General features: G+C 37.6%; 2 protein-coding genes across 22 annotated transcripts; one reads left to right on the forward strand and one right to left on the reverse strand.

Annotated features, from left to right (window-relative positions):
• Positions 1-9,201: 9,201 nt before the first annotated feature.
• Positions 9,202-64,054, reverse strand: FBXO8 (F-box protein 8). 9 transcript variants are annotated; one of them, XM_089327252.1, is made up of 8 exons: positions 63,799-64,054; positions 60,994-61,252; positions 38,678-39,014; positions 35,840-35,966; positions 32,789-32,907; positions 15,247-15,365; positions 13,308-13,504; positions 9,202-10,133 (listed from the first exon to the last, which is right to left on the reverse strand). In XM_089327252.1, exons 5-8 carry the CDS (start codon positions 32,870-32,872, stop codon positions 9,946-9,948), a joined length of 588 nt encoding a protein of 195 aa, XP_089183378.1. In that variant the 5' UTR covers positions 32,873-32,907; positions 35,840-35,966; positions 38,678-39,014; positions 60,994-61,252; positions 63,799-64,054; the 3' UTR covers positions 9,202-9,945. The 9 variants fall into 9 exon arrangements, with proteins under 9 accessions (XP_089183378.1, XP_089183379.1, XP_089183377.1 ...); XM_089327253.1 differs by lacking the exon at positions 60,994-61,252 and having other exon boundaries at positions 32,858-32,907; XM_089327251.1 differs by lacking the exon at positions 60,994-61,252.
• CEP44 (centrosomal protein 44) lies at positions 63,961-96,003 on the forward strand. Of its 13 annotated transcripts, none has more exons than XM_089327241.1 (13): positions 63,961-64,099; positions 64,245-64,616; positions 68,558-68,695; positions 72,174-72,321; positions 73,791-73,926; positions 74,024-74,170; positions 75,920-76,042; positions 85,654-85,824; positions 86,716-86,922; positions 88,112-88,187; positions 94,594-94,718; positions 94,970-95,007; positions 95,784-96,003. In XM_089327241.1, the coding sequence occupies exons 6-13, from the start codon at positions 74,135-74,137 to the stop codon at positions 95,824-95,826; spliced, it is 819 nt and encodes a 272-aa protein (XP_089183367.1). In that variant the 5' UTR covers positions 63,961-64,099; positions 64,245-64,616; positions 68,558-68,695; positions 72,174-72,321; positions 73,791-73,926; positions 74,024-74,134; the 3' UTR covers positions 95,827-96,003. The 13 variants fall into 13 exon arrangements, with proteins under 13 accessions (XP_089183367.1, XP_089183371.1, XP_069924398.1 ...); XM_089327245.1 differs by having other exon boundaries at positions 64,245-64,327; XM_070068297.2 differs by lacking the exon at positions 73,791-73,926 and having other exon boundaries at positions 64,245-64,406.
• Positions 96,004-144,179: the final 48,176 nt, after the last annotated feature.

Consider the following 144,179-nt stretch of genomic DNA (forward strand, 5'->3'; position numbering starts at 1 on the left):
AGACAAAAATAAAATAAAACAATCTACTTTTCTAAGCGTGAAAACAAAACATCTGTCCAGATGTAATTTAAGAGATCAACCAAGTGTCTTTTTAAAAATAGAACATATTTCGAATAAAAATACAAGGAAACATTCTGAGGGGAAATTACAAGGGAAATTAGGAACATTATTTACCTTTATTTTCTGAAGTTTGATGCATTTTTGTTCTAAATTATATTATCCTTAATATTTTAAAGAGGAAATTAGACAAAATCACTGCACCATTTTGGTACGTCCTATTCCAGTTTCTTCTGTTTGTAGGTTTTGCACTGTTTTATATAGCAATATGCATGCATGTACAGTTGTCTTTTTAGTAGTTATCATGAGTATTTTCCTGTATGAATAAACAACATGGCTTCATGATAATACATCCTGAGGATGTACTTTGGTCTTTTGACTAGTGCCTACCACAGGGTCTGGGACATGTTACACACTCAAGTATTTGTTAGTTATTTGTTAAGACTGTCTTACGTTTTGGGCATTCCAAGTATTTCTATCTGCTTGTTCTTTAAAAACAGTGTGATTGAGGGTGTGCACAGCTGTCTTTCCCATACTTTGGATTATTTCCTTAGACCGATTTCCTAGCAGAGGGCATTATAGTATGAACGCTTGAAAAGAAAATGCAGGCAGTTGTGTTATTAATAATGAAATTTAAGAGAAAGTTCATTTTAGACCCAGGAAAACAGAGTCCAATTAAAATAGATTATTTTAAATATTAAGACTTTCATATAAGCTTTATCCTCACTGAGCACCATATTCATATTTCCAAAAATTTCAAAGATCAAATAAGAGAAGCAACAAGATCAATGATTTAAACTCTTGAAGTTATTAAGAGTATATAATCTTGAAGCAGCAATATACATTCAGATATTTAAATGTAGAAGTCCCCAAAAGAAAAATGTACATGTAGGGTGTTTTTTTTTTTTTTCTGACAGGCAGAGTTAGACAGTGAGAGAGAGACAGAGAGGTCTTCCTTTTTCTGTTGGTTCACCCCCCAAAGTGGCCGCATTGAGATCCGAAGCCAGGAGCCAGGAGCCTCCTCCAGGTCTCCTATACGGGCACAGGGCCCAAGGACCTGGGCCATCCTCCACTGCACTCCCGGGCCACAGCAGAGAGCTGGACTGGAAGAAGAGCAAGCGGGACAGAAGCTGGCGCCCCAACCGGGACTAGAACCCGGGTGCTGGTGCCGCAGGCAGAGGATTAGCCTAGTGAGCTGTGGCGCCGGCCAATGTAGGTTTAATACATAAGTTGAACTAGTATTAATATTTTTAAAAGGTTAATATATTCTGATTTGTAAGTTATGTACACCTGAAAGTTCTGAATGTATTTAAAAGTACAGTTTCTCTTATGTGTCTAACTAGCATGAGACTATGATTCCTGTATGTTCTTTTTAAAAATGGAAATTGTAAATCCATTTTTCTATATGTCTTTATAGAAACTGAGCCAGAGCCAAAGTAACTCAATTGGATTTAACAAGAATCTGTTCTGGGCACTGTCTGGAAAAGGTACTGAATGAGATATAAGATGAACAACATTCCCACCTACAAGAATTAAGAAAGTTGTCCTGGAGGGGAAAGGCTGTGAGAAACTTCTGAAGAGCAGATAGTATTTCAATCAGCAAATATGGGGGAGGGATTAACAGTTCTGCAGAAGAGAAAAAAGAAAAATTAGTGCTGCTTTTAACAGAACACTCAAGTAAAATCCTGTTAGCTTTTAAGCATTTTTTTCCATTCTTCTCCCTTTCTCTCCTCTCCTCCCCATCCCCTTGCTTCTTTGTTCTCTTCCTCCCTTTCTTTCCTGCTTTCTTTTTTTTTTTTCATTTTCGATTCTCTTTATATACAGAAGATCAGTTTAGCATACATTAAGTTACTCTCCCTCTCTTTTGTATTACAACCTGCATGATAGAGAATATTTCTGGTACCTGTGAATAGTAAGGATTCACCAACAGTACCTACTTGGCATGTTATATTCTGGGCTCCAAACAGCACAGCACAGCACTTATTGAAGAAGGAAGGTGTGGACAGGTCCAAGCTGCAGTGGACATAAGCACTGTTGTGGGTTTCAGCAGAGCTCAGATTACGCCTTGAGTAAGGGAGTATTTTTCTAGTGACAATATAAAAGCCTTTAACAGTTTTGTGATCTTCTGGCCTCCAAGAACTCAGCCCCTTCCCTGTATATAAATTTTTAAAAAATGTCTTATAGCATGAAAGAAATAATAAAGAAAAAAGACTCAGCTCCAAGTGTAAAAGATAGATTCAAAAAGGTTAAGTATAAAAGGGTCTTCAAAGAGTTCATGTAAAATGTGTATTACCAAAAAACTCACAAAAACAAAACAAAAAAATGGAAAAACTATCCATGTATTTCAAACTTTTTTGCACCAAGACACTTATCTTTTAATTCCATTTTTCCATTAACTGTTTGAAGTACTTTCATAGATGGTTAAAAAAAAAACTACTTGGGCTACAACAGAAGTAAACTTCACATCCTTTTGGATACTTTCCTTTCTCAGCTCTTTGGATTCTGGTCCTTGTAAAGTTTTCTTTTTTATTTTTTCCTCTCCCAAACCCTGAAATGCTGTTTCCAAGTTTCTCTTTACTCCACATATTCCCTAAGAGTTACCTTTTCCTATGCTTCACCTAGCATACTCTAAATACTAAGGGTCCAGACCTATATATCTAGCTCTCATTCTTCAAAATTCTATTCTTTAGTTGCAGTGTAAGAATATTCTATTTTTTAAAAAAGATTTTATTTATTTATTTGAGAGTTAGAGTTACAGACAGTGAGGGGGAGAGACAGAGAGAAAGGTCTTCCATCCACTGGTTCATCCCCAAATGGCTGCTATGGTTGGAGTCGGGCCATTCTGAAGCCAGGAGCCAGAAGTTTCTTCTGGGTCTCCCATGCCGGGGCAGGGGCCCAACCGCTTGGGCCATCTTGCACTGCTTTCCCAGGCCATAGCAGAGAGCTGGCTCAGAAGAGGAGCAGCCGGGACTAGAACTGGTGCCCATATGGGATGCTGGCGCTGCAGGGAGAGGATTAACCTGCTGCACCACAGCACAGGACCCTGAAAGTTCTACCATTAAAATTTTCAAGTTCCTGGCGCCTTGGCTCAATAGGCTAATCCTCCACCTAGTGGCGCCGGCACACTGGGTTCTAGTCCCAGTCAGGGCGCCGGATTCTGTCCCGGTTGCCCCTCTTCCAGGCCAGCTCTCTGCTGTGGCCAGGGAGTGCAGTGGAGGATGGCCCAAGTGCTTGGGTCCTGCACCCACATGGGAGACCTGGAAGTAGCACCTGGCTCCTGCCTTCGGATCAGCGCGGTGCGCTGGTCGCAGCGCGCCGGCTGCGGTGGCCATTGGAGGGTGAACCAAAGGCAAAAGAAAGACCTTTCTCTCTGTCTCTTTCTTTAACACCATCCACTCTGCCTGTTAAAAAAAAATTTTTTTTTCAAGTTCCAATGGGAATGTGGTTTATTCCATTTCATACCACCAGTTGCTTTTCCTAGTAACTATCTTAGATAATAGGACAGCCAGACCCTAATATTAGACATTGTTCTTAAAACAGCTAACGCCTATCAAATTCTGTGGTTTTAAACATTCTTCCTCTCTAAATTCTTTATATTTTCTTAATTCAGCCCTTAAAATAGACCCTAACAAGCAGAGAACAAACTTCAACCGTAATATATTTGAAGAAAAAGTTGAGCATGTAGAAAATTACGGTATGGGGCTGGTACTGTGGCGTAGCATGTTAAGCCACTGTCTGTAGAGTTGGCATTCTATATGGGCACCAGTTTGAGTCCGGGCAGCTCCACTTCAATCCATCTCCCTGCTAATGCACCTGGAAAGCACTGGAGGATGGCCTAAGTGCCTGGACTCCTGCACCCACATGTGAAACCTGGAAGAAACTCCTAGCTTCAGATTGGCCCAGATCTGGCTGTTGTGGCTATTTGCAGACTGAACCAGCAGATGGAAGCTCTAACTCTGCCTTTCAAATAAATAAATCTTAGAAAAATTGTGGTATAATAATATAGATATATACAAAGTGCTACAGTATAGAGAAAAGCAGCAAGTAACACTAGTGGTATGCATAATAGACACAGTCTTCAGAATTTTAATAAATTACATTTGAGATAAATATTAGATAATGGGTAGAGGAATGTTAGAAATAGGGGAGAGAGGGCCGGCGCCATGGCTCACTTGGTTAATCCTCCACCTGTGGCACCAGCATCCCATATAGGCACTGGGTTCTAGTCCCGGTTGCTCCTCTTCCAGTCCAGCTCTCTGCTGTGGCCCAGGAGGGCAGTGGAGGAAGGCCCAAGTGCTTGGGGCCCTACACCCACATGGGAGACCGGGAAGAAGTACCTGGCTCCTGGCTTCGGAGCGGTGCAGTGCGGGCCGTAGCGGCCATTTGGGGAGTGAACCAACGGAAGGAAGACCTTTCTCTTTGTCTCTCTCATTATCTATATAACTGTCAAAAAAAAAAAAAAAAAAAAAAAAAAAAAAAGAAAAGAAAAGAAACGGGAGAGAAAAGGGTATCAGAGAAGAAAGGCAAGCTTGGGAAATGCAGAGACTAGACAACTGGTGAAGATTGCGACTGATAAAGCTTTAAGGGTAACCTGAAGCCAACTGTGAAAGGTCTTATATGCTATCCTAAGGAGGCTACCTTTAATATTGTAGGAAAAAGTGAAAAATTGGAAGCCTTTAGACAATGAGATGTCATCAGATTTGCTTTTGGAAGATCAAACTATTACATCTGAAAGATGCTACGGTTCTCAACTTTACAAGATTCGCTCCTTGAGGAGGGACTTGAAAGCTTGGGAGTATAACTTGCATGTCACAATGACTGGGGATGCTACTAGAATCCAACAGGCAAAATCCGGACATATTTATGACCTATACTGCATGGAGCAGTTGCCCATAATGAAGAACATTCTTTGCCAAAGGCAGAAGGACCTCTACTTGCTGGCGCTGTGGCTCAGTTTAATCCTCTGCCTGTGGCGCCGGCATCCCAAATGGGCACCGGTTCTAGTCCCAGCTGCTCCTCTTCTGAGCCAGCTCTCTGCTATGGCCTGGGAAAGCAGTAGAAGATGGCCCTAGTGCTTGGGCCCCTGAACCCACATGGGAGATACGGAAGAAGTTCCTGGCTCCTGGCTTCAGATCAGCGCAGCTCCAGCTGTTGCGGCCATCTGGGGAGTGAACCAGCAGTTGGAAGATCTTTCTGTCTCTCCCCCTCACTGTCTGTAACTCTACCTCTCAAATAAATAAATAAAATCTTCAAAATAAAAAAAAAGGACCTCCACCAGACAAATTTTCATTATTAAGGTTTTTATTTTTAAAGATTTATTTTTTTATTTGAAAGGCAGAGTTAGACAGAGGCAGAGGCAGAGGCAGAGAAAAACAGAGAGAGGCCTGCCATCCGCTGGTTTACTCCACAGATGGCTTCAACGGCCAGAACAGCATGAATCCAAAGCCAGGAGCCAGGAGCTTCTTCCAGGTCTCCCACATGGGTGCAGAGGCCCAAAGACTTGGGCCATCTTCTCTTTCCCAGGCCATAGCAGAGAGCTGGATGGGAAGTGGAGCACCCAGGACTCAAACAGGCACATATATGGGATGCCAGCACTGCAGGAAGCGGCTTTAGGGCTACACCACAGTGCTGGCCCCAATTATTAAGGTTTTTGATAGAACATGTTAAAATTTTAATCCTACAACAGATAAATGTGTGGAGTTTTGACAAAATTTAAAAATCAGCTACTTGAAAGAGAGCAGCCAAAGGCAAGGTTGATCCTGAGAGATAACACTTGGAAGCAGAGAATAATATTAGGTGAGTTTCCCCACTTATTTAGAGATAGGCTCTTAGCATGAGGGCTGGGTTGTTTGGATAGTGTATTTTTATTGTCTTGAAGAATCAAAGGACAGAATTTGGCAGCTTCTTAATAATGCCAGGGAAATCTTGGCAAAGAAAAGAACCAGAGTACCTTCAATTCTGTATGTGAATTCTGTCCCCAATTCTGGCTGATGTCTCAAGTATGTATGTATGCAATGAAGCCAGTTTAAAGAACTAAACTAAATTGAGATTGAGCTGCCACAAACCACAGGGGAGCCAGAATGGGCAGCTGGGAGTTCAGCCAAATTAATTGACCGCTTTTTTTGAGGAAAAAAAATTAATGCAAACTTTGGAGAACCATCAGATTTCCGGGTTTCTGTAACATTTTATTCCCCATGCCCAGTCCATAATCTAAATGACTTAATGTCTGAAAAAAACAGAAAAATTTTACTCATCCTGAAAGAAGAAAAAAATTCACAGAACATGGACACTAAGCTGATCCAGAATACTAGAACGGACAGACAAGCAGTTGAGAGCAGCTTTTATAACTATTCAAGGAGGTAAGGGAAATGTGCTTATAATGACTGAAAAGAAAAAAATTCGGTACAGAAATATAACTTGCAAAAACTAAAGGGACTCTCTAGAACTACAATAATTGAAAACAAAACAGTTCACTAAGTGGTATAAAACAAAGAATGATTACAGAAAAGTCAGCAAACTCAAATATAGATCAAGAGAAAAAAAATCCAGTTGTAGAAAAAAAAGGAGTAAAAGATTGGAAAAAAAAATTAACACAGCCTCAAGAATCTAAGGAAAACATAAAAAAAATCTAGTATGTAAATGGAGTTTCAGAAGAAAAGGAAAGAGAAAATGAGGCTAAAACAAAATGTTTGACTTGACTTGATGATATGGAACTCATACAAGAGGAACAACAAATTGATAACTGACTCTCAACAAGACTGAGACACACTGGGGTAACATCCTTAAAGCACCCAAAGGGGAAAAAGCCCTGTCAGTCCAGAATTATATTCTCAGGGAAAATATTGTTCAAGAAGGAAAGCAAGAAATATTCAGAAAAAATAAAACTATAGTAATTCACTAGTATCCATTAGGGCCTGAAGTGCAATAAATGCTAACCAAAAGTTTTCATTTTGCAAGGAATACTACAAGGAAACTTGAGGTTGAGGAAGGACTAAGAGTAACAAGAAATGATAATCTGGGTAAATAGTAAAGATATTTTTTATCTTATTGTGGAGTTTACAACATATATGATATGCAATACACGTGAAACCTGTAAGATAATGGATGGGAGGATGGGGAACTTCGGTCTGTATAGTTTTAAGGTTTTTATATTTTATGTAAACTGGTACAATATTAACTGTAAATATTTTTGTAGGGGTATAGTTTGCAGAGTGCATAGATTTTTTTAAGACTTAGTGAAGTGGTTAGTAAATCCAAGATTATTTATGCACAGAGGCAAATTTTACCTCAAATAAAAAAATAAGTGGCCTTCAGCTAATGATATGTAGTTTAAGTCTTCAGGATTGAAGTGTGCTGATGTCTGGAACTTATTTTCACCTGCATCAAGCCAGTAAGAGGGTTGACTGATAGAGGTACAGATAAATATGTGGTGAGTAAAGACAGTACAATTTTAATTGGGTAATCTAGGTATGGGTATAGGCATTCTCTGTAAAGTATTTCAGCTTTTCTGTATGTTTGACATTTTCCACAAGAAAATGTTGGCAGAAAAATATTGCCAATCTACACTTACCCCAAGTTCATATATACAATCAGGGTGGAAAAATAAATCAGGAAAAAGGAAATAAAATTGAGAAATGGAGATGTGTGTACATAAGTGAGAGAGTGAGAGCGAGAGAAAGGAAAACAGAAGTAGAGAGAAATGGGTACTAAGAATAGAGGGCCAGTCTTGTGGTCACAGGATTAAAGCCAGAATTTGCAATGCCAGTATCCCATATCCATGGTCTGGTTCAAGTCATGACTACTCTACTTCCCACCCAGCTTTCCTGCTAATGCACCTGGGAAGGCAGTGGAAGATGGCCCAAGAATTTTGGGCCCCTGCTACCCATGTGAGAGATGAGGATGGAGTTCCTGGCTTCTGGCTTCAGCTTGGCCCAGACCTAGTTTTTATGGCTATTTTGGGGGTGAGAACTAACAGATGGAAGATCTCTCTTTTTCTCAAATAATAAATCTTAAAAATACACAAACAAAAACGTATAGAAAAGAAGTGATGAAGATAGAGAGCACAAGGTATCACTCACTGGAAAATGGGAACCTTACTAACATGTTATCACTACTTTCTTTTTTTTAAAGATTTATTTTCTTATTTGAAAGGCAGAGTTACAGAGAGGCAGAGGCAGAGACAGATAGGTCTTCCATCCTCTGGTTCATTCCCATAATGGCTGTAACGGCAGGAGCTGTGCTGATCTGAAGCCAGGAGCCAGGAGCTTCTTCCGGGTCTCCCACGCAGGTGCAGGGGTCCAAGGATTTGAGCTACCTTCTACTGCTTTCCCAGGCCATAGCAGAGAGCTGGATCAGAAGTGGAACATCCAGGACTTGAATTGGAGCCCATATGGGATGCTGGCACTGCAGGCGGTGGCTTTACCCACTACACAACAGCACTGGCCCCCACCTTTTGTTTTTTAAACTTAATAGTTTCAAAGTTAAAAATTAAAAAATATTTTGTCACAGAATTCAGGGTTATACACATGAGAAAATAATTTAGATATTTGCTTCAGAATCTGAGAAGCTGTTTATTATCAATCTAAAAGTACTCTTGGTATTCAAAAGTTTGATTATCTGTGCTTTGTCCTTGAAGAAAAATCTGTAGTATACTACTCCAGTTGTAATACTGACAACCACTATTGGACTTAAGAGCTGGATCTGAAAGGAAGCCAGGATTCCATACCTCTAGTCAGGAACTTCCGCTTCACCAACTAACTGGTAAACCATCAGTTACACTCAGCATACATTGTGTATCATTCCAAAGCTCATGCTTTTTACTCAGGCTAACTCTTAACTCACCATATAAAAACACTGTTCTATCACCCAATGCTGTGTATTTTAATTATTAAATAATTGTTAATTAAAATATACTTCATACATTTGTTTTCCATTAAGTAGTATTTTTCTTCTGATTACTCATTCATGCACTAGTACCTAACACAGTTCATAAGTGGAAATATCTTGATAAATAACTACTGAATGAATGAAGAGAGTTTACTGTCATTCACAATATTTCTTCATTAGTGGATCCTGAACAGAGGTTGGTATTAGAGAAATAGTCATTTTACTAATTAATTCATATATAAACAAGCAAAGATTTACCAAACTTCTGATAACATTTTATTCTGTTTTTCTAAAGTTAAATCATAAATTTTGACACTTTTTCTTATTTTAAATAGTTTAAAGGACTTATTAAAAATGGAAAAAATCAGTTGATAAATTTATATTATAAAAATAACTGCCAGTTTTGCAAATAATGTGGTAACAAATCAACATTCTGCTTTCAAAGTTCAGAGGAACAGAAAGTTAGTATTGGTTTTTATCTGAAGTCAAATCCAACTTTTATGAAAGACAGAAATAATTTCAGATCAAACTCAAATAAATTTCAGAATGCAGTTTGAGAGAAAAGGAAAAACTTTAGTCAAAATCTTTACAATAAAATAATTATGATTATAAATCTCTTTAGTTAAATATATACACATAACATTAATTTTAAAAAAGAAGGGAAATGAATAACATTTTTCAGGCAAATCTAATACACAAAAACACCACCTTTCAGAGTAATATATGTCAGTTTAACAATCTTTAACAGCTGTGTCAGACAATGGCTCTGCTTTGTGCAAAACATGATAAGCAAAATTAAGGAAAATTCAGCAAAATTATTTAGTTCCCCAAGAAAATTACTATAAAAGAAAATAGTGAAAGAAAAAAAAATGTTGTACAATCAAGTTTGATTGTATAGAGTGGCTAGAATGACCAGCACTGATGTGACCCCCATATTGACTAAATGAGTCATTGGTTAGCTTTAGTCTGAAGTAAAAAGTAGAAGTCCTAGCAATTGTGCTTTTATGCAGCCACATGGCCAATAAGGTAGATATTGTCATAAAGGTGCCCTACAAAATCCTCACTAATGTTTTGAGCAGCACGGCGGGTATTTCGAATAAATTCTCTTTTTGACATTTTATTCTTCACATGAGGGCTAGTGAGGTCAATGGAAAGTAGAATCAAAGAGTAGCAGAGTACATAGACAGCATCTGGAAAGAAAAAAAAAACACTCTAAATTATTAACTAATTTTAAAAATTATCATTCCAAAGGCATAGGGAAAAAATATTCTTAATTCCAAGAGATCAAGATTACCATAGATAAATAAAATGTGACCAATCATTCCAGCTTGCCTGGGCTTTTCCCAATTTAGCATTGAAAGTCCTGTGTCCTGGGAAACTATTCAGTTCAGGACAACCTGCAACTATCAATACCTTAACTAATCACCAATTCAGTGAACATTTTAATTTGAAAGAACTTCACAATAGTTTAGGGGTTTATAGTTAAAAGTCATTCTAGATTTAAAAATGTGAGAATTGGCTTCATTTTCAAATTTGTTACAAATTCAATATCCAAAAAGTAAATTTGTACAGTCAACATATTTGTCTCTCCATTCAAAAAGAAAAGAAACATATGTATTTACATTAAATGCTTTTTACAAAAACCTAGTTTAATTTGAAAGTATTTTTTAAAGATTTATTTATTTTACTTGAAAGAGTTACACAGAGAGAGGAGAGAGAGAAAAAGGGAGAAAGAGAGAAAGAGAGAAAGAGAGAGAGAGAGAGAGAGAGACAGGGAGAGAGAGGGAGGTCTTCCATCTGATGGTTCACTCCCCAATAGGCCACAACGGCTGGAGCTGTGCCGATCTGAAGCCAGGAGCCAGGAGCCTCCTTGGGGTCTCCTACATGGATGCAGGGGCCCAAGGACTTGGGCCATCTTCTATTGCTTTCCCAGGCCATAGGAGAGAACTGGAGAGAAAGTGGAGCAGCCAGGTCTTGAACCGGCACCCATATGGGATGCTGGCACTTCAGGCCAGGGCGTTAACCTGCTGCACCACAGCGCCGGCCCCTGAAAGCATTTTTAATGGCAAGAAAATGTGGTATCTTGGTACTAGAAAATAAAATATAAACACTCTAACATCATTAAATTAATATTGTCATATAACATATTTTAAAGGACTCTGAAATTTTACATATTAATTTCTTTTTCTTTTTTAAAGATTTTATTTATTTATTTGAAATTCAGAGTTACACACAGAGAGAAGGAGAAGCAGAGAGAGAAAGAGAGACAGGACTTCCATCCACTGGTTCACTCCCCAATTGGCCGCAATGGCCACAGCTGTGCCATCTTGGGCTACCTTCCATTGCTTTCCCAGACCATAGCAGAGAGCTGGATCGGAAGTGGAGCAGCCAAGTCTTGAACTGGTGTCCCTATGGGATGGTGGCACTGCAGGTGGCGGCTTTACCCACTATGCCACAGCACTGGCCCTGAGAATAGTGCTAAGTTAAGCTAAGTTAAGCATTACATCTTGTAAAGAATGTTCAACAAGCTTCATGATTGGTGAATATTTTGTAATATCTGCTTAATCAGATAAGCACAATAAAATTTTTCATATGAAGAATTGAGTATATTAAATAAAAACTATCTAGGAGACAGGCTATATCACGCACATACATACTCAAGGGTACTTCTAAAATTTCATGGAAATAGAATTAAAAGAAAAGTATTTTGGTGTAAAATTTTGAAATCCATGCATAGCTTTAGCCATACTATTAACTTTTTGAACAACCCTTGTACAGTATGCACATACAAACAATGAAAACTAGTTATATTGGGGTTGGCGCTGTGGCGCAGTGGGTTAATGCCCTGGCCTGAAGTGCCGACATCCCATATGGGCGCCAGTTAGAGTCCCGGCTGCTCCTCTTCTGATCCAGCTCTCTTCTATGGCCTGAGAAAGCAGTGGAAGATGGCCCAAGTCCTTGGGCCCCTGCACCTGTGTGGGAGACCCAGAGGAAGTTCCTGGCTCCTGGCTTCATCAGCGCAGCTCTGGCCGTTGAGGCCATCTGTGGAGTAAACCAGCGCATGGGAGACCTCTCTCTGCCTCTCCTTCTCTCTGTGTTTAACTCTGACTTTCAAATAAATAAATAAATCTTAAAAAAAGAAAACTAATTATATAAAAAACATATTTTAGGGGCCAATGTTGTGGTGTAGCAGGTAAAGCTGCTGCCTACGATACCAGCAGCCCACACTTGTTTGTATCCTGGCTATTCCACTTTCAATTCAGTTCCCTGCTAATGGCCTAGGAAAAGCAGGCAAAGACAGACCAAGTGTTTGAGTCCCTGCCATCAATGCAGAAGACCTGGATGAAGCTTCTGCTTTCTGACTTTGACTAGGCCCAGTGTTGACCCTTGCTGCCATCTGAGGAGTGAAGGAGTGGATGGAAGCTGGATCTCTCTGCATCTCTCCATCTCTCTGTAACTCTGACTTTCAAATGAATAAACAGATTTTTTTAAAAACATATTTAGGGGCAGCCATTGGGGCAGGGGTTAAGATGTCCTTAGGACACCTACATTTCACATGAGAATGTCTGGGGTTGTGTCCCCACACAGCTTATAATCCTGGTTGTTTCAGGCTTTTCGGGAGTGAAATTAGATGGAAGATCTCTCTCTACCTGCCTGTTTGTCTTTATGCCTTTCAAATAAACAAATAATAAAAAAATTTTTAAAAATAAATAAAACAGGGCTGGTGTTGTGGCGTAATGGGTATAGCCACCACTTGTGATGCTGGCATCCCACATGGACACTGGTTTGTGTCTTTGCTGCTACTTTTCTGATTTAGTTCCTTGATAATGGTCTGGGAAAGCAGCAGAAGATGGCCCAAGTGCTTAGCCCCTGCCACTCATGTGGTAGACCTGGATGAAGCTCCTGGCTTCTGGCTTTGGTTTGGCCCAGCTCTGGTGATTATAGGCATTAGGGGAATGAAACAGCGAATGGAAAGTCTATTTTTCTCTCCCTCTCTCTCCGTAACTCCAACTTTCAAAATAAATAAAGAGAATCTAGTATGAAATGGTGCTATCTATGCACTATGTGAATTATTAGAGCTTTTATAACATCCGAATTTTCAAGTTGACTAGTAAAAATATCCAATGCTTAAACATAAATACTCTTAAAGATTTTATGTAGCTAAGTCCAACTTTCTTTCTAACATAGTGAGTTTACTCATAGCAGTAGCTATGACAAGCTAACATTTTAAAAATATTTCAAATACTTAAAATTAAAACATTTTTCCCTACATTTGAGAAAAATGCCTTAAATATTACTGTTTTTATTTAGAGGTGGGTGGAGGATGAGGTGGACCAAGGATCATACTCTGTATATTTTCTTACCAGGACTAAGGCCAAGTTCTCGCATTAAATCAGGGTTACAAGCACAGAACCTATGTGAGAACTTTGTTATAAGAGTTTCAAGATACTCTCCACGCTCTTCAGGGGCATGGATATGACGAAAAAATTCTCTCAGTGCATTTGGCAAGAACTGATTTCTAAAATTATGCAGTGTTACAAGGTCGTCCAAGACATCTCTCCTGTAGAAATACAAAAAGATGCAGCTTTAGTTAACTTCTCTCTGTTAAAAAAGGTAAAATCATTAATGGCCATTTTTTGGATAAAACACTATATTACTAATTACCATATAAACTAATCCTATAAAAGTATGGTTAATTACTTTTTAAACTTTTATTTAATAAATGTAAATTTCCAAAGTACAGCTTTTGGATTACAGTGGCTTTTCCTCCCCATAATTTCCTTCCCACCTGCAACCTTCCCATCTCCTGCTCCGTCTCCCATTCCATTCACATCAAAATTCATTTTCAATAGTTAATTACTTTTTAAAAATCTTAATTATCATTACTTAAGAAGCTTAGCAATTTTGAAATTTTTCAAAAATAGCTTACAACAAAACAAAAAAGATAAAAACAATTGTACTTATAAAAAAAGGAAAAAAGCACTTGCAGTTTTACAAGGGATAGTTTATTTTCAGGTATTTTCCTGGCTAAATCCAAATGACACTAAAATAATCATGAAAATAATGAGAATCTCTATCTAGCACACCAATCCACATCTCCAGAGGTAATAATTATTTATGTGAACTTTTTAAAGTATCTATATATACTACATATTCTTCTAAATCTGCTTTTTTCACATAGTATATTGTGAACAGCTTTCCATATTATTTCACACAGATGCACCTCATTCTTCTTAATGGCCTCACAGTATTCCATCTTATGGATATAGCAAGTACATCGATATATATGTTTATATTACTTAAAATCACATAAATATTTTTAAATGTAAGTTCGTGTCCATATCATTTTAAAAATAGCATTCTACTCTATAGTCACACTTTGATACAATAATCTTCAATTCTTATTGAATTCAATCACTATTAAATGATTATAATATTGTCTACCAATTGCTTATGGTAGGACAAATTTGGCCCGCTGTCTTTTTTGAAATAGCCACACTAATTTGTTTACATCTAGTCTGTTTGCTTTCACAACACAGTGGTGGAGTTATGAGTAGCTGCAATGATTACAGAGCTGGCAAAGCCTAAGAAAGAAAGATCTGGTTCTTTACAGAAAAAGGACAATTTCTGGGTAACTGGAATAAAGACAAGAACAGTTAATGATAACTTTATTATGTAAGAGATTTCTTCAATGACTAGTTTGCTGGACTGTAAACTTCTCAAAGATAGAGATTATATCTTATTTATCTACATATCTCTTCTCTCTGGTAAAGTTTCTGGAAGAATATAATGAACATTTGCAGACTGTTGTTGAAAAATCCTGAGAAGTCTCTATCAGAACAGCATGTAGTCATCATCTCTATTTGTGTAACATACATTACCAAATGTCACATTTTCGGAATTCCTAAACTTGTACGTGACATTTCTGTATGGTATCTATCTGCAGATATATTCATATTTTATATCCCTAGGGTCTGTGGGACTTATAAGTACAATTTGTCTTACTAGGGCTGCCAAGTGTCTCAAAAATATTTGATTTTTGTTTGCTATTACAAAGATATTGGGCTACCATTTTGTATGCACATAAGAACTTTTTTTTTCTTTTTACTTTTACACTGGCATCTTCCTTTTCAGCAAGTTAAAGTGAACACACAAAGGTATAAGGGACAATAATCTTCTCCCTGCCTTTTAATCAATTTTTCAACTAAATGTTTGCTATGTAGTATAGCTTTTAAAGTAAAATTTAATTAATCAAAAGTATTACATAATTTATTACTGGTGAAAACTTAAAAAATCTTTTACCTTTCATCAAGATAGATTCTCAGCTTTTTCCAATTTAAAGTTCTTGTACAGAAGATAAACTTTGCTATTTCCTTTGGTGAATCATCTAGGATACCCTTTGACATAAAGTAGTTTACTCCCTAAGGCAGAAAGACAAGTCTACATAAATAAAATCAGTCTTTATTTATAAATTTTAACAATTAGGCAATAGCAGAGCAGCAGCTATAAATTCTTTCCAGCATTAATAGACTTTTTATAGCTTTATCATGCAAAATACAAGCTAGAACTTGAACTAAAAGTATTATTTGTAGTTGATAGTTTACATGCAATGAAAAATAGGAAATTCAAAGCCAAGACTCTTAAAGAAATCCTAATTTAATTTTCTGGCTCATGTCAGGTAAAACTAACTCTACAGAAATATGGCATAATAGGGATGGGAGGGAAGAAACTATAATATAGACTTTAAAATAGCCTCATAACAAACTTTCCTCCTGCCTAATAAAAAACATGATTTTTAAAGTTCAAATACATATGTAGCACGCTTTTAAAGGAAATGGCTTCTTGGGGGAAAAAATAACAAGTAATAGTTTTATTCTGGAAAGAAAATTATTTAACTTAAGGTAGGTCCAGTTCCAGGCCAGTTTATGGTTGTATTACTTTGGCTTTAGTGATATTCTTTAAGAATCTAGTTACAGTACACATGAAGGCAAAACATAATAAGACAAAACAGTTTCAGTGTTTTTTTTATAGGATTTTATCTTTGAATTTCCTTTTCTCTGCATGCAAAGATTTCCAGAGAAGCATTATTCACATTTGTACCTCTTTAAATCAACAACAACAAAACATGAACAAAAAAATCAAATGCTAAAACCAGTGTTCTCTCGTGTCTAAGGAGGTCACATTCAAATAAATGTCTTAGGTGGATTTGAATGTGCAGTTATTGAAATAAAAGGCATGTGTGTTTATTTCAACCTGCAGCTATCCAGATACATGCATTTCCATGGACGCTTATGTCTGGATACTAGCACACTGTATGTAGTTAATTGGTAGAGAAAATGATATATTATATACACGCAACACAGTGTTTTCACACATAAATTCCTTCAGCATTTCTTCACTTTACAAACACTTACATAGTACTTAGAAATATTGTGCATATTAAGAATTTTAAAAGTTGGAAGAATTTCTATAAAAGGCTCTTAGAGATAAAAACTTTCTCATAAAATTTTTATATTAAAATATTTTAAAAGCAATTTGGTACCATGATGTAATGTTTTGGAAACTTATAATTATGTGTAAATTATAATTCAAAGGTAAGGCTTTTTATGTAAAAGTACTTCTATGAGCCATCAGGATAGTACCCAATGTTGTTATAATTTCATGCAAATTTTAAAAGAACAAAAGTAATGCTAGGGCACAGGTTTTAAGAATGTACTTAAAAAGCAGAGTGTGTTAACATGAAACTTTCTTGTCAATTGTAAGTAATATTTTAGATCAAATTCTGGAAACAAGGATTAGAACATGTAATCTAATCAAGACAGAAAGCTAAAAAAATTGGTTTGAAATGAGGCTCAATGAGGGAGAATCAGAGAAATATTAGTGCGTGTTCCATTCTTTCCTCCATTAGTTTGAATAATCGAGAGTTGACTGTATAATTAATATGCTTGGCAAAAGTGAAGTCAGGTCTGTTTCTAAACTTCCTTAGTTTAAAAGAATAACAATATTCCAAAACAATTTCCAGTGTTTAATTTTAATTGAAATAATTTAAAGACAAAGAATGTCAATTAAGTATTATTTAATAGTTTACTCATACTTAGATCTATAGTTGAGACATAAAATAGACATTTAAAAATTATGTAAAATAAACAAACCCACTAATATGATCCATGTTGTTTAAATATCATTTGTTGCCTCTATAAAATGAAACCAGCATTTGCCTTATATAAGCATCATGAAACACACTGTTGGATATTTCCTTTTTTTTTTTTTTTATTTTTTGACAGGCAGAGTGGACAGTGAGAGAGAGAGAGACAGAGAGAAAGGTCTTCCTTTGCCATTGGTTCACCCTCCAATGGCCGCCACACTGCGGCCGGCGCACCGCGCTGATCCGAAGGCAGGAGCCAGGTGCTTCTCCTGGTCTCCCATGCGGGTGCAGGGCCCAAGGACCTGGGCCATCCTCCACTGCACTCCTGGGCCACAGCAGAGAGCTGGCCTGGAAGAGGGGCAACCGGGAAAGAATCCGGCACCCCGACCGGGACTAGAACCCGCTATGCCAGCACCGCAAGGCGGAGGATTAGCCTATTGAGCCACGGCGCCGGCCGGATATTTCCTTTTCATAGAACATTTATTTTGAGAATTTCATACCTAATTCAACCTGGGTTCTCCAAAATCAATGAAATGCACAGAAAGATGCATGTACATAAAGTGTTTTAATCTCATTCTACACTGCAAACACAGCTTGAAACAAGCCAACTCTGTTGGTTTATGAGGAAAGGAAGTCTTAGTATCAAGCTTAAGATTCCTTTGGAGAGGAAGGTTACTTTAGAAGGGCTATCAAAGTGAATGGTGGCCGGCGCCGTGGCTCAATAAGCTAATCCTCCACCTAGCGGCGCCGGCACACCGGGTTCTAGTCCTGGTCTGGGTGCCGGATTCTTTCCCAGTTGCCCCTCTTCCAGGCCAGCTCTCTTCTGTGGCCCAGGAGTGCAGTGGAGGATGGCCAAAGTGCTTGGGCCCTGCACCCGCATTGGAGACCAGGAGAAGCACCTGGCTCCTGCCTTCGGATCAGTGCAGTGCGCTGGCTGCAGCGCGGCGGCCATTGGAGGGTGAACCAATGGCAAAGGAAGACCTTTCTCTCTCTCTCACTGTCCACTCTGCCTGTCAAAGAAAAAAAAAAAAGTGAATGGTAAAGAAACAGCCAATAGAAGAAGGCATGGGGCTAGATTATAATTGTCTCAAATAATAAACTGGGCAAGCATCTGTATTCCTATTTTTTAAATATAATAATGATATTAAAAATATCAAAGCATGAGATCTATTTATTTAAAATGTGGTATAAGTATTTTTTAAAATAGTTTTAGAAGAAGAATGGTACAGAGGAATCCCTAGATCTCATAGCTGTCACTAATCTGTCAGAACTAGAACTCTCAGCGGTGTATGTGTGTGTGTGTGCAAATATACACAGATGTATGTGTACATGCTTGTGCACCCAAAGACACACACAAGGCTGTGAGGTGTTTCACAAGTAACATAAGTCATGTGCATTCATATTAGTCTATATTAACATAGTTTCTGGAAAGAGGGTTTTAGCTTAGTTAAGTCTATATAATTTACTATAAAAGTAGCCAATTTTGGACATCCCATTTCATAAAAAATATTGAATTATCTGGATAAAGGAAATCAGGAGACGTTGAGATTGCTGAAGTGTGCAGAACTCATGTTGTATGAGTTGAGGAGTGTATGAGTAATAGGCCAAAGGACATATATAGTAAAGATTTACTTTGTGTGTAGTTCTCACGAAGATTTTAAGCTTTTTTTGGGGATCTTGGATGCTTCTGAGTATGATGGAAGTTATGAAACTTCTTCCCAGAACAATGTAATCATGCATTTTCAAAATGGAAATTGAATACCTGAAGTCAAAAGACTACAGGTTAGGAATCCTTATTTCAGATGAGTGTAGGGATATAGTCACTGATGGTCAGTTATAGGCATTAGCATCACAGAAGAAAGGGCATGCATTGACATGTGAATTGTTCAAAGGCCAAAAGTTTGTCATTTGCTTGATTTTTTTTTTGCATTTTGAAATAAGTTTAAGCTTCAAACATCACCATTTTGATTGATTAATCCATATGAATTTCAATTCACTTATGTAAACTCTACTTGGTTCAACTAAACTGTTGCAGTCACAGCATAGTTCTTTTTCCTCATGTGGTCAGAATTCCTAGACATTTTTTGCCAAATAACTGAGATAAATCATGATGGCATCAGTCCTATAATTGGCTGGTTCTATAGCTTACAGGTACATTTTTGCCAGCTGAAAGAAAACTATTGGCCAAGTGACTGAAAAATAGTTTTAAAGTAACCAAAGGGTAAATAAAATTTATATTGTGATACTAAATATTAGATCTAATGTCTTTGGAAAAAGTCAAACTGGTAAATAATGTTCATGCAAGAAATTTTAATTTCTTAGCAATTTTACTGTTTTTAAAAAGCATTCATTTAGTTATATAATGGGACTTCAAGAAATTTGGGCAAAATAGAATTAAAAAAATACACTTATTTGGGTACAAAAAATTTGTAATGTATGCATTTTTTTTCATTCCTCCCACCACCCTCCATTTTTGTAAAAGTTGTATTTATTTATTTGAAAGAGTTATATATAGAGAGATCTTCCACCCACTGGTTCATTTCCCAGATGGCCACAACAGCTGGGGCTGGGTCAGGCAGAAGCCAAAAGCCAGGAGCTTCTTCTGGGTTTCCCACATGGATGGCAGGGTTTGGGCCAAACACTTGGGCCATCTTCCATTGCTTTTCCCAGACCATTAGAAGGGAGCTGGATTGGAAGTAGGGCAGCCAGTACTTGATCCAGTACCCATATGGGATGTTGGCATCACAGGTGGTGACTTTGCCTGCTGAGATACAATGCTGGGCCCCCATTTAGTTCTTTCAATCTCTTTGATGACCTTAGCAAGGATAAATACTCCAATTTTTATATAAAAATATCATAACTGAACATGAAATTAACAAGTTATTTTGGCACAAGAAGTCTTGAAATCTATGCATCTGAGCAGTCTCCAAATGTTCATGTAAAATGTGTATAATGAGACAATTATGTATGCATTCCAAATTTTTTTGAACCAAAATACCTTTTAATTTCATTATTTTCCTGGAATTTTTGGAGTACTCTAGCATTTAAAGTTCTCTAAATGATTAAATCAAACAAATACATTAAGGTGGTCTATATCTTCATTTAAAATATATTAAACACGCTCGCTTGCTCGCTCTCTCTCTCCCTCTCCATCTCCTAAACTCTGTCTCTCTCTCTTCTCTGTCTTTTCCTTCTTTGCCCCTTCCCTCTATTCTGTTGAGTTTCCCCCAATAAACTCTTTCCCTTAAATATATATATATATACATACACACACACACACACACACACATATATATATATTAAACACACTAAAAAGGGCAGGTTTCTGGTACATTGGTTAGGGCGCTGCTTTGGACCCTTTCATCCTATACTGGAGTGCCTTGGTTGAGTCTCAGCTCCATCTCCATTCCAGTTTCATGCTAATGGGCATCCTGGGAGGCAGCAGTTGATGGCTCAAGTACTTGTCTCCTAGTCCCCTATGTGGGAGACCTGGATTGAGTTCCTAGATCCTAGCTTTGGCTTGTACCAGTTGTGGCAGTTGAGGGCATTTGAGAAGTGAACTAGCAGATGTGAGAAGTCTACTTGTCTTTCTGTCTCCTTGTTTCAAATGCAATGAAAAGAAAAAAAAAAAAACAGAAACAAAAACAAACATGTATGTTAAACACCAGGTATAATACAAGGTATTCAGAGATAAACATTGAGTAGAGTAAGACAGAGTTTTGTCCTAAGAAAATTTAAGGTCTATCTGTGTATGTGCTGCCAAAGCGAGCACAAAGTCTATCTGTGGTGATGAGACAGGTATATAAATAACTAGAATACACATATGTGACACATCACTGATATAAGGTAGTCAAGTTAAGGCTTAAATGATCGTCCGTACTTAATGAAAGGGAAAAATCACCACAGGACAGGACATTTGGAAAAGTCTGAGAGAATGGTAGGGGTTTAGTTATCTTTGTGGGAAACACTAGGAAAGAATCTTTCAATTAATACTGCATTATATGAATAAAAGCAATATAAAAGAAAACCTCAGGCTATTTCCAGAAAAGGTGAAAATATCTTGGATTTGAGAATAAATCTAGAACTAGACTGTAGTAGAAACAGCACTGAATTTTAAGACAAGACTTTTTAAATATAGTTTGTATACATATACAACTGGAAGCCTGTGAAGGCTTCTGAACATGATGTAACCATGGCCTGTACTGTGAATGACAGTATAGCAGAAGTCCCTCCTTAAATGTAGCTTTGTTTTCTGCAGTTTCAATCTATAGCAGTCAACTATGGTATGACCTTATTAAATGCTAAATTCCAGAAATAAGCACCTCATAAGTTTAAAATTGTGCGCCATTCTGAGTAGCATGATGAAACCTCCCATTAAGCTGTCACTGATCTACATAGTTTATGATAGGGTCTATAAGTCACTTGGTAATCATCTCAGCTAACAGGTCAACTGTTGCAGTATCATAGTGCTTGTGTTCAAATAATCATTACATTACTTTAATATTGGTCCCAAAGTAAATAGAGTGACCATGAAATTCAGATATGCCAAAGAGGAGCTGTGAAGTGCATCTTTTAAAGATGCTTTAAATTGTACTACATCCCACATTAGAGTGCCTGACTGAGAGTCTAGGCTTAGCTTCCTATTACAGCTTACAGCTAATGCATACCCTGGGAAGTAATGGGTGCTGGTTCAAGAACTTGGGTCCCTACAAACAATGTGGGAAACTCAGACTGAGTTGTTAACTGCTGGCTTTACCTTACTCCAGTCTTAGCTGGTGTGGGCATGGAGAGTGAAATCAGCAGATGGAAGATCTCTTTCTTTCTCTCTCTGCTTTATAAATAAATAACAATGAATAAATAAAAATAAAATAAATAAAAATGAAAAAAGAAACATGTTGTAAAGGTGAAATAAAAATATTTCTGTGATAAAAAAGTGAGGGTTGAAGAATGGTTGCAAGAAGAATCAGTAAGGGACTAGGTAGCAAAGAGAATGACAGAACAACATTCCAGAGGCCAAGAGTCTTTGAGACTTAAAAAGAAGACTACATTATCTAGTGTAGTTAAGAGTATAATATTCAGAGGAGGGATCAAACCATGGCTATGCCACTAGATGATATGAACGTAAATAATTTATTCAACCTTTAAGCCTCAAACTCTTAATCAGTAAAAACCGTAGTTAGATATTGTGAAGATAAAAAGAGTGGGTAGCAAAGGGAGCATGTCCAGTTTCCTTTTCCTTTTCAATGGTTCAAGGAGCCTGAAATAAGAAAAGAAGGCACTGGATTTGGTGACTGGCAGAAATTAAAGTTGGGACTTGAATTTCAAGAGTTCTCTTTTGGGGTCGGTGCTGTGGTGTAGTGGGTTAAGCCTCCATCTGTGGTGCTGGTATTCCATACGAGTGCTGGTTCTAGTCCTGGCAACTCCTCTTCTAATCCAGCTCTCTTCTATGGCCTGGGAAAGCTGTGAAAGATGGCCCAAGGGCTTAAGCCCTTGTACCCACGTGAGAGACCCCCAAGAAGCTCCTGGCTCCTGGTTTTGGATCACCCCAGCTCCAGTCATTGTGGCCATTTGGGGAGCGAACCAGCAGATGGAAGACTTTTCTCTGGCTCTCCCTTTCTCTGTCTGTAACTCTACCTTTCAAATAAATAAATAATATCCTAAAAAAAATTATGAAAACAAACTGAAATATAAGTTCATTAAAAAAAAGAGTTCTCTTTTGGCAAGAACAATGGAGACTCAAAATCAGACAGAAAGCGAAGGAATGAACTCATGGTAATGAAACTGAATAGCTCTCAAACACTTGAAAAATTTATTACTACAAAAGAGGGAAAAATAAATGGTAAAATTCAGGGGCAAAGAGAGAAAACGAAATTTTTCCAAGATAATTTTGAACTATGCATGTCAGAAGACAAGAAAAAAGAGTTAATAGAAAGAGGAAAACACTGAAATGGAGGAGAAAGATTTCACTGTAGAAGCAGTAAAGCAGATAAAAAAGAAGCATGAAAGTACTACTGGATCAGAGACAGGTTTGTTAAGAAAGTGAAAAGAAGAAACCAATAAAAATTTGGTTTTCTTCTTAGGGAAGACTCCATTTGGGGAGAGCTGGAAAGGAGAGTGCTGATTTGGATCCTCAGGCAAAGTGATGAATTTTTATCAGCAATGGTACAGATATAACTGGTAGTCCACTAAGAATAAATTAAAGGAGTCAAAGTGGCAATGACAATACTAGCAAAGTTCATGTGCATTCACTCCATTTCATGTTAAAGTTCAGCAAAATCACATATATGTTCAGAACCAGTAAATACATATTTGGTAACAGAGAGAATTATAGAAAATTAAGCATACAAAACCAAATGAAAAAGTATTGACTAAGAAAGTTGTGGCTCAGTGGGTTAAACTACTGCCTGTGACACTGGCATCCCATTTGAGCGCAGGTTTGAGTCCTAGCTGCTCGACTTCAGATCCAGCTCCTCACTAATGTGCCTGAGAAAGCAGCAGAAGATGGCCCAAATGCTTGGGCCCCTGAACCCATGTGGGAGACCTGGAAGGAGTTCCAAGCTCCTGGCTTTGGCTTGGGCTAGCCCTGGACATTACAGCCATTTGGGAGAGTTAACCAGTAAATGCAAGATCTGCCTCCTTCTCTCCTTTGTAACTCTGACTTTCAAACAAAAAAAATAAAGAGAAGGAGAGGCAAAGAGAGAGAGGTCTTCTATCCGCTGGTTCACTTTCCAGTTGGCTACAACTGCTGGAGCTGTGCTGATTTGAAGCCAGGAGCCAGGAGCTTCCTCTGGGTCTCCCATGCGGGTGCAGGGGTCCAAGGACTTGGGCCATCTTCCACTGCTTTCCCAGGCCATAGAAGAGATCTGGATTGGAAGAGGAGCAGCCAGGACTTGAACTGCTGCCCATATGGGATGCCAGAACTGCAGGCAGCAGCTTTACCCACTGCGCCATGGTGCCAGTCCCATAAAATAAATCTTAAAAAAGAAAAAAAGAAAGTACTGGTTATTGGCACAGATACCTGGCAGAAACACTACATAACAGCTCTTCTCAGCAGATCTCATGGAAGAAATTTCATTTTTGTTTTAAAGATTAATGGTTGTAATGGCCAGGGCTGGGACTGGCCAAAGCCAGAAGCTAGAGCTTCTTCCAGGTCTCCCATGTGGGTGCAGGGCCCCAAGCATTTTTGGGCCATCTTCTACTTTCTCAGGCACATTAGCAGGGAGCTGGATTGCCTATATGGGATGCTGGCAACACATGCAGTGGCTGAACCTGTTGCGCCATGACACCAGTACCCAAATTTCTTTTTCTAAAGAACCTTAAGGGAAAATTGATTTAGCTTTTTTTTTTTTTTCAATTTTGTTCTTATATACTATGTAAAGTCCAGTACCATAATATAAATCTATCTTTAGTGTATTATATAATAGAAATCAAACTGGATACTATATTTATTATTGTTGCTGTTTTAAAATTAAGATTTTATTTATTTAAAAGGCAGTAGGGGAGGGGGGAATTGATCTCCCATCTGCTGGTTCGCTCCTCAAATGCCTGTTGAAGCTAGCACATAGGAACTCAATCCAAGTTCCCCTTGCAGGTTTTAGGGACTCAACTACTGGAGCCATCATCCACTATCCCAGGGCAAACACCAGGAGAAAGCTGGACTGGGGAGTAGAGCTGTGAGCAAACCCAGGCATTCTAATATGGGTGTGGGCACCCCATACGGTATCTCAACTGATACCTCAATTTTATTTTTTAAAGGACATTTAAGATTTTCAAAATTAACAATCCTTAAATTTTAGCAGTAAATATATATAAAACAAATAAGTTCAATCTTAATTTCTTACTTTTCATTCAATATGGGAACTGATATTACTACCATGTATATATTTTAACTACAGTAGAATGAACCAATGAAACTTAATTTGATAGGTAACATTTTCACTTTAAAAGTAATGTAAAAATGAAGATATAATGTTATGAAAACTTTACTTTTTAGATAATAAAAATAACTGCTACATCATAAGGTAGCTCTCTGCAGGTCAAATGGAAATATTCCCATTGTCTTATTTGAAAAATAGCAGCAGTGGTAAAGATGTGTGCTTTGATATTATTTCTTCTTTTCTACAGTGCTTTCAGACTGCTAAAGTAAATGGAAAAATCTATTAATTTTGTTCAGTCTAACAGTTCTCTCTCATTTAATCAGGACATGTACTCCATAGTTAAAGGAAAAAAAAAAACTCTACAGAATTTGAATAACTGAGCATAATATATCTAGGGTTGCTTATTCTTAAATAAAAAAGCAATGCCTTGTTTTTTGGTTGCAGGAAAATAAATGCATAATATTTACTAGTGATAAAATATAAATCTATATGTCTATGTTTTTATTTTGTTATTTTATTTCATTCTTCTAACTGCTGTAATGCTTTCTCATTTCTGGGCATATTCATGCCCCTCCCCTATTTTTAATGCTGACATTTATCACCTAATCCAGAAGTGTTACACACTACTTTTGAGAGAGATCAAAAAAGATTATCCCTGTAATTCCAGATTGCTATTCAGAGGGGCTGCAGATGTAGAATGGCTCCAAAAAACCTGCCTTTTTGTAAAAAGAAATTTATGTCTCTATAAATTAGTAAACAGCAGATGCTGGCAGTAGCTTAGTTCTATCTGATATTCCCCATTTGCCTAGGAAAGATCTTTCTAGAGTAAGAAGAAACTGGGCCAGACAGATTATCACAGGTGGTCATATGATGATGGCTACAAGAGAGACTTCATCTTCAAAATACAACCTTTGTTCAATGGATTTGCTTTCCCTCACCCTTCTGTAATTGGCAAAACCACATATCCCACAGCAGTCTCACGTCCCCATTTCATTCTGTAGCTCATCGTGATATTTCAGTTTCAACCATCTGCTATTTTCTTCAGGTCTCATGTTTTGTGTATGGCCCCTATGTTTCTGCAGGTCAATATATTTGTATGCTTTTTTCTTTATTAATATGTCTATTGTTAGCTTATTTCACAGATGAAATTATCAAAAATTCAGAGGGAGAGACCTGAATACTTCCTTATACTTCTATTAATTATCAGTTAAGGTGTTTATACATATTATAACTGTTATTAATAATCTAGTTGCTGGATTCAAAGAATAAAGTAAGATCTGGTCTCAGGTTTTTAATATTGATGTAGAAAGATTATTCTTTATTAGTAACTAGGTTTCCTCTTACTGACAAACCCATAACTAGGCTATCTAATGGAAGACTAGAGGAAAGAGGGTAATGAAAACTGGGAAATTAATGTAAAGACAATTTTGATTTCCAGTTCAACTGGAAATCTAAACTGCAGATTTCAGTTTACTTTCTTCCCTAGGAAAAATAGAGTATAAATTGTTCATTCTTATATGGAAGAAATGTGAACAGATAAGACAGTGTCAATATCCTGTAGCTAATGCTCTCTGACAGAGTTACTGAAATGAATCATAACAATATAACATTATATTTCATATGAAGCATGATGAAGAGTCACATTGTTTGGTTTAGAGTATTTGATATGGAAGCAAATCAGTTTATGGCTGTTGTTTCTATTGGCAAGGATTTCAGCTTCTCAGCAAAATTTATGGAGGACTTCAGCAGATTAAAGGTCAAAATGCTGAGAAATTATTAAGAACAGTCACATATACACCATAAACTATTTGCTGATAAAAGATATCAATAGGAAATCTTACACAAAGGAAGGACAGTTGAAGAAAAACTAAATGAAAATGGAAAACTCTATTCAATGGAGTCCAGGGAAAATGGAGGAGAGGTATGACAGATCTTTCTCCTTGTTTTTCAAGAATTAGTAAAGACACAGACAAAATCACAATGGATCTCATTATTGAAAATTTTAAATAATAACAGCCTCTATTAATTAGTTCTAATAGCCTCAAACAGAAAAAAGAGCTGTATCAGGATAGGTTAAACTGCTACTTGGGAAGCCCACATTCAATGTCAGAGATTCCTTTTTGAGTCCCAGCTACTCCACATGTATAATCCAGTTTCCTGCTAAAGTGCCTGGGAGGCAGCATATAATGACCCAAGTACTTGAGTTCCTGTCATCCACATGGTAGGCCTGTATGAAATTCCTGGTTCCTGACTTTAGCCTGGCCTCACCTTAGCTGTTGTGGGCATTTGGGGAGTGAACCAATGGATGGATGATCTCTCTCTTTCTGTCTCTCTCTCTCTCTTTCTTTTAAATAAATAAATAAACTTAAAAAAAAAAAAGCAAAGCAAAAGGCTCACATCTCTGTATCTAGTATCTCCCACAGATACACTGCAATAGGATGGATCAATAAGATGATATGAAAATACTTCTTAAATGACAAATTACTACTTACAACTAAATATAGCATTAATTATTCTAATTATTATTGAAAAAGTTTCTGGTAGCTGAAGCAGGTTTCTTAGAAAATCCTTTTCTATTTCTAACCTGTTGTTAAAAAGCAGTGTCCTAATAAAAACATGGAAATAAAACTCCATTAGGTTAAGGTATGATTAATAACATTCAAAGTGATGAGAAAACAACAGATCTAAACATTGATATTAGCTAATTTAGAATTCTTGCTTTACAAAAACCACACACAAATACTGCATTTGCCATATACCATATAAACTATTTAAATAACTAATAAATGAATGTTATAGTTTTATCACATTACTTAGATTCTAATAGGTACATTTATGAACAATTTTAATAGCTCTGAAATGATTTTAACATACATAACATTACAAAAAAGTCCTTAAAATAGACAAGAGAAGCAATTTGGGATTTGCTGGTACATGTGTGTATTTATTTCTGTAATGAAAGATAGGTTTATCCTACTTCCATTTTAGCCAAGATACATATTCTAATTTAAATATGATTTTGGACTCCTAATTATTTTTAAGATGTATTAAAAAAAGATGAAGCTAAGCATTACCATTGAAATAAGGTGTTACTGTGTATGCAAAAGACTGCTGGCACATGTTAGAAAACATACTTAGAGATAAAGGGTACAACAAAACTTTTAGATGTTGTGACTGGTATATATTTCATAAAGAACTATTACTCAGATGCCAAATAATTATCTGTTGGAATTCGAAGTTCAAGGAGAAGAACCAAAGGGCCTAGAGTAGTCCCTGGCTCTGTGTATTTTAAGTCATTATATAGCTACATTTTGATGAACATTTACAGGCATTAACACTGAACATGTTTAATCTTCAAAAAACTAGATACTATTATTGTTATTATATGTCTAGATACTATTATTGTCCCAAAATTACAGATGGGAAAATTGAAGCATAGGGAGGCTAAATAATTTGCCTAAAGTCAGTCACATAACTGGTAAGTAACTATTTATATGTGGATGAATAGTTGAATCTATGTCTACAAAGCTTACAGCTGGCTTTTAAGACAAGTTGTAAATTTTTACAGATTATATAATTCAACTAGAAGGCAAAAGAGGAAAATAATGTAAAGTCATCCTCCATCAAAAATCTGTAAACTGGACCAATATGAAGGGTAGATAAAACCAGAACATATCTTGAAATGTCTCAAATTACACATTCCCAAAAGTTGGAGTCACCAACCCAAACCATCAAAAGCAGCGTATCACTCTGATGCCATTTTTAACTGCTAATGGCCAAAAGTGGTCACAAAAATGTTAACAATTGGATTATAATGATGCTTTTATTTTGAAAAAGCTTATAATATGAAAGAGCGAATGGTTATTTAATCTTATGGATAAATGTACATGATAGGTAGTTTCAAAATGTAGTGTTTCCTTCACATTCCCATATTTCAGTAGCTGCAATTAAGTTGATGGATGCCTTACAATTGGTGGAATCCAAGAATTAAGGAAATATTGTTTCTCAAATTTCTGATAAAGCCCTCATATTTTGGAATGACTTCTATTGTCATTGGTAAAACTGCTAAATGTAGGGAAGACATGTAGAAGAGACATTAGAGCTGAGACCTTAAATCTATAAAGTGACACCAAGTTTCCTGGAAACTGTGGTCATATCAGACACAGGAAAAAATTTTGGAAGTATCAAGGTGGTCACATAGGACACAACAATTTAATAAAAGGAAAACATTTTTCTCTGAAATGTACTAAAAATACTCAAAGCAACATTATAAAAATCTCAAGGTACATTTATTTAATTGACAAAAAAGTAAAATTCAAATAAAAATGCCTTGTTCATTTTAGCATTTCAAATTTATAATTTGCAATTTAAAAATATTTAGGAAAACAAGATCAAAATGTATTAAGTGGTGTGACTGATGAATATGCTATGGAATACTGCAGGGTCTAAATCTCGTTTTCTCAATTAGATTATGATTAGAAAATGGTCTAGGAAATATATTTCATTCTGAAGTTTCCAAGAGTTTTACTCTGATTGTACAAACTCCTTCTGTGGACTGATTCAACATCTAGTGTCTGAATGAGTCCTGGAGACAAGGGAGGAGGTGGACTGCCATAATGGAAGACTGTTAGGGAAAGGTGCAAAATAAAATTTACCTAACAGACACAGGATAGAGTTGCCTTCTTAACCATATAATCACCTGATAGATCAGAATAAAAAGAAATATGATACACACATATCTATATACAAATCCACACATACCATAGTGCCCTAAAAAAGTGAACGGTTTAGCATGACTTGTCTAGTAGGAACTAGCTGGTTGACGGTATTGATTTGTTTAGACAGAGGATGGTACAAATTTGTACTTTGACTCTAATGCTGATCAAGGGAAAGGGCTTTGCCAAAGAACTTGAACATTTTAGCCCCAATGGGCAAATAATTCTCATACAGGGAGAAGTTAGTTAAGCTGCATTCAATTATTCTCTATTAGCTCCTTCTACTCTGATTAAATTCTCATCAGCAAATCTGAAGATGAACTAATTGATTTGCTAATAAGGATTAACAATATTTATTTAAAATATTTTGCATTCAGGATGTGTTTGAGTTGTAATAATGATAATAAGACGACATCAACATGGCTTTGATTGTAAACAAAAGAAACCCCAATTCAAAACAAGGAGATAAATTCACTTTAAAAAAATATCTTGTATAATGAGTTCCAAATTAATATAGCTCCAGGATGGTTAGTCCTATGTTATCGCAGACCCAGTATTTTCTTTCCAATATACTATTCTCAATACGCTGCTAAACCTCTCATAGCTGTAAAATGACAGCTGGTAGTCCTGTAGCTGATTTATAAAGGGGGGAATTGGGTATTCCAAGCAGCAGCCCCCAAAATGTGGAACTGACTGAGTGCAACAGAATAGTAAAGAGCACTGAGAACTCAATTATTCCTAATAGATTTAGTTTCTATCATAGCCAATAGATTTAGTTTCTGTCATAGCCAAAAAATAAGAATTTGAATCTATCTTCTTCTTTATGCTATCAGGCATTGTTCTAAGAATGTATCTGTCAACCTGGTTCACATTCTACTGCCCATACACAGGTTTATTTCTGAGACTGATCTACTTTCAGTAGAAAGATAAATTTTTAGACCTATAGAACTATGGATAAAACCTCAAAAGACAGTATATTTTCCAAAATAAAAAGCATCTTAGTGGCCTGTCATCCTTCACTGAGAATGCTCCCATAGTGCAAGAGACACTAAGAGTTAACAGTGCGCAAAATGAGATACTAAAGATAATGATACAAGCTCTATTAGGTCCAAATTTTTTGGCATAGACAGACCAATATCTACAGATATTTGAATTCAGTATTGTTTTCACTTTCACTGTCCTATTCTTAAGAGAACATTTTTCTTAACAAATTAAATGGCAGTCAAAATACAAAACATGGAAAATTCTTTTCAGTCTGTGCAGACTCAATTCAACTCTCAGTTTTTTTTTTTTTTTTTTTTTTTTTTTTGTAACAAGTGCTAACAGACCAAAGAAAAGAAAACAAAGTAATTCAAAGTAATTACATACCTACAGACTTTCAGAAGAGAGGCTACATCAGAAATTTGCAAATGAAAAGCAGAGCATTCTAATCATTCTAACATACCTGTTTATATACAGTTAAGATTATAATCGACACTATTATATCTCTAAAATGTGGTATCTGTAATGGTCCTTTCCGAAAAAAAGAGATGGGAGGGGGACACACACAGTGTCAAATACATTTGGGTAATACTGTATACAACATCCTTTGTTAGAAATTGGCAACGTGCATCAATGAACAAAAGTTTTTTTTAATAAAAAAACCTTATTTCTCTTTTTTCTTTTTTTCAGATTTTACTTATTTGAAAGTCCGAGAGATCTTCCATCCACTGGTTCACTCTCCAAATGGCCCCAATGGACAGGGCTGGGCCAGGCTAAAGCCAGAATCCAGGAGCTTTATCCAGGTCTCCCTTGTGGGTGCAGAAGCCCAAGCACTTGGACCAACTTCTGTTGCTTTTCCCAGGTCATTAACAGGTAGCTGGATGGGAAGTGGAGCAGCTGGAACTTGAACTGGCACTTATATGGGATGCTGCAGTCTCAGTGGTTTAACCCATTATGATAATACAGGCCCAAAATTAATAAAAGTTTTTGAAAAATTATATTATAAATGCTTTGAAAAATACTATAAATAAGCATATACGATAATCAATACTGTTATGCTGTGTAGTACCAGTAATGAACATTTTGTTGCTGTATACTAAAGTAAAAAATTCAGTAAAAATCAATACTTGATACTATTAATAAAAAAAGTGAACATAAACTCCTGAGATGCTTTCTATACTGGCTAGTTGTTAGAAATTTCTTGTTTACACTAAAGCTGGTCCAAAATCATGCATTTTCATCTAACAATTGTGTGTAGAGGTGATGTGGTGCTGGTTAAGATAACCCATGCGCCAAGACAGAGAACCAGGGTTTGATACCCAGCTCTAGTTCCTCACTCCAGTCTGCTAATGCAGGCCTAGGGAGGAAGTGATGGCTTAAGTAGTTGGGTCCCTGACATTCTTCTGGGAGACCTGTATTGAGTTCCCAGTTTGGCCTGGTTCAGTTCTAGCCATGATAGGCAACTAGAGAGTGAACCAGAGCATGGGAGTGCTCTTTTCTCTAACAATCTGTCATTATCTCTTTCTTCCTACTATTTTCCCTCCTTCTCTCTCAAATAAACAAGCAGTTTGTATAGGTCAAATTCAAAACATTTTGCATAATCAATTTCTACCAAAGATCAATCTAGCAAAACATATTTGGGTGTTTCTGTATGAAAAGAAGAAAAATTATGCCTACATATTTAAAAAAATCCCAATTGTTTTTTATCTGACCCCAATGAAGATACTAAAAAAACAACACCTGCTTAAAAGCACATTTATACAATCAAAAATAAGCCTATAATATAATGAAATTAAACCATGTTCACTACCAATTTTTGGAACTCTAAATTTAATTATTATATCAAGAAAATGGTTTAATTCAAAACACAGATAAGGAATAGAGCTTACTCATTGGTAAGTAAAATTACTTTATTGTATTATTGCTAGTAGCATAAAATTGACACACACAAATTGTACATGCAGAGGAAATACAACTTAATGTAAACAGATGATTTTCAGCACATTCCTTTACTACACTGTAGTCACCTTCCACAAAATACACAAGCTCATGCACAAGGTCAAGACGTTACATACAGCTGAAATCACAATGTCATGCATATAACAATAGCGTGCTGGTAATCGTACCACAAACTGTGCAGATGTTCTCCCCCACCCCATAAGCCACTGCCAGCAGTTGCTGTGAAGTTTGGTTACCCATATCCGTGACATGAACGGTGTCCTTTGGAGAATCTTGTTCCCTGTGGCTGTAAGTATTCTTATTTTTATAATATTTTAATGATGTTTGCTATTAAAATGTTAAGTACAAAACTAGAAATTATGGGAAAGTACACTTTTTATAATACTGAGCAATTATATACATCTTAGGCATCTGTAACAAACACCACTTACATTTAAACATTTCATCCAAACTATTTTACTGCTTGAAGTTAAATGAACCCAAAATAATGTTTGATGTGCTCCAGTGAGTGGGGGGAAAATCAACTTCTAAAAAAGTACTCCCTTATTTCTAGTACTCAAAAACTTGGAAAGAGTCATTCTAATGACCTGGCTAAAGTATGACTCAATACAGATAATTTTTATGTAAGACCATCTACTAGAACTCTTTCACTAACATGATTTCAATATAAGAATTGACTTGGTAAGCAAACCAAATTGAGATTATTTATGTTAGTCAATAAAAGAAAGTATATAGTCATAAAAATAATTCCAAAACTGTTAAATGTATTTCAGTGTCCTTTTTTGGGGGGAGGGGGAAGAGAGCCTATTTATATTCCAAGTGCATTCTGGTAAAGACAAAATTCTATTTTGCTATTAGGTAATACTTGCCAAGCAACTGATATTTATAAAAGCATAGAATCAGAATTTTAGAACCACAAGACACTTTGTGTGGTTCAGCTCTATGCCTCTTGGCAGTGCTTTCTGGCTCTTTCAGAATGGTGAAACAATACTCCTAGGATGCTCCAGAATATGTTTAAATAAGGCCAGTGAGCAAAAAAAATACAGCCAACTCTCAATAACAATGGAAGGTAGGATGGATAAGTAAAATCTGAAGATCTAAAAATCTCACTTCTGTTAATAACTCCAATCCTCTTTCTTAGCAAGCAAGCATTTGACTTAAGAATTGAATTTTCTTAGTGATATCAGGAAAAAGACTTGAATTATACTTCTTTTTCTCTGCCTCTGTCTTCCAAACATTCTAGACGTTTAAGCAAGAAGTCTATAGTCTAACATATGTAGCTATAAAGATGAAACATTTTTATATCTAGTTTCTCTAATTTATGTATTTAAAACTATCTGTATCATATTCTAGGATATAAGGACTTATATCTACATGTGTTTATGTTTTTGGATAAGAAAAGAGATTTTATAATTGGTTTTAAAAACTGGTACTTTAACAAGGAAAGACTACTTACCACAACCAACATCTGCAGTTACCAATTTTTTTGATTTTGTAAATGTATAATTTAATACTTACCAAGTTATATTTTTTTTTAGAATGTAACATTTCCAAAGCAGATGAATTGAAGATGACTGCTTTAGTCATTACCAGTATAATTTATGATGGGTCAATACGTCTTGATAAATTGGGCACAGTAAGACTGGAGCTTACAAACAGCTGCCTTTCCTGATTCTTACATACAGAGTCAAATACTGTGCTCTATTCTGTCCCAGTTCTTCTCCAGTCATCATCATTCAGTTATATCAACAGTCTGATGCAAAATATGTATCTTATTATAATGTTTGTCAATTAGCAGCAAGTAATAAAGAATTCAGAATAATGAAGTCTCCGAAACCAGGCCATTCATTGAATTTGGAAGTGGATAGGTAACAAAACCTAAATTGATGACTTTAATCCATTCATTTACCTTTCGATCTAAAGAAAGAGCATTAGATTCTGAAAATTGTATATTTTTTCCAAATGTATAATTTGAATGTTAACCTCTTACAAGTCATTCTAATTTCATTATGAGAATCAGATTCCTACTCACTGAAAGAGGAAGGGTAGATTAATGGATACTAAGTTAGGGTTCCATAGGAGTAAGAAGTTCTGGTGTTCTATTGCATAGCAGGGTGAGTACAGATAAAAATCTCTTGAATTTATGTATTAGGCTTTATAATACTTATTCTCATATTTGTAGGGATAAGCATTAACTGTTAAGAAGTGTGTATATCAGCAATATTTTGTAATGGTATTTCATTTTTATTTATGTAAAATAAAAAGTGAACAGCAATTTTAAAAATAAATCATTGGTATTAATGCATTTTATAAAATCAATATTTCTGCTTAAGATGCAAATACTCTAATGGGAGAGACATTTCCTGAATTATAACAAAAGTTAAGATAATTAAAAATAATTTAGCTATATGATATAGACATTCCTTAATACATCTATAAAAAATAAAAAGGATTAGTTTCTAAAAATTAATTAAAATTATCCTGCCACTGAAATTTTATCACAGAAAATAATAGACTAAGAAAGAGTACCTTTGAATGTTGTATGATTTGCACTTAGGTTTCTAAGAATAATGTTAATAGATATTTAAACACTTCTGAAAATCTGAACTTTTCCAGGATACATTAAAATGAGAATAGAAAAAAGTCCATTTTGATCATTTTCCCATATTATGTTAAGAATCAAATAACACACATTCAGTTTTACAACAGAATTTAAAACTAGTTTCCATGTCCACATGGAATTTACATTGTTAAGGGCATTATTAAAAGATAATATTTTGATGTGTCAGAAGGTACAATGATAGTCTTTGTGATTATCTCTGACAAATAAATATCACTGCTGAACAGAAACAATAAATAGTAAGAAAGTACTGCAGAAAAAATTTAATGAACATATTCTGGGTTTCCATCAAAATTTTATGTTCTCTACCCATGATGGTTTTGTATAAATCTCAATCAGGTCAGTAGACAACTGCATTTATGTTATGGAAGCTGCTACACAAAGTGAGAAGGTGAAAAGATTAGACTATGCCATAGTAAGGCTGAGAAAAATGACTTCGTCATACTAGCAATAACTTAAAATATATTGGGCTTTTCAGCAATTGAAAAGGTATTTTCAATGGTTTGGTATTTTTACCTGTAAGTTTATTATGTTGGAAATCTGTAGTAAGATAGTAATAACATCTACATGAGAAAAAAAATTTAAATTCTTCACTTACCTCATCTGGGTTGGCATTAAAGGTGAGACTACCTTCATCCAGCTGCATATATAGTTTTCTAAAAGAAAATCCTAGAGGTGGGTTCTTATTGTATATGGAACAGTGACCCCAAGTGGATTTGCACAACCTGTAAAAATGAAAAACAATGAGACAGGAAAACATTACTAGCTTTCATTTTCTAAATTCAATATTCATACACATGATAAAACAGTAATCTGAAATGACATAAAAGTGGATTTTATAGCTCTAAAGTTTAAAATTTTTATTTTGTACTTGTTTTTTGCACTGGAGTATTATAGATGCCTTAAATCTAGCAATTTTGATAGCGTCTAATTAATGGTTACAAAGATTAAACATGATGACATATTTATTATGTGTTCCCATTAAAATTTTGCACTCCTCACTTATATAACGTAACTAATACCTATCTCAATCAGGTCAACAGAGGACTGCATATATATATCATGGATGCTGCCATATAAAGTTAGTAGCAACAGGAATAAAAACTAACAGTTACTAGATTATAGGTATTATTTTAACTATTTTAATTGCATTAACCTGCTTCATCTTCAATAATTCTCTGATGTTGGTGCTACAGCTAAGAAACACAGAGACAACAAAGTTGCCTGATAGAGGCAGGATTTGAACACAATGAATGACTTTTACTCCAGAGCTAACAATTTTTATCAAGAAGCTAAATGGGATTTATTAAGTATTGTGAAATAAAACTAAATTGTGGAAAAAAAGATTTTCTGGGTGGGGGGGGTCAATCTTTTTCACAGTACATATATTAACAACACAAAATTAAAATAAATCTTTAAAAAAAACAACAGAATCAGAAATTCAAATGCCATGACTGCAATACATACATCAAAAGCTATGATATTAAGGAAAGCTATTTTTAAGATTCTACTTCAGGGGCAGGCACACATCAGAGGATTCACGTTTAATACCCCACTCTGGTTCCTGATTCCAGCTTCCTGCTAATGCAGACCTTGGGAGGCAACAATGATGGTCCAATGATGGTCCAATGATGTGTTCCTGCTACCCTGTGGGAGACCTAGATTCAGTTCCTGGCTCCCAGGCTCCATCCTAGCCACTGCTGGCATATGGGCAATGAACCAGTGGATAGGCACTCTCTCTGTTTTTACTCTGCCGGCCTTGAGCAAGAGCACGCGCACACACAGAGCACAGGAAAAAAGAACAGTCTATCACATCAAAATGTGTGAGGAGAGGTAGCTGAAATATCTAATTTTATGAGATTACCCTTTCAATAGTTAATTTATACTCTTGAATTTTTTTATCAACCAAATGAATAACTGATTCTAAAGTGGCAACTGTAATGAATTTTCTAGGAAATTAGTATTTCAGAAGTCTTCAGTTACATCACTAAGCTATAGCTGTGAAAGCCATAATCTCCCAATATCAGTAAGTATTCAACACACTTAAAATTATTAAATAAAAATCCAGCCAGCATTTAATTTCAAGTATAAGCAATTTAACATTAAGAAAAAATTCCAAGTATCATAAAAATGGGCATAATTATGCAAACAATAAAGGAAGCATTTCTTTCAGAGATAAACAATCTAGATTTAAGCCTCAAGTGAGAATACATTCTGAATGAGCACAGAGAAGTTTAGATGTAAATATTTTTTCAAGTTCAAATATATTAAGACAAATTAAGCTGGTGGTGCCTATCAAAATGTAGAAAAAGAGACTATAAAGAAATGAGTCAGATTTAAAGTACTTTCATTTCTTCTTATGCTCCTTTGATAAAAAACTTATTTCATACACTAATTAATACCATTTCTTCTCACAGTATCTTCACTATAAGAAGTAACTGAAGAATAACAAAATGATACTAATAATTGTTATGTTTAGCCACTGAGAAGTGATCAAGCTAATTTATACTATAATTCAGTGATATTACCCAATGATTCCTTTAGGTTTGGTAACATTTTCATGACTCAAAAAAAAAAAAAAGAATTCACATACTCATAATTTTATATAGGTATGTGATACTATCTAAGGACTAATAATTTACGCTCAATAAAACATTCTATTTACCTAAATCTATATATATGAAATGCATGAAATTTGATATCAAATAAAATTTAAAAACAAAACAAACAAAAAAACACATTCTATTCAACCACATGTTGGTAGTTTCAATTTAATCTGATGTAATAGCTGCTAAAATTTCTAAATAATCTAGTTTAAGTTGAAAATGTAGATTATTTATCTCCTTTCTTATTATTTACATATGTCACTGATGAAATGGTGGGTTGGAGAAACAAAAAGTTGGTAAGATTTTCACGTTAGAATTTATACTGACAGGCACCTTTGATAAAATATATAAATAAGTAAAAATACATATATAAAAGAAATAAGTACATAAACAAATAAGTAAAAATACTCAATTTGCTACCAACGAAGAAAATAGCATTTGAAGACTACTGATTTTTAAGTTACACTGATTCTTCAAATGGGATACTAATGGGAGGCACAAACTATACCAGGGAGTGAAGAATCCAAGTTTTGGACTGTGACTTCTCACTTCACAACTTTGTCTTATTTTTAGAATAAGCTAACAATTTCTCATTTGTAATAAAACAACACATAACTATTTGTAACCTCTCATCTAATTGTAAAGCCATTATTGTATTTCTTTTCCCAGTATCAAATTTGACTATACAAGTCAAATCACACTTTCAGTTTTCTAGGTTCTAGCAACATAAAGCACAAGCCCAAGTTAAACATATTTCATAATACTTATATTACAAAAAGCATAATTATGCTTAGAGATATCTGAATCAAACATTGGTGGGTTTAACTTACCCTTGCCAGAGAAGCTCATCATTAGCAAGATCCTGCCAAACACATGAAGCTAAGCAGAGATCAGTTGCATTCAGGTAGGATAAGATGGTAAAGCTTAGTTCAGGAGGCAACATTTCCAAATTAATGAATCCTTCCTGTTCTTTAGATTTCCTTGCTTTCAAAAGATGATATATATCTATGCCTCCTTGGACTTGTTTACGATGACTGGTGTTAGAAATGTTGCTTGCAGCCATTCTTCTGCTCTGCTCTCTGGTGAGGTAGCCTTGCTCACTATAGCCTTCCTGTTGTAGCTGCTGGTTTCTGGCCACTCTCCACAGCCCCTGACCCATCTGCAAGCCTGTGAAAAAGCCAGAATGTAATAAGGGTGGCATTAAAAAAGTAACCCATCTTTCCCAGTGGTATAACAAATCTGACATGAAGCATTCATTTATCAGAATTAAAATTCCTTATTAAAGCCTATTAAAACCAGTAATATACCACCAAAATAGAACACTGTGAATACAAAATTAGAGTAGCTTTAGAAACATTTGGCTTGATCATCTCCTTTATTCCAGCTTGCTTACTACTTCTAAAGTCCACAGGTGACATAATCATTTTTCACATGGTAAGATTTAAAAGTTACTGATATCCTAAAGTCTCTTACAAATTATAACTATGTGGACTTATGGGCCTGTATTAAATACAGCTCTGATCAGAGCACAGGAGTTCAGTTAAAAGGCCTCCAGACCCTGCTTTTTATCACAATTCAGGCTAAACTAAGCTAGCCCCTTTTAACCAAACTCCCAGATGCATAACAGCTGTGAAACAGGCTTTTAGTTTAATTCTTGCCAGTCTACACTTATGTTGTAGACTGTAATAAAATGTAACATAGGCCCTGAAGTCTAATTCAGAAACCTTATAAATTAGACACCTTCAACTCCATGATAAATAGCTCAGTAATAGCTGACTATTTGGTTTTGTGGTTGCTTTAAATTAAACATCATAATTTAGACTAATTTTCCAGTTCTTGTCTACATAGCCATTTGGTTCCTCAAAGGTACCTGGAAAAAGAGGCACAAGAAGAAGGTGTGTTCCTGTCTTTCCCACTTCCATTTGACATCCAACAAAAGCAGCTCTACATTTATATACTACACATACTGGAAGTTTCCATACATACTGGAAGTCTCCAGAAACAGATATTTAGAAAATAACTGGCCTAGACTTATTTGGTTTTGGCTTTAGAATAAGTAGTTTTTCCTGAAGAAATAAATTCATTGAGAAAAAGTAAACCAGTAAGTTTTAAAATGACACAAATACATGCACTCCCATGATTTTTTTTTTTTCTTTTTTAAAGATATTTACTTGAAAGGCAGAGCTAGAGAGAGGTAGAGGCCGAGTTAGGTCTTTCATCCACTGGTTCACTCCCCAGATGGCCACAACGGCTGAAGCTGTGCCAGTCTGAAGCCAGGAGCAAGGAGCTTCCGCTGGGTCTCCCACACAGGTGCAGGGGCCCAAGGTCTTGGGCCATCCTCCACTGCTTTCCGAGGATATAGCGGAGAGCTAGATTGGAAGTGGAGCAGCTGGGACTTGAATCAGTGCCCATATGGGATGCTGGCATTGCAGACCAGGGCTTTAACCCACTGTGCCACAGGCTGGCCCCTCAATGATCTCTTTTAAAAATATATCATTTTATTAACTCAAGTTGATTACTAACACTTGTTGTATTTAAACAAATTAGAAAAAATACTGATTCTTCACAGAAAGTTATGAAAATAGTCAAAATTTGTAGCATAATAGGAACTTTAAATGTCTGTCTTAATTAACTGCTTACAATATAATAAACAAAAATGAAAGTGAAAAAACCAGAAAGAGAAAAAAAAGTGGTGACCAGAAATTTTGAAAAGTACTGGAAATAAAATTGAGCAAAACTTCAAAGAATGTCACACTTTTTTTTTCTAAGATTGATTTATTTATTTTGAAAGTCGAAGTTACAGAGAGAGGGGGAGAGACAGAGATCTACCAGCTGGTTCACTCCCCAAAAGGCCACAAAGGTAAGGCCTGGGCCAGGCAGAAGCCAGAAGCCAAGAGCTTCATCTGGATCTCCCATGCGGGTGGCAGGACCCCAAACACTTGCTGCTTTTCCCAAGTCATTAGCAGGGAGCTGGAACGGAAGTGGAACAGCTGGGACAGGAACCCGTGCCCATGTGATGCCGGAACTGCAGGTGGCAGTTCTACTCTATGCCACAACGCTGGTCCCATCACACACTTAAAAAAAAAATATTTAAAAAGGAGTGCTCCACATGCCCATTTACTGAATTGTTGTCTGTACAATGGCTACTATATTAAGTCAATTGTTGGTCAAAATAGAAACAAAGCCCAAGATAATTTATAACTCCTCTTTATGTTAAGCTGCTTGGAATTGAAGCAGCTTATGCTATGAAAGCAATGGGGCAGGGTGGAGTGGGAGTGTGGCAAGAAGAGAGGAGGTAATACAATGAGAAGGGGTATTTCAATGATTTTTAGGTTTTTTTTTTTTTTTTTTTTTTATACAGGCAGAGTGGCCAGTGAGGGAGAGAGACAGAGAGAAAGGTCTTCCTTTGCCATTGGTTCACCCTCCAATGGCTGCCACGGCCGGCGTGCTGTGGCCGGCGCACCGAGCTGATCTGATGGCAGGAACCAAGAACTTAGCCTGGTCTCCCATGGGGTGCAGGGCCCAAAGACTTGGGCCATCCTCCACTGCACTCCCTGGCCACAGCAGAGAGCTGGCCTTGGAAGAGGGGCAACCGGGACAGAATGCGGTGCCCTGACCAGGACTAGAACCTGGTGTGCCGGCGCCGCAAGGCGGAGGATTAGTGAGCTGCGGCGCTGGCCTCAATGATTTTTAAATGTGGGAAAAAAAATTGCTTTTGTAAGGAAGACACAAAAGATAACCCTTCCCTGCTTACTACACATACCACAACAATGAGATCAATTCCTTAACTGGAGGTTGAGGATTAAAAGTAAATTATTAAAAAATATAGAATATTAAGAAAATGAAAAGACATGCCATAGAATAGAAGGAAATCTTTTCAAAACACATATACGAATAACTGCTATCCAAATCACACAAAGAACTCTCAAATCTCAACAATAAGAAAAAAATGAAACATGTATAAAATGGGCAAAAGATAGAATATACACCTCATGGAAGAAGGTATACAGATAGCAAATGAACGTAAGAAAAATGCTAACCATCTTAAGCCATTAAGGAATTGTGAGTAAGAACAGAGAGGTACCAGTACATACTTATTGGAAAGGTATTCCACAAGCACTTACAATACCAAGTATTGATGAGGATGAAGGAATTCAAAATGAGTCACTTCCTAGTTTATCAGTTTCTTATAAAATTAAGCATACTTTTACCATATGAATCAGAATTTATATTCCTTGGTATTTATTTAAGTAAATTGAAAATATAGGTTCACAAAAAATACAGATGAATATTAATAGTAGTTATAATTCCCAAAACTTGTGGGCAAAGAAAATATACTTCATTAGGCGAATGCATCATGAACTGTGGTATATCCATACAATGGAATATTACTTACACTAAAAAGAAATGAGTTATTAAGCTATGAGAGGACATGGGGGGAAACTCCAGTGCATGTTATTAAGTGAAAGAAGCCAATCTGAAAGACTCCATATTAATGTGATTACAATTATGTAACATTCTGGAAAGGCAAAACTATGGAAATAGTAAAAATACTTAACAGAAAAAAAGGAGAATGCCAACAAAAATCTGAGGAATTTTAAAATTGCTTAATGCTATACTACATAATGGAACATTATAAAACAAGTACGACTCAATTTTGACATAAAATTCATTATGGATATTTGTTTGACTTTGCAAGAAAATGCCTAGTAATCACACTAACTGCTGAACTAATCTAGTCCTTCCAAGTACTTAAATTCTTATTTTTATCTGTATCACTAAAGATAATTAATCCAATATGGTAAATGTGGTATTTGAATGCACAAGATATAAGGTGTTTAATAACAATTTTTGTGAATCTCCCTATAGCATTTTTTTCTAGCAGCATATAGTTAAGCAGCTGGTGTTACTCTCAGGGCTGTTGCTAGGAAACAAAAATTCAGGGTGATTTCCCTAGGTTCTGGACTTTAATGAGGATCACTTAAATTAAGCCCTGGATAATGTGATTCAGAAAGCATCCAGCAGGTAGAAAGAGGTAAAGCCAGCAACTGGTTCTTAAAAAAAAAAAAAAAAAAAAAAAAAGCTGGGGATGGTGGAAAGTTGAGGCTTATGTACTTATGTATACATAGTGCAGACAAAGAAAACTAAGATATATCTAATTTTCTATTCTCCTACTGCTAAATCAGACTGCAAATTGCCCCTTTGGGACTTGCCTTTCTCTTTTAAGCAGTTTGTGATGCTTTAAAGAGAAAGTAGGATAAATCACTCTCAGAAGACGAATATTATAAGCTCAGCATTTGGAAAAAGGAAGGGCTGTCAATGATGTTCTATCCACACTCCCAGTATTTCTTAGAGTAACAGAAACGTGGAATATGGTGTAACTGTCAGATAAGTAATAAAACTTTCAAAAAGACATGACATCCATTTTGTTAAGTTATGATGCAAGGCATGGAAGGAACACAGTATTGTGGACTTTGAGGTTGGACAGATTTGAGTTTGAATCTTGAATATGTTAGTAATTACAGGGGCTTTGGTGGGGAGAATTACTCATCTATGCTAAACTTCAGTTTCTTCATTTATAATATGGAAAAACTGTCTCTATAGCTTAAAATCTTGTTTTATTAGATAATGCATGAGAAGTTCACTTCATGGGTAATAACCAATACATGTTAGTTATTACCTTGTTTTGACAAAAATCACATTTTCATAAAATGAAAATGACAGCACTTTCATAAAACTTATTTAATGATAGATGACTATCCTGATGTCCTGCCTGATAAATAAACTTATTTGTTCATGTTCATACTTGTATGGCTTTGGTAGGGTTTGTACACAACTTTTTACCTCCTTTAGTTCTCAGGTTTTGTGCATGTTTATATTTTTTCCTTGTAAATTTTTATGTCAATGACCAAATCAAAAAATAAATAAGTAATCCTAAAAATAAAAATATCATGGTCCACAAAAATTTAAGATTTCAACATACCCAACAATAGTTCCAATAGCTATGTGGTGAAATGAGTCCTTGTGTTACCTTTAGTAGCTCTCAACATCTGGCTCTGAAATAAATGTAAAATATGATACAGTTTCACATTGGGTTCCTGCGTAATTTCAATTCTTGAAAACACATGTTCTGATAAAATCAATCAAAACTTGACTTCAACATATAGTCTTCAGATTTGTCTTAATAGTAATTATTTGATAAAAAATCAGTTGCACAGTGAATATTTAAACTGAATATGCAAAGATTTTCCAATTAAAACACAAAGTACATATTTGCATTTGAAATCACTAGCTTTGGTGTAAACATGGATTTCAAGATGAAACTATTGCTGAATTAATCACTCCAAAGAGACTGAGGAAAGTAGAGAATTCTTTCTAAAATAGATTACTCTTACAAGAGTGTAGTTAGTCCTTTTCATGTATATAGTTGATTCTTTTTATTCATAGATTATATGTTCTATAAAGTTGCTATAAACACTAATTATTTAATACTGAATCACAGGAAAAATACAGGGTTAAGTTTTTATAAGCACCTGGTTACAATGTTTTTGACAACCAATTAATACATAACCTTGTTTTATGTGCATTTCTGTTTGAAGACACTTTAATATGTATTATTAACTCACTAACATTGAACTCATGGCCAACAGCACTCACGGTAATACATGAAGGAAGATTATTTCACAAATCTATGTTCTCTGTAAGGCACACCACTTGTCACTTTGGGGCCTTCTTAATTTTCAGAATCACCAACAAAAAGCACAAAAATGTGAAAAATGTGGCACTCAAGAGGCCATGAAAAGGACACTTGTATACAAGAGTTAAAATAAAAAGGAAAGTCTCCCCATATTCAACTTTAGCTGAGAATGTGTACCTTGAACAGCTCAGTTTTTTTGCAGCTCTGTGTATGCCACTAACAGCTAGAAAAGTGGCAGGGGTATTTTTTTTTTTTTTTTTTTTTTTTTTTTTGACAGGCAGAGTTAGACAGTGAGAGAGAGAGAGACAGAGAGAAAGGTCTTCCTTTTCCGTTGGTTCACCCTCCAATGGCCGCACAGCGCTGATACGAAGCCAGGAGCCAGGTGCCTCTCCTGGTCTCCCATGCGGGTGCAGGGCCCAAGCACTTGGGCCATCCTCCACTGCACTCCCGGGCCACAGCAGAGAGCTGGACTGGAAGAGCAACCTGGACAGAATCCGGCGCCGCGACCGGGACTAGAACCAGGTATGCTGGCGCCGCAGGTGGAGGATTAGCCTAGTGAGTTGCTGGCCATGGCAGGGGTATTGATTGGATCATTGAAGTGAGCAGACAAGCTCACAAATCCAAAATATAAAAATAATGAGATTCAACTGTAAATGTATGCTACTGAAATATCCAATCTTTTCTTCTAAATTCAATTTATTACATTTAAAGTTTTTGAGAAAATAAATTGAGGGAAATAATGAAAGCAATTAGGACATCATTTTTTTCCTCATTTGTCAAAATGGTTGTAAAATTAATACATTCTTCTTAAAGATTTATTTATTTGAAAGGCACAGTTATAGAAAGGGAAAGAGAGGCAGAGAGAGAGAGAGTCTTCCATCTCCTAGTTCACTCTCCAGAAGGTCACAATGACTGGAGTTGTGCCAATCTGAAGGCAGGAGCCAGGAGCATCCTCTGGGTCTCCCATGCACGTGCAGGGGCCCAAGGACTTGGGCCATCTTCTACTGCTTTCCCAGGCTATAACAGAGAGCTGAATTGGAAGTGGAACAGCTAGCTGGTGCCCATATAGGATGGCGGTACTGCAGGCAGCGGTGGCTTTACCTGCTACGTCACAGCGCCAGCCCCTAAAATCAATACTTATAACCAAAGATTTGGATACAATTTACTAAATTTAAATGTACACTTTACCGAGAATGATCAGTACAAAATAAAACAGGTCTTAGAGTGTCTTCTTAAATAGGATGAAGTTCCAACTGAACAATGGCCAAATAGGTGAAAAAACAGGGTTCAAGAATTTTTATTTTCCTGGATCCTTGACCATTAATTTGACCATTTTAATACAGTATTCAAGTAACACTCCTGGTGTCCAGAGTTACTACATTTTTATTTAGTTTAAAGGTAAAATATTCATGCTTGCCTTTGCACTGCCTGCAAATACACTCATGTAAGCACAACTGTGGATTCCAAAGCCTAATACTAATGGCAATTGAATGAGGATTGCCAATGAATTGAGTGACCTTGAATATTCAGTGGTACTGTGTATGAATGTGTCAAAATCAGCTGAGTAATACATTTTTATGAATTTAATCTTATAATAAGAATTTCATATTTTGGTTTATTATTATATTTTACATTTCAAATTTAACTTATCTGCTCCTAAGGCTGAATGTTGCCATGGCACAATAGATGGGATGAAATAAGTGGAAAATAACACAGTTTTAGGAAAAATACAGACTTATTTGAAAGTAATATCATTGTAAAATATCTACCTATGAGATTGAAAAAAGTTTGATTTAGCTAAAGATGTTTTTATCCAGCAAAGAGCAAATGATCTGTTGTACTCTTACACGACAATATTTTAATTATGTTACAATTAACGTGCCTGTATGGTATTTTTTCTTCTAAAAAAACTCCTTTGGTATTACATAGCTTAATTTTTTTTAAAGATTTATTTATTTATTTCAAAGTCTGAGTTACACAGAGAAGGAGAGGCAAAGAGAGAGACAGAGAGACAGAGAGACAGAGAGAGAGAGAGAGAGAGAGAGAGAGGTCTCCCATCTGCTGGTTCACTCCCCAATTGGCCGCAAGGGCTGGAGCTGTGCCAAACAGAAGCCAGGAACTGGGAGTCTCTTCTGGGTCTCCCACTTGGGTGCAGGGCCCCAAGGACTTGGGCCATCCTCTACTGCTTTCCTAGGCCACAGTTGAGAGCTGGATTGGAAGTGAAGCAGCTGGGACTCAAACCAGTGACCATATGGGATGCCGGCACTGCAGGCTTTACCCGTTATGCCACAGTGCCGGCCCCATATATAGCTTAATTTTAATATTCTAAATTTTAAAATTACTTTGACTCATGCTAGTTAGCATTGCTTTAGGAATATGTTTTAAACCAGGACTGGGTAAGTATAAACGGTAGGGTATCATCTCATTAACACAATTTTTCATTTGCCAGATACCAGTTGGACAGGTAATCAGAATAAATAATGTTCTGACTCACTTTCTTTTTTTTTTTTTTTTTTTCATTTTTTATTTTTTTTATTTTTTATTTTTTTATCTTTTATTTAATGAATATAAATTTCCAAAGTACGACTCATGGGTTACAATGGCTTCCCCCCCCATACCGTCCCTCCCACCCACAACCCTCCCCTTTCCCACTCCCTCTCCCCTTCCATTCACATCAAGATTCATTTTCGATTATCTTAATATACAGATCAGCTTAGTATACCTTAAGTAAGTATTTCAACAGTTTGCTCCCACACAGAAACATAAAGTGAAAAATAATAGATGATTTTTTTTAAACGATGATGAAATCAGATCAGACCTATTGTCATGTTTAATCCCAGTGAGAGTCAAGTTGGGAATTGATAATTTCTTTCTTTCTTTTTTCTTTTTTTTTTTTTTTTACAGAAGATCAGTTTAGTGTACATTAAGTAAAGATTTCAGTCGTTTGCACCCCCATAGAAACACAAAGTGAAATATACTGTTTGAGTACTCGTTATAGCATTAAGCCTCAGTGTACAACACGTTAAGGACAGAGATCCTACATGAGGAGTAAGTGCACAGTGACTCCTGTTGTTGACTTTACCAATTGACACTCCTGTTTATGGCATCAGTAATCTCCCTATGCACCAGTTATGAGTTTCCAAGGCTATGGAAGCCCCTTGAGTTCTCCGACTCTTATCTTGTTTAGACACGGTCATAGTCAAAGTGGAGGTTCTCTCCTCCCTTCAGAGAAAGGCACCTCCCTCTTTGAAGACCTGTTCTTTCCACTGGGATCTCACTCACAGAGATCTTTTTGCCAGAGTGTCTTGGCTTTCCATGCCTGAAATACTCTCATGGGCTTTTCAGCCAGATCCGAGTGCCTTTAGGGCTGATTCTGAGGCCAGAGTGCTATTTAGGACATCCGCCATTCTATGAGTCTGCTGCTGACTCACTTTCTAAAATATCTTTTATGTTCAACTCTTGGCCTCTTGTGAGATGGAGCGTATATATATTTATTGCTATTCCCTTCTATTAAAATGACAGAAAAGGAATAAAAAAGGTAGAAACTGTTAGCCTAAAAGATAAAACAGGATGGTGAGTACCTATGAGATTTCAACATATATCTGTAACATCAATAGTGGAAGAAGGAGTGGGTACAAACAAAGCCAGGTTGAGAGAAAAGGGCAGTCTGGAATAGTGCAGACAGGTATGCAGAAGCTTAGGTACCTTGTAGAACCCTCAAGAGGTTTTGGTCTATAAAACATTCAATAAGGAATAGAAAAATTCAATGTAAAATGAGCAATAAAAAATCAGAATTGTAACACTTCTGAGTCACGCTTCCTTTTCTATACAACTACAGTAAAAATATTCCTGTTATTTTTTTGAGAAATAATTTTTGTATATAGAACAATAGACTACAACTCCCCCCACCCTTCCTGCCCCTATACATACATATCACACATCTAGAATGTTGACGTTTCTACCCAAATCCTTTCCCTCACTCAGGCTCAATGAAGTAGCACATTCTTCTCAAGAAACTGAATAACCCTAGAGAAAAGACTCCATTCTATCACCTTCCTAACTTTTATAAGTCACCCAGCACGTCTATCAAACTAATCACCCCAAAGCAAAAGCCACCAGCCGTTTAGGGTGCACACATATATAAATCAACTTTTTACTGCCTCTAATATCCAACGTTCAATCATTAAAGTGTGTGTAAAACACACAATTATTTGTTTGATTTTTCCTATTTTATCCAATGACTCTCCAGTAAAAAACAGTAATTTTAATCATTATTTCAATGGAAATAAACTTTTATACTCTGCATATTACATATTTTTTGAATTTGTAGTAGATAGCTTCTGAAGCTCTGATACATATGAATAAAGTACATCTTTCTGGTTCACTTTTGACTTGTTTAGTGTCTATCAGGAAACCTCTCTGACGCAAGTGATTGGCACATTGAGACATCTGCATCTCCTTTAGGAATGCCTGGGTTCAAGTCCTGGTTCTGCTTCGAATTCCTGCTATCCGCAAATATACATCCTGGGAAGCAGCAGTGATGGTTTAATTGCTTGGGTTCTAAGATTGAGTTCTGGGCTTCTGGTTTCATCCTGGCCCAGCCCAGGTTGTTGTGAGCCTTTGGGGAGTGAACTAGCAGATGGAAGACCTTTGACTTTGTCTCTCTCTCTCTCTCTCTTCCTCTCCCTTTAACACAAATGAAAAAGAAAATTCAAAGTTATCAATAAATAGATAAATAAAGGAGGAGGAAAAGCTTTTGTAAGAGAAGAATGCTGGGAGAGCACTGTGGCACAGTGGGTTAAGCCACTGCTTGAGATACCAATATCCCATATTGGAGTGATGATTTGATTTTCAGCTGATCTACTACCCATCCATCTACCTGCTAATGTGCTTGGGAAAACAGTGGATGATGGCCCAAATAGTTGGGCCCTAGCCACCCAAATGGGAGACCAAGATGGAGTTCCTTGGCTCCTAGCTTGGGCCTGGGCCAGCTTTAAATGTTATAGCCATTTGGAAGTGAACCAGAGGATAGAAGATCTCTCCCTCTGTCTCTTTCTCCCTATATCTCTCTGTCACTCTGCCTTTCAAATAAGTAAATAAATCTTTTTTTTTTTTTTTAGAAAAAGGAATGTTAACTAATAAAGATAGGGTAACAATGGAATTAGAAAAATAATTTTTAGGGCCCAACGCTGTGGTATAGTAGGTTAAGTTGCCGCCTGTGATGCTGGATTCCCATATGGGAGCTGGTTCAAGTCCCGGCTGCTCCACTTCTGATCTAGATCCCTGCTAATGCACCTGTGAAACCAGTAGAAGATAATCTAAGTGTTTGGACCCCTGTACCTATCTGGGAGACCTGGAAGAGCTCCTGGCTCCTTGCTACAGATTGGCTCATATCCAGCCATTGTGGCCATTGACAAATGGATCTCTTGTACTTCTGGACATGATACACTGAGGACACAACATCAATTATGAAGTAATCCAGCCCCAAATCCATAACTTGAATTTAATGATAAGGATTATCAGTGAAACTTAAATGCAGCCTATAGAAAATATAACTTTTTCTCCAAAGCTATGAAAGCCAACTGATCAACAGTTCCAGATTCCAAGAGATCAAAATATAAAATATGACATCTAAATGCAATATGTGGACAGGATCTGTGCTGGAAAAGTCGCTATATCAGAGGATAAATTAGGATAATTGAGAAAGTAGATATTTGGGCTGAAGACTGGGTAAGCATATCACCAACAATGTTACATTTCCTATATTTGGTAATTATACAATGATTTTAATAAGAGTACATTCTTGTCCTTAGGAACTACACATTGAAGTGTTAAGGCATGATGTTAGCAACCTATGCTAAAATAGTTCAGAAAAGCCTATAACATTTATGTTTATTTTTTTAAAAAAAGATTTATTTATTTGAAAGGCAGAGTTACAGACAGGCAGAGGTGAAGAGACAGAGGTCTTCCATCTGTTGCTTCAGTCACCAAATGGCCACAATGGCCAGAGGTGAGCTGATCTGAAGGCAGGACCCAGTAGCTTCTTCTGGGTCTCCCACTTGGGTGCAGAGGCCCAAGGACTTGGGCCATCTTCTGCTGCTTTCCCAGGCCACAGCAGAGAGCTGGATTGGAAGTGGAGCAGCTGGGACTCGAACCAGCAACCATACAGGATGCAGGCCGCAGCTTTACCCCTACTATGCCATAGCGCCTGCCCCAAAATTTATGTTTCTTTTTTGTTTTTTTCCTTTAGATCTTATTTATTTATTGGAGAGGCAAAGTTACAGACAGTGAGAGTGAGAGACAGAGAGAAACCCAGATGGCCGCAACGTTGCACCGATCTAAAGCCTGGAGCCACGTGATTCTTCCTGGTCTCCCATGCGGGTGCAGGGGTCCAAGCACTTGGGCCATCTTCTACTGCTTTCCCAGGCCATAACAGAGATCTGGATAGGAAGTGGAGTATCCAGGACTCGAACCGGCGCCCATAAGGGATGCCGGTGCTGCAGGCGGAGGATTAACCTACTGCACCACAGAGCCAGCCCCCCAACATTTATGTTTCTACAGACAGAAGCAATACAGCTAAATGTTAAAAATTGGTGAATCTGGGTGAAGGCTATGCAACATTTTTTATTAATTGTACAACCTTTCTGTAATCAGAAGTCTACTGGTTGTGGAATTCAGATATGTAAATTTGAAAAAGCTCTGGCTTGAGTCTGGGCACTCAGCGTTAAGAATTACTGCCCTAGGGCTCATATAACACAGATTAAGAAGTTAAAAATTCAACATTATTGTCTAAGAGTAGTAGGAAATCATTCAAAATGTCAAAGTATTCAAAGAATCATTTTTGCCATTTTTCATAAGGATTTTTAATTTTAAAGGACAGAGAATTTCTTTTTCAATAGAGTAGAAAAAAACACCCCTTAAACACTTTGTTGTGTGTGGAGATTTAATCCCTGGAATTCCTGGCTGAGTTCCTCCCTTTTGCTCATAATATTAAACATATAATATTTATACAGTATCTCTTTTTAATCCACACAGCAACCTTAATAGGTATGTGTTATCTTAATCTTTTGGCTGAGAAAAGAGTGGTCCAGAGAAGTTAAGCAAACTTGACTGAGATCACATATCCATCTAATAGAAGATTTAGGATTCAAACTCAGATCTAACTGAGTTCAAAGCTTTTATTCTTCACCACCAAACTCTGACAGCCCAGAACTGTCAGAGTTCATGAACAGAATCAACAGTCATTTGTTTCTTCATCACCGGGTCTCAACTTTTTACCTCTGTCACCTCTTATATCTCTGTTGTGGCTTCCAGCCACAGATGCTCTTTCAGGCATTGTTCTCATAGAAAGCACACAGGCTTGGGTGTGAAGTAAGATCTAGATCTAGTTCCTTTTCTCATTAGTTAAGTAACAAATAATGCTTATCCTTTGAAGGGCTAACAGAGAATCTAACCCATAGTAAGTAGTTTACAATGAAATAGTATTTGTTCTTCTGCTCCCTTTAAATGCTAACTATTTATTTTGGTTCTTCTATTTCAGGGTACACCTGATTATTGTGGATTTAATTATCTAAGTAGTCACAATCATGGTCCCAAATTTCATTTATTTAGGACCTGCAAATTTTTAGGTATGCCATTTATTTTTGCCAGTAGACAAAAATAACAATGAGTAATCATATAAAATAAGCTGAAGCTAACTTGGCTTGTATAGCTATACTGTAAATATAAGACACAGATTGGGAGTCTGTCGCTGTGGCATAGAGGTAAAGTTGCCACATGCAGGGCCAGCATCCCATATGGGTGCTGGGTCCAGTCCCGGATACTCCATTTCCAATCCAGCTCCTTGCTATGGCCTAGGAAAGCAGTAGATGATGGCTCAAGTCCTTGGGACCCTGCACCCATGTGGGAGACTCAGAAGCTGTAGGCACCTGGCTTTGGATCAGCCCAGATCTAGCGTTGCAGCCATTTGGGGAGTGAACCAGCAGATGGTTCTCTCTCTCTTTTCTCTCTCTCTCTCTTTCACTCTCTCTCTGCTTCTGCCTTTCAAATAATAAATAAATAAATCTTAAAAAAATAATCCAAGCAGACAGATTTAAAAAAAAAAAACAACAACCACAGACTGTCTAATAAGGTCAAGTATTTAGTCAACAGCCTGTGATAATAGATATAACCTTTTGGCAGTTAAGTAATATCGCTGTATTATAATATTTAATCATTACTGACATGTTTCTAGAAGTAACTCCAAAATTTCATGGGAAGATTCAACAAGTCAAAGGTCCTTTTGGAAGTTATCATAAAACATACTTGTCAATTAATAAGAGGGGCCTTCAATGTGGCTTAATGGGAAAAGCCGTTACCTGCAGTGCTGGCATCCTAAATGGGAGTTGTTTTGAGTCCTGGCTGCTCCACTTTTGATCCAGCTCCCTGTTAATGTGCCTGGGAAAGCAGTGGAAGATGACTCAAGTCCTTGGACCCCTGAACCCATGTGGGAGACCCTGAAGAAGCTCCAGGCTCCTGGCTTCAGATCAGCCCAGCTCTGGCCATTGTGGCCATCTGAGGAATGAACCAGCAGATGGAAGACCTCTCTTTCTCTCTGCCTCTGTCCCTGTAACTGTGTTTCAAATAAATCTTAAAAAAAAGTAATAAGAAATTTCTATTGAGATTTTTGTAATATACTTACATCCCCAATAATTTGATTTAAAGTATTTTGTGGAAAGCACGTCAACTTCTTTGGCTTTTGAAATCAATGCATCAATTGCTAATATCAGTATTATTAAGCATTTCTTAGTTACAGCATAATATTTACCCAATTATTATTATTTGGTATTATAATACCAAATAATTGGGTATTTTGGATCTTATCAACTTATCAACTCCATTAACTGTAATATGAGGAACTGATCCCAATCAATAGGCTATATGAATAAATCTTATATTGAACACAGTGGCTTGAAGATATAAATTGCTCTGTAAATATCTGTTGACTCTGGCCGGCGCCACGGCCCAATAGGCTAATCCTCCACCTAGCGGCGCTGGCACACCGGGTTCTAGTCCCGGTCGGGGCACTGGATTCTGTCCCGGTTGCCCCTCTTCCAGGCCAGCTCTCTGCTGTGGCCCGGGAGTGCAGTGGAGGATGGCCCAAGTACTTGGGCCCTGCACCCCATGGGAGACCAGGAGAAGCACCTGGCTCCTGCCATCGGATCAGCGCAGTGCTCCGGCCGCAGCGCGCCGACCGCGGCGGCCATTGGAAGGTGAACCAACGGCAAAAGGAAGGAAGACCTTTCTCTCTGTCTCTCTCTCACTGTCCACTCTGCCTGTCAAAAAAAAAAAAAAAAAAAATCTGTTGATTCAATAGATGGATAAGTGGTAAACACTGATAAAACATTAAATTAAGTGAACTTGATCAAAATCTGACAGCTTTTACAAAAATTAATTCATAAATTTAAATTTAAAATATAAAATTAGAGAACTTTAGAAGTATACATAAAAGGAACTTTAGGATCTAAGGCTAGGCAAGGAATTCAGAAGCAATATCTATAAACATAAAAAACTGAATAAACAGACTTCATCAAAATGAAAAATTTAGTTGATGAAAGTATACACAATCAACTGAGAGAAAATAACCCACAAATCGCTTATCTTGCAAAGGACTGGTATCTAGAACATATAAGCAACTCTTAAAATGTTAACAGGAAAGCAAACAATCCAATTAAAAAACAGGAACAAAAGAAATTTCAGGGGAGAAGATGTACAAAGGACAAATATGCATATAATTAGATAGTCCACATCAGCTAGGACAGAGGTAAGTGAAGTTATAAAAGGGCAGCAGGAGGGATTCCTGTGGTATTAAAACTGAGCACTGAGGAGTTGGATATAAGAACCTGCATAGAACTTCATACACATTTACATGCATATTGTGTAAAAAATAAAATCTGACAAATCTAGATGAGATAGGTGTATTGTATCAACATCTATATTCTGGCAGTGACAATATACTAGTTTTGGAAAATACCATCAGGGAAACAGGCAAACTATACAAGGGATCGCTCTGTAAAATCATATTTCATGGTTGAGTTTCAGAAAAAGATATTCATTGTATATTAACCATTTAGAGGTCATTTAAATAACAAAATATTGTATTGTAAAAGATCTGAACAATTTTAAAACAATAAAGATTTGAACCTGTAAATGTGTGTGCCTTTTAAAGGAGGATACATTTTTAATATATTTGAGTGATTGCTGGATTGCTGGGGAGTGTGAAGAAATTGTTCTGAATAATATCAAAGAGAAACTTGTTTATTATGGAAATGTTTAACTGTATACCATGTAACAGGGTAAAACAGTGTTGTGTAGAATAGAAATGTGTAAACTAGATATTCAGAGACATTGTCATTGAACAAAGGTATTTAAATGGGTTTATTGAATTGGATGAGACTTGTTTCAGTTTTGTTGCTAGCAAATAATAAAGTGATTCAAAAATATTTAATTTCTTCATAATAATAAGTTAAATATTTTTTAAATATATGTATCTAATAGTACAAAAATGGAATAAACATAGTGTATAGAAAACTGAATTTGACAACATATTAATGAATAAACGAACAAATGATTCAAAAAAAAAAATTTCTTGCAATACCATGTATATCTACAATCATCTAAGAAAATGAGAAATGAACATTTAAAATAGGTGCATCTTATGGTATAAAAATATCTCAATAAAGAATTAGAAGAAGAATTCTAATGAATGTTTTCAAGAGGATGACTAAGGACAAAGCAAGTCTAGTGTCATTTGACAACTAGTAGCCATTTTAGATTTCAGGAATTCAAATAATTGTTAAGAATCTTCAATCTAGGGGCAGGCGCAGTGGCGCAGTAGGTTAATCCTTCACTTGCTACGCCGGCATCCCACATGGGCACTGGTTGTAGTCCTGGCTGCTCCTCTTCCAATCCAGCTCTCTGCTAAGCCTAGGAAAGCAGTAAAAGATGGTAGGATCTCAATCCTTAATTTCTTGTACTATGCAAATTAGTGGTAAAACTACTACTCAAACAGTACTTTATACTTTGTGTATATGTGTGGGTGCAAACTGTTAAAATCTTAGTGTATACCAAGTTGATCTTCCGAATATAAATATAATTGAAAATGAATCTTGATGAAGAATGGGATGGGAGAGGGAGTTTGAGATGAGATGGTTGCGGGTGGGAGGGAGGTTATGGGAGGAAAAGCAGCTATAATCCAAAAGTTGTACTTTTGAAATTTATATTTATTAAATAAAACTTAAAAAAAAAAAAGATGGCCCAAGTCCTTGGGCCCCTGCACCCATGTGGGAGACGCAGAAGAAGCTCCTGGCTCCTGGTTTCAGATTGGTGAAGCTCCGGCCGTTGTGGCCATTTGGGGAATGAACCAATGGAAGGAAGACCTTTTCCTCTCTGTCTCTCCCTCTCACTGTCTGTAACTCTACCACTCAAATAAATAAATAAAAATCTTAAAAAATAAAAAAATCTGCCACCTATATAAATCATCTTTATCTTCATGGAATTTATCATATAGATCAAAAGAAGATACAATAAAGGAACAAATCCTTCATGATATAAATCCTGTAATGATGTTTTGACTATAAAGGATGTACTGTTGATTGGATTAAGGAATAAATGCAAAAATATTGCTATTTGTGTGCCTCTTACTTGGTCTAATGAAGAAGACAACGTAAACACAAAGTACATTAATTAGTGAATTAATATAATTATTCATTAAAAACAAAGACATAAGTTAATGTGAATTAATATGGATTGCTTCAAATATTATACTTCTAATAAGTATATCAACAATTTATTTAATGACAATATTTTCAAAATCAGGATGCTTTACTTAATTTCCAAAAATTAATACATATGCTTATTTCTATTAAAATAACAGCAATACTATTTTATTGTATCACTGACCAAACCCTTAATGGAAGATTCAATTTTTTAAAAAATCTATATGTAAGTATTGAGTTATTTTTGATTCTCTAAAAATTAATTTCGAATTTTATTGTGCTGAAAAATTCCCTATTTTCTTAGAGAATGTGTGCTATAATGTCTGTTTTAGAAAAAATACTTAGGTTTTCTTGGAACTGCCATTGTGGAGAGTGACTTTAAAACTCTCATGATGCCATGACTTGCTTTTTGATATTAGGTGTTTCAAATAGAATTCTGAGGTTCTATTTCCTATAAAAAGGAGGAAATCACTCCTTATCTATTTCATAGTGCTGAAAGAAGAAACATAGACAAAAATATGTTTTAACTGATAAAGCAGTATATAAGTCCTGGCTCAATTTCTCTTTTTTTAACTATAAAAATCTGAGAACCAGCTATACTATTTTGGTATGATTTTAGATGCCATTTTTACATTAAAAATATAGTTTTTGGTCTAAACAAATCTGATGTAACATAGTACAAACAGATTTCCATCCAGAAAGCACTATAAAGATTAATCACCAATAATGATACCAGTTACTAATTTATTAAAGTTTATGATAATAGTCTTTTGTACTATGTACTTGCAGCAGAGGACTGTGTTTTGACGAGACAGCATTTTTTACTGTATCTGTAATATTTTTTTCCTTATTTCAAAAGGATACAATATTTCCACAAAAGAATAAGCCAGAAATTATTTTATTGATAGTTACTGGTATATCAAATATAAAGTCTATTTGTAAAATATTAAGCAGCTTAATCAAAGCACCCATACATAACTAGTTAAATAGCAAAGTATTTGCAGAAGTAAAGAGTAATTTTACTAAAACTTGGTAATTTCACAGCACTGAGCACTCAAACAGCATGAATTCTGGAGACAACTACATGAGGGCACTACAAAACGTTCATGGAAAATGGAATTAAAACACACATTTATTTTGGAAAATGCATATTGTGAAAAAAATTATGCATGAATTTCAAAATTTTTCTGCAGCAAAATAAACTTATCTTTTAATCCCATTTTTCTACAAACTTTTTGAAGTGCTGTCATGTACTCATATAATGAACAATGATCTCCATACCATTAAGGTATACAAAATCTACACGGGGAAAATAGGAAGAGAAAGGAGTCTGGAGGTCTTAAAAAACACTCTGTTTTAAATACTTTTGCTTGAAGCAAACCAATTCCATAAAGTTCTTGTGAGCATACAGTGTTAAATCAATGATATGTGATAGACATATAAATGGCCTTATTTAAATACTCATTATAAATTGTTTTCTTCAATATTTTTATGCTTAAATTCCAAAAAGTAGAATTTGGAAGTAAATGTTCTATCTCTGATAAAAGCCTAAAACATGTACAAAAGAACTACTCCTAAAATACAAATTCCACTGATACTTAAAAATATTCATTTATTTTTATATTTTTAGAAATGTTCAATGTTTTTCAAGTAGAAAGCAACAACTAGGTTTTTGGTTATTTTTGTAAAAGGTGCAAGATTTATATGATCTGAAGAGAAACCAGAGTATTGCTTATTTTAGATATTAAAAACCTTTAAGTAGTATTTTTGTGATATTATTCAATTCTGTAAGAAAGTGGAATGGTCTGTGAGAAAATGTATTCTGTAAGACATTTAGAATCAAAGTGGCAGGGCAGCACTTATTTCTCTACTTCCAAAAAAACAGACCACCAAAGTAGTTTAGAACAGACTGGATAAAGAAATTTCAAGAACAAAAGAAAAAAAATCTGATAACCAATCACACTCCTAAAATTTAAAGGCAACAACCGTAGGAAAATGAAAGAAGGCTAAGTCCACAAGGAGGTCTTTCTAAGGAGAAAAGGGAAATAGCTAAGTACTAAGAGGTCACAAGGTACACTTAAACACATAAAAAAGCACCTACTCATTAAATTTAAAGATCTGGTCCTGCAAGAGCAGTTTTTGTTACTAAAAGGCATACCCTTTATAGGTGTTTTTTTTTTTTTAATTCAAAAAGACATACACTATTACTTTGTTTTCTGAAGATTTATTCCCCATTCTTCAATTTCATTTTATAATGAGTGCTACCAAAATACCATTTCAACAAATACAAAAAATATTTAAATATAGCAAAAAATTTTACAATTTCAGGTTCATTAAATCTCTGGTTGTTTTGCAAGATACGTGGTCTGTTTTAACTTGCAAATAAAATGTAGTTAACATACTTATCTCCAGAATTATTTCTAATTACACTGGAGCTTACTTAACTGCACTACTAGTTACTCAGCATGATTGTAAATAGCAGCAGCCATGGTAGCATATGGCAACTAATCTCCTCTCACACTTTCATGTCCACTAAACAAGATGGCCATTCCCATGAGCACTGCAGAAGTAAAAATAAAATAAAACAAAATATAACTCTCATTGTATTGCTTTTATACAAATAAGAGCATTAAGATAAATACTGAGGACAACCTGAAACAGATGGACAATCACAAGTGAGATGACACATCTACTTTTCAAAAGAGACAACGGAAAAAAGAAATTTATTCTATAGGCATACCACCCTGAACATGCCTGATCCTGTCTGATCTTGAAAGCTAAGCAAGGTCCAGCCTGGTTAATACTTGGATGGGAGAAAATAGAAATTTGATTAAGACTCCACTAGCTAGTTATGAGCACTGGATTTCCTGACCTATGAGACAAGGGTTTTGACTTTCAAGATCTCTTTTTGTTATAAAATGCAATGGCTCTAAGAGGGAGGAGTCAAGACAAAGAAATAGAAGACATCCAACTTAGAAAGAAATAAAATTATCTGTTCACAGATCTTATGATCTTACATAGAGAAAATTCTAAGGATTCCACTAAAAAAGCCCTTAGAACTAATAAATGAATTCATCGAAGCAGCAAGTTACAAAAGTCAACAGAATCATCTGAAAAGGAAATTATGAAAATAATTCCACTTATAATAGCATCCTGAAAACAAAATACTTATGCATTAACCAAGGATGTGAAAGACTTCTAAAATGAAAGGTAAAAAGCATTACTAAAAGAAATGAAAAAAGACAGAACAAATAGAATACATCACATGTTCATGAACTGGAAAATTTACTATTAAGATGTCAATATATAGAAAGCAGTCTGCAGATTCAATTCAATCTCTATCAAAATCTCAAACCTATTTTACATCACCACCAACTGTTCATGAATGAAGAATGGATGAGAATAAGATGGTACATATACAGAATGGAATGCTATGAAGTCTTAAAAAGGGAGAAAATTTTCACATATGCTAGAACTTGGATGATCCCTGAGGGCATTACACATGAAATAAGCAGTCACAACACAACAAATAATATGTGATTCCTTCTAAATCAGATACTGAAGTAATATAAATCATAGAGACTGAAAGCAGAATGGTGATTGCCAAGGGACTATGGATGGAGGTGGAGACGGGATATGGGGTGTTACTGTTTAACAGGCATAGGATTTCAGTTTTATGAGTTATAAGGATAGGGACCAGGGATGTGACACTGTGGGGTAAGCTGTGGCCTGGGATGTCAAGCATCCCTTGTGAACCTACCCCTTGTGGGACCCTCCTGCGCCACTCTACTTCTGATCCAGTCCAACTCCATGTTAATATGCCTCGAAAAGAAGCAGCAAAAGCCGTAAGTGCTTGGGATCTTGACACCCATGAAGAAACCTGGATAGAGTTCCAGGTTCCTGGCTTCAGGCCATCATGGTCATTTGGGGAGTGAACCATATGGAAGATCTCTGTTTCTCTCTCTCTGTAATTAATTCTGTATTTCAAATAAATAAACAAATCTTTTTTTTAAAAAAAAGTTATAGGGATGGTGACAGCAGCACATGAATACATTTAACAGCACTGAATTATATACTTAATGATGGTTATGATGATAAATTTTGTTATATGTACTTTGCAACAATAAAAAATTGGAGAAACAATTTTATGGTTCCTTAAAATAAAATCTGGGGGGTAGTGCTAAACTCTAAAAATAACAAAAACAAATAGGTGATGCAGATAGGGGTGTGCATGTGCATGAGTTTACAATCTGTGTTTCCTCTTGTACTCCCTCTTCTCCCTCCATGTTCATGAGGTGCATGAATTACTTCTCAGTACTAACTGCTAGAGGCTCTCCAAGCTTGGCTTACTTACTACTTAAAATCTGTTTCCCTCATTCAAATAGCTTATAAAATCCAACGTAATCTATTAGTGACTAATATACACACTACTCATTACAAAAAGAGTTAAACTCCATAAACCTACTTTCTAAACTTGAAGCCACAAAATAATACTATCTCTACTATCACTAAAGTACTTTCCTGAAATATGATATAAACTTACTCAAGTCAGCAATGGATGTTTTAGTTTCTTATAGAATCAACATCTAGAAATTTGTCAGAAAAACAAAATGACAGAGAAAAAGAAAAAAATCAGTTAGGGAAGATCCATTTCCAGAAACATATTTTTCATTAGAATGAATAAAAATAATACTTGAGGGGCCAGCGCTGTGGCATAGAAGGTAAAGCCACCGCCAGCAGTGGGCGCTGGTTCGAGTCCCAGCTTCTCCACTTCCAATCCAGCTCTCTGCTTTGGTCTGGGAAAGCAGCAGATGATGGCCACGTGGGAGACCCAGAGGAAGTTCCTGGCTCCTAGCTTCGGATTGGCACAGCTCCAGCCATTGCAGCCAATTGGGGAGTGAACCAGTGGATGGAAGACCTCTCTCTCTCTGCTTCTCCTTCTCTCTGTGAAACTGACTTTCAAATAAATAAATACATCTTTAAAAAAAAATATTTGAGTAAACTAATTCAATGTAAAAACAACATGAGTTATATGCATACTTCTTAGGTTTTAGTATTAATGATTTTGATGCATTATCATATGACATCTAATGAGATAGTCCCATTTCCAAATATGAATCAAGATATAAAAATAAACATAGCTGTACATTTGAATGACAAATTTCAATGCAGTGTGATATTGTGGAATGAAGGAGCTGAAGGTATCTTTTAACCCAGCACAAACATTATAAACAAAAAACATTCCCTGTTAAGCTTAAATTAAATATATTATGATTAATATTTTGGCTAAATCTATAAGTTATTACCATAAAACATTTTGTAGATGCAAGCAGTTCAACTGTGTTACTTTCTCAAGCATCTGTCTGAACTTTTGTATATATCTAAGGGCCAAAAGTTACTTCAGTCAATTGGCTATAATCTACTATAAATGAGGTATGATAACCTCATGGGGAGTCCCAATACAAAAGCTGAATTTATAATTACCAAATGAAGGCTGGTGTTATGCACTTGAGGTACAACAGGTAAACCTGAATTACATTTTACTGATGATAAGGATTTACAACATCTTTCTCAGCTGGAAGAAGCATAGGCAATTTTACATTGAGTCATAGCAAAAATTGTTTCCCAACAAATCTGAAGTACCTTTTATTTCCATTAGGTTATATGCTTTATTGACAAAAGCTGTCCTGGTGATGTGAAGCTTGGTAATACAGAAATAATGGTTAAAAGCCAGCCTAGATACATTTTCAAGACATACCTCTCCCATTCCTATTTAATCACATCAACATAAAGGCCATAACTGATTTGCATAGATATACTTATCTCTAGCCATTTGTTAACTTTCCTCTTTTAAAAGTACTTTACCCAATAAAACCTTATCACTTCACACACACAAAAAAAGTACTTTACACTTATTTATTTTTTACCAGCTTCAAACACAAAATGGCAGTGGGTAAGAAACACACATCTCCAGTTGTGACATGCTCTGTTCATGTATACCCCAAAGGCAAAAACATTTCAATATATCATCTTCCAGGCAGTTTCACATGAGACATAAAAAATAACCTCTCTTAATTAGTAGGAAAAAGATAATTTATAGGAAAAAAGGATAAAACAATATTTTTCTAAAAGAGATAATGTTAGTACAGGTTTATTTCTTTATGATCTGACATGTTTCCTTGTGTGACTACATTTTTTATAAGCATATTTTTTGTTCAGTTAATCCCAGCTATTATCTCCTAAAAGTTATCAGCCAGGTTATTTGTTCAGGTAGCCTAAAAAAAAAAAAAAAGAAGAAGAAGAAGAAGACCCCAGTGATCCCTTCCTCCTAGTATTCATGTAGTTGAGTAATCCCCACTACTTCCTCTCAGTTTTGGGTTGGCTCATTTCTAACAAATCCAATAAGGCAGTAGTAATGGGATATCACAAGATTAGGTTACAAGAACCTGTATCATCTAAGATTGGTAGTCCCAGGGAAGCCAATCAACATACTGTGAGGTTGTCCTACAGAGAAACTCCTGTAATTGCAAACCCAGGCCTGCCAAGAACTACAGCAAAGTGACTGCCAACAAAAACAACGTTTTCTATGTGAGTGCTTGGAAGCAGATCCTCCTTGCCCCTTCGTGGAGCAGTCAGAAGAGGTCACAGGCCCCAGTTACAGCCTGGCTGCAACTTCGAGAAAGAACCTGGGTCAGAGGCTCTCTGATAAATTTCATTCCAACTCCAATCTACAGAAATGGAGATGATAAATATTTATGTGCTTTAAGCGGGGGTAAATTGGGGGTAATTTATTATTCAGCAATAGGTAACTAACTTAGTATCTCATCAAACAGTCAGCTTTCCAGGTTAAAAATGAAACTTTGACTCAACCTGAAAAATATATTCTTCATTCTGAAACCTGCTTTATTTTGTAAACCATTTGCATGGGGGGAGAGAGGAGCTCCTATCTTAGAAATACTTGCCCAGTGAATAATATTCATTGAGTACCTACTGTGTAAGATTGGAGACATCACAGAAACAAGCCAAACGAAGACATTACCAAATTTCATACCAAAGCTTACCACAGCAACGGGCAATCCGTAATGATTCTAACTTTGTTACATTCACATTACTGCCAAGTAGTAAAGAACCAAAAACTCTGCCTAGGCACCAAAATAACCCTATCCTTGAAAAGCAACACTTGGCCTTGGGTAACATTTGCCGCTTCTCCGCTTTATTTCAAGATGACGCCGGGTCACAACCTAGGGTCTTAAACCGACTTACACCCCAATGGCCTAGAAAAAGAAGAAACACAACCATTCACGCCTCTTGATACTGACTCTTCATTTTCATAAGTCCCTACTGCTGTCACTCAATATGCTTTGCAGCGTCATTGGTGCCAAACTCCGGCTGCTCGGCCAAATTCTGCCAACTGGCAGGCACAGGCTTTTTTCCAAGAAAAGTGAGTATACAAGGGAGACAGGTAAGAGATCTGGAAGACCTAGGCTAACGCTTGTACCTGAGCGACCTGCGATCTCCACCGCCGCCGCGACGAATCGGCCTCTGCGTGGGGGCTTCTCGCCAAAAAGAAAATGGCTCAGCCGGGAACGGGTGCCCAGGCCATAGAGAAGCCTGATCAAACTTTACTGGCTCACGCCGGTGGAGCTGCTAGCAGAATGAGCACCAGAGTCCTCCGAACTTCACAGCACCTCAAGCTGTAGAGGCCAGAGTCGCCGACTCTCCCAGTTTTGACGTTTCCTATTGTTGCCGGAAGTGACGTTTCTGCTCTAACCCTTAAAGAGGAAGCATTTTTGTCTCCGGTATGTCCGATTCGCTACAGATTGTTCCTTTTTATCTTCGCCTCCCGAGATATTCTGACAATCAGAATTACAGAAATTTCTACATTACAATTTATAATCTGATTGGTCACTGGGAAGTCTCTCTCATAAGTCTCATTTTCCTCAGAATTCTGTACGGACGTCGTGTGGAATCTGCAGCGAGGCATCCAAGAGCGCTCCCGAGCCTGCCGTTTGGAAGGTCTTGCCGCGGTGCGTGGCGGGCCAGAACCCACGGTTCCAAATACAAACGGTCGGCGCGAGAAGCTTGCCTGGGAGCGGGCACTGGGCGGTAGGAACGACTTGCTGCAGCCTGGGTCCCAGTGACTGTCTGCCTTTTCTCCTTCCTCCTCACTTTGTTGTGCCAGGCCACAGGCCTTCGGTGCCGGTTTCTTTGCTCTTTATCGAGGGCTGCTGGGTGAGCCCGAGGGAGATGGTGAGGCTGCACCCCATATTGGGCAGAGGTCGTGCTATCCGCTGCCTTTCTTGAGTCCCGTAGCAGGTGCGAATGAGGTCTGTCTTGTTAGCCTTTTTCAGTCAAGTGGCGGAGGGTAGGGGGGCGTTGTAAGTGGCTTGCCTCTATACACAGCTGGTATATGCTTTTGATAACGGTAAAGAAGAATCGAAGCATTTTATCCCGAGAATTAGAGTGTGATTTAGGGTTGGGAAATTACAGGTTTCCTATGATAGATTCCTGTTGGATCCTCTGAGCCGAGGATCCATACTGCTGTCCAAATGCTGACTGGAAGGAATAGGTGAAAGCAGTTCATGTAGTCCTTGCTTGCATTTTCGTAATGTTTCACATTCCCTCCAACCTTCTTCAAGGACTGCAGATTTGTCCTGACTGTAAAAATTCTGAAATTATGGCTGTAGTAGATTATTGTTCCAAAATTGTCTTCAAACGGTCTTATACGTGGACACAGCAGTCCCAACTGAGCTCTGTACTTGTTTTTATTCTCCCTTCTTCCCTAATTATTTTAATTTCTGAAAGTACTGTTAAAATGTGCATGAGTAATAGATTGGATTTTAATAACTTAATTTTAGATTTCAATAAATTTATTACAAAATTTATTAAGGTCTTTAATGAAAATGTAGAGCAATAGTCAAATTTTTTCCAATACTTATATTTTTAGAAATTCATTTTTTCTATACTCTCTTATAACTTATTTCTATCACCTACAGACCCAAGATGTACTTTTATTTTACTCTCCTTCAAAATATATTCTGGTGGTACTGAAGAAGATATGTTCCTGGAACATATTTGATAGAAATTTCATTATCAGAGTAGAAATAATCTAAGAGACATTGAAATGTATTTCAAGACATGAGAAAAAGATTCCACGAAGTACTGCATAAGACGAAAGCACACGTACTGGGGAGATGGATTATATATCTGGAAGCACTAAAGGAAGTCTCTTGGAAGAGTTAAGATTTATATTAAAGTTGTAGAATGTTAATGAGGAGGAGACATCCCAAAGAAGAATTTGTTTTGTCTGGAACCTAAAATAAACTCAGACCTCCAATTCTGGCCATTGGCAAAATACAAGAATAGGTATTTGCAGTTACAGCCAGATTAGTTCTCAGTCTTGCCTGCCTATGGGAGGAATGTCCAGAGAAACTTGCCAGCGTAGGGTCATTTGTGCACATTTCTGGGAGGAGCAGAATAACAGGAAGCAGTCAATCAGAGGACTGGGACAAAACCCACCAGAGGTCCTGAACTGCTATCCTGTCTAGTCTGCTGGGTGATAAAAACCCATCAGAATGGTGGGATTGGCAATTTCTTCTTGCCTATTCTCATAAGTAGAAACTCATCAGAGTTTTTGGAGCTATAATTTTGTCAAAGGCAACTTTTGGGGAGAAGAAAGCATTTTGTCCACTAAAGGGCTTCTGCGCCTTTTCTCATTCCAAGAGATTCCTGACCTAACTGTATATTAGGCCATCTCATTCCTCACAACCTGGGATTTTTATGACACCACCGTAAAATTCCATGTGGAGCTTAATATGCATATTTATGTTGTGACTTTTCCCCAGGTCCTGGATGAAAACTAGGCATTTCAGGAAAAGGGGTTTTCTGATTGACAAGTAAGATAGAATTACATGGGGCAAGGGCTTGTGGTTTGTGAACTCAGCTCAGCCAGCTCGCTTATCCCATGTCAGATTTACAGTAAATCTAGAAATAAATTTGTGAAGGGTGTGATGTAAGGATTGCAATTTATTTATTTTATATATTCAACTAACACATGAGTGTTACTATGTATTAAAAAAGGCCATCATTTCTCCACAGCTACTCCACTTTGCCTTTGTCATAAATGTGTCAGTATATGTTCCATTGGTTCTGAACTGTCTGTTTCTATATCTTTTTTTTTGTTTTGTTTTGACAGGCAGAGTGGACAGTGAGAGAGAGAGAGACAGAGAGAAAGGTCTTCCTTTGCCATTGGTTCACTCTCCAATGGCCGCCGCGGCCAGCGCGCTGCGGCCGGCGCACCGCGCTGATCCGATGGCAGGAGCCAGGTACTTATCCTGGTCTCCCATGAGGTGCAGGGCCCAAGCACTTGGGCCATCCTCCACTGCACTCCCTGGCCACAGCAGAGAGCTGGCCTGGAAGAGGGGCAACTGGGACAGAATCGGGTGCCCCGACCGGGACTAGAACCTGGTGTGCCGGTGCTGCAAGGCGGAGGATTAGCCTAGTGAGCCGTGGCGCCGGCTCTCTATATCTTTTTTATAAATAGATAGAATTACATCTTTTTTGAAAAAAGATTTGTTTATTTGAAGGGCAGAGTTATAGAAAGGCAGGCAGAGAGAGAGAGAGAGAGTTAGAGAGAGTTGGTCTGAGTCGGTCTTCCATCCACTGGTTCACTCCACAGATGGCTGTAATGACTGGAGCTGGGCCAATCTGATGCCAGGAGCCAGAAGCTTCTTCTGGGTCTCCCATTTGAGTGCAGGGGCCCAAGCACTAGGGCCATCTTCCACTGTTTCCCAGGTCATAAACAGAGAGCTGTGTTGGAAGAGAAGCAGCAAGTATTCAAACCAGTGCCACAGGGTGAGACCTAGCCTACTATGCCACAACGCTGGCCCCCAGCTATTAATTCTTTAAATATTCTTTTCTCTTTCTCCTTACTTTCTCGCATTCCTTTAATGTGCATGTTGGTTCACTTGGTACTGCACCGTTAATTTTGTAGACTTTCTTCACTGTTGTTCATTTGTTCATCTATGTTTTTCCTTTAACTGGATAATTTCTGACCTGGCTTTCAGGTTGCTGATTCTTTTTTATTTGGAAAAGTCTGTTGTTAAAGCTCTTTATTGAGTTTTTTTATTCAGTCATTTTGTTTCTCAGCTCCAGGATTTCTGTTTGGTTCTTTTTTGTGCTTTTTGTTTATTGAATCTCTCTGTTCAGATATTGTTTATCTGACTTCAGGTAGTCTGTGTTCTTTTCCAGCTCAGAGAGATAACTGTAGTATAATTATTCTGAATGATTTGTCAGATCTCAGTTTAAGGTCAGATAATGTGGCTTTATTAGTTTTATTTGGTGATGACATTTTTTGTTTGATTCTTTTTGATACTTTGAGCCTGGAAGTATCTGAAGTTTTTAAGGAGCAGTAAACTGTTCTGTTCTTTAAAGACTGATTTCAAGATAAAGGGCTATTCCTGTTGGGTCCTTGTACAGATGGGGACTACCTTCAGAAGACATTGAAACATGTAGAGCCAGGTTAAGGAGCTATTTCTATGTCTCTAGTCAGGCCTGTAATTGTCTGGCCTATTACATAGAACATAGGCAGATTTAAGTTCCCGCTGGTTCCTATCCTGACCGCTCCGCGTTCAGTCCAGCTCCCTGCTAATGGTCTGGGAAAGCAGCAGAAGATGGCCCAAGTACTTGGGCCCCTGCCACCTATGTGGGAGACCCCGAAGAAGCTCCTGGTTTCAGCTTGTCTCAGCCCTGGCTGTTGTGGCCATCGGGGGAGTGAAACAGCAGATGGATGATCTCTCTCTCTCACTCCCTATCTGTGTAATTCTGGCTTTCAAATAAATAAATGAACCTTTAGGCCGGCGCCGCGCTCACTAGGCTAATCCTCCGCCTTGCAGCGCCGGCACACCGGGTTCTAGTCCCGGTCGGGGCGCCGGATTCTGTCCTGGTTGCCCCTCTTCCAGGCCAGGTCTCTGCTGTGGCCCGGGAGTGCAGTAGAGGATGGCCCAAGTGCTTGGGCCCTGCACCCCATGGGAGACCAGGATAAGTAACTGGCTCCTGCCATCGGATCAGCGCTGGCTGCAGCGGCCATTGGAGGGTGAACCAATGGCAAAGGAAGACCTTTCTCTCTGTCTCTCTCTCTCACTATCCACTCTGCCTGTCAAATAAATAAATAAATGAACCTTTAATAAAAGAAAAAAAAAACCCAAAGCAAGAAAATACATGGACTTAATCAGTGTTTCATGTATTTTTATTTTTAGGTGAAAAGTTAGATTATTTCAAAGTTGGAGTTGAAGCTAATGTTAAATAATGGCAACAGGTGACTTAAAAAGAAGCTTACGGAACCTAGAACAAGTGCTTCGCATGATAAATTATCCTAAAGAGGTGGATTCTGCAGGGTAAGTTATAGTATCAAGCTTATTTGTATTCTTTTTTCTAATGACTTGAAATTCATTTGACTTGGGAGAAGTATCTAAATAAAAATTTTTGTTTAGGTCCTACTTAAGTTTACTTTGAAATGATTAAACTATTTGAGAAAGTAGGAAATTTTAGGAGTTTGTTTCCAAGTATGATTTAATGAAAAATTCCAACCCAAGAGATTTTAAATATTTTCATAAGCATAGTTATATGTTGATAATATAAACTACTATCCTTTCATATTCAGTTGGATGGTTATTTTTAAACAGATCAAGAATGAACAGAGATTGATGCCATTTATTATCCATTTATTTCTTTGTTATTCCTTTTATAGAATAGATTTTATACATTTAACCATGTGTTCTTTGTGATAATACAAATTCTTATTAAATTTCTTATGACAGCCTACACCATGCTTGAAGATTGTTATTAAACTCTTCCATTTAGCACAATTCATTTTCCAACAATGAACTACTTATTGTTGTAAAATATAGTAATAAAACCTTTTCTTATATTTATGTAATCTACTGTATTATGTACTTCTGTTATTATTTACGTCTGTTATTATGTACTTCTGTTGTTCTTGTAATACTTAGGTTTCTTCACAGCATTTATTCACACCTGTTTTCACTGGTTCATTGACTGATTAACTATTTCCCCTATCAGAAGAATATAAGCTAAAGTCTCAGATTTTTTTTTTCTTCACTGCAGTATCCCCACACCTAGAATTGTGCCTGGCACGTATTAAGAGCTGACTAAACATTTATTAAATGAATGGGTGTTAAGGGACAAGCCTAGGTTAAGTATATGTTCTAGTAGTAGAGTAGAACTGTTAAGCTAACTACCAAGTAGATTCCTCAAGTAATGGGCTTTACATGTAAGAATGCATTATTCTAATACTCTAGGGAGAGCTAACCTCAAGAGAATACTACAAATGAAAGGATAATTAGGAAAATAAGGAGAACGTTTAGCTCTAATTACTGTTATTACAGGCAGTATATGTGAGAAGCAGAAGGAATGAAACAAATGCAGTCTATGATATGAACGAATCATCTTGCTTTCTAAAAACATGAATATCTTGATTATGTAGAACTTGAAGAGGCTTAGCTAGTTTGGGCAGTCAAGTTTTCTCCTTATGACTTTAAGCACATTTTAAAAGGTGTTTTAGATAGGAATAGCCTACATTAAACAAATATTCTCCTGTTTTCCGAGTACAGTGTTTAAACATACAATTTTCTTATTGGTCCTAGAATATCATTAAGAACAGTATTTTTCAGGTTATTTTTTTTTTTTTTTTAATTTTTGACAGGCAGAGTGGACAGTGAGAGAGACAGAGAGAAAGGTCTAATTTTTTTTTTTTTTTGACAGGCAGAGTGGACAGTGAGAGAGAGAGACAGAGAGAAAGGTCTTCCTTTGCCGTTGGTTCACCCTCCAATGGCCGCCGCGGCCGGCGCGCTGCGGCCGGCGCACCACGCTGATCCGATGGCAGGAGCCAGGAGCCAGGTGCTTTTCCTGGTCTCCCATGGGGTGCAGGGCCCAAGCACCTGGGCCATCCTCCACTGCACTCCCTGGCCACAGCAGAGGGCTGGCCTGGAAGAGGGGCAACCGGGACAGAATCCGGCGCCCCGACCGGGACTAGAACCCGGTGTGCCGGCGCCGCTAGGCGGAGGATTAGCCTAGTGAGCCGCGGCGCCGGCCGTTCAGGTTATTTTACAACATAGTATTATCTTCTGGATCTATTGAGATAATGTTACTTGCTTCTTCCACAAAGAGACTCAGATTATCCACTTCTGTCACATACATACAAGTATATACACAATGCCCCCAATCTAGCTCCAAGTTTTGATTCTTTCTCCTTTTTCACATCTTAAAGTTTTTCTTGTCATTTGCTCTTTTTCTTACTGTTTCTAATGAACTAAGTTCTTAGAAACTATACAACAAAAGTTTTTAAGGTTGTTTCACATAAGGAATGTTAATAGGCCTGGCTGTCATCTGTTCTTTTCTTTTTTTTTTTGTAAAGGATTTTTTTTTATTTATTTGTAAGGCAGAGTTACAGAGAGGCAGAGGTAGGGAGGTGGGGTCTTCCAACCACTGGTTCACTCTCCACATGGCCACAATGGCCAGAGCTGTGGGATCTGAAGCCATGAGCAAGGAGTTTCTTCTGGGTCTCCAACATGGGTGCAGGGGCCAAAGGATTTGGGCCATTTTCCATTGCTTTCCCAGACCATGGAAGAGAGCTGGATTGGAAGTGGAGCAGCTGGAACTGGAACCAGAACCCACATGGGATGCTGGTACTGTGGCTTTACCCGCTATACCACAGCACCAGCCCTCATCTGTTATTATGCATAAAATACAGATTTTGCTGTTTGAAAGCATTTTTTTTAAATTTCTATTTGGGGCCTGTATTTCAAATAGCTGAGGTTGCCAGGGCAGTTTTCTCATTAGGCAAAATACTGTGCCTATAAAGAAACAGAAAGAGGAAGCAATTTAAATTTGTCATGAAAGAAAAATACAGTGTTATAATCATACATTTTTTGTCTGTCTTATTAAGAATTTGGGAAGGATGGATTTATGTACATGTCTTGAGTTTTATAGAAAATGCATTTGCGTATGTTTTACATAAGTACAGTATTACTTCAGTTGAACAAATATAAGTGGCTAATTGAAGAAATGCCTCCTGTGCTTTGAGGAGGGACAATTAGTGAATGTATTTCACATTGAGAAAATAAATAGACACAAAACACTATAAGACAGAGGCAACAGATAGGGAGTTTCCTGGGAGTCATTCTCTTGAGAGATAAATATGGATTAGAATCATCATGAGGGCCTAATAGAAGGCTTAAGATTTGACAGATGCTTAATAAAGAATAAGTAGTAGTTCAGCAAAAAATAATTAGACATCTTTCTAAATGGGAGGAATTAGTATAGCCAAGAAGGTACAAATTTGAAATGATCAGTAGGTGGAAGATACTTGGGGTAAATTGCTTAGTCTCATGATGATACATGCTTTTTCCAGTCTGCCTGTCTTCATGTGTAACTTGAATTTGTAATATTTACCTTTGCAAGTTTGTGCTAGAAAGCAAGTGAGATATTATAACAAGTTTTTGCAAAACCATGAAGTGTACTTGAGTGCTGCAAGTTAGAACATTTATTCTATTAGTAGGAGAAAATGGAGTAAATTGAGTTAGATTAAATTTTAGATAATCAATAAGTATTCTGGTAAATAGACTATTGATATTAGAGAACTATAATAAGCTTTAGAACAGTGAAGCAGTAGTGTTTCATAATTTGGCTAGGCTGGCTTAGAGTGGGTGATGAAATCTAGAGGGTCATGCATTACCTAATTATTATGGCTGTAATGTTAACTTAAAAATTACTGACAGCATTTCTTATACTTCCTTGATTTTCCAACTTTGTGGAATTATACTCATTCAAAGTCTTCTTCTTTTTCCCTAACAGTTTAATAAAAGGAGAAACAGCAGCATCTTTGCCTATCATCAGCTATTCGCTTACCTCATATTCACCTTATGTAGCCGAACTCCTGATGGAATCTAATACAGAGCTCGTAGCAAAGAATGACTTGCGCTTTATAGATACTATCTATAAGGTATTTTGAGTTTATAACACAATAAATATTTTAGAAGTTATTGAGTGATTTTTAAAAATCAGTGTTTTAGTAATATCTCTTTAAATACAGGCATGCATTGCTTAACAATAGGGATACATTTTTGAGTAATGTGTCATTGGGCAATTTTCACATTGAGCATGATATAGTACACTTATATAAACCTGGAAGGTGTAACCTACTGCACACCTGGGCTGAATAGTATAATCTGTTGCTTTTAGGCTACAAACCTATATAGTATGTACTGTAGTGAGTACTGTAGACATTTGTAAAGCAATGTATTTGTGTGTTTAAGCATAGAAAAGGTACAGTAAAAATGCTAGACAGTGGAACTTTCCTGCTTCATGACTGTCTTATAGGGCCACCTTCATATATGTGGTCCATCATATTTATGGTCTTTACTTAACCCATATAGCATTATGCAGTGCATGACTGTATATGCAGCATGTAGTTGACAGAATATTTTCATGTGCATTTATCTCATTTTAGTGTAGTTCCTAGTGAAGTCAAGATGCAGTTCAACTTTATTCAGTGAATGTTTCTTACTCTAAAAATACAGCAACTGGTAAACATTTGTCATTGGCTGTCATTTGTTCCTTTTCTATCAAATTTTAGTAAATTTTGTATAGTGGCATGAGTTAGGAAGAAATGTGATTATATTTAGTGAAAATTGTAGTTCATTGAATTATGAGTTAACTACATTTTAAGAAGGAACAGAAACCTTGAGATATGTGTTCTTTGAGGTCTCAGACCATGCCATTTATTTACCTTTGTAAGTCCTGTGTGTTATAGATACTGAATGTAATTTCATATCTGCATTTTTAAAAAAATCAGTGTTAATCATAGGATCTATAGTTTTTTCATGAATTTATTTTTTAATTTTAAAATTTGAAATTTTCAACATTTTGGCACATTAAGATGCATGCATATATAAACTGAATTTTTTTGAAAACAGGGATGCTTATATCACAAAATATGGGATTCATGGCAGTGATCATAATGTAGGGATAGAAGGGTACTTGTGTTGTATATGGTATTATTCAGGGGACTATTTTCTTTTTTTTAATGATAAAGACTGCTTATCTAATCTAAATGCATTTGATGAAATGAGAGCTGTTATATGTGGAGTCTCTAGTAAATCTTCCTGCACTTTATTTCTGGTCCTAAAAGGCTTCTATGGGAGCCAAAATGGCACTACTAAGAAACCCTAGGTTTCCAAACTATAAATTTTTGAAACTAGTAGAAGCTAGTATTTCTGTTTACAAATGAGAACGTGAGACTGAAGAACTTGCTGACTCATCTAAAACTTATGTAATGGAATAATTATAAACAAAATTATGATTTTCTGACGTGAGGTATCATATTCTATTGAGCAAATGAGTTTTTATAGTAACTATGTGGATCTTTCATTTTTTGATGATTGACTGTTATGTTTCCATCTCTCTGGACAGCCATCTCTTCTCTGGAACATCCTTAGCTACCTGTTTTCCACCTGGATACCTCTCCTACCTGGTTAAGTCTCAAACCAGCATTATAAATCTCTTAGTAACCTTTAGTTAATGACTTGATACTCCTCTCCTCTTAAAGGTAGCCATTACTCTCTTGACCAGTTGACTATTTATTGCCTTGGACTTTAGAAACAAAAGGCTCCTAATTATTACATCTATTTCTTTCCTCTTTACAGCTTCTTCGTGATCAATTTAATTATAAACCAATTCTGACAAAAAAGCAATTTACCCAATGTGGATTTGCAGAATGGAAAATCCAAATTATTTGTGATATTTTGAATTTTGTTATGAAAAAGCACAAGGAATTGAGTGGTTTGGAGAAGGTAATTTTATAAATAGGCTTTTTTAAAAAGATTTATTTTATTTATTTGAAAGACAGAGTTACAGAGAGAAGCAGAACCAGAGAGAGATTTGCTGGTTCACTTCCATTCTCTGGTTCACTGCCCAAATGGTTGCAACAGCCTGAGTTGAGCTGCTCGGAAGCCAGGAGCCAGGAGCTTCTTCCAGGTCTCCCACATGGGTGCAGATGCCCAAGGACTTGGGCTGTCCCCCACTCCTTTCCTAGGCCATAGCAGAGAGCTGGATCAGAAGTAAAGCAGCCGGGACTGAAACTGGCGCCCATATGGGATGCTAGCACTGCAGGCCAGGGCTTTAACCTGCTGCACCACAGCTCTGGCCCCTATGAATATGTTTGAATGCTAACTTATGTTAAGTGGCTACTGTATTAGTATATAAAATTAATATCCTACGTAGCAAATTACTATATAGTACAATTACTGCATTATTCAGATTTAGGTAACCTTATAAAGATTGTTAGTGTTTTAGTCATCTATTTTTACATATCTATGACTTGAAATGCTAGTCCTAAACTAACAGTTCAAACATAGTACATTTTTCCAAAAAGATTTATTTATTTATTTATTTATTTGAAAGGTGGAGTTACAGAGAGGGAGAAGCAGAGAGAAGAGAATGAGATCTTTCATCTGCTGGTTCACTCCTCAAATGGCAGGAATGACTGGAGCTATACCAGTCCAAAGCCAGGAGCCAGGAACTTCTTCTGGGACTGCCATGTGGATGCAGGGGCCCAAGGTCTTGGGCTGTCTTCCACTGCTTTCCCGGGTGCATTAGCAGGGAGCTGGATTGGAAATAGAGCACCCAGGTCTTGAACAGGAGCCTCTATGGGATACCAGCGCTGTAGGCAGCAGCTTTAGCCACTACACCACAGTACTAACCCCAAAATAATACATTCTCATAATTTCTTAATTTTTTTTTAAAGATTTATTTGTTTATTTGAAAGAGTTACAGAGAAGCAAGGAAGAGAGAGAGACAGAGAGAGAGAGGTCTTCCATCTGGTTCATTCCCCAGTTGGCTGCAGTGGCCGGAGTTGTGCTGATCTGAAGCCAGGAGCTAGGAGCTTTGTACTGGACTCCCACACAGGCAGGGGCCCAAGGACTTGGGCCATCTTCTACTGCTTTCTCAGGCCATAGCAGAGAGCTAGGCTGGAAGTGGAGCAGCTGGGACTTGAACTGGCGCCCATATGAGTTGCTGGCACTGCAGGCGGCGGCCTTACCCACTATGTCACAGTGCCAGTCCCATTTCTTAATTTTTAAATGATACATAGTTTGGAGGACATTTGGCATGGTGGTTAAGATGCCACTGGGGACTCCTGCATCCTGTATCACAATTCCTGGGGTAAATTCTTGGCTCAGCTTCTGATTTTAGCTTCCTGCTAATGCACATTCTGTGAAGCAGCAGGTGATGGCTCAAGTACTTGGGTCCTTGCTACCTACATGGGAGACTTGGATTGAGTTCTGAGCTCTTGGCTTTGGTCTGCCCAACCATGATTATAGCAGGCTTTTGGGTAGTGAACCAGCACATGGGAGATCTCTGTCAGTCTGTTGCTGTCTCTTTCTCTCTCTTTGAATAAAAAAATCAATAAAAATATGTTTTTTAAAATATAGTTTTATTATTTGTCAGTTATATTTCATAAAAAAGAATTTAAATGATAGTCAAATGTATATAATACTTTCACACAAAATTTGTTACTATGTCTAATAACTTTGTTTTTTAAGACTCCATCACAACAAAGAAAGAAAATCGGTTATAGTAAGTCAGAACCCTCTTCAAGCGGTGAGAAAACATCTGAAGAACCTGTTGGCATTGACATTACTGGCAGGTTTCTGACTTCAGGAAAGGTATGAAAATACAAAGAAAATGTGTTTTATGTATTCTTTAAAGTTATCTATGTTGTTAATCTAATATATAATTATCACTTCTCTAGAATATATTGAAACTTTCTAGTCAGACATTAACATGTTAGGATTCCCTTTTTTTAAAGATTTATTTATTTGTAAGGCAGAGTTACAGAGAGGCAGAAGCAGAGAGAGAGAGAGGTCTTCCATCCACCAGTTCACTCTCCAGATGGCTGCAATGGCCAGAGCTGGGCCAATCTGAAGCCAGGAACCAGGAGCCAGGAGCTTCTTCTGGGACTCCCATGTAGGTGCAGGGACCCAAGCAGTTGGGGCATCTTCTACTGCTTTCCCAGGCCATAACAGAGAGCCAGATTGAAAGTGGAGCAGCCGAGACTCCAACTGGCACCTGTATGGGATGCCAGCACTGCAGGCAGTGACCTTACCTACTATGCCACAACGCTGGCCTGTCATTATGGATCTTACAAATGCAAATAAAATAATTATGTTAATTAAAAAGAAAATAGAGAAAAGCAAAAGGAAGAGTCAAAGAACTCATCCCAGGAAGGTTGGAATTTTTAAATGATTATTAATAAATAAGAAAAATAAAGAAAACACTGTTAAAGGTGAAACTAAGAGGGAAGACAAAAAGATTTATACCAGGAGGATGGAAATCTTTAGGTGGTTATTATAAATGCGGTGAGCAAGATGGACACTGATTGAATTAAAATGAAAGATTTTTAAAGCTTGCTTTTATTTATTTATTTGAAAAGCAGAGTTACAGAGAGAGAGAAGGAGAGATAGAATGAGAGGTCTTCCATTTCCTGGTTCACCACCAAATGGCTGCAATGGCCAGGGCTGGGCTAGACTGAAGCCAGGGGCTAGGAACTTCATCTAGGTCTCCCCTGTGGGTGCAGGGGACCAAGCACTTGGATCATCTTCTACTGTTTTCCCGGGTGCGTTAGCAGGGAGCTGGATTGGAAGTGGAGCAGCCAGGTCTCCAACCAGTACCCACATAGGATGCTGGCATCGCAGGCATTTGCTTAACCCACTATACCATGCTGCAATACTGGCCCTGAAAACAAATGTTTTACTATAGCACTATTGGGGCCAGCACTGTGACATAGCAGGTAAAGCTGCCGCTTACCATGCCGGCATCCCATACAGGTGCCTATTTGAGTCCGAGCTGCTCCACTTTTTTTTTTTTTTTTAATTAATTTATTTTTTCTCAAAGAGACTTTTTATTTAAGGAACACAAACTTGATGTATTTCATAAGTACAACTCTATTGTGATTCTTCCCACCATACCCACCCTCCTACCTGCACTCCTACCTCTCTTGTCCCTTTCTCTCCCATTCCCAGTCCCATTTTCCACTGGTATCCATTTTCAATAAACTTTACACACAGAAGACCAACTCTATACTAAGTAAAGTTCAACAATTTGCATAAAAAAAGAAACAAAAACTGTCCCTCAGAAGTCGAGACAAGGGCTGTTCATAGATACTACATCTCGAAGTTAATTTCACTTTTTTTTTTGAGAAACTTAATTAACTTCAATGAAGTACATAAGAATGATACATCTTTTGCGAGTATTTAGACATAACTATAACTTATGAGATGTATGCATATCATCCATTTAATACATTAAATAAAATAAATCCTTGAGAGCAAGTTTTATCATTAATTATAATTAATTTTCTTGGGAGGCACCCAAGAAAGCAAACAATGGAGTGGATCTTTAGGCTTAAGAAAACTTAAGAAACTTAAGAAACATAAGAATGTCCTCCACTTAATACACTAAAATTAAATAAATCTTAGAGAATAAGTTTTACTGTTAATTCTCATAATACAACTCTTTGAGGACAGAGGTCCTACATGGGAAGTTAGTGCAGAATGATTCCTATTGTTAAGTTAATAATTATCTTATTATGTTTGATGTCAGTGATCACTTATGAATCTTGAATGAGCTGCCTAGGCTATGAATGTCTTTTGAGTTCACAAACTCCGTCAGTATTTAGACAAGGCCATTAGCAAAGTGAAAGTTCTCTCCTACCTTCAGAAAAAAGTATATCCTTGTTTGACAACCACTTCTTTCCACCGTGGTCTCATCCATGGAGATCCTCATGTAGGACATTTTTTGCCACAGTGTCTTGGATTTTCATGCATGAAATGCTCTCGTGGGCTTTTCAGCCAGAACAGAATACCTTAAGGACTGATGCTGAGGTCAGAATGCTACTTAAAGCAATTGTAATTCTGTGAGTCTGCTCTATGGACTGCTTCCCATGTTGGAACAGTCACTCCTTTTTAATTCTGTCTATTATTATTACCAGGTACTTATTCCTATTTATATGATCACTTTAACACTTTTTTATCACCTAGCTTAAGGGGATTTGGGGTCCCATGGCAAGTTTTTAAACTGTACCCTTAGAAGTAAGTCCATAGGAATGTATACAGAATGATACAGCTTTACAGTTAGAAACTTCATACACGTCATAATTGCAACTTTAGGAACATGTGATTCTTCCTACCATCTCCACCCTCCTACCCATACTCCTACCCTTCTTCCCCCTCCCTCTCTTATTTTCACTCTTATCTTTGACTAAACCCTATTTTCAATTAACCTTATACACATATGACTAACTGTATGTTAAGTAAAAGGATCAACGAATAGTATGGGAAAAAAAAAAAAGACTGTTCCTCAACAGAGAAGAGAGAAGACAAGGGCTGTTCAAAGTGTCAGTTTCAGTTCTACAGATTGCCTTTTAGGTGCTCTATTAGTTATCACAGGTCATGGAGAACATACGATATTTGTCCCTTTGGGACTGCCTTATTTCACTAAGCATGAAGTTTTCCAGATTCATCCATTTTGTTGCAAATGACCAGATTTCATTTTTTTTAATTGCTGTGTAGTATTCCTTGGTGTACATATCCCATAATTTCTTTATCTAGTCTTCAGTTGATGGGCATTTGGGTTGATTCTATATCTTATCTATTTTGAATTGAGCTGCAATAAACATGGAGGTACAGATAACTCTTTCATATGCTGATTTCATTTCCCTTGGGTAAATTCCTAGGAGTGGGATGGCTGGGTTATATGGTAGGTCTATATTCAGATTTCTGAGGTATTTCCACACAGTCCTCCATAGTGGCTTTACCAGTTTACATTACCATCAAAAGTAGATTAGGGTACCTTTTACCCCACATCCTCGCCAACATTTGTTATTTGTGGATTTCTGTATGGAAGCCATTCTAACTGGGGTGAGGTGAAACCTCATTGTGGTTTTGATTTGCATTTCCCTGACGGCTAGTGATCCTGAGCATTTTTTCATGTGTCTGTTGGCCATTTGGATTTCCTCTTTTGAAAAATGTCTAAGTTCTTTGCCCATTTCTTCACTTGGTTGATTATTTTGTTGTTGTTGAGTTTCTTGATCCTTTTATATATTCTGTTTATTAATCCATTATCAGTTGTATCCTTTGAAGATATTTTCTCCCATTCTGTCAGTTGTCTTTTCCCCTGCTGATTGTTTCTTTTGCGGTACAGAAGCTTCTCAATTTAATGTAATCCCGTTTGTCAATTTTGGCTTAGATTGCCTGTGTCTGTGGGGTCTTTTCCAGGAACTCTTTGCCTATACTAGTGACTTGTAGGGTTTACCCAATGTTCTCTAATAATTTGATGGTGTCAAGTCACAGATTTAGGTCTTTAATGCATTTTGAGTGGATTTTTGTGAAAGGTAGGGGTCTTGCTTCATACTTCTGCATGTGGAAATCGTTTTCCCGGCACCATTTGTTGAAGAGACTGTTCTGCTCCAAGGGTTGATTTTAGGTCCTTCATCAAAGATAAGTTTGTTTTTTGTGGGGAGCAACTGGGAGCAACTCAGACTAGACTAAGTTACTGGAATTAAGACTTATTCTATGCATCTGCTCTCCCACAATATGGCGCTGGGAGAGGAGCAAACAGCTTCTACCCAGCTGCCTCCAGTTCAACCAATAAACTATAGGACCTACTCCTGATTGGAGGAGAGCAGCGTACTCGGCGTGTGGGTAGCAGAGTTGGGATTGGTGGAAGAGGACTATAAAGGAGGAGAGAGACAACATGCACGAGGAACATCTATCTGAAGGAACACCTGAGCAGCCCCCGAGAGAGCCGGTCGGCGGTGTGCCGCTCCCCCGCGGAAGTGGGGAAAAGTGGCAGGGGGAACCGCCCTTCCACGGAGGTGGAAGGGATGGTAGCCAACCCGGGAAGAACCAGCAGCAAACCCAGGGAGGGCCGAGCAGACAAAAGAACAGCGCAGGGTCCTGTGTCGTTCCTCCACGAAGACGGGGAGCGACATAATGGTGCCGTGACTCAGATAGGGAACCTAGGAGGGAAGAAACGGGAAGAAGTGGGAAAATACCGGAGAGAGAGACTAGCAAAGAGCCTAGGGAAAAGCCGGACGGAAAAGGTGCCGGAAGAAGCTATTGAAAGCCTAGGCATAGACTCGGATACGGACTGTGGGAAAGAAGTTAGGATTGGACGTTAGGATTGAAAGCGAAAGTGAAAGCTTTCATAGACTCAGATGCGGACTATGGCGGGGAAGCTAGGAGATTGAAAGTGAAAGTGAAACCTAGAAGAAACTTAGACTTGGATACGGACTGTGGGGAGAGGCCAGGAGAAATGAGAGAGGAATATTGTTGTTGGAAGAAAAGTTAGGGAAACATACCGGGTAGAGAAAAATATGTTAGGGAGGATGAAGCCGCGAGTGCAGGCTGAAGCGGAGACGTAAGCTATCTTGGGATTCTTCAAGTCAGCCCGGGGAGCAAAAGGCGAAAATCTGGAACCAGAGGCAGAGACGTGGGCCGCCAGGTTGGAATCCGTCAGGTTAGCCTGGGGAGCAAAGGACGGGAAGCCAAGCCGAAGGGCGCAGATGTGAGCTGGGTTGAATTCGCCAGGTTAGCCCGGGGAACTTGGACTGAATACCGGTGGCGGAAACGTGAGCTGTGCTGTGTGACTCGTGGAAGCCGCCGCGCGCAGAGAGAGCGCGCGGGGCACAAGTAGATAGGGAACCCGGGGCTAGCGCGAGGCCGTGGTGCGGACGTGAAGGGGCGCGGAGACCGCGGAGTGCGCGCGCGAAGCTGGGAAGCTGCGCAGATGAGAGAAGCGCGGGCTGAAGCGGCTCAGAGCCGGGAAGCCGCCGAGAAGCAGCCTCGGGGCGGGCGCCAGGAAGCCGCAGGGATAAGAGAAACAGAAGTCTAGAAGTAAAATGAGAGAAATAGGAATGCTGGTAGATAGAAGTAAAATAGGAGAAATAGGAATGCCCGGAGATAGAGAAATAGAGAAAGGCCTCCCCTCAACATGGCAATGAGAGAGCTTGGATTCGGTCTGCCTGATTAGGGAGGTGGTGAGCACCTGCGGGCGGCTAGCAGCTAATGCGCCGCAGGTCACCGAAGACAGGCACGAATTAACATCAGTAAGTCTCCCCACAATACCGCAATGAGAAGGCTTGGATTCGGTCTGCCTGATTAGTAAGGCGATAAGCACCAGTAGGCAGCTCGACCAGAGTATGAGCTGCAGGTCACCGAAGATAGGCACGAATCAACACCAATAAGTCTCCCCACAATATGGCAATGAGAAGGCTTGGATTCGGTTTGCCTGATTGATAGGGCTTGTAAGCACCTGCAGGCAGTTCTAGCAGAGCAGAGCATGCGCTGCAGGGCACCGAACACAGGCACGTATCAGCGCCTAAAAACCTCCTCACAACATGGTGAAGAGAGGACCCGGATTCGGTTTGCCTGATTGATAGGGCTTGTAAGCACCTGTGGGCAACTCTAGCAAGCAGAGCAGAGTGTGTGCCGCGGGACACCGAAGACAGGTGCGTATCAACGGCAAAAATAAGAAGAAAGGGGGATCTGTGGGGAGCAACTGGGAGCAACTCAGACTAGACTAAGTTACTGGAATTAAGACTTATTCTATGCATCTGCTCTCCCACAATATGGCGCTGGGAGAGGAGCAAACAGCTTCTACCCAGCTGCCTTTCACCAACTTGACAAACTGTAGGACCTGCTCCTGATTGGAGGAGAGCAGCGTACTCGGCGTGTGGGTAGCAGAGTTGGGATTGGTGGAAGAGGACTATAAAGGAGGAGAGAGACAACATGCACGAGGAACATCTATCTGAAGGAACACCTGAGCAGCCCCCGAGAGAGCCGGTCGGCGGTGTGCCGCTCCCCCGCGGAAGTGGGGAAAAGTGGCAGGGGGAACCGCCCTTCCACGGAGGTGGAAGGGACGGTAGCCAACCCGGGAAGAACCAGCAGCAAACCCGGGGAGGGCCAAGCAGACGAAAGAACAGCGCAGGGTCCTGTGTCGTTCCTCCACGAAGAAGGGGAGCGACAGTTTTTGATGCTTGGATTGATTTCTGGCATTTCTATTCCATTCCATTGGTCTATCCATCTGTTTTTGTACCAGTACCTGGCTGTTTTGATTATAATTGCCTTGTAGTTTGTTTTGAAATCTGGTATTATGATGTCTCTGGCTTTGTTTTTGTTATATAAGATTGCTTTAGCCATTTGGGGTCTCCTGTTTTTCCATGTGAATTTCAACATCATTTTTTTCCTTGTCTGAGAAGAATATCTTTGGCATTTTTATTGGTATTGTATTGAATCTTTAAATTGCTTTCTGTAGTGTGGACATTTTGATAATATTGATTCTTCCAATGCATTAACATGGAAGATTTTTCCATTTTTTTGTATCTTATTCCATTTATTTCTTTAATGTTTTGTAATGTTCATTGAGGAGATCTTTGATATCCTTGGTTAAACTTATTCCAAGGCATTGGATTTTTTTGGTAGCTGTTGTAAATGTGATTAATCTTAGAAGTTCTTTCTCAGCTGTGGCATTGTCTGTATACACACAGGCTGTTGATTTTTGTGTGTTGATTTTATATCCTGATACTTTACCAAACTCCTCTGTGAGTTCCAATTATCTGTTAGTGTGGAGTCTTTTGGGTCCCCTATGTATAAAATCATGCCATCTGTAAACAGGGGTAGTTTGACTTGTTCCTTCCTGATTTGTATCCCTTTGATTTCTTATTATTGCCTAATGGCTCTGGCTAGAACTTCCAGGACTATATTGAATAGCAGTGGTAAGAGTGAACACCCTTGCCTGGTTGTGGATTCAGTGGGAATGCTTCCAACTTTTTCCCATTCAATAAGTGGCCATGGGTTTGTCATAAATTCCCTTAATTGAGTTGAGGAATGTTCCTTCTATACCCGGTTTGCTTAGAGTTTTCATCATGAAAGGGTATTGTATTTTATCAAATATTTCCATTGCTGAAAGTGGGGTGTTGAAATCCTCCATTACTATTGTATTTTAGTGTATGTCTCCCTTTAGATCACTGAATATTTCTTTTCAATAGCCAGGTGCTCTATAATGAGGTGCATATACATTTATAATAATCACATCTTCCTGTTGAATTGATCCCTTAATCATTATGTAGTGACCTTCTTTGTTTTTGTGTTAAAGTCTATTTTATCTGATATTAGGATGGCCACACCAGCTCTTTTTTGTTTTCTGTTGGCATGGATTATCTTTATCCTTTCACTTTCAGTCTGTGTGCATCTTTCTTGATGAGATGTGTTTCTTGTAGACAATGAATAGTTGAGTTTTCTTTTTTAATCCATTCAGCCAGTCTAGGTTTTTTCTCTGGAGAGTTGAGGACATTTATATTCAAGGTGACTTATTAAGTGATGAATTTGCCCTGCCATACTTCTGTTAATAGTCCTATTTTTCATTTTGAGTTTCCTTTGTGTTTTTACTGGGCATTTTTCTGTCTTCACCTTCTTTCATAGTGATGTTCTGTGTTTCTGTGTGTAGCACATTGTTGAATATCTTTTATAGGACTGTGCAGGTACTTACAAATTCTTTCAATTTCTGTTTCTTATGGAAGGTTTTTATTTTACCTTTGTTCATAAATGAGAGTTGAGTCAATACTAAAATAAATTGTCTCCTTTCCTAGTACCTCATGTACTATGCTATTTATAATTTCTGTGTCACATGTTAACTGTTTCTGTTTTTTTTAGATTTATTTGTTTTGAAAGGCAGCATTACAGAGAGAGAGAGAGGTGGAGACAGAGAGCTCTTCTATTCTCTGGTTCACTCCCTCAAATTTCTGCAATGACCTGGCCCGGCTGCAAATGGTGTGGCCTGGCTGTGCTGAAGCTGGAAGCCAGGAGCTTCTTCCAGGTCTCCTGCATGGGTAGCAGGGCCCAATACTTGTGCCATCTCCAGCTGCTTTTCTAGGCACATTAGCAGGGAGCAGGATCAGAAGTGGAGCATCCACAACTTGAATGGTGCTCATGTGGGTTGCTGTCATCACAAGTGGTGGCTTAACCTGCTGCCTTTGGTTTTGTTAAGGTTTGACCCAAACTGCTTATTTATTCAGTTAGTTTTATTTGAAGAGGAGACACAGATACAGAGATCAAGAGTTCTTATCTGCTGGTCTGCTTCCTAAATGACTGCAGCAGCCAAGGCTGGGTCAGGCTGAAGTCCTGAAGTAGGGACTTTGAATGCAATTCAGATGAGCCCTCAGCTGTTGCCCTAGGGTGTACATTAACAGGGAGATGGAATTAAAAGCAGATCTGAGCTGGAACTCAGGCATGCCAGCATCTTAACCACTAAATCAAATACCTGCAATTAGTTAAGTCTATAAAGTGCATGTACATGCTGTTTGTAGAAAAGTCCTGTTTAACTGCATAGTTTGATCAGTTCTTTTTTGCAATGACTTTCCTTTTGTCTTTATTTAGATTGTTGCTTGAAGGTCTAATATGTTGTTCAATAAAAAAAATCGTCATGAGTGCTACTCATAGAGCTAGTTCTTGATGATTTGTATGTGTATTATGTCCAACCTTTTTAAAAATAACCTTTGATTATGGAATATTTCAATCATTTAAAAAAAGTGACATTCATATTCAACAATTTATCAGCTCTGCTAATCTGGTTTCATCTTCATTGCAACCATTTTCTCCAACATTCCTCTCCCCACAAACTGAATATTTTGAAACAAGTCTCAGACATCATTAAACAAATATGACAGTATTTTTCTAAAATATCACAATGTTTTCAAAAGCAAAAATCACAAGTTTGTTATCATGCATAAGGGTTTTACTGTTAATAGTGGGGGTCAGCATAGTGGGTTAAACTGATGCCTGCAACGCTGAAATTCCATGTGGGCGCCGATTTGAGTCTTGACTGCTCCACTTCCAATCCAACTCCCTGCTAATATGCCTGGGAAAAGCAGCAGAAGATGGCCCAAGTCCTTGGGTACCTGCATCCACGTGGGAGACACGGATAAAGCATGCACCTGGCTCCTGGCTTTGGCCTGGCCCAGCCCCAGTTGTTGCAGCCATTTGGGAAGTGAATCAGTGGATGAAGATCTTTCTTTCTCTCCCTCTCTCTCTGTAACTCTGCCTTTCAAATAAATAAACTAAATCTTTTTAAAAATAGTTTATAACATTTTGATCTGTACATTATGTGTGATTTATGTCTTTAAAGGAAATTCGGAGTACTCCTTGGCAAAATTACGTTGTATGTTTAAAATAATTGTGGAAATAAAACATGGAAGCATTCTGTATGTATTTTTATGCAGAAGAAAGCTGTGGTGATCCGTCATCTGTATGATGAAGATAATGTTCAAATTCCTGAAGATACAACAACTACAGTAACAGATGTTAATGAAGCATTTGATTTGAGTGACTTAAAGACTACTGAAATAAGTATTCCTGAAGTAAAGATCCCTGAAATCAAGGCTGAGCAACAGGTAAGAATTTTGGACTTCTTAAACAGATGCTAGTATTTGATATACATGATTATTTATTTTATCATAGAGACTTTGGAATATTTTTAGCCTTTTGAGTTGTTAACCGTGACATATTACCTAAGTTACCATTATTAAAGAATCAGTGAGTCTTACTGAATATAATTCAACAGATACTATTTACTTCTTCTGTTTAGGGCACTGGGATAAGTTAAGAAATTTAAAATGTAGTACTCTATAGATATGCTACTTTGCACAGTGAAGGTTCTCTCCTATCTATTTCTTGTATTGGCAATGAAAAGAATTGGTACTTCATAGCTTTTCATGTTCTTTTCTGAGTCCTTGTTGTCCTTTCCTTTGTTTTAGAATACTATTTCTCCTATTCTTTATTACCAGAGACCCTGTAATACTTGTATGCCATTACCATTGTTTCTGATAAACCTTCTTTTTCTATCCTCTCTGTCTTGTGACCCCTATGCATTTCAGTGTACAATTGGCATTTATAAGAATCCCAGATAGCTACTGGTCTTATTTGCTGTCAAAAGGCACACTGAACAATCTCCGTGTACTAAGTATCATTTTGGTCTTAGCTTTGTGCTGTTACTACAAGAAGCTAGTTAGTGACAGTTTTATTGTATTACCTAGTGTTATTTAAAAGCATTATATAAATTACCCCTTATAAAACCATATGAAATAAGTGCTTCTGTTATCACTTGTCGTGGTTTTGTTTTGATGAGGAAATAGAGATGTGGAGGCCTATTCACAGATAGCACTCTTGACTAATGCTGTACAGCCTCTCCTGGTTAGAAATAACACGGTTTAAGTAAGAACACATTAGTTTTAAGGGAATTTCAGTTTATTTAACATTATTTTTAATCTCTCTAATAATTATAGGATATAAATGTTAATCCCGACATTATTGCGCTACGGACTATGCTTGCTGAATGCCAAGAAAAACTTACGAAACTTACTCTCTTAGAGAAAAGGTTAGACAGTTTGGAAGAAAAAATGAAAGGAAAAGTAATGGTAAATGAAAAAACCTGGACTAATCTTCTAAGTCGTGTTACTCTTCTTGAAACAGAAATGCTTTTATCAAAAAAGGTATTTTCTTTCCTTTACATTTATAGACTATCTCATACACAATAAAGTATTTCCTTTAGTTATGTGTGTATTCTTTTGGAAATGCCAATTATGAGACTATTTAGGTAATAAGAAAATTATTAGAATGAGATCCTGTGTAAGTTTAGACTGTATTGTTGTTACTTGTTTTTCTCTTCGTCAGATAAGATAGTATGAAAAGGTATTGTCTATCTTTCCTTAGAGAGTGAGGTTGGTAGATTCAAGCAACTTACTATCTGCTCCCACATTTAAAAGATTATTTCTTATTTATAGGAATATTAATGTATTGCTATTGAGTTTTTAGAGCTGTTAATACTTGGCAGTACTTTAATGAAAGAATAATATGTTTGACTTTATGAAAATCTTAAATTTTTTGTATCTTTTAAAAAGTATATATTTGAGAGGCGAAGACATACACACAAACCCCACCACCACCACCGCCACCACTACCATCTCACACTACCCCACCCCAATACTAACTCCATCTGCTAGATCACTCTCTAAATGTGCTAAACGGTCAGTACCTGATAGAATGCAGCTGCAGCTTGGAGCTGGGAATTCATTCCAGGTCTACCATGTATCTGGCAGAAACCTAATTACTTAGGCCATCGCCTGCTGCCTCCAAGGTCTGCATTAGCAAGAAGCTAGAGGCAGGAACAGAGCTGAGTATCAAACCCAGGTACTCTGATGTGGATACAAATGTCTTCCCTAGTGTCTTCACTGCTAGACTAAACACCTGCTCCCATTTTATATCTTTTAAAAGTACAAATGGCCTGTTTTCACAAGGTGAAGAAAATGAAAAGTTGTAGGAGGGAAAACAATTAAAATTATAACCCTTACTTTCTTTTTTTACTCATTTTTTTTAATCTTATTATGAATTCTAAAAATAATTAACAAATTTGCCATTGCTTTATCAAGTCTGAGAAATCTATTTCACTTATGCTGAATTTCTATTTCTGGTCTGTCTTTCCTTACCAGAGTGAAGTTGGTAGATTCAGGGAGCTTATTATCTGCTTCTACGTTGAAAAGATTATTTCTTATACATAACAATATTTATGTATTACTTCATAAACAACATGATTAAAAAATTTAAACATTTATTTTATACCTGGAGATAAGCATGTAAAATGAGTTTTTTTTAATATCATTCTAAATATTTATATTATTACAGAATGATGACTATGTAACATTTAATGAAGTAAGTGAGGACTATGCTTCTACCAGTAACATGGAGTTTCTGAATCCTGGTAAGTTCTTAATGGCACTAGTATTGGTCAAAAACACAGTTATTAAAAAACATTCTTAAGGGTAGTTAGTCATTTTAATATTCTCAAGACTTAATTTTTTAGAAACTTCAAAAATCCTAGAGCAAAGCAGATATTGAACCTACAGAATGTTACAGCCAAGGATTGGTAAATAAATGAGCTTACATATTTTACTTTTGGTAAAATATGTATTTAAAATTACAAACTTTTGGGGCTAATGCTGTGATGCAGCAGATTAAACTGTTGCCTCCTGCAGCACTGGCATCTCATATGGGCACCAGTTCAAGTCCCAGCTGCTTCATGGCATTTCAGCTCCTTGCTCATATTCCTAGGAACGCAACAAAGGGTGGCCCAAGTCCCTGTTCCCCTATCATCCACATGGGAGACCTGAAAGAAGCTCCTGCCTCCTAGTTTTGATCTGACCCAGCCCTGGAAGTTGTGGCCATCTTGGGAATGAACCAGTGGATGGAAAATATACTCTGTCTCTCCAACTCTGCCTTTCAAATAAATAAATAAAATCTTTAAAAAAATAAAAAATAAAATTGGAAACTTTTAAAATATATTTTACTCTTTTAGTCATTCTAGAAAAATAAAATGCTCTAAAATAGAAGTAGATCTTTAGAGTTCCTAATTTAAGCCGAAGAAGTAGCTTTCTTATCAGAATATGATACATGTAAGAGAAGAAAATGCATTTGTCAATAACCTATAAAGTATTGAAAACCTCTTGATTTTGATCAGTTTACTGGTATTGATAAAAATGAGAAATATATAGAATTAGGATAGAGCATTTCCACGTTACCTAACTTATGTAGGCTACTAATATCTTCATTGTGACTGAACAACAAGGATAAAATTTTTGTTTTTTATTTAGCAATAGCTTCTATTCTTTTGATTCTAAAAGAATTTTAGATTTTTTTCTAAAAGAAAAGGTCTATATTTTATCCCATGTGTATGAATTCATATTTGTAGAAGAGATAATGTATCCAGTTGAGAATTCACCATGAAGTTAAATTTTAAGATCTATAGACATTTAACATTGAATCTTTCAGCTACTGCATATCTAACAATGATAACAACAAGAACACAGTATAGTGCTCACTATATGTCTGACACTGTTTTAACTCATTTAATTCTTTTTTCTTTTTCTTTTTTTTTTTTTTTACAGGCAGAGTGGATAGTGAGAGAGAGAGACAGAGAGAAAGGTCTTCCTTTTGCCGTTGGTTCACCCTCCAGTGGCCGCCATGGCTAGCACGCTGCGGCCGGCGCACCGCACTGATCCGAAGGCAGGAGCCAGGTGCTTCTCCTGGTCTCCCATGGGATGCAGGGCCCAAGCACTTGGGCCATCCTCCACTGCCTTCCCGGGCCACAGCAGAGAGCTGTCCTGGAAGAGGGGCAACCGGAACAGAATCCGGCGCCCCGACTGGGACTAGAACCCGGTGTGCTGGCGCCGCAAGGCGGAGGATTAGCCTAGTGAGCCGTGGCGCTGGCCACTCATTTAATTCTGAAAGCAAACATGGATGACAGGTACTACTGTTATCCTTATTTTATAGATGAGGAAACAGGTACAGTGAGATGAAGTAATGATATCAGGGTCACTCAGTTATTAAATAATGCAGTAGTTTATCCCATAAATGGCCGAGGTGGCTTGGGCTTGGGCAAGTTCAAAGCCAGGAGCCTGGAACTCCATCCAGATCTTCCACTGGCAGGGGCCCAAGCATTTGGGCCATCTTCCACTGCTTTCCCAGGTGCTTTGGCAAGGACCTGGATCAGAAGTGGAGCATATGGGACAGAGACTGATACTCCAAAATGTGATGCTGGTGTTGCCACAGTAGATTTGAATCCAGGAAACTGGCTCTGACATTTTCTCTTAGTGCACATGACAATTTTTTTGTACATTGAACATTTTCAGTTATTAGTTTATTATAATTATTTGAGGTACTGCTTCATGTATAAATTTATTATAGACTGCAAATTTAAGATTTAGTAAAATGATGGCTTTTTTCCATGTGCCATTAATGCATTTATTCAACACATATCAAAGTTCAACCCTAAGATCCTTGAGAGTACAAACTTTATCTTGTAATCAGTCTAGCAGACAGAAAGCTCTACTTCCATATCCAGTGTCTGCATATAGTACAGCTCAGATATTTACACTTTAAAAATACTGAATGCCTGCTATTTGCAAAATATTGTCTTTTAAAATTTTGTCTTGAATGTTCAGGCTTATTTTTCTAAAATAACATTATTATTAATATACCTTTAACCTGTTTAGAAGATATAGGCAAGTTTAGGCAGCACTGTGTTAGGACTTCGAGTAATGTGCAGATAGACCACTCTCTGAAATGGATTATAGATTTAGACCATTTTCTTTTGCTATAACAAAATTTCTGAGGCTGAGTTAAAAAGTTTTCTCTATTCAGAAAAAAGTTTTTTTTAGCTCAGTTTTGGAGGCCAAATCTAAGATCAGGCAGCCTCATCTGTTTGGCTTCTTGTGAGGACACCATGGCAGATGGCATCATAGCCCAAGAGTGATCACATTACAAGACAGGAAGCCAGAAACTCAGAGGCCAGGCTTGCTCCTTTTATAGTAATTCACACGTGTAGGAACTAACTTGAGTTCCAGAAGAGCAGCAGTAACCCCTTCCAATAGCTATGACTTCAGGAACCTAACTACCTTTCACTAGGCCTCACCTTAAAAAGTTCCACTCCCTTAGCACTACCACACTAGGATCCAGGCTTCCAGTACATAAACCTTTGGGAAGCCACACTCAAACCGTATCCAGACCTTAGCAGTTATGAGTAAGAGGAATGCCTGGCCTCATGGAGTTGATATTCTGACCTAGATAAAGTATCAGATTTATAAAGCCTTATATATCACACTTTACATATACATGCTTCTTGGAAGCTGAGAAGTGGGTTTCATTTGGGTTCAGAGAACTAATCCAACACTGTGGTCTTAGGATTGTAGTAAATCAGGGATGGTGGCTGTGAGGTTGCAAATTTGTTTTCCCTATATGGTACCAAAAAGAAAATGTTCCATGGGGGAACTGTAAGGCATCTCAGTGACCTGTTAAGAGTGAGTTTAGAAGCTTTTAAGGATTAGACTTGTATTACATTTTTTTTTTTTGAGAGGGTTTAAGGAAGTGAGAACCATTCTGATTTGTGCTCTGTCAGGTAACAGAAACAATTTGATAATTATGAATGAAATGGGGAACAGTATTGTGGTGGGTTGAGCCACCACTTGGTGATGCTGGTATTCCATATTGGAGTGCTGGCTTGTGTCCCAGCTATTCCACTTGTATTCCATCTCCCTACTAATGCACTTGGGAAAGCAGCAGAAGATAGCCCAAGTTCTTGAACCCTGCCCCCTATGTGGGAGACCTGGATAGAGTTCTAAACTCCTGTCTTCAGCCTGGACCAGACCTGGCTTTGAGGTCATTTAAGAAATGAACCAGTGGACGGAGGATTCTCTCTCTCTCTCTCTCTCTCTCTCTCTCTCTCTCTCATTCTGCCTTTCAAATGTATAACTAAATCTTCTTTTAAAAAAAGTGAAGTAGGCTTAAATTTTCAATGAAAAAGGAAGATTAATGGAAAGTGGGCTATATCTGGGTATTTTTTTGGTTACTTAGTATTATTTCTGTCTTGTCTATGTTCAGAGGTGACTGTTACTTTGATTTTTTTTTTTGTTTCATGACCTCATGTGACATTTTCTGTGAAATTATGTATGTTCAGTAGGAGATACAATAATTTAGGTGTTAATTACCAGATAGACCAACTGTCAGGGTTATTTGTGTTCTTCATTTGGTTTGCTTTGTTTTGTTTCTTTTTCATCTCAGAAGAGCTAACACTCTCAATATGTCTTTGAGAAAGTTCATCAGAAAAGTAGAATAGTATTTATTGGAGGAAAGTAAATAAGGACAATAGTTTGAAAAAATATTTAAAAAATAATTTGAAGGATATTTCAGTAATGACTATTTCAGAATACTAATGAGGATCTCTGTCAAGGCAATGATAGTGAAAAAAAGAGCTAGTAGTTTATTTGGGAGACATTTATATGTTAAAATGGATAAACATTGATTCTGATCTAAGTAGAAGGGGTGAAGGATAGTGATACAGTCAAGACTGACTATTATGTTTAGCTCACGAAGTTGAATAGATAGTTGTCTATTCTAGACACAGGAGAAGTTTTGGGATAGACAATTCAGGAGAAGGTTTTAGAAAAATAATTAGTTCATTTTCAATTGTATTAAATTGTATATGAAGTGATTAAGACAAAATATTCAGAAATCGGTTGAATAAAACACATTAGCCCTTGATTTGAAAGTACTGGCTTAGAAATTATTAAACTTTGAAGAACCAAATAGGCTCTCTGAATGGAACAAAGTGATAATCCTCTAGAGTTGGCAGTGAAAGATTAGTGTTCATGAGGCAAGAATTGCCTAGAAGATCTGGTGTTCTGTTCTTTTGAAGATCCTTTTTATTCAGAAATCTCTTAGCAACCACTGTTGAAACTCCATAATGAATGGTGTCAGGAACATGGCATCAGAAATCATCATATTCTAATTTTCTTTCTGACCTGAACTGTTTTACCAACTGTTTTCTCAATCCCCCCATAGCACCACTAGGAAACTATTATGTTTATACAAGTAAGACTTTGCTAACGGCTCAAGAAAGCAGTAAGAAAAATTGTCACAGAAAATAATTGGCACTTAACTTATTAGACTGTTAAATATTGCTGGTGTTCTGTATATGATGCAGTTTTGTAACCTCTGGATTTCCCTATATGATGTAGCTCTGAATAGCTTCCCAGTCTGCCTAATACCGGCCAGCTTTCTCCCACTATGAAGCACACCCCTGAGTAAGGCTGGATACCTCAAAGTCTAGGCTCAAAGAAACAGTGGTCCAAATGAGCCATTCTTTCATCTTCTGTTCTTTCTTCCCTGCCCTGGTTCCTGGTCCTAGGACTTCCTCCTCTGTTTGGAATGACACAAGAAACATTCAGTCCTAAAGAGAATACCTTTCTCTACGCCCTAGAAAGTAATCCAAGATTTATTGCATAGTAGATATAGTTCTTGCCTTGTTTCAAATTATTCCTTAAAATTACTTATCGTCCCAGGTCCTACTAAAAGATTTGGAACTGGCTACTTTTCAGAGGTGCACCATGATCTTGACCTTGGGCCCAGCTAATTAGATTGAGTAGACATGGAATCCGGGGAATAACAATCCAAAGGTTATGGGTGTTGAGGGTGTTGAGCCAAATTAGATTTTCTTTCTTAGAATTTGGAATTAGGCCATAAACAGTAAGTCACTCAAATGATATTGAGCCTGAGATCGGCTAGCCAGTTAGTTTAAGTTCATGCTGATGATTAAGCAAAGAAAGCCATTCTACATAGAAAAGCAGGCATGGAGCAGGTGGTAGGAAAAGTAGGCAAAAGAGACTGTTGGTTCCATGACAGATAAGTCTCCTAGTTGTTTAGTCAATATGTGTTAATATGAAGGGGTCTTCAAAAGTTCATGAAAATCAGATTATGAGAAAACTATGCATGGATTTCAAAAGTTTTTTACATATATATTAATTCTATTGTTTTTTCATGAACTTTTTTGAAATACCCTTTTACTTTGTTCCCTGAGATTGTCTGGTCTGGGTAAGCTTATAGTAAAACTATTATATAAACCTGTATAAGTGATTATCATTGTTTTTTGTTTGCCATCATTTTTTCTGCCAAATGTATTCTAACAAAAACATAGGGCTTAAAAAATTAGTTTGACAGAAACATGTCTTATCTGTGATGCTCTGCAATTAATAGGAAACATTGGCTATCATTTTGTCAAATTAATAATATCAAGATATCTGAAATGTTTTTTTTAGTTATTTAGATAAATTTGTGGATCTTGAATTTTGTTATGTTTTTTTTTTCTGTATGTGACAACTTCAAAAGGGATGTTTCTTGATTTTTGCAAAGGCATATATAGTTAATTTTAGTAAGAGCTTCCACTTGCCATAGAACAATACTAAAAATATTGTGAAATGCTTAAGACAATGCTGAATAAAAACATCAATGATAAATTTCATTGACATTCATTATTTCAGTTGATCCACCTTTGCAAGAAAATATACATCAGTAGAAACATAAAAATAAATTATTCTTTCCTTTTTATTCATGATAAAAATAATATGGATTTTTGTAATATTTTTGGGGTTCATTTTTGACCTGTAGATCTCTAAATGTTGGTTATTCTCTTATAAAGAATATCAAAACCTCATCTTTTTATCTATATCAATGGTATATTGTATTAAAATAGTACAATTTCTTCCATTTGTAAATAAAATTTTTAGAGATTTGTCACTGCTGTGAAAGGAAAAGGTAACCTAAAAATTTCTTCACAGAAAGAAAAAGCAAAATGGAAGGACAAGCAAATATTCCTCTGTCCTCTGGTTATAGTACAGCATCATCAGATTCAACTCCCAGAGCCTCGACTGTTAATTACTGTGGTTTGAAAGAGTTTTCAGAGGTAAGAAATATGGCAATTGCTTAGATAATTTCCTCTCTGAGGTCAGAATAAGCAAGCCTTGGTTTTAGTTGTATATACGTTGGTAAGAAAAATAGAGCAACCATATAAATCTTAATCTCTCCAAAATTCTTTGTGATAAGTAAGCAGTCCTTAATGCAATGTTTCAGACTATGTTTTGTATGTTCATGGTCCATCTTTGATGATGGTTTACTTTGAGAAATTGCCTAAATTTGTTGCTTTTTAAATTAAAGGAAACAACAATCCAGAAAATGGAAAGGATGAAAAAAATGTAAGTAACAGAAAGGGGCAACAGAAATTCATTTCTCTGTAGGGAATTGTATTGGATTGCAGTATATATAGAATGTGCATGTGTGTTTCAAACCTTAAAGGTCTCTCAATCAGGTGTGGAATTTCCTTCAGGACTCCAGTGGATAATAAATCCACCTACAGTTATATGTTTGTAAGATGAGTCATTGTTTTGGTTTCCAACAAGTGATGTAAAACATTGTTAATGGAATTAATTGTGGATTAAAGAGTGCAAAGATATGTTTGGTTGGTAGTTAATCAAGACTATTGTCTATTTTCATAACTGGTTTGTCAAAATATTAAATAATGTAGATGAGTGATTTAAAGAAATTTTCAGTATTGTTAAAACATTGCTAGTCTTTTCACTGAGTTAATGATAAGATAATACTAAAAGTGGTATTTTTATCTAGGAACAATAGCATTGTAACTGACATTTAAAAGAGAAACTCAGAGAAAATACAAAATAAAATTATTGATTACTATTTCACAGCATACAACTTTAAAAAGCTATAATATTATTTTGAAATTTGAAAAGTATCAGCATGCCTTGAGCTCTAAGAATTAAAAGCTCATATTTGACTTTAGTTGTTTTTCTTCCTCCCTGGCCATAGTATGCTTATGTTTATTAATTGTAATTTTACCTATAAATAAAATACATAAAAGTATTTTAGGCACAAAAATATAATTTCAACAACATATCTTATGATTCATTATGAATTATTTGTTTACTTAATATATTATTTGTTTATTATATTTCAGGTTTGAAGAGACTGCAGAGTTACTGAAATGCTCAAATCACTAATTGTAGAATTTTCTGCATGAACTTCTAGGATTTTGGCTACTGTACATGTTGTACATTTTAAGAATTCTCTCCAATTTTAATATACTATATTATTTTTATTAAGAATTTGAATTCTTTTTGGTATTTAAGTTTTTTCATTGCTTATTGAATAAATAGTTTCATATTTTTGAGCTGTGATTATACTGGTATACTCTTTCACTTTTCTTAGGAAAAACTTATGCTCTAGTACTTTCCTTTTACAGAGTGAAGTCATTACAGCACTGTATTTTTATGTTGACATTTGTTGGCAGTGTGCTAAGTAATATGTTTTTTAAAGTACAGGCTTGAGGACCATGGTTTACATCCTGTTGGAAACACTCCAACTAGGACTTGCATATTGTACCCAGGAGGCTCTGGTGCATACCGTCTTGCCATCTGTACTGATGAATAAGTTGTAATGAAAAGCTAAAAATGCTCATTGAAAATTAAATAATACAAAAATACAGCATTTCATGCTAGGCAAAAAGCTGTAATATTTTTTCAGTTAACACTGAGAAAGAAAGGGTATAATTTTCCTTTTGTATTTCAACATAGGTTGGAAGGGTTCACTGTGAATTAAATTGAGTATTTTAGTGCTGTATTCTGTAACACATTTTAAGATCAGCAGTACAGATACAAATGGTGGCCATCCAGCATTAAAAGATACACAGTAAGCTTTGTTTTTAATAATGGGAAATTTTTAAATGATTTATTATTTATTCAAGAGGCAGAGTTACAGAGAGAGGGGGGGAAAGGCAGAGAAGAGAGGTCTTCCATCCACTGGGTCACTCCTCAGATGACCACAGTGGCTAGAGCTGGGCCCATTTGAATCCAGGAACCAGGAGCTTCTTCCAGGTCTCCCACATGTTTGTAGGGACCCAAGCACTTGGGCTATTTTCATTTGCTTTCCCAGGCCATTAGCAGGGTACTGGATCGGAATTGGAGCTGCTGGGACTCGAACTGGCACCCATATGGGATGACAAACTGAACCTACTATGCCACAATGCCAGACTCTATATCCTGCATTTTAAATTTACACAAGTTTTTGTATTGTTTTGTTTTTAATAATGGGAAAATTTTTTTAACAAAAAATTTTGAGAGGCAGAGTTACAGACAAAGTGGGAGAGGTAGAGAGAGGTTTTCCATCTGCTGGTTCACTCTCCAGAGGACCACAACATCTGGAGCTGGGCCAATCTGAAGCCAGGAACCAGGAACTTCTAGGTCTCCCACCGGGGTGCAGGGCCCAAGTGTTTGGGCCATCCTTCCTTGCTTTCCCAGGCTATTAGCAGAAAACTGGATCAGAAGAGGAGCAGCTGGCCCACAAACCAGCACCCATATGGGATGCCAACACCACAGGTGGAGGCTTAACCTACTAAGCCACAGTGCCAGCCTGAATAATGGGAAATTATTGTTTCAAGAGAGAGAAAAAATCTTGTATAAACTATGAGAAAAAATTCATTTTTAAAATCATTTGTAAATAATCCTTTTTAATCTTTATAAATAAAAGTATAATAGTAATTTTAAATAATTCTCAAGAAAATTGACTCCATTATTGCAAGGGAAGTATTTTTTCCATCATATAGATCATCTGATTAAATTTTATTTATCCTTCAGTTTATATTATATATTATGTGTATATTATATGTAACTTTTCATTGTCTGATAATTATGAGTGGTATTAATATTTAAGAAAACATTTTTAGTATTTGAATAAATGTTTAGTAATATAAATGTAATTAGTAATTTACAGTTTTGAGCCATTATGTTGGCATAAAGAATCCTATTATCTTGAATTTAATAGAATTTCAGTAAATATTTCTAAAATTAATGAATCCTATTAGGTTTATTTTTTAATTGCCAGAGAAATACATTTATAAAAATGAAGAGATGACAGTAGTAGACGAACCTACTAGTATTTCAGTCAACTTCAGGGCCAGCATGGAATGATAGCACCACCTTGTGGTTCATATGCCAGTTTTTCTTTTTTCAAACAAGTGATTTCCCATGAAATCAGATTGACCATATTTTACTTTTCTAAGTCTCAGTTTCAATTTTGAAAAGAAAACATTTTTGAAATTTTTGTATAGAAAACAGAAAAAAAGGTAAGTCTCTGTCCTTTCTTTATATAGTGTAAATATATACACAATTAGTTGATTTTCAGATATGGCTATTGTAGTTTATATAGAATGTACAAAATATAAATATCTGTTGGAAGTATAAAACATTTCATGTATATTATCAAGTGGAAATTTGGAATTTTTGTATCTATAACTTTAAAAGAGAAACTAATAAAATAACTTAAAATTCCACACATACATTTATACTTTCAAAGAATCATTCTATACTATCTTGACAACATAATCTTTGGAAAAATAAAGCAAATTTGGCTTCATTGAAGTTCTTTATGGGATGGCCAAATTATTGATTATTCTGTCTTTTAGAAATAGCAGAAAATTTTTCTTTCAGATAATTTCATAATTTGTAACAATCAGCTTTTTTTCCCTAAGATTTATTTATTTATTATTTTAGAGGCAGAGTAACAGAGAAAGAGAGAGAGGGAAAGACAGAGAAAGAGGTCCCCCATCCACTGGTTCACTCCCCAGATGGTTGCAAATGCCAGAGCTAGGCCCATCCAAAACCAGGAGACAGGAACCAGGAGCTTTTTCTGGGTCTCCCATGTGGGTGGCTAGGGCCCAAGCACTTCCCAGGCCATCAGCAGAGATCTGGATCAGAAGTGGAGCATGTGGGACAAGCTAGTGCCAATATGGGATGCTAGCATCGCAGGCAGAGGCTTAGCCTACTGCTCTACAGAGCCAGCCCCAATCTTTCTTATTAATTTGAAAATCTTGTGAGGCAGGGAGGTCAGAGAGAGATTATCTGCAGCTATATAATTAACTCTTAGTTAACTGGGATTTTCATTAACTGTATACCCCTAATTCTCACTTAAAATGTTTTATACTACCAAAAGGGGGCTGGCTTTTCTGTATTATATTCTGAATAAGTCTGGTTAGAGATCATACAGGACTATTGTAAAAAGTGCATAAGGGAAAAGACTAAGATTTGGAAGGTGTAATATGAACTATGAAAATTCTAGGCAAAGCTGAGGACTGTTCAGTTGGAAAAAGTAGTTTATCATTTTTTTCATTTTACCATTTTGAATGTGATGGTGTTTTTTACATGCAATATATTCCTTAAAAATAAAACTGGAAAGGCTTTGGAACTGTGTTTTATGGCATTTATTACTCACAGCTTTATATAATTGATAGGCACTTGGGAAACATTAAAAACTAAAGAACTTTGTCAGTTTCACAGACTACAACCCTTTTTGAGTTCAGAGAACTTCATAGCTTTAATTTTTTTAACAGTCCTCAGGTTTGTCTCTTTTCTTTGAAGCTGACAGATGTAGAGGGTGAAGTGGTAGAGGTAGAATGAATGAAATGTTAAAAAAATTACAAAATCAAAAACTTAATTTTCTATCACCTGAGCTTTAACATGTAGTGAAAATGACAGATTTCTTATACTACTCAAAGAAGGAAGCAATCTGGAAAATCATTATAGTACTGACAGTAGCAGCAACATTGAGACCATGCAGTTATTTTTATTAGGAAATTTTTTAAAAATTCCATATCAAACTTGATCACAATTTCTGTTTATTTTTAACATTTATAGAAATGGAGACTATATAGGGCCGGCGCCGTGGCTCAATAGGCTAATCCTCCGCCTAGCGGCGCCGGCACACCGGGTTCTAGTCCCGGTCGGGGCGCCGGATTCTGTCCCGGTTGCCCCTCTTCCAGGCCAGCCCTCTGCTGTGGCCAGGGAGTGCAGTGGAGGATGGCCCAGGTGCTTGGGCCCTGCACCCCATGGGAGACCAGGAAAAGCACCTGGCTCCAGGCTCCTGCCATCGGATCAGCGCGGTGCGCCGGCCGCAGCGCGCCGGCCGCGGCGGCCATTGGAGGGTGAACCAACGGCAAAGGAAGACCTTTCTCTCTGTCTCTCTCTCTCACTGTCCACTCTGCCTGTCAAAAAAAAAAAAAAAAAAAAAAAAAGAAATGGAGACTATATAAATATATATGTCTTTTTCCTTTCAAAGTTCGTTCACTAATAAAAATTAATTTGATTTTTCTTTTTAATTTTTAAATGTAAAATGCTAAACTCAGTATTTTAAAATTCAGAACAGAGGAATTACTCAGTGAGTATAAATTTCATATTATTGGATAGGTGTTAAGAAGAAAAGGAGAGAATCACAGTATGATTCAGCCAGGAAAGTTGGAAAGCCTGGGAATTAGTGTGATGAGAAAGCTGAATGTTTTGAAACAGGTCCTGATTTGCAGGTTCATTCCTTCAGTTTAGTTATTTTGTACTGGAAGTGCAGTTAATTATTGAATCATTTGATACAGCTGTTCAACACTCATGAGGTGTTAAAATCTGAGAGACACTTTTGGGAATGCACCAGAATTATCTTCTGCTTATTTTTTGTCTATGGATTGTACCATGAAATCTCTCATTTATACTTTAAAAAATTATTTATTTATTTATTTATTTGAGTTACAGAGAAGGGGAGAAACAGAGATCTTCCTTCCAGTATTTCATTCCCCTGATAGCTGCAATGGCCAGGGCTGGGCCAGGCTGAAGCCAGGAGCCTGGAAGTACATCCAGATCTCTCACATTGGTGACAGGGACCCAAGCACTTGGGCCACCTCCGCTGCTTTCCCACACACAGTGGTTTAGGGAGCTGGAACGGAAGTAGAACAGCTGGTTCATATGGGATGCCGGTATCATAGGAGACAGCTTAACCCACTGTGCCACAACACTGACCCCACTCAACTTACATTTACTTCTGTAGTTTACCAGTGAATTTCACTCCTAGTACATCCCTTCTTTCTGGCAACTCAGTGTACAAGGGGCTTCAGAAAGTTCTGGAAATGTGCATTATGAGAAAACTATGCATGGACTTAAAAGTCTTTGCAGCAAAATAAACTATGAAATTTTTAAAATGATCTTTGTACAGTGTTTGTATTTTTGTTATCTTTCGGCATCTCTACTAGGATATTTATTGAAGAAATTTTCAGATAAGCTGTGTGATAGGTACTAGTAATTATAATTGTAAGACTTTTCATTTGAATTGCTGTGGAGTTGGAATTTGTCATTTTTAGATCTGTTACTTGCTTGCCTTTTCATTTTTCCCATCTCTACCTTGATGAGGAAGAATTATCTTCTATAAGTCCTAAGTTAAGTGGTTTGGGTTATGTTTTAGTGCACTTTACTATTGTAGGCAAAATGTTACCGTCTATCTCAGGGCCTTTGATTGGGCCTAAGAATTAAATTAGCTTAAGGTAGATCAACAGGAGAAACACACAGATTTTTACATGTATGTGGGAGCCCGGTAGGAAAATGAAGCTCCAAGGAAATGGCAAAACCTAGATGCTTATATTCCAGGTGGGTGTTATGGTGCAGCAGTTTAACTGCCAGCTAGTACGCCCACATCACATGTTGGAGTGCCAATTCGAGTCCTGCCTGCTCCACTTCTGATCTACCTTTCTGATAATGTATCTGGAAAGTAGCAGAAGATGGCCCAAGTATTTGAGCTCTTGCCACCCATTTGGGAGATCCAGATGAAGTTCCTGGCTTCTGGCTTTAACCTCGCCCACCCCTGGCTGTTGCAGGCATTTTGGGAATGAACCAGTGGTTGGGAGATCTTTGTCACTCTGCCTTTCAAATAAATCTTTAAAAAAAAAATCAAAATGCTTATATAGTGATTGAACAAAGAGTGGAAAGTGTGGGAAATAATTTAAATGTAGGAGGAGGCTAAGGAAGACATGGATTGTTTCAACATGGACAGCACAGATTTTTGTCAGCCAGAACTACTCTGGTAACAAAAATGTTTTTTCTCTCCTTGTACATGGAGGACTTCTCCCCCTTCTTCCTCTGCTTCTTCCCCTTCTCCTTACTCTCCTCTTCCTTCTTTCTTATTTATTTATTTATTTTTGACAGGCAGAGTGGACAGTGAGAGAGAGAGAGAGAGAGAGAGAGAGAGAAAGGTCTTCCTTTGCCGTTGGTTCACCCTCCAATGGCCGCCGCGGCCGGCACGCTGGTCCGATGGCAGGAGCCAGGAGCCAGGTGCTTTTCCTGGTCTCCCATGGGGTGCAGGGCCCAAGCACTTGGGCCATCCTCCACTGCACTCCCGGGCCACAGCAGAGAGCTGTCCTGGAAGAGGGGCAACCGGGACAGAATCCGGCGCCCCGACCGGGACTAGAACCCGGTGTGCCGGCGCCGCCAGGTGGAGGATTAGCCTAGTGAGCCGCGGCACCGGCCCCTTCTTATTTATTTGAAAAGCAAAGTTACAGAGAGAGGAGGAGAGATGGAAAGAGAGATCTTCTGTCTGCTGGTTTACTCTCCACATGACTGCATCAGCTGGGTCTGGCCAGGATGAAGCCAGGAATTCATCCCAGTGTCCTATATGGATGCAGAGCCCCAAGGACTTGAGCCATTTCCACTGCTTTCCCAGGTGCATTAACAAGGAGCTGGATCAAAAGTGGAGCAGCTGGTGCTTGAACTGGCATCCATATGGGCTGCTGGTGCTGCAGTCAGCAGTTCAACCTATGCTACAGAGCCATAACACAGGCCCCACGTAAGGCATATTTCTCATGGAAAATTTCTCTCTGTTGATAGGAATATTTCTTTACTGGTACAGGGGTGTATTTGGGGAAGAGTGTCCCTTTCATGTCTTCTGTTTTTCAGGTGCCTTTAGCTCAAAATAATCCTTATGCCGGAAGGGCATATTTCCTAGTAGCACATTTCTGCTTCCCTGTCTCACTCAGCTGAAGGTAACTGCTGATACTAATCTCTCCCTACCTCAGTACTGTTAGTTACACGGTACTATCTTGTTTCCTTTAGACTATTTCATCCATTTATTTCCTTTCCCATTGCCACTATATTCCTTCAGGCTTTTTCTCATTCTTTCCTTGTGCATTTCATTGATCTGCCTACTTATATCATGCTTCCTTGAGGGTATACAGAGTACTACCAAAGGGTGTTTCTTAAAAAATATTCCTTTGATACTGCCATGTTACTGCTATAAATGGATTTTTGAATTTCTTATTCCTACTGAGTGAATCCCAGACTGCTTACACTGGACAGCAAAGACTTATTTTTTTGAAAGATTTATTTGAAAGAGTTACAGAGAGGCAGAGGCAGAGAGAGACCTTCCGTCTGTCCCAAATGGCTGCAGTCCCTGGAGCTGGGCCGATCCAAAGCCAGAAGCCAGGAGCTTCCTCTAGGTCTTCCACATGTGCAGGAGCCCAAACACTTGGGCCATCCTCTACTGCTTTCCCAGGCCACCGCAGAGAGCTGGATTGGAAGTGGAGCAGACGGGACTTGAACCAGTGCCCCTATGGGATGCCAGCACTGCAGACTGGGGCTTTAACCCACTGCGCCACAGTGTTGGCCTCCAGCAAAGACGTTTGTTGAAGTCTTTACCTTTCCAGATCATCTCCAACAGTTGTATGGGAAGTCTATTTATATAATACTGGGACGTAAGAAAGAATGTCCCCCCATTTAAGAACTATCTTCAATTTACTCTGTTGAAACACGAGAGGAGGATATGGCACAAATGTTTGTTATTTTGTCTAATTGGTCCTAGACTGGATGATTCTTATAAGAATGTAAAATGTTGACCCACACTTCAGATTCTTCAAGGTCCCAAGAACCCGAAGTAATTCATAGGTTCCTTGGGTTTAATAAACTCTAGTTTATATAAGTACCTTTATATCTCTTGCTTATTAGCATAGTTAACATTTGAGTCTAAGCCTTCAAGTTCAGATTCCTCTGAATTCCATTCCTCTAAATAAGTGCAGCTTTTTATAATCCATGTTTAGTATTTTGAACTTTTTAGCGTCATTCAATGGATGGAGTTTTAGGGTTTTAAATACATTTCAGCAAGCAATTTTCTTAAATTATATGTAGTTGAAAGTTAAAACATCCTTTCTTCAAAATTAACTGATAATTTTGTACATAAAAATGTTAGGGCCTCATCAGTAATGATCCTTTCCAAGAGGATCTAGATCATAACAGTTTATCCTTGAAATACTTGCATTTGTACTGAGAAATTTGCTAGTTTTTTGCCTTTAATTCTGTTGCCCAAAGTGTACTAGGCAAGCTTCTGCATACATACTAGCTTTTCAGTATTATTTCACAGAGTAACCTTTTCAGAGGCATAAAAAGTGGTTATTAGAAATCCACATTTCACATTTAATTTAAAATTCAGTGATATATTGTCTTACCAACTTTTTCTAAAAACCATTTTTCAAGTATAACCCAATTTGAAAGGTGTTAAAATGAAGAGGAAAATAATATCTTAGATTTAAGAAATTATGACATTTAGGAAGCAGTATCAATAGATGAATTAGGTGTGAGAACAGTGACAGGAGAGGGAAACAGAAACCACTAAGAGGCCATAAACTACCCAATCAATACATCTTTCCTCAACTTTGCCATCTTTGTTGAAGCCTTGATTTATTAGATTACAATATTATTTCTGTTTTCAATTTTTGGTTACTACTGTTTGTTGACATTGAAACTAAACAATAATACCACAGTTGAAGACACTATTGAGCATCAAAAACAAACATTATGAATGTTTAAAATTTGTAAGCATATCCATATCCCAATTATGCTTTTCTTCATTTTGTACAACTTTTTTAATCACTGTGTTCTCTTCTACTTTTCTCTCTTAATATATGTATTTTTTCAGGTTTTTATATGCTGACTTTATAAATCCTGTTCCATCTATCTACATCTTTCCTTATTTCCCACTGCTTGTTTCCTATCTATATCACATTGTCTGGCTAACTTCTATTCATCCATAGGGCTTTCACCACTTGGGACTCCTACAACCCTATTGGAGCGCCTGTATTCAAATCCTTGTTCTCCTGGTTCCAGCAGATGACAGCTCAGGTAGTTCTTGTCACTCACATAGGAGATGTGGGCTGAGTTGCCATTTTCTGGGCATTTGGGGAGTAAACCAGCAGATGGGAGATTTCTCTGTCTCGGTCAGTCACTCTACATCTGCCACTCATAAAAGAGACAGAATTACAAGATTTTGGACAAGGGCCAGTAGGAGGGTGATGTAGAAAAAAACAAAAGAAAGTACACATTTTCAAAATTAGTAGAATTTGGCAAAGTTTTTGAATACGAGATCAATCTATATAGGAATCAATTTTCTTTCTATTTAGGAGACTTACTATATGTGAACAGATAATAAGTAATACCTAGAAACAGTTATAATAAAAGATGTGTGTGAACTTCATGTAGAAAAGTATAAAACTTAATAAAAACATAAATAATTGGAGTGATAAACTGTCTTCATGTTAAGACTCAATAAAGATTGTTAATTCTCTTGGGGCCAGTGCTATCGTGCAGCAGGTTAAAGCCCTGGCCTGAAGTGCCGGCATCCCATATGGGCTACGGTTCTAGTCCTGGCTGTTTTTCTAATGATCCAGCTCTCTGCTGTGGCCTAGGAAAGCAGTGGAGGATGGCCCAAGTCCTTGGGCCCCTGCACACGTGGTAGACCCAGAAGAAGCTCCTGGTTCCTGGCTTCGATCCTCACAGCTCCAGCCGTTGTAGTCATCTAGGGAGTGAACCAGCGGGTGGAAGACCTCTCTCTCTGTCTCTACCTCTCTCTGTAACTCTGTCTTCCAAATAAATAAAATAAATCTTAAAAAAAAGATTAATTCTCACCCAATTTATAATTTCAAAGAATTGTGTCAAATCAGTCTTGATCACCCTCCCCTCCCCCCCCCCCCCAAAAAAAAAAAAAGTTTAGGCTTATACAGATTAAATCAGAGAAAGATCCAAAAAATAGCTAAGACAATTTTGAGAAAGAAAATAGGGTATAGAAGATTTGTCCTGTAAGATATTTAAAATTACCATAAAACCATGATGATTATAATAGTAGTTAAAACTGTAGTAGTTACAGGGCTGACAAATAGGCTAGTTGGGGAATAGAGAACTTCAAAGCTGATGCTGGTTGGGAGGCCTACATCTCATGTTGGATTGTTTGTGTTCAAATCTCGGTTCCACTTCTGGCTCCAGCTTCCTGCCAGTGTGCACCCTGGAAGGTAGCAGGTAATGGCTCAGGTGGTTGAGTCCCTGCCATTCACATGGGAGACCCTTCTGGACTCCTGGTTCCAGTCTGTCTCATTTCTGCCTCTTTGGCGGCATTTAAGAAGTAAACCAGAAAATGAAAATCTTTCTCAGTGGCCAGTGCAGTGGCTCACTTGGCTAATCCTCCGCCTTGCGGCGCTGGCATCCCATATGGGTGCCAGGTTCTAGCCCCGGTTGCTCCTCTTCCATTCTAGCTCTTTGCTGTGGCCCAGGAGGGCAGTGGAGGATGGCCCAAGTGCTTGGGCGCCTGCACCTGCATGGCAGACCAGGAGGAAGTACCTGGCTCCTGGCTTTGGATCGGCGCAGTGCCAGCCGTAGCGGCCATTAGGGGAGAGAACCAACAGAAGGAAGACCTTTCTTTCTCTCTCAGTGTCTATAACTCTACCTGTCAAATAAATTAAAAAAAAAAATCTCTCTCTCTCTCTCTGCATTTCAAATAAACAAATATGTAAAAAATTTTAAAAAATATGATACATGATAAATACTGCATTACTTATTAGTAGAGAAAGGATGGATTATTCAGGAAATAGTTATAGGAATACCTAACTGTTCATGTGGTGGAAATGATTATAGAGTCTTGTTTTACACTATTCATAGTTTCAGGTTGATTAAAGACCTAAATGTGAAAATAGAAATGAAAGTGCAATATCAAAGCACCTGCAAACTAAGTTTGTATTTCAAAACATTTTAGATAACTATTTGAACATTGAAGTTGGAGAACCACTGGTAAAAAAAAAAAAAAAAAAAAAAAAAAAAAAAAAAAAAAAAAGATTATAACATTGGGTTGGGTAAGTGGTTTTTAGAATGCATAAACCATAAAAATGATTTTTATATTAAAATTAAATGCTTTAATTACTGGCTAAAATGAGAGCAATTTCTTTTTTAAAGTTTATTTATTTGAAAGGCAGAGTTACTGAGCGGCAGAGGCAGAGAGAGAAGGCTTCCATCCACTGTTCACTCCCCAGATGACTGCAACAGCCAGAGTTGCTTTCTGAAGCCAGGAGCCAAGAGCTTCTTCTGGGTCGCCCATGCATGTGCAGGGGCCCAAGGACTTGGGCCATCTTCTGTTGCTTTCCCAGGCCATAACAGAGAGATGGATAGGAAGTGGAGCAGCTGGAATTCGAACTGGCACCACATGGGATGCTGGCACTGCAGGCAGCAGCTTTACCTGCTATGCCACAGCACTGGCCCCAAGAGCAATTTCAAGGACTGGTTTTTCACATAGACATAGTTCTGCAAATATGTTTAACTGACAGGTACTTAAAAATCCTTAGCATCCTGCATCTATTGCCAAATAGGTGACAGAAACCTTAAACAAACTTAAACATAAAGGGGAATTTATTAGTTCATTGATCTGATGAGGAAGGGGAACCATAGGCATGGCAGAACCCAAAAATCCCACCAAGAAGGAAGAGAAGGAAAAAAAAAAAGCTGAGTTGTGGCTGTGGAGTATTTCAACACTGAAGGGTATTATGATTAGGCACTGGGGCTAACTATTATGAGAAGCCATGGTAGAAGTGAAGAAGAGGCAGCTCAAACTCATGACTGCCTTACTCCAACCTTGCCATTCTCCTGGACATCTGCCCACAATGTATGCCGAGGAATAACTGCCTGGACCTGGGAAAATGGCAACAAGGTTAGATTTAACACCTCCGAAACTATGGACAAAGCACCAGAGAACTGTGTTAGTGCCCGTGGTTATGGCCTGGGTTTCAGGCCTGATCTCTAGGGTCAGAGATCTGTTCGGCTCCTTTACTTGTAGTGGAGATAGTCTCCTTTTCCACTTTCAGCCTGGAAAGCCTTTTCAGCCTCAACTGACGAAAGAGCAAACTGCCAGTCATGAAGAATGGCAGGATCTTCCCTGTGCATGTATTTTTCCACATTGTTCTTTGCTATACTTTGCCTACTTGACCAGACCTAGTTCTTTGCAGTTAGAATGGATGAAAAAAAAAAAAATGGTTCCAGTGTCGTATTTCTTTTTTTGTCACTATCCACAATGGAATAAATGAGACAACGTAAGCTGGCAGTCTCGGTGCCCCTAGCACAAGCAAAGGTCTGAAGTGACTGACTAGAGCCCTCAATTTGCACAACTCCATGGCCAAGCTGCTGGAACGACCTCGCTGGAGGAGGAGGACAAAGCCTCCAATACTGAGGGGCACCAACTGTGCCACTCATGCCATTCCAGTGTATTTCCACATCCTTCATTTTCTTATGGCTGTGGTAGAGATTGGGGCACTATCAGAGTTCCTGGGGCAAGTAACTTAACCTTTCTGAGCCCTGGTTTCCCTTTGCAGGCAAGTTTGACTCTGTGCCTTGGAAACATTGAAGGTTCCAGAAGTTACTGGAGAACTCTCGTAAAAATACAGAAGTTTAAGAAGAACCCCAAGAGTGCTGAGCATTCATCCCCCATGATTCCCACTTCACACCTCATTCTCTACTTACAAATTTTGCTTTTGTGATTCACCCATGTGATTTCATCAATGAAGTGAGCATTTGAGAAAATCTGAAAAAAAAAATTGTCAAAATGGGAGATAATAAACCAAAGATGAAGTGTTTACAATATGAATAACCAACAAAATGTTAGTATTCAGAATTTACAAAGAGCATCTATAAGTAAAAACAATCCAATAGAAAAGAGCACAAAAGACAATAGGAATTACGCAGAAAAAGCATCTTGAGTGAGCAATATACACATGAAGAGATACTCATCAGATTTATAAAATTTTAAAATATAAAGTTTTGCTGATTCTATAGTCAAGGGGAGTTTTAAGTTCTCATGGAAGTGTAATCAAGGCAACCACTTTGCAAAATAATTAGCGAAGTCTAATAAAGTGAAGGTGTACATATGATTACAACCAGCAGCAGCAACTGTGATGTATACCTTAGATAAATTCTCTCACAAATACTTTAAGAATATACAATATTCATAGCAGCATTGCATGAAATTGCTGCTTTGTAATTACCATTAGTGAGAAATGAAACTGAAGATGAAGAGTCTTGCTTATTATTATTAGGTGCTTTGCCTTGTGAGACAGTGAGATGCTTTGGTGTAGAGAATCTCACTTTATAAAGATTGCTCTTTGGGGAATTATAAAAGGATGAGTTGGGGGCCAGCATTGTGGCAGAGTGGATTAAGTACTGCCTGTGACACCAGCATCCCATATGAGTGCCAGTTCAAGTCCCAGCTTCTCCACTTCAGATTCAACTCCCTGCTAATGTGCCTGGAAAAGAAGTGCAAGGTGGCACAAGGAGTTCTAGATTCCTGGCTTTGGTCAGATCCAGCCCCAGCCATTGCAGCTACTTCAGGAGTGAACCGGCAAATGATTTTCTTCCTCTCCATCTCTGTAACTCTGCCTTTCAAATAAATAAACAGAAGAACAGAGGTAGAAGCAGGAGGGCTGGTTAGGGAAACATTACAGTGTCCGGGAGATAAAAGAGGACTCAAGGTAAATAGCAGTGGAGATAAAAGGACACCAAAAAGAGATACACAAATAGATGGAATCAAGGAATTATCTATTGACTAAGTGGGAAAGGGAAGTGAGAGGAAGGAGGGGAAATTAAGAGGGGAGGAAGGAAGAGAAATTTGTGTTTTGGATAAATGATAGTTACCAAGAGAATGTTGACAGTGATCCCATGGAAAGTCATTTTTGAAGAGCGCTATTTTCTTTTCTTTTTTTTTTTTAGTTTTTTTTTTTTAACTTTTATTTAATGAATATAAATTTCCAAAGTACAGAATATTGATTACAATGACTTCCCCCCCAATAACGTCCCTCCAACCCGCAACCCTCCCCTTATCCACTCCCTCTCCCCTTCCATTCATGTCAAGATTCATTTTCGATTCTCTTTATATACAGAAGATCAGTTTAGCATACATTAAGTAAAGATTTCAACAGTTTGCTCCCACACAGAAACATAAAGTGAAAAATACTGTTTGAGGACTAGTTATAGCATTAAATCTCAATGTACAGCACACTAAGGACAAAGATCCTACATGAGGAGTAAGTGCACAGTGACTCCTGTTGTTGACTTAACAAATTGACACTCTTGTTTATGGCATCAGTAATCACCCTAGGCTCTTGTCATGAGCTGCCAAGGCTATGGAAGCCCCCTGGGTTCACTGACTCTGATCATTTTTAGACAAGGCCATGGTCAAAGTGGAAGTTCTCTCCTCCCTTCAGAGAAAGGTACCTCCTTCTTTGATGACCCATTCTTTCCACTGGGATCTCACTCGTGGAGATCTTTCATTTAGGTTTTTTTTGTTTTTTGTTTTTTTCCCCAGAGTGTCTTGGCTTTCCATGCCTGAAATACTCTCATGGGCATTTCAGCCGGATCCACATGCCTTTAGGGCTGATTCAGAGGCCAGAGTGCTGTTTAGGACATCTGCCATTCTATGGGTCTGCTGTGTATCTCACTTCCCATGTTGGACCATTCTCTCCCTTTTTGATTCTATCAGCTAGTATTCGCAGACACTATTCTTGTTTATGTGATCCCTTTGGTTCTTAGTCCTATCATTACGATCAATTGTGAACAGAAATTGATCACTGGGACTAGTGAGATGGCATTGGTACATGCCACCTCGATGGGATTGAATGTTTCTAACTCTACTGTTTGAGGTAAGTCAGCTTGAGCATGTCCCGAATTGCACATCTCTTCTCTCTCTTGTTCCCCCTCTTATATTTAACAGCAATTACTGTTTCAGCACTTAAGAAGAATTGTGTATTGATTACAGTATTCAACCAAAAGTATTAAGTAGAACAAACAAAAAAATACTAAGAGGGATAACATATTAAGCTGCTCATCAACAGTCAGGGTGAGGGCTGATCAAGTCACCATTTCTCATAGTGTTAATTTCACTTTAACAGGTTTCCTTTTTGGTGCTCAGTTAGTTGTCACCTATCAAGGAGAACAAGTGGTATTTGTCCCTTTGGGATTGGCTTATTTTACTCAACATAATGTTTTCCAAATTCCTAACAGGGATCACTTTTCAGTTAAAATTTAAACACCTAAGAATAATTGTGTGTTAATTACAGAGTTCAACCAATGGTACTAGAACAAAAAAAATACTAAAATGGATAAAGTATTACATTGTACATCAACCGTCAGGACAAGAGCTGATCAAAGGGGAAACTTGTTGAAGTGAAATGGACACTGTGAGAAACAGTGACTTGATCAGCTCTTGTCCTGAAGAGCGCTATTTTCTAATGCATGCACTAGAATTGTCTTAAATCTTTAATTCTGGGAAATTAAATAAACACATTAATTTGTTGGATAGGCTTGTTTATATGTGACTGAGTTTGGTACAAACAATGATTTAGTTTCAGTATAGTTGAAAATAACTTTTGGGGGCAGGCATTGTGGTACACGAGGATACGCTGCCACTTGAAATACTCAGGTACCATATTGGAGTACCTAGATTCAAGTCCCACCTCAGCTTTCAGTCCAACTTCTTTGCAGTTGCACATTTGGAAGGCAGCAGATGAATAGCTCAAATATTTGAGTCCCTGCCTCTCATGTAAGATATCCAGATTGAGTTGTTAACTCTTGGATTCTGTTTGGCCTAGCCCTGGCTATTGTGGATATTTGGATTGCGAATCAGTGGATGGAATGCCTTTCTGTCTCTATCTCTTTCTAGATATGCCTTTCAAATAAATATAAACAAATAAATAAACTTAAAATATTTTTGGTAATAATTTCACAAGCTTCTGAGAGACTCAAATACAATCTTTTTTCTTAATACTACCTACCATGGCCTCTGATATGTCATGGGACCATCTCTGTCATTCCTCTTCAATTTTGGACTCATTTCATTTCACATTGTTCATTTTAGTCAGAGAATTGAAGGCCATAATTTTAAGATTTCTTTATTTATTTGAAAGGGAGATGGGGAGAGAGTGAGATCTTCCACCCACTGGTTCACTCCCCAAATGATTGTTAGAGCCACAACAAAGCCAAGCCAAAGCCAGAAACCATCAAGAACTCCTGAGCCATCCTCTACTGCCTTCTCAGGTGCATCAGCATACTGCTGGATCTGACAGCAGCCAGGACTCAAATCAGCATTCTGATATGAAAATGCCAGTGTTGCAAGCGGCAGCTTAACCTGCTGTGCCATACACTTACCCAAGAATTGGTTTTTTACTTTGTTTTCCCTACCGATATATCTACAAAGATGGTATCAATTGCTCTTTTCCACTCCCAAACTGTAATTTAACAATATAAACTGAAACAATTTTTAATCTAAAGTTACATAGAAAATGTTACAATAAACAACTGATACCTAAGTTTAGGATGTGCAGAGTTATGACCAATATACTTTCCAATTTTATTAGGAAGATAAATCAGAATGAGTTGGGAAAACACTACAGGATAGCACTTTTCTCAAACACATGCACATAAAAAAATTCACACGTTTCACCAAGAGTTAGTAAGTATTTTCAGAAAAGTTGTTAGCCTTTCCCCTCTTAGTACAGTTTTAGTTGTGTTTAGTTGTAAAAGCTGAAGAAGACATATGTTTTAAAAATTTTTGATATATCTTCAAAGTTATAAAAGTTATAAAGTAGTCAGTGCTAAAATATATTTGGTAGTTTAGCAATAATGTTTTTCCTCCAGAACAATGTTCTCACACTGTATAGCTTTAAGAATGTAGTTTACTCATGAGAACTAAAAATGTTATGTTTTGAGAAACCAAAGGGAAAAAGTTCAAAAGGTAGTCCATGACTTTTTTTTTTTAGGTTTATAAAAAGGATAAGACTGTTTGGATTATGTTCTCAGATTTAGTAAAAAAATGCTAATGAATATATGTTAACCTTCAGGTTATCATCATTCTTACTTAAGATAGATTTATAGTAAAAATAGACTACTGAACTATCTTGTTAAATTTTTAAAGATGAGTTTGGATGGCTTACAAATAACATCCTCTACCCTTAGGTCAAAAAGAAAATGTAAACCTACATTTTTAAGATAAGAATACTTACTATAGTTTCAACTTTGGTAGTTTCTATTAAAATGACTATATAAGAATATACAACATTTTAAATATTTTTATTATGAGTATGTTCTGAATTTATAACATATTCATTTTTCAATATGTTCAGTGTTGCTCATTTATTTTTATTTAATGAAATTTTTAAAGTATGAAGAGCAAGTTGCCCCCAGAAATAATCTTTGTTAGTATTTTGGTGTATCTTATTTTTAACTTTTCTTTCTATGTATGTGGCTTTATGTGGATTGTAAGGTTATTTTAAGTATATATTATAGTATAGATGTAATTTTATTTTCTTTTAAGGCAAGCATGACCATTTTCCACATCCTTAAATGTGCTTTTAGGTGCAACATCTGGATTTTAATAGCTATAAAATATTATCTCCTAGAAGTTCTACAAATATTTAATCTTTTTCAATGTGCCAGGCATAACACCATAATCATTTGAGTCATTTCTCTATGTGTGTTTTGCTGGTCATAAAATTCCTTAATATAAAAATTGCTATAATAAACATTTCTATACATAAATCTGTGATGATAAATCTATACATAAACATATTTGATGATATGTCTTTAGGGTATACAAGGGTTAAGTTACTTGTTTTTTGTTGGTAGTTTTACATCCATAAAAGTCATAATCTTCCATGAGAAGTTTTGTTTCAATGCACATGGACCACAATTAAATATTTTCATTTTAAGTCTCTGTTCACTAGTACATAAATTGTGCTACTTCATTATTGTATTTATTACTTTTATTAAAGTAAGACTGTTACATAGATGTCTTATCCTCATAGCTCCTCACCACAGAGGAAAAATATTGAACATTTTAGCTATTTGTTGTAGTATCCACATACAAGTGTATTTCACAAAGTTATGGAAAATGCATATTATGAAAAAATGCAAAGAGTGCACAGTTTTTTCACTGAGATAAACTTTTCTTTTAGTTCTATTTTTCCACAAATGTTTTGAAGTACTCTGGTATTTCTAAATAAGATGGTTATAGAATGTTTTGTTTACACTAGGCATTATGTTTGGACTACCTATTTTTTTTTTTTTTGGACAGGCAGAGTGGACAGTGAGAGAGAGAGACAGAGAGAAAGGTCTTCCTTTACTGTTGGTTCACCCTCCAATGGCGGCCGCCGCGCTGCGGCCGGCGCACCACGCTGATCCGATGGCAGGAGCCAGGAGCCAGGTACTTATCCTGGTCTCCCATGGGGTGCAGGGCCCAAAGACTTGGGCCATCCTCCACTGCACTCCCTGGCCACAGCAGAGAGCTGGCCTGGAAGAGGGGCAACTGGGACAGAATCTGGCGCCCCGACTGGGACTAGAACCCAGTGTACCAGCGCTGCAAGGCGGAGGATTAGCCTAGTGAGCCGAGGCGCCGGCCTGGACTACCTATTACAGAAGAAGGGGAAGTAGCACTTTGGCACTGCTCTAATATCTATTTTCTATCCTGCAAATATGTTTGCATTATATTTTAACCTAAGAATAATCTTCTCACATGATAACTCTATCTTCTTATTCAATCTGGGCTGCTCTCAGTCTACTACATTCCTTTAATCATTGAGTTTTCCCCAGCCTCTCTCTTGTGCTTAAATCTCTGTTTCTTGTATCCCATGGCTTCCTACTCTTGCTGTATTCTGATGTTTTAGTGGAGCTCATCCACTTAGTCCAGAAGCTCACTATTTTCTGTCTGGAAATCTAATTCCTCTTCAGCTCTGCTCCTTCATTGGATACATGCTAATCTGGCTTTTTTTCTTCCTGCTATACAGATAACTTCTGCCCATTTAATTTCCATTTTCCAAAACTCTCTTAAAACTTCTGCTAATAGCTTACACCCATATTATTCATGTGGATTTAAAGCTTTTATGTTCCTTTATTTTAAAAAAGTTTATTTATTTATTTATTTATTTGAAACAGTTAATCTTCCACTGCCCTCCCAAGTGCATTAGCAGGGAGCTGGATAGGAAGTGAAGCAGCTGAAACACTAACAAGCTCCCATATGGAATGCTGGCATTGCCAGCAGAGGCTTAACCTGCCATGCCACTATACCAGCCCCAATATAGCTTTTGTGTTTCTTTATTGTCATTATAAATGTGGGCTATGGAGATGGTGGAGGAAACAGGTTTTCCTGAAATAGAAGTTCTGCTTCATTTGCTTAAATATTTTTATCAGCCTTAGAAAAATTTGTAAGCTTAGTACAATATCATAGAAAAATTCATTACAGAAGTACCAGTCCATGCATATGTTAAATTTTATAATTCAGAATGGTGAAAAAGACAAACATTTACTGAGAGAGTTAGGAATTAAGGTAAGTTCAACAATGAAACCAGCAGGGAAAAACCTGCACAGGGGAAATAAGGAAGTGTTTTGTTGGGTTGTTAGGTACAGAGTTCCATGCAAACTGGGGCAACACGAAGAAATAAGTAAGCTCCTTGTGCTTAAGATCTCTATTCCTGGGGCCGGTGCTGTGGCATAGCAGGTAAAGCTATCGCTTGCAGTGCCAGCATCCCATATGGGAACTGGTTCGAGTCCGGGCTGCTCCACTTCCTGTCCAGCTCTCTGCTATGGCCTGGGAAATCAGTAGAAGATGGCCCAAGTCCTTAGGCTCCTGCACCCATATGGGAGACCCAGAAGTTCCTGGCTCCTGGCTTCAGATCGGCGCAGCTCTGGCCATTGCAGCCATCTGAGGAGTGAACCAAAGGATGGAAGACCTCTCTCTCTGCCTCTCCTTCTCTCTCTGTCTCTGATTTCCAAATAAATAAATAAATAAATATTTTTTAGAAAAAATTCCTATTTATGTGGTGATTACATGTTCTAAGTTAAACTATGTCATTCATTTATGTGGAGTAGGATAAAGCAGTGGCAATGGGAGGAAGGGAAAAGAATAGGGATAACATTTGCTCATTCTTTGAACATGCAACACTGACAAAATGCTAGACTTATTCTGTTAATTGTATCAACCACATCTCGTAAAGCACATTTCCATAGGCCTTATGTAATAGGCGTTGGCTCCATTCATTGTATCTATTAATTTCTCAAATTGTTAACATAATTTTTTCATATAGTTTTCATCAAATAAAAATATTTTCATATTTTTATCAAAATTTGTTTTAATTTTTATGACCATGTTTAAAGTGGAAAATATCTTCTTAAATGGTCTGTATCTCAAGCAGCAGATGTTTAATATGCTTCACATTTGAACTGTCAAACATATCACGCAAAGGAAGCTTTAATCATGACTGGTTACTTTTCTGGTTCGAATATTTGTTCCCGTACATACGGCTAGAATCACATTGTGCCTTAGGGGAAAGAGAAATTATTCAGGTTGTGCGTATCCATAAACTCTGGATTAAGCAATGTATTCTTGGAATATAAACCCAATTTCATTCCTAGTTGGAAGGATGTAATGTTGAGAATTGAACATGATACCTTCCTGGAACTGGGCTCTAGAACACATGGACACAGTCCTTTCTAACTAACCCATTTGCTAATATAACTGTCCACTAGGATGTTGAGTCAGCATTTCCTGTGGAGGGCAGAGTTCTTCGGAACTTACTGAAAACGGAAAGCTAATTGGGCACAGGGGACTTTTATATGTGTAGAAACTCTTAAGACAATACTTTTAAAAGCTAGAAAAGAAATCACTCAGGGGGTATTTTCTGAAAAAATGTAGCCTATTGTTTAAATGAGCATAAAAAGGATTGTTAGAAATTAGGTGGTTAATTGGAGGATTTTAATATAAAAACTAGTCACTCTTATATTGGTAGAATTTTTCTGTATTATATAGAGTTCAGTTTTGTGGTCTGGCAAACGCTCAATAGTCATTTATCTGGTATGCATACCTTTCCACAGCTGGATTTTCAAATATGATTATAAAGTTCATATGACAGAACTATCCAGAAAATAAATATGTCAGCAGGCTTTGCTTTATTTTACGCATTTATTCTGAATGTAACCTAACTTGGTACAAACACAGAGTACAATTTAGGACGTTTTGCCAGAGCTATTCAAGGATAGCATTGTTTGAGATTGTGGAAGGTGATTTAGAAACACCTGGGTCGAATATTTATATCCATGCCTTAAATCTAAAAGCCTTGCAGCTTTATAGTCCTTTCGGGGAAAGACGGGAACTGCATTAACGCATGTCAGTATAACAGTTAATGCACTGCTGAGAAAAACTTGCAAAAAAGTTGAAAATAATGCAAAAGAAAAGAAGGGAAGACTAAAAAAGTGTTTAGATCAGCATTTTTAAGTTTTGGAGTATATTTTTTTAGAATATAACTTTCAGAAATTTTTTTATATGTTGGGGTTTGGGAACTTGGAGATACAATTTATTAGAAAATATTCTAAATCTTATATTTCATTGAGCATCATTGTTTGTAGTACTATTTAATGGAATGCAGTGAAGAGTCCCAGCTAATGGGGAAAAAATTATCAAGACATTCTTCCCAAGCTTGCTGTGTATGGTCCCCTTGGTACCTCTATCTTCTGCATGATATTATTTCCATGCTCACCTTCCTTCCATCTGTTTGGTTCAACTTATTGTCATATAAGACAAAAAATTTGCTTAATTTTGTAGAGTATGCAAATTGAGATTGGTAGGGGTAAGAACCCTAAGGGCTTTTCCTTATTTTATTTTTTCCATTCTAGACTTCAACTTCTCCATTTGATCAAGGAGAAGAGAATTAAGCTGAAATAGTTTTCTCTCTTTTTGTTTTATCCATTGACATTCCCCTCTAGTTGTTCCTGTACTACGTATTCCTGTATTATATACTAAAAGCTATAGAAGAGCAAGCTCAGGATTTAGTGTCAGATTAAATGCAATGATAAAACTACCTAATGCAGTAGATATTCTACTCCAACTTGTCCACCTACTTTTACTGTTGAGTCTCTACTTCCTGAGATTAGCAATATCAATAAAAATAGTCAGCTTATTTCTGGAACCATGTGGTAAAATGAAGGGGTGGTTTCAGATTGGATATTTGAATTCATCATTCCTTTTTACATATCTTCTTTTCTTTATATTTGTCTAACAAACAGAGGTAATTTTTTTATTTATTGCTTATTGTATATGTAATATATCTCTAACAACACTAATATGTCACTTATTAAGGGTCAAGCATCATTCTAAATTTTTTTATTTTTATTTTTCACCAATGTTACCTTATTTAATCCTTATGTTAACCATGTCTGGTAGGTATGATAAGACAATTTCAAATATTGATACATGCTGTGAAGAAATTCTATGAAGAAAATTAATGGGGTAATGTGATAGGGAGTTACTAGCATAGGCTTCTGTGTCTTGTTTGGCCAAAAATGGTCTTCTAAAGATATTAAACTTGAGATGACAGCTAAATGATACCTATTTCTTGTTTCTTTTTTTTTTAAACTTTTATTTAGTAAATATAAATTTCCAAAGTACAGTTTATGGATTACAATGACTCCCCCCCCATAACTTCCCTCCCACTCACACCCCTCCCATCTCCCACTCCCTCTCCCATTCCATTCACATCAAGATTCATTTTCAATTATCTTTATATACAGAAGATAGATTCAATATAAAGTAAAGATTTCTACAGAGAAAAAAAAAATTTTTTTGACAGGCAGAGTGGACAGTGAGAGAGAGAGAGAGAGACAGAGAGAAAGGTCTTCCTTTGCCGTTGGTTCACCCTCCAATGGCCACCGCGGCTGGCGCGCTGCGGCCAGCGCACTGCGCTGATCTGATGGCAGGAGCCAGGTACTTATCCTGGTCTCCCATGGGGTGCAGGGCCCAAGGACTTGGGCCATCCTCCACTGCACTCCCTGGCCACAGCAGAGAGCTGGCCTGGAAGAGGGGCAACCGGGACAGAATCCGGCACCCCGACCGGGACTAGAACCCGGTGTTCCAGCACCGCAAGGCGGAGGATTAGCCTAGTGAGCCGCGGCGCCGGCCTCTACAGAGAAATTTGATTAGATTTAAGAGAGAGTGTTAATTTGGAGCATGGGTCAGTAAAGGATCATGAGAGATTCCCCCACTGAGATTGCATAGGGAAACACTAAATCCCTGGGTTTCTGGAAAGACACTAGGAAGAAATATAGAGTTGTGGGAAAGGAGGTAAAAATATGTCAAAGAGAAATAATACACATTGAGAAATGTTTCTTAGATCCAGAAAATGAACATATCATGCTCCTGTTTGCATTGTAGGCTTAAAATTTTCATACCATTAAAATCTGGGACCCAGCATAAGAAATTTTCTGATAAAAGGAAATAATTGGATATGCCAAGATTTGCATTGCAGACTTATGGATAGTAGAGAAATAAGAAAAAATTTTCTATGTAGCAACAACGGAAGTGTAGCCATTCAACACATGTTTATTAAAACTTCACAAAATATAGAATTACTATAAAGCCTATAAATGCATGCCAACAGTGACTCTGGGATGTGAGAATATATATTTTAATTCATATTTTTCAGTTTTCTAAAATTCATAGTTTCATAATCCTCTTTAAAATATTTCACTGATTAAAAATCTGATATTTGTTGAAGTATCAAATATTATATTAGCAATAATGATAAAATAGTTTATTAAAAAGATAAGATCATTGTAACATCTGATACAGAAAAAAAATAAGGTGCATGAAACAATCATCTGAAAGTTCACTACTAAGAGACAAACAATATTATTATTTTCTTTTATTCCCTTACATCCACTATTCTATGTATCATTAAATGTATACACATGCACATCTATGTGCACACACACATACTCATATATACTCATATTTACACAGTATATATTTCTAGTTTCCACCCTAACATTACCCCATATCATGAAAAATTCTTCATAGCTTTTTAAGTGCTATCAAACATTTCATGGTACAAATATGGCATAAATTATAGACCTTCAGGTTGTTTCCGATTTTTTGCTATTATAAATAATGCTGAAATTAATTGTATTTGGGGGTAACTTTTTAAATAATATTTACTTATTCATTCATTCATTTATTTTTTGAAAAGCAGAGTTACAGAGAGGGAGAGAGAGAGAGAGAGAGAGAGAGAGAGAGAGAGGTCTTCCATTCACTGGTTCACTCCCCAGGTGACTAGAATGGCCAGAGCTAGGCTGATTTGAAACCAGGAGCTAGAAGCTTCTTCTGGGTCTCCCACATGGGTACAGGGGACCAAGCACTTTGGCCATCTTCCACTGCTTTCCCAGGCACATAAGCAAGGAGCTGGCTAGAAAGTGGAGCAGCCGGGCCTCGAACCAATGCCCATATAGGATGCTGGTGGTGCAGGAAGCAGCTTTACCTGCTATGTCACAGCACCAGCCTCAAGGATAACTTTTTGTCTGCTCTTAAAAAAATATTTCCTAAGAAAATGATTGATGACTTTGTAATTACCAAACCCACTTACTACTCAATTTTCATCCTTTTGTCATCTGATCTGTGTCACGGAGGCTTGTGCTCTCTTCCTACTTGCAGCTGGCCTTCTTACCCCATTCTTCTGATTTTTCCACTGGTCTCACATCTTTCCCAGTTTTTTAATGATTCTTTCCACTTTTGTTTTCTTAAGTGGACATTCTAAATATTTGTACTTCCATCTCTTTTTAAATTCTTCTTTGATTATATCATTCAATTGTGAATTTTTTTACTTGAATGAGGATTGATGGTAAATATTTTCCTTGAATTCTGAGCTCTTTTCCATTCTGGACTCATGTTTCTCTTTGTATGCTGAAGACATTCACCTCCAATTCAAAACAAATTTTGAACGTTTTATGCAATTTGTTTTTAAAAACTTTGAAGTTTTAAAATTTAGTAATACTTGCATATTTTATGAAGCAATATTTTAATACATATATAGAATGTAAACCAATCAATCTCAAATGAAAATGTTTATGATGGGAAAGCAAATTTTCCACCAAGACAATTAAGTCTTTTCCTTTCCCTGCCCCCACCTCTTATTTATATATATATAGCACTACAGTTCTTTTAGTCAATAGGACTTGAACTTTGAGTCTTTTTAAAAATGAATTTATTAAAGTATAAGTTTGATTAGTTTTGGATCCATCACCACAATCAAGATAATTATCAATTTTGTCATTTCCTATATATCTTCATGATCCTTTTGAAGTAATTTCTTCCTCTACCCTAGGCAGCCTATGATCTGCTTCCTGTCACTGTAATTAGTTTTCATTTTCTAGAATTGTGTATGAATGAAACCATGTAATGTATACTCAGCATGATGAGATTTATATATATTGATGCATGGCTCAATGCTGTTGCTTTCTCTTGTTTGCCAAGTTGTTTCCCAAAGTGATAAATGATTCCTTTTAGTAGCATCTGAGAGTCTAGTTGCTTTATATCCTTAGTGTTTTGGTCTGTTCTTGCTGCTACAACAAATACCATATATTGGGCAAATTGTAAATAATATAGATTTCTCTCTCACCATTCAGGAGCCTGGAAAGTCCAATATCAAGGTCTCAGCAGATTCAGTGTCTCATGAGGGTTACTCTCTGCTTCAAAGATGGTGCATTGTTGCCATGTCCTCAGATGGTGGAATGCAGAAGAGCAAAAGGGACAAATACTGTGTTCTCACATGGCTAAAGAGAGAGAAGGAATAGAAGGGATTAATACAAAGCTTGTTTCACAAGGGCATTCATCCCACTCATAGCAGTCGAGCCCTCAAGACCTGATCAATTCCTATAGCTCTCACCTCTTAATATTTCACTGACAATTGAGTTTCAACACATGGAATTTCTGGGGGGACACATTCAGACTGTAGCATTCTATCTTTGGTCCCCACCCCCAAACACATGTCCTGCTCACATGCCAAATATATTAGTTTTGTTCTAATGGCCTCGAAAGACTTCTTCCAGCACCAACTCAAAAGTCTGAAGCCCAGAATCTCACCTCAGTCAATTAGGCTCCAGGTGTGAATCTGTGAAATTAAACAAGTTAAGGAATTCCAAAATACAATAGTAGAGCAGGCTTACGATAGTTACTCCACTGCAAAATGGAGAACTAGGAAAGAAAGAGTCCATAGATTCCAAATAAGTCCAGACCCAAAAGCAAACACCATTAAATCTTGAGGCTTGACAATAATCTTTAACTCCACATCCTGCCTTCTGTACACACTGAGGCTGCCACTGGGCCCTGACCGGGGTTGGAGTCAGATACCTGTGGCTCTTTGAGGCTAACACTGCACACTGATGGTTCTACTAGTACAGGGACTCTGTGGTCATCCTGCTCTCGTGGCTCTGCAAAGCATTATTTTATTTGGGGTTCTCTATGGAGGCCCGACCCTTCAGACAGTTCTCTGCTTGGGGGTCAGGACATCCTTTTAAATCTAGATGAATATAATCATGCCCTTGCAGTGTGTGCATTTTGCATGCCTGAAGATGGCACCACGTGGACACCACAAAGCCTTGCCACCAGTGCCCTCTGCAGTGGTGGCCATTGTAGATTGTGTTTACACCTAGCCCATTGGAACCATACCAGGAGTGTTGGAGGAACACCATGACATAATAAAGGAAACAGAAACTTGAAGTGATATTGGGCAATGAGCCCCACAATCCTGCATGTACCCAGGGCCCATTCTGTAAAACTGTTCTGCCCACAGGCCCTGGTACTCTGGGCCTATGATAGGTGTGACAGTCTTAAAGATCTTCAAGATGCCTTTGGAAATCATCTTTTATTGTGTTGATAAGTAGCATCTGGCTTCCTTCTATCCATACCAATCTCTGATCAAACATTCTCTTGACTACATCCTTGGTGTTCTCTCCAGAACATGCCTTTGCATCTGGATAAGCTGACAGTTTTCTCACTCTGCTCTGATTCCTCCTTTAATTATAAATTCTATTTTCAACTCAGTTCTCTCTTCTTGGATTTTAAATTAAGTTGTTTGTAATTTAAGGACAGATGCACACCCACATACAGAGAAATAGAGGTGGGGAGAGAGAGAGAGAGAGAGATCTCGTTCACTTCTCAGATGCGTGCAAAGGCCAAGAACTCAATCCAATAATCTCTCACGTCAGTGGCAAGGACCCAATCACTTGAGACATCACTGTTATCTCCTGGTATCTGCATTAGCAGGAAGCTGGGCTCAGGAGCTGGAGCCATTGCCAAGTACAGAGTCCAGGCACTCTCATCCCAACCATTAGACCAAACGCTTATCCCATTTTTTTATAATTTACTGTAAGTAGTCAAGAGAAGCTATGCCACACCCTCAAAATTGCTGGGTACTTCTCCCACCAAATATCCTAGTTTGTCACTCTCAAATTCTGCCTACCGCAAAGCATTGAGCACAGATATAATTCATCTAAGTTCTTTGCCACTTTTGTCATAGAGATGGCCTTTCCTCCAATGTCTGATACCTCATTCTTCATTTCTGTGTAAGGCCTCATCAGAATTCCCTTTTCTATCCATATTTCTGCTAACATTCTAGCCACTTAGATAACCTCTAAGAGGATTTAAGATCTCTCTACAGCTGTTTTTGTCTATGCTCTTGCCAGAATTGCCATTAGCGCTCCATTCACAGTAATACAGGCTTTCTCTGGCATGAGCCTCAAACTCTTTCAGGCTCTACCCATTACCAAGTTCCCTAGTCATTTCCACATTTTTAGATATTAGCTATAATAGCACCCTGCTTCTCAGTGCCAATTTCTGTCTTACTCTGTTCTGGTTGATATTTCAAAATATCGCAGACTGGATTTTTTTTTTATAAATAATAGAAATTTATTTCTTACAGTTCTGGAGCCTGGAAAGTCCAATGTCAAATACATAAAATTTGTGTCTGATGAAGGCTTGCACTCTGCTTCATGTATGGTGCATCTGGTTGTTTCCTCACATGGCACAAGAGACAGAAGGGCTAAAGGGACCAGGGTACTCCCTTCTACTTATTTTAGAAAGTCAGTAATCCCTTTCATGTGCGTGGAGCCCTCATAACCTAGTCATCTCTTAAGGAACCTAACTTAACATTATCACATTGGTGATTAAACTCAACATATGAATTTTGGGGGGGACAGATTCAGATAATAATATTCATCGATATTTGATATGGTTCATCTTTTTAATTTTAATCACTTACTGACACTGTGGTATTATTTCATTGTAGTCTTAATTTTTATTTCTCTGAGGTCTAATGATATTGAGCATACGTTCCTCCCATATCAATGCTAAACTTTTATCAGCCTGTCTTATATTCATTTGTGAAGAATTTATCATGGGCAGGTGTTGTGGAATAGCCGGCAAAGCTACAGCCCGCAACGTCAGCATCCCATGTGGGTTCTGGTTCATGTCTCAGCTACTATATTTGCAATCCAGCTCCCTGCTAATGACCTGGGAAAGTAGCGGAAGATGGGCCAAGTATTTTGATCCCGGCACCCGCATGGGAGACCAGGATGAAACTTCTGGCTTCTGGTTTCAGCCTTGCCCAGCCCTGTCCATTGTGACCATCTGGGGAGTGAACCAGCTGATGGAAGGTATCTCTCTTCTTTCTCTCTCTCTCACTTTTTTTTTTAAGATTTATTTATTTATTTATTTATTTGAAAGTCAGAGTTACACAGAGAAAGGAGAGGCAGAGACCGAGAGAGAGAGGTCTTCCATCCGATGGTTCACTCCCCAGATGGCCACAACAGCCGGAGCTGTGCCTATCTGAAGCCAGGAGCCAGGAGCTTCTTCCAGGTCTCCCATGCAGGTGCAGGGGCCCAGGGACTTGGACCATCTTCTACTGCTTTCCCGGGCCATAGCAGAGAGCTGGACAGGAAGTGGAACAACTGGGTCTCGAACCAGCTCCCATATGGGATGCCGGTGCTTCAGGCCAGGGCGTTAACCCACTGCACCACAGCGCCGGTTCATCTTTCCTTCTCTCTGTAACTCTGCTTTTTATATAATTAAATAACTTTTTTTAAAGAAAAAAGAGTCTATCAGATTGTTCACCACATTTTAATTGGCTTGTTTTATTATTAAATTGTAAGAGTTCTTTATATATTCTTGGTGTAAGTCTTTTGTCTGACAAGTATTGTAAATATTTTCTCGCAGTTTTTGGGTTGCTTCTTAATGTCATTTTTGAAAGAGAAAAAGCACTTTATCTTAATAAAGTACAATTTACCAATATTTTAATTTTCATGTGTTTTTCCTTTGGTGTTCCAGTTTAGAATGAATGAGCAAATGAAAAGGAGATGAAAAGAGTCAGAGTGAGACCCTAAACTCTTAAGGATGTGTAGCCTAAAGTGGTCCAAGTGTTTTGTTTTAAAAATTCATGTGCATTTTGCATTCTATTTAATAAAATAACTTTATTTGCTTTAACATAATAGTAATGCTTTACATATGAGTGGGTTTATCCAATGCTCCAGGATAAAGCCTCATTTTTATTCCATGGTATAGTACTGACACCTTTAGAACACAAGAGCTCTGGTTGAGAATCGAATAATCATTTGCATTATTATTCATAAGTTCCAGCAAAAATGGAAAAGGCCGCAATTAGTGGGGGAATTGCTATTGTATTATATATAAATATAAGTATACATACATACATATATACTTTATATATATAAGGAATTCTGACTTAATCTTGTCTAACCATTGAATATATTATTAACTTTTAATGTGGATTCAACAATTCAACTGCTTAAATGTCAAGCTACTAATAAACCTTCTTGAATGAATAACAGATGAACAACTGAATATAAATGGAAACAGATGGTCTTAAAGAAGAGGATCCAGAATTGTCATCAACCCTTCATGATCACTACATGTTTTCTCAACAAGCTCATGGGCCCACAGCACATTGCCAATGTTTATTGACTTCTTCCAAACTTTTTGCATTAAATTATGCTTATGATCTCATAGAGTACAGGATTGCTGAGTAGAGCATGTCTCCCAAGGATGTTCCTTCAAAGGAGCTGGTACCCCCAGGAGTGCTGGGGGAGGGAGAAACGCAGATGCATTTTAGGACATTACCAACCTAAACCCTGTTGCATGATCTCAGAATCTTCCAAAACTCTACTCCTTCCGTTTCTGAGAATCCAGTCACTCCTTGATCTGGAGACACAAGACAAACCAAATATGGTATTTAGATATAAAACGCCAGCTCTCTATTTGGCATCCAAATTCTTATGCCCTTAAGATATATGCTTGTTAATTTGAGCTATTGAGCATTGCTGTGCATATACATACATAATTCCATAATGAATATATTGATGATATATATGGAAAGAGTTATAGAGTGTAATTCTTATAAAACATGATGGTTTCTTTCTTTGAGGTATTTGCTATTGACTTAATGTGTAGATTTGAAAAAAATGAATGTGGCAGCTAGAACTAAGGAATATTATTTAGTTTTTTTCCTTATTGGATAAATTCTGTAAGAAGTTAGAGCATTCATCTCACACTTTCTGTGCATACTTCGTAGTGATTTAACTACTTAAAAAAACTCATGATTCTATAATTCTGATATGTGTATGTGTGTGTGTGTGTGTGTATCGTTTTATTCCCCCAACTTCATTTCTGACAATATCTATTGATACATAAAGACACAAACGCAGTTTAGAAGAGAAAGAAGATATGCTTAGATAGTAAGCAAAGACCTGGCAGAACACCAATGAGCAGTAGTGTAGGAAAAGGGGGTGTGGGAAACATTAGTTTTATTTTTTTTGCATATGAGCAGATATATATGTGTTAAAATATATGCCTATTTTAACAACTACTAAAATTATCATCCATTTTGACAGAGAATTTTCTTCCAAAAATCTAATTTAAGGCAATTGTTCACTAATTCACTAAGCAGAATCATATGAACTATCTTATTTGTGCTTCTTATGTGTTTATTTATCTAATTGTGCTACTATTATTAAGTGCTTACTAGTCACTCTATGTAATGTATTACAGTATATGGCTTGAATAAAGGCAAGTAATTAGACATTAGTACCAAACACTATTTGAAAACTGAAAGTATTCATTTCTTCCTTTATACTGATATTTGGCTTCATCTTATTTATGCCCTTGTTCTGAAGTAGCTCAATAGACTTAGTTATCTACGTTTATGCATTGAGACTATTTTCATTATATAAAATTTGTAAACACAAAATTTCTTTAAAAATCATCAATGAATTTAAAAACATAAGTTTTAAAATTATGTAGGCCGGTGCCGTGGCTCACTAGGCTAATCCTCCACCTTGCAGCGCTGGCACACTGGGTTCTAGTCCCGGTTGGGGCTCCGGACTCTGTCCCGGTTGCCCCTCTTCCAGGCCAGCTCTCTGCTGTGGCCCGGGAGTGCAGTGGAGGATGGCCCAAGTGCTTGGGCCCTGCACCCCATGGGAGACCAGGATAAGTACCTGGCTCCTGCCATCGGATCAGCGTGGTGCGCCGGCCGCAGCGCGCCGCCGGCGGCGGCCACCATTGGAGGGTGAACCAACAGTAAAGGAAGACCTTTCTCTCTGTCTCTCTCTCTCACTGTCCACTCTGCCTGTCAAATAAATAAATAAATAAATAAAAATAAAAAATAAACAACAAAATTTTCTGGGGCTGACTCTATGGCATAATGGGCTATGCTTCCGCCTGCAGCACCAGAATCCCATATGGGCGCTGGTTCAAGGCCCAGCTGCTCCACTTCTGATCCAGCTCTCTGCTATGGCCTGGGAAAGCAGTGGAACAGGCCCAAGTCTTTGGGCCCTTGCACCCGCGTGGGCGACCCAGAAGAAACTCCTGACTCCTTGCTTTGGATCAGCTCAGCTCTCTCTCTGTCTCTCCCTCTCTCTGTCTGTAATTCTACCTCTCAAATAGATAAAATCTTTAAAAATATAATTTGCTTTTTTTTTGTTTAAGCTATAGTAAACCATTCTGTTTCCTCAAGATAACCATTTTTAGTACATATTTTATCTTAGGTTGTGTGTGTATGTGTGTGTGTGTGTACGAGGCATTTTTACATGGTTTTGAATCTACATACAGTTTATAATTTGTGTTGCTCCACATGGTGTCTAGCATTTTATGTCACCAATGTTGTGGATTTTGGGTATTCTAATAGGTGTATATGTATCTCCTTGCTGTTCTGTGTGTTCATATATCTCATGATATATGATGTGGGCACTTTTCATATGTTTATTTGCCACCTGTGTGTTTTCTTTGGTAAGGTGTCAGGGTCTTTGGTTCAAATAACATATATATATATGTATATGTTATTTCTAATTGAGACATAAGTGTACATGTTTATTGGGTATGTATATTTTAATACATATATACTATGTTTAATGATACAATCAAGGTAATTTGTTCAAACATTTTTAATTTCTTTGTATTGGGTACATTCAAAATCTTCTCTGCTAGCTAGAAATACACAATCAATTGCTATCAGTTACCCTACTGTCCTACTGAGCACTAAAAATTATTCCTCTTGGGTTGGCATTGTGGCACAGCTAGTTAAGGCTCCGCTTGGAACATCCACATCTCAAATCAGAGTGCTGATTTGACTTCTGACTACTCTGCTTCAGATCCAGCTCCCTGCTAATGTGCATGGGTAGCAGTGGCTAATGCCCCAAGTACTTCAGTTCCTGCTATGCATGTAGGAGACTGGTTGGAGCTATGGTCTTCAGCCTAGCTCAGTTTCAGCTGTTGCAGATATTTGGGAAATGAACCAGCAGGTGGAAAAGTCTCTCTCTCTCTCTCTCTCTCCCCCCCCCCCGCCTTTCAGATAAATAAATAAGTCTTTAAAGAAGTTACTACTCCTTTCCAATTGCACTTCTATCCTCATTAACCATCTTCTCTAGCTCCCACCTCCTTCCTACTATTCTCAGCCTCTGGTGTTCACTATTCTACTCTATGAGATCACTACTCTGCTTCTATGACATCAACAAAATTTGCCCATTTCTTCATCCACTTGTTTATTCTCATATTGTTGAATTTCAAGAATTCTTCCTAAATTGGTGTAGCAGTTCTTTATTTGATGTATTCTTTGCAAATATTCTTTCCCAGTCTGTGACTTGACTTTTCATTTCTTGACAGTGTTTTTCACAGAACTGACACCTTTGAGAAGATTAGCTTATTAATTCTTTCATGGATCCTGCCCTTGGTATTCTACATAAAATGTCATTGCAAGCCCATCTAGATATTCTCCTATGTTATCTTTTAGGAGTTTTACAACTTTGTGTTTTTTCATTTTGTTGTTGATATTTTGAGTTAATTTTTGTGAAGCATGTAAGGTTTGTATTTGGTTCATTTTTTTCATGTATATGTATTTTTTCAAGTGTATGTATTTTTTTCATGTATTTGTCCATTTGGTCCAGGACTGTTGGTTGAAAAGAATGATGCATATTTTCAGATTCATTTCACTAAGGTCATCATACTATGATTTCCAAATCTCTTCCTACTTTTTCTTGGAGTAGGTAACAGACCATATATACATGTTAATACTACTATATATACATGTTATTATATATATGTATATATATATACATGTTAATTCCTACTACACTGTGAATCAGTAACACAGTTGAGAGTGCCTCTAAAATTTAAAAAAAAAAGCACTAATGTATCAAAATAAATACATATCTTGGCACTAAGTATTTAGGAACCTTCTGTCCCAGGACGGTTTGTCTGCCTCTCATGAGATATCTAGCCCCCTGAGCACTGTATAACTGTATGGGCCTCACTAAGTAATTTTCAGAGCTATTTATAAATGGGAATTGCTATTTATTGTTTTCTAGTTATAGGCAATGCCCTAGATAGTTTTAGGGGAGATGTAAGTATTAAGCCTATCACCTAAAAGTTTAAAGTTCAACTAGTAATTTTCAAAAAGTAAATTATGTTATATTTATTTTCAATTTTTAATTATTTATTTTTAATGTATTTGAAAGGCAGAGAGAGAGAGAGAGAGATATCTCCTATACACTGGTTCATTTCTCTAATGCCCATACAGTCAGGGCTAGGCCAGGCAGAAGCCAGGAACCCAGAACTTACTCCAGTTCTCCCATATGGATGGCAGAGACTCAAGTACTTCAGCAATCATCTGCTGTCTTTCAGGATGTGTACTGGCAGAAAACTGAAGCTGGAAACAGAGAGGCAGAACTTGAACCCAGGCATTCTGACATGAGATGTGGCATTCCAAGTGGCATCTTAATTGTTGAACCAAATATCTACCCATGCATGTTATTATATGAAAGCTTATTTTTATACATTTTTCTGGGAAGCAAGGCTAACTCGTGTTTTTGAAATTTTTATTAATATAATTAAAAGGCAGATTGAACTTTCTGAAGCTTTTTGTTGTTTCAATCTATGTAAAAGTCCATATTATTTAATCTCTGGAAACTTCACCATTAGGCAGGAGTTAGTAAAGTGATTAACTGAATGAACTTTGGAATGAGATTCTTTTAGTTGAATTCTTACCTCTACCATGTACTATTTTGGTAAAGTTGGGACAAATTAATTATCTCCCCAAGCTTCAGTTTTCTGACTTACAAAATGGAGATTGTATCGGGGATGAAATGAGTGGATAGGCTTGAAATGTATAATATTCATGCTTGGCATATTGTGTGTGTGTGTGTGTGTGTGTGTGCGTGTTTCTACTCTTTCCTCCATATTTTTTGCTTTCCTTCTATCCTCCCTGCCATCCTCCCCCTATCTCAAACAATTTAGTGGTGGGACAGAAAGTGGAACTGACTTATAAATCATTCTGTCTTTTATTTCTGCAAAGCCTCAAACCATCAGAGAATTTAAAAGATTTGAAGGAAGCAGGAAAAGGATGGGGTGTAATTTGAAGACAGAGATAGAGTGGCTTGAAAAACATAAAAGAACAAATGTTCCTCCAGAGTACAAAGAGGGTTCCCAAGTCTGAGAAGGGAGGAATTGGGGCTGTGGATCCTGGTGTGTGCCTCTTCGCAGCAATGCCTGAAATCCTTCCCAAGAGGAAGGGCACCGCAGTGAGAGCCTTAGGCAGTCTCACAATAGACTCCTCAGCCTAAAAGAGATAGAAAACTAGCAGAGGTTGCCAAAGCTGAAGAAGCTTTACCAGCAAGGTTAAGGGATAACTTGGATCATGGCAAACCTAGTTGCCAATGGCCAGAAGCTCCTGATGTTATTTCTTGTGATCCCAGATCCAGACAGAGCATAATTCTGCATTTGGTAGGGAAAGTCTCTAAGAAGGACTAATAAGTTTTACAATGGCCCAGAGTTAGATAGAATTTGGAAATTGAAGTTAAGTTTCTCTGTAGAAAAATAGAGACCAGGCACAAAGTGAATTTGTAAATTGAGATGCACATGCAACATGCATTCAGAAAGTACCCTTAATGATACTTATTTGGCTATTACTGACATGGAAGAAAGTAGAAAACAGAGTATTCTCTAACTGATATGTTTTAAGTATTTCATGCATACACATAGGTCTTACCTGGTCGGCTATATCTAATTTTAAGAATCTTGAATCTTTTCTTTCCACTGGCATTTTCCTCCAAACATGCTAAAATGCCTCTTATCATCAAGCAGCTATATTGGCTTCTCTTAATCCAACTATTGCATCTAGTTCCTGTTCCTTGTCACATTTCTTAAGAGTACAATCATACTTTATGTGCCCACTTTTTTTTTTTTTTAATTCTCCTGAACTTTCTAATTGATTACAGTTGGGTTTATTTTCTCCCTACTGAGGGACAATATTTTCACTAGGGAGACAATAGTTTCTGGAAGATCAAAATCAACACTTTTTTTTTTTAAATCCAGCATCCTATTTAACCTCTGAATAGCGTTTGACACTGTAAGCCACTCCTGTGTATCAAAAGCATTTGTTTTCTTTAAGTTCAGCGTTGCACAAAGATGTTTTAAATACTATCTGTAAGGAAATATTGCTGGAAATGGGTGTCACCATGCTCCCCTTCCTTCTTGGAACCTTCTCCAGTGTTTATTTCTGCACTTCAGCCCTGCCCTCCTGCTACTGAGCTAGTAGACTGAGACTTACTGTGATTTTCCATTTCTTTTTTCTCAGCTCTCCAATCCAAGAGAATACCGCTGATATTGATTCTGTTTCTTAGCCATTCTTCTTCCTCCCAACTTCTACTGTTATAGAAAAATCTCATTTTTTCCAATTAGAATATCTAATAATCCCCACTTGATTTTTCTGTTACCCATACCCTATACTCTAGTCATAGCTCACACTATAAACCAAAGCCAATGTGATAGGTATATTTCCCATGGAGTTATCTGTTGTCCCTCCATTACTTCCAGGATGAAACCCAAACCCCTTTTTTCAGTATCTCACAGGGCAGTCCTTGGATCAAGAAAATCAGCATCTCCTGGGAACTTGTTGGCAAGACATAATCCTGGGCCCCGTCTTAGACCTAAAGAAATTGAACACTTGAGTGCAGTGATCTGTGATTGAACAAGGTGTTTAATTCCAGGTGATTATGATTCATATGAAAGTAGAAGAAGCCACTGCCTCAATGAGAAGAACTATTTTACTCTGGCTGCTACTGGATTTTGCAGCCTGTCAAACATTTGTATTTTTCATGCACTTCACACCCCTTTTTCTCTGACAGTCTTGTCCTGCAAATGCAGACTTCAGGACTGTTCTTCAAGCCTGGAGTGCTGCACCTGCATTTTTCTTGGCAAATTCCTATTGTTCAAATGCTCTGAGAATTCTGGCCTTCATCAAGAAATGTCCTTGTCTTGTCTTTTATTGGCACTTTACTTACATATCCGTATTAGCCTTTGTGATGTGTCATTTTAATTTATCTCCCTCTCTAATATTTTCCTTCTGACTGTGAATTACTCAGGTATACAGACTAGATCTTGTTCATCTTTGTACCACTAGTGGCCTAGCTTGCTGTTTTCTGCTATTCTCTTCTTCTTCTTTTTTTCCTCTTTACACCAAAGATTTAAGATACTAGGAAAATATCTTGGAAGTAAAATGTTCCAGCTCAGTACCATAATGGTGATCAAGTGACTTGACAACTATTACAGCTTCGTAAAGTTCTTTTGCATATCAGAGTAGCCAGTTTCCTATTACTCCTTTGTCCACCTGTGTACATAAAATGACAGTAATTATTTGAGGGACCAAGTGATTCCTCACATGCATTTACCATATGTTATTCCTATTCTACTTTATCCATGTGTCCCGATAGGCTCTTTTATACAACTTCCTATGTGACCCCAAGATTCTGACAAGAATATAATGTTTCCCAGGTGATTTCTTTCTACTGTTCAAAAATCCTATTGCCTTAAGTGCAGCTATTTCAAATCCCTCTCCTATGGTTTTTTTTTAAATTTTTTAATTCGGTTGCCATTCTCTGTAAAGGAACACTTGTGAAGAAATGAAGGAATTGAGCACAGGATATTCTTCACTCACATCAGCTCACGGTCAGGATTCTGTTTAATGGCCTCTTTTTAAGTAAAATAGAGCCATCTCTCTTTTCTTTTATTTAATGAATTAAGATAGTCATTAAAAAATTAAGGGAGTTTATGGTTACAGATCAGTTAGGGGTAACTTTGCTATTTCCATTAACTATCTATAGATGTCTTCAGGTTCCCATAGCTCTCATAAAACTGTTTAGTAGATAGTTACATGAAAACGCCAAATTTAATTCATTGTCTTAAAAGGTGAATGCAGCTTCATAGGTAATTGCATATTAAAAGAGAAAATTTTTTGCCTTTTCATTTTTTTTTAAAGTATTTACTTGAAAGGAAGGGAGACACAGAGACAAAGAGAAAAAGATATAGAGCTCATCTGCCGATCCACTTTCCAAATCCTATGACAGCTGGGCATGGGTGAGGCCAAAACCAGGAACCTATTACTCAACCTGAGCCTCCCACATGTGTGGCAGGGACTGAACACTGCCTCCTTGAGTGTGCATTAGCAGGAAGCTGGAATTGGGAGTGGGGCCAAAACTTGAACCCAGGTATTCCCATATGAGATGTGGGTGTTCAAGTTACATTTTAAATACTATGCCAAGTGCCCATCCCCCTACACCTTGTTTCAAAGAACTAAAATTAAATAGGGTCTGGCGTTGTGACATAGAGATTCAGGCTGCTGCTTGACACCTGCATCCCACATTGGAGTGCCAATACAAGTCCTGGCTGTTTTGCTTCTGAACCAGCTCCTTTCTAGTACTTCTAATACTTTCTAGTACTTCTAATACTCCCACCTTTATGGGAGACCAACATGGATTCCTTGGTTCTTGGTTTCATCCTAGCTTAGACCTGCCTGATGCTGCTCTTTGGGAGTGAGTCAGCAGCTGTCTATCTATGCTTCTTTCTCTCTCTCTCTCCTCCCTTTCTCTGCCTTTTAAATAAATAAACAGATATTCAAAAACAGTAAAAAAAAGGATGCTTTAATTACCAATAAAGGAGACTAGAACTTTCTTGATTAATACCTAGTAAAACAAGGTCAACTAATAATTTTTAATGATCCTTTTATTTTGTCATTGAGTATTCGATTTTCTCAATGACTTCCACAGATCTATTTTATGTGCTATGCAGCAAACCATATCTGCACACCCAGAAGCAGAGTGACTTCTTAATGTGATTTTCAATGTCATTGAAAATGACAGATTTTTGACATATTTTAGTGTTAACTCTGTACTGTTATAGTAGTTTATTTTCCAACTGCAAGCAATTCTAACTCGACACAATGGTTAGTTAACATAAATGTCCAGTTCGTGAGCTAAATCTAAACTCCTAGCCTTTAAGTTTACTTCATGTAGGGAAGCCTCAGGGCCAATCTCTAATAGATTTTTTATGGCAAAGAAACAGAACTGTTACAATACTTTGAACTCCACATAAGTGAGAGACATAAAATTGATATGTTTCTGATGTTTCACTTTAGGATGATAACATGAATCTATTCTTAAAGATGCACATAAAGCTACAGCTTTTTGAGCCACAGTGTCTATGAAGAGGACACATTTGGAGCCCAGTTGTTGGAGTGCTGATGTGTTGCCCATATGTCTTGGGCAGATGTAATGGCCACTGAGGCCATATAATGCAACACTGTTTTTCTTTTCAGACTCTGAGCAATTTTCTTTCTTTTCTTTTCTTTCTTTCTTTCTTTCTTTCTTTCTTTCTTTCTTTCTTTCTTTCTTTCTTTCTTTCTTTCTTTCTTTCTTTCTTTCTTTCTTTCTTTCTTTCTTTCTTTCTTTGTCAAAGGCAGTCAGAATGTCATCCTACCACAAGGTCCTGCATTTGAACTCTTTAACCTCTGCCAATGGCCACCAGTTGTTGATTAGCTATGATAAATTTGCCTTCTCTGAGTATATCCAAATGTTTGCCTTCAGTGTTGCCTACTATCATGATGTCCTTGTAAGTACTGTGATGATTTGAGGTAGAACAACAATCAGTCTTATTCTGTGACTTAAAAAATGGGAGTAGGGATGAGGCGGACTGTAAAATCATCTGTGTGGGAAGGAAGAGTGTAGCATTTGCCTTCTACTCAAAAGTGCTCAGAAGGAGAATTTACCTTGTATCACAGTGTCTTTTCCAGCATTGAAAGGGGGAGTATATTTGAATTCCGTGATAAATATGATCAGTGTCAGCATCCTACTATGGTTTGTTTCTTGCAAGTTGTCTTCTGAGAAGGGTGCTCTCTGAGAACTCTGGAGAGTGCTGGCTGCTCCGTAGAGAAAGGCAGTGATATTTTGAGGGTATGCTTTATTTCATGTGCTGTGGGTGGCATGTGTAAATATTCCAGGTGGCAGTCTTTCTGTTTTCATCTCATCAGAAAATGAGATAGAGGGGTGGGCATTTGGTGTAGCAGTTAAGACACCACTTGGGACTAATCCCCTATCAGAGTTTGTGGTTTGAGTCCTGGCTCTGCTTCCATTCCAGCTTCCAACTAATGTGCACCCTGGGAAAGAAGCAGCTCAAGTACCTGAGTCGCTGCTACCCACATGGGAGACGTGAAGTGAGGTCTGGTCTTCTGGCTTCAGCCTAGTCCAGCCATGGCTACTGTGGGCCTTTGGGGAGTGAGCCAGTGGATGGACAATTTATCTCTGTCTGTATTTCTATCTCTCTGCCTTCCAAATAAAATGAAAATAAACACATACAAAAAAATTTTTTTTGACAGGCAGAGTTAGACAGTGCAAGAGAGAGAGACAGAGAGAAAGGTCTTCCTTTTTCCGTTGGTTCACCCCTCAAGTGGCCACCATGGCCGGCGTGTTGTGGCCGGCACCCTGTGCGGATCTGAAGCCAGGAGCCAGGTGCCTCCCCCTGGTCTCCCATGTGGGTGCAGGGCCCAAGGACTTGGGCCAGCCTCCACTGCCTTCCCAGGCCACAGCAGAGAGCTGGACTGGAAGAGGAGCAACCAGGACAGAATCCGGCACCCTGACCGGGACTTGAACCCGGGGTGCCGGCGCTGCAGGCGGGGGATTAGCCTATTGAGCCGCAGCACCAGCCAACACAAGCAAATTTTTTAATAAGGAAGAAAAAACAAGGTAGAGGGGGTAAAAACCCTTTTGTGATCTCATTTGCATGAAAGCCATGGTCCATCTCAATGGACAAAGCTGTTGTTAGGAGCCCTGCATAATGATGGAGAAAATGAAGAGCCAAAGTGACTCTGTTTTGAAACAATAAAAAGCAGCCTCCATTTCCCATAGCAGACCCGAGTCCTTGTAAAAGCAGGCATTCAGGCATTCCGGAGATATCAAAGCTTACCAAGGATAGCTAGCTCAGCAGACTGAGGGCAGCTCAGTAGAGATTACCAAATGAGGTAACTCCCTGAACCCAAGCCAAACGGAGACCTCTGCCCCCCTGACTGCCCTGCCCAATCACAAAAGGTCCCTCACCCTAAGCCCTTGCTGACATATCTTCCCTTTAAAAGCGTCCCGGAACAAAGACCTGGGCCTTCCTCTGATCTCCGCTGTGTCGGCTGGTCAAACGAGGTCCCTGCCGTGGCTTGTACTTTTAAAATAAACCTCACTTTTGCATTTTGGTGTGATTGGGTCGCTGATAGCTTCTTGGGGATCCACTTATCTGGACATTACAAAAATACTTATCCCCCTCTGAAGAAACATAACTGAAATCTCCCAATGAGAGAGACTTATTGGCAGTGTTCATGGATAAGAAGCCTGGAGTTAAAATTTAGAAATATGACTAAAATAAAAATCATATATTAGTGAAAGTGGCTAAACTAAAAATAAGATCTAGATATTGTGAGGGTTTTTTTTGCTTTTGTTGTTGTTTGTTTGTTTTAGGAAAAGGAGTTAGAGAAATATTTGTTCCTTTCCTGCAGAATTGGTCAAAAATTTTGGATTGATTCTTACTGACTTTGTTCACTTTTATTATTATCCCAGGCTGATAATGCTGGTAGCTTTAATGAATGACAAGTGCTTGCATGCTTAGCAACTACAGCCAATTGTGACTTTCTTGTGTTAATTTATTTATTCATTAAACACATATTTATTAATCTTCAACTATGTTCCAAGCACTTAAGCTGGCACCAGAATACTATTCATAGAAAACCTGAGCATTATTTTGATAATAATAGTATGATAATCTAGGCAGTTCAGTTTCCTTTCTGGGCTACATGTCAAGGAAAAATGCTAAACTATAGTCCAACACAGATGGTTTTTGTGGGAACATATGTGAGGATGTCACAAAAAAGCTCTCACTAAATAATTAGGGCTCACTTTTTGAGAGATATGTTGATAAAACTTGATGACATATGAACATAAGATTGCCAGATCAGAAATCTTCCAGTTGAAGCTAGATGTTAATGACCCTGAATCAAGATCAACTCACTCTACTCATTTACTCCACTACATTGATTGAATATTAAAATATAGAGAAACTGAAGATGCCTTAATTTAATTTAATCACATTATTTTTGGGATAACCAATTAGTAGTGTGTCTTGCTGTAACAGAATTTCACAGACTGGGAACTTATAAACAATAGACATTTATTTGGCTCACAGTTCTAGAGGTTGAGATGTACAAGAACATAGTATTAGAACATGGTATTAAGTCCAAGAACATGGATTAGCTTTTTTTTTTTTTCCTGTGTCATCCCCTGGTAGAAGGTGAAAGGGCAAAAAAGGGTGCCAGACATAGAAGGGAAGGGGGAGAACTCCTTTATCAGCAACCCACTCCCTCAACAGTGGCATTGATCCGTTCGTGGAAGCAGACCCCTCATGACCTAATTGCCCCTTAAGGGTCCCATTTTGAAGTTGAATTTACAACACATGAACTCTCATTCTCGGTGAGTCGTGTTAGACATTAACAGTGTAGTAGAAGATACATAAATCAGTAAGTGCACTATAATGTGCAAATTCTGGATGGTAGTGGGGGGTGGGTGGGATGGGGAGAGAGGGCAAAAAGGCATAATAAAAGCTGAGGAATAATTAACTCAGAGATAATGTTCCCCACGTTTTCTTTAAAAACTTTGTGTCCTTCCTTTCTTTTTTACCAGCTGAAAGGACAACAGCAACAAAATAAAAAATAGCATGGTGTACTACCATTAGAAATCCCAAATTTATAATTGCTATCTGATTTAAAAGAAAGTTTCCCGGCCGGCGCCGCAGCTCACTAGGCTAATCCTCCGCCTTGCGGCACTGGCACACCGGGTTCTAGTCCCGGTCGGGGCGCCGGATTCTGTCCCGGTTGCCCCTCTTCCAGGCCAGCTCTCTGCTGTGGCCTGGGAGTGCAGTGGAGGATGGCGCAAGTCCTTGGGCCCTGCACCCCATGGGAGACCAGGATAAGTACCTGGCTCCTGCCATTGGATCAGCACAGTGCACCGGCCGCAGCGCGCCAGCCATGGTGGCCATTGGAGGATGAACCAACGGCAAAAGGAAGACCTTTCTCTCTGTCTCTCTCTCTCACTGTCCACTCTGCCTGTCAAAAAAAAAAAAAAAAAAAAAAAAGAAAAGTTTCCCTTCCTCAGCCATTTTAACTAAGTGGCTGATAGGTGGAGAGAAGGGCTACAAGTTCCCTGTAGGCTCCAGAGAGGAGTCAAGTAGATGGCTTTGGGAAAAAGAGCTCCCAGGGAAGCCCCCAAAACAACAGTGAGTGATAATTGGAATTTTCTGATTTTAAGTATGTGAAAACTACATTTCATAGAATTGTGAGAGGTTAATCCCGAGTGACGATGGTCCCAAATAATTTTCACAAATGTTTGATCATATTGCTTTCATTTTGGTTCCCGATGATTTAACGATTGTTAAACATAGTGTATGGGCCACTTTGTTTGCACTGAGTTAAGTTGCTCATGCTAAGTCCCACATACCATCAAATCGAACCTGGAAATGGGCAACTGTAAAACAAAACAAAACCCAGAAGATTCATAGCAACCAATCAGAAGAAATTTGGTTTACCTGTGCCAGCATGTTAATTAAGCCCCTTTGTGTTAATCCAATAAATGAAGTGAAAGGATCAATCCACTTTTGTTCTCTATTTCTGCTTACTTCAACCCTTTTCTGCCTATAAATCCAAACTCCTCTGCTCACTTCATTGGAGCATCCATTTTATTTTATGAAATAAGATGTTGCTTAATTATTGAATCACTAATAAAAAACAATTAGATCTTTGAACAAAATTTGTTGTCATCATGTTCTCTAACACTATCAATAAAGCCACTTTTATTCTAAAATCTACATAAGGTGGTTTTATCCTATTATACACTGAACAATAAATGAATCTTTAAAGTATAAAGTCTGGTGATTTCTTATAAATCTTGGGTTTAGGAGAGAGATTCTCATTGGTTAGTGCTGGTCCTGGAAGAACTTACTGTTTTGGCAAGCAGAAAAGATTCACAAGAAATAACACAAATCAGGATACAAATTTCAAACTGTGTAATACAGAAAACTTGTGTTGATTTTTATTTTCAAAGAGGGACTTGTGTGTAGAGGGCATAGAACTGAAAGTTTTTATAGGCTCCACTCACTACCCCCACACCCACCTTGGGGAAATTGCCTAATATTTTATTGTCATAGAGCCATCAAAAATAAAGTTGGCATAAGATGTTTCACTTGCTTGCTGAGGGGGAAGAGAGATGTACTTTGGAGAAGTCATTTTTTCCATCCCACTGATTTTCAAAATGATCATACCATATCCCCTTTAAATACAAGCATCATGTAATGTAGAATATTTGGTCTAGAATTCCTCTTTGTGAACTGGTTCTGTTCAGAAGACACATTCATACATGCTGAAGTATGTCAGCTGAGGACTTCAGAGGAAGGCAGAAGCAGCCAGACATGAGGTAAGAGGAGAAATGTGTTGTTTTGCTATTGAAAAAGACTTGGGAGAAGAGTGGAGGAAGGGTTCTTTGAAGAAGAGAGAGACACCAGAAAAACAGCAGAGAAAAAGAGCCAGGAGAGAGACTTCTGGTGGTGAGTGATATAAGTGGACCTAGAGGACCAGACTTTGAAATCATGAAAAATTCTACCCAAGATGGAATCACTTCAACCAGAGAGAGAATGTTCTAAACGGATACTGGAGATCATCTCACAGACTACAGTGAAGTTGGCTCAGAGCTATCTGCAGCTAGAACTGCAAGTTGGCCAATCAGACATTAACTCATAGACTTTAATGCACTCCTGCATCAATCATAATTCTTTCAAAACAACTTGTGCATTTTTAAACACTTGCCCTTTAAAATGCTCTTTCCATCATCTGAGTCTGTGTCTCTGGAATTGGAATTCTTTTTTTTTTAAGATTTATTTATTTATTTGAAAGTCAGAGTTACACACAGAGAGAAGGAGAGGCAGAGAGAGGTCTTCCATCTGTTGGTTCATTCCCCAATTGGCCACAACAACCGGAGCTGCGCTAATCCAAAGCCAGGAGCCAGGAGCTTCTTCCAGGTCTCCCACATGGGTGGGACTTGGGTTGTCTTCTGTTGCTTTCCCAGGCAATAGCAGAGAGCTAGATCAGAAGTGGAGCAGCCAAGACTCGAACCGGTGCCCATATGGGATGCCGACTCTGCAAGCGGTGGCTTTTCCTGCTATGCCACAGTGCCGGCCCTTGGAATTCTTAATAAAATAAATAAAGCTTTTTTGTAGTTCATAGCCTAGATTATTTATTGACAGGACAAGATAAACACTGGGCTTTTTCCACTTCTACTGCCCCATCTCTTCAATGATCAATAAAATCTGTTATACTTAACCAATGATTTGGTGCAATCTTTGAATAACACACTAATGAGCTATTTCTTAACCAGGTCAACTCAAATTGATCTGGATTCAGACATGAAACAAGAGCCCAAGAAGCAGAGAAAGTTAGAGATAGTAAATTGTCCAGAACATGGCCAACATTCATAAGATTCTGGAGCAAATAGGAACATAGAATTCATTCCAAGTTTATCTAGATCACCCAGGTCAAGTGAACTCCCAAATAGCATATGACTTGCATCCGTTTGTATCAGATATCAAGATATTTGTATCTGATATCAAGATATCAGAAGAGAGCTTACATTAATTCACAGTTTGCTCCACTGGCAGGTAATTGTTTTTAATAATTTAAATTTTTAAATTATCAAATATCATTTAAAAAATATTTCAGGGCTAAGACACAATACCCCCAAACATGGCACCTTGACATAAGCACAAAGGTCAGTTTCTGATCTCCTCCTCCCTTTATACTCTGAAGCCATAAAAATAATTCTCCATCTCTTCACATCTGAGGATTTTTGTGGGATGATATCCCATCCTCAGAAGAGAAGAATGAAGACACAGAAAACTACTTGAACAAATAGTTCTCCCAGTTTCTCCCAGTTTATCACCATTATGACCTTTTTGTTCAATTATACTTCTGTAAGACTGTCCATTTTTCATTGAAGCTAACCATAAGAATATATGGTTTGGGGCCAGTGCTGGTGCACTGCAGGGTAATCCTCCACCTGTGGCGCTGGCATCCCATATGGGTGTCTGTTCCAGTCCTGGCTGCTCCACTTTCGATCCAGCTCTCTGCTATGGCCTGGGAAAGCAGAATACACCCAAATTCTTGGGCCCCTGCACCCACATGGGAGACCTGGAAGAAGCTCCTGGCTTCTGGCTTCGGATCAGCTCAGCTCTTGCCTCTGTGGCTGTTTGGGGAGTGAACCAGTGGACCAAAGACCTTTCTGTCTCTCTTTATCACTGTCTTTAACTCTATCTTTCAAATAAATAAATAAATCTTAAAAAAAAAAGAATATACGGTTTTCCTGAGTCTTGAATTTGCATTTCTGAAGGCTCCCATGTCACACAAAACTTTGGCTATATGAATTTGCTATGCTTTTCTCTTGTAAATCTGTCTTTTGTTATAGGGATATCAACCACAAACCTTGTGATGGGTGAGGAAAAGATTCTGTATTTTCTCCACTACATATATAATTAAATGCTTTAGTTTAAATCCTTCAGTTTAAGCTTAAGTAACATCCCAGACCCACCTTATTCACCTGTAGTATCTCAGCCTTGATTTTTCCTAAATCAAATACATCCCAGTGGATCTATTACTCTCACCAACAAAGTCTTCAGAACAGAAAAATAAAAATATTCTCCTGGAGATCATGAGGATACAGTATTCTGTAAGTGGGGATACCTCATAGTACTATTTTTGTACAATTCTCTCGTGCAGGTATTTTAAAGTTGTAATTCACAGTTCTGTTCTTTACAATTTAAGCTAAAAATGTCAGGTATTTTCATTTGTTAAATTTAACTCAGAGAAAAAATTTCTTCCTGCACCTAACAGTGTTGTATATTTTATTTTGGCCATTTTCTCGCTTCTTCTATCAATGAGACCTATTAGAAGTTATGCTCCAGGTTTCTGACTCCTTCTCAATTAGTCTTTGTAGCTGAAATTGGAGGTGTAGGGGAGGCCCACATTTGGAGTAAGTTCAGATCAAGTAAGTAGTGTAAACGCTACTAATGTGAGCAACTTTTACTGTGGATAGTCATGTTTTATTGCAATTGAAATTTTACATGACTTCAGTGTCATCTAAACATTCCATGACAGTCTTGGAGGGCACTGTCCATCACATGAAAACATTTCTTATGTTACCTGAGAGAATGACAATTCTGTTTAAAAAAATTATTCAGGTGGGGCTGGTGCTGTGGCAAAGTAGGTAAAACCACCACCTGCAGTACCAGCAACCCATATGGGTGCTGGTTCCAATTCCAGCTGTTCTACTGCCAATCCAGCCCTCTGCTGTGGTCTGGGAAAGCAGGGGAAGACGGTCTAAGTCCTTGGGCCCCTGAACCCATGTGGAAGACCTGGAAGAATCTCCTGGCTCCTGGCTTCAGATCAGCCCAGCTCTGGCCTTTGTGGCCATTTTGGGAGTGAACCAGCAGATAGAAGACTTTCTCTCTCTCTCTCTGCCTTTGCCTCCCTGTAACTCTGACTTTCAAATAAATAAATCAATCTTTAAAATGAAATTAAAATAGAAATGTAAAAATAAAAAATTATTCAGAATTTCCCTAAAAAATCAAGCTACAACCCAAACACCTGTATGTTTTAAATTTTATTGGTGTGTATGTATTTTCCTGTTCATAGACTGTTGTGAGAGCACGGAGAGTACTTTCATTATAAAGCATTGTAGAGGTACTCTTAATAGTTATTTTCAAAATGTGAAAAGCTAACGGTACCCTTTGATTTCCACAGGATAGCAGAAATCTTAGACCCAGTTGTGCCCTGTCTCCTTCCAAGCTGGCTGTGACCACATTTCCTCACATTAGCTGCGGAGGTGGAGAAACAGGTTGTTGCTGGTCGAGGAGACAAAGATACAAGAGTGCTTCAGATCCGTCCTAGAAAGTTCCCTGACGGGTCAGGGTTTTCAGTGCTCTGATGAGCAAATTATCTCTCCTGCTCTCAAATTAGAAATGGCTCAGCTTCAGTGAACAGTGCAGGCCTTGACTGTTGTTAGGAGTCTTTTTGTTGAAAAGGCATGAATATGATCCTGAAAAGAAATGCATGTGTGTGTGTGAATGAGTGTGTTACACAATTCTAAGAGTAATTGTCTTCAAAATACTATGTGTCAAAGTAATTCACAGAAAAAGGGGCACAGTGCGATACTGCTAGAATTTTTTAAAAAATGTGATAGTGTAGGATGGAGAAAGTGATTCACGTAACCGGGAGGAGACTTTGATTTTCAAGTTGGATCTATTTACTTGTTGGATATGTTACCTTTTTATCACTACAACTAGATACCTGACACAGGTTATTTCTGGAAGAAAGAGATTTATTTTGGCTCAGTATTGGGGGTTCACTGTCCAAGTTCTGGTAGCTTTTTTGGTCTGGTGTCTGATGAGGTCAGTGTACAGCAGAATGCATGCAGAGGAAGGA

Source organism: Oryctolagus cuniculus, chromosome 2 (assembly GCF_051225735.1).
Source record: "Oryctolagus cuniculus isolate XC-2025 breed Fujian yellow rabbit chromosome 2, ASM5122573v1, whole genome shotgun sequence".
Classification (NCBI taxonomy): domain Eukaryota; kingdom Metazoa; phylum Chordata; class Mammalia; order Lagomorpha; family Leporidae; genus Oryctolagus; species Oryctolagus cuniculus.

Bases quoted from the DNA above. Each gene is read 5' to 3' on its own strand.
- FBXO8 (XM_070068302.2), bottom strand. From the start codon at position 39,006: ATGGGTCAGGGGCTGTGGAGAGTGGCCAGAAACCAGCAGCTACAACAG. The intron at 15,366-35,839 runs GTAAGTGAAGAA...TTTCTGCCTTAG, and splicing joins TTAATGCCAACCCAGATGAG to GGAGTAAACTACTTTATGTC. The intron at 13,505-15,246 runs GTAAAAGATTTT...GTATTTCTACAG, and splicing joins AGAATCTATCTTGATGAAAG to GAGAGATGTCTTGGACGACC.
- CEP44 (XM_070068297.2), top strand. From the start codon at position 68,607: ATGGCAACAGGTGACTTAAAAAGAAGCTTACGGAACCTAGAACAAGTG. The intron at 72,322-74,023 runs GTATTTTGAGTT...TCCTCTTTACAG, and splicing joins TTATAGATACTATCTATAAG to CTTCTTCGTGATCAATTTAA. The intron at 85,825-86,715 runs GTAAGAATTTTG...TAATAATTATAG, and splicing joins AAATCAAGGCTGAGCAACAG to GATATAAATGTTAATCCCGA.